The sequence below is a fragment of the Ranitomeya imitator genome, chromosome 2, assembly GCF_032444005.1.
Source record: "Ranitomeya imitator isolate aRanImi1 chromosome 2, aRanImi1.pri, whole genome shotgun sequence".
In the NCBI taxonomy this organism is placed as follows: domain Eukaryota; kingdom Metazoa; phylum Chordata; class Amphibia; order Anura; family Dendrobatidae; genus Ranitomeya; species Ranitomeya imitator.
The window spans coordinates 508,883,654-508,987,565 of NC_091283.1; the positions used below are offsets into that span (position 1 = coordinate 508,883,654).

General features: G+C 44.8%; 1 protein-coding gene across 1 annotated transcript; it reads left to right on the forward strand.

Annotated features, from left to right (window-relative positions):
• The first annotated feature begins 835 nt into the window (after positions 1-835).
• Positions 836-65,728, forward strand: MED1 (mediator complex subunit 1). Its single transcript, XM_069751668.1, has 17 exons — positions 836-953; positions 14,849-14,948; positions 15,022-15,100; positions 15,175-15,229; positions 16,750-16,885; positions 17,307-17,335; positions 19,519-19,590; positions 19,672-19,734; positions 19,829-19,902; positions 19,989-20,078; positions 40,167-40,281; positions 40,818-40,942; positions 41,701-41,819; positions 42,288-42,489; positions 49,286-49,381; positions 52,484-52,589; positions 61,795-65,728. Exons 2-17 carry the CDS (start codon positions 14,862-14,864, stop codon positions 65,045-65,047), a joined length of 4,701 nt encoding a protein of 1,566 aa, XP_069607769.1. The 5' UTR covers positions 836-953; positions 14,849-14,861; the 3' UTR covers positions 65,048-65,728.
• The last annotated feature ends 38,184 nt before the right edge of the window (positions 65,729-103,912 follow it).

The window sequence follows — 103,912 nt, forward strand, 5'->3', positions numbered from 1 at the left end:
AGAGGGGAGAGGCCGGGGAATAGTGGGGGGACAGGTGGATTAGTCGGGCAGCAGAGTTTAGGATAGATGGGGTGTGAGAGTGTTAGAGGGGAGGCCACAGAGCAGGAGGTTACAGTAGTCTAGGCAGGAGATGATGAGGGCATGGACTAGGGTTTTTGCAGATTCTAGGTTGAGGAATGTACGGATTCGTGAAATAGTTTTGAGTTGAAATCGGCAGGAGGTGGAAAGGGATTGGATATGGATTATCTGTTTGTTAGGGAATCCCCACATGTGTTGTATCTAACATCAAATCATGCAGCCGCAGGGACTCGAACATAATATACGAGCACTCCCAGATCCTCAGGTGAGACGTTATCCGAGCACGTTCTCCCATCACTCCCATCACTAATGAGCACCCAATTTTGGGCACGGCTTGCATAAAGTTGTCAACTATGGACCTGTGCAGATCATACAACACCTACATCACCTATCCTAGAATAACCATGGAGATCTATTATCAATTATCGCATGAAACATGATGGCTCTTATTGACCAATCAGGTGTCTGGCAGGGGGGGGGGGGTTACAGTATTTTTAGATGCAGATTACACTGTTTTTACTGAAAAACGTTAACAGGGAAGTGTCTGTGGTCAGTTGCTATGGGTAACAGCACGGTTGCAATGGGTAACAATTGTTCTGCTTGCAGTGCACTTTTTTCACTTCCTGAGTTAAATGGAAGGTGAAAGAAGGGAACTGCTGCCACCTAGCGGCGCTCCCCGGCGTTACCGTCACAGTTGCCATCGTTACGAGAGAGGCCTGCTTGTGCTCTCGCGTTCTGTTCCCCGAATCACTACGATAATCTCGTGGAAGTCTCGCGAGATCAATGGGAACTCGGCAGAGGTTCCGGGTGCTGGGATCTGGGGAGCAGGCCGCGGCCGCCCGCATCGGAGGAACACCCGGGTAACAAGGCGCAGGGTGAGTGCGGGGGCACGGGGTGTGAGCGGTGCTCAGGAGGGGCCCGGCCGTATTGTCTGACCGCCATGATGGGTGACGGTGAGATGGACGGAGGGCGGTAACTGGGGGAGATGACGGCGCACCGGGGAGCGTTAACCCTTTCTGCAGACTGGTGAGATGAGAGTGTCTGCTCTTCTGTGGGGAGTTTGGTCCTGATGACTCCGGCTTCTGAATGTCGTGTCTGTGAATTATAGGTGGAGTTCCCCTTTAAGGCCTCTTTTCCACTTGAGAGAAAAAAAACGGTCCGATTTACGGACCGAGGAAAATCATGCACTTGTCATGCTATTTTTTTTATCGCAATATCCGTATGACATCCGTATTGCTGTCCGATTTTAACGCATCGGTGTCCTTTGAAAAGCCGGCAATTCTGCGCGGTGTACAGTAAAATCACACTGACAGGTTAGAATAGAATAGATATATACACATAGAATAGGTATATATACATGTATGTATATATATATATGTCAGGGATATATATATATATATATATATATATATATTTATTTTTAATGCAACGCTAGATAGGAAAAGCCGGTAATTCAATTGCCGGCTTTTGCTATCTCCTTCCTAAACCCAACAGGATGTGAGACATGGTTTACATACAGTAAACCATCTCATATCCCGTATTTTATTACATATTCCTCTTTAGTAATGTAAGAAGTGTCTTTCTGTCAAATTTGGTGTTTCTAGCTATTAAATTAACCCCTTCATGACCCAGCCTATTTTGACCTTAAAGACCTTGCCGTTTTTTGCAATTCTGACCAGTGTCCCTTTATGAGGTAATAACTCAGGAACGCTTCAATGGATCCTAGCGGTTCTGAGATTGTTTTTTCGTGACATATTGGGCTTCATGTTAGTGGTAAATTTAGGTCAATAAATTCTGCATTTATTTGTGATAAAAACGGAAATTTGGCGAAAATTTTGAAAATTTCGCAATTTTCACATTTTGAATTTTTATTCTGTTAAACCAGAGAGTTATGTGACACAAAATAGTTAATAAATAACATTTCCCACATGTTTACTTTACATCAGAACAATTTTGGAAACAAAATTTTTTTTTGCTAGGAAGTTATAAGGGTTAAAATTTGACCAGCGATTTCTCATTTTTACAACGAAATTTACAAAACCATTTTTTTTAGGGACCACCTCACATTTGAAGTCAGTTTGAGGGGTCTATATGGCTAAAAATACCCAAAAGTGACACCATTCTAAAATCTGCACCCCTCAAGGTGCACAACACCACATTCAAGAAGTTTATTAACCCTTCAGGTACTTCACAGCAGCAGAAGCAACATGGAAGGAAAAAATGAACATTTAACTTTTTAGTCACAAAAATTATCTTTTAGCAACAATTTTTTTTATTTTCCTAATGGTAAAAGGAGAAACTGAACAACGAAAGTTGTTGTCCAATTTGTCCTGAGTACGCTGATACCTCATATGTGGGGGTAAACCACTGTTTGGGCGCACGGCAGGGCTTGGAAGGGAAGGAGCGCCATTTGACTTTTTGAATGAAAAATTGGCTCTACCCTTTAGCGGACACCATGTCACGTTTGGAGAGCCCCCGTGTGCCTAAAAATTGGAGCTCCCCCACAAGTGACCCCATTTTGGAAACTAGACCCCCCAAGGAACTTATCTAGATGCATAGTGAGCACTTTAAACCCTCAGGTGCTTCACAAATTGATCTGTAAAAATGAAAAAGTACTTTTTTTTCACAAAAAAATTATTTTTGCCTCAATTTTTTCATTTTCACATGGGCAATAGGATAAAATGGATCATAAAATTTGTTGGGTAATTTCTCCCGAGTACGCCGATACCTCATATGTGGGGGTAAACCACTGTTTGGGCACACGGCAGGGCTCAGAAGGGAAGGCGCGCCATTTGACTTTTTGAATGGAAAATTAGCTCCAATTGTTAGTGGACACCATGTCGCGTTTGGAGAGCCCCTGTGTGCCTAAACATTGGAGCTCCCCCACAAGTGACCCCATTTTGGAAACTAGACCCCCCAAGGAACTTAACTTGATACATATTGAGCACTTTAAACCCCCAGGTGCTTCACAGAAGTTTATAACGCAGAGCCATGAAAATAAAAAATAAGTTTTCTTTCCTCAAAAATGATTTTTTAGCCTGGAATTTCCTATTTTGCCAAGGGTAATAGGAGAAATTGGACCCCAAATGTTGCAGTCCAGTTTGTCCTGAGTACGCTGATACCCCATATGTGGGGGTAAACCACTGTTTGGGCACACGTCGGGGCTCAGAAGGGAAGTAGTGACTTTTGAAATGCAGACTTTGATGGAATGGTCTGCGGGCGTCTCGTTGCGTTTGCAGAGCCCCTGGTGTGCCTAAACAGTAGAAACCCCCCACAAGTGACCCCATTTTAGAAACTAGACCCCGCAAGGAACTTATCTAGATGTGTGGTGAGCACTTTGAACCCCCAAGTGCTTCACAGACGTTTACAACGCAGAGCCGTGAAAATAAAAAATAATTTTTCCTCAAAAATGATGTTTTAGCAAGCATTTTTTTATTTTCACAAGGGTAACAGGAGAAATTGGACCCCAGTAATTGTTGCGCAGTTTGTACTGAGTATGCTGGTACCCCATATGTGGGGGTAAACCACTGTTTGGGCACACATCGGGCTCGGAAGTGAGGGAGCACCATTTGACTTTATGAATACAAGATTGGCTGGAATCAATGGTGGCGCCATGTTGCGTTTGGAGACCCCTGATGTGCCTAAACAGTGGAAACCCCTCAATTCTAACTCCAACACTAATCCCCCACACTCCTAACCCTAATCCCAACTGTAGCCATAACCCTAATCACAACCCTAATTCCAACCCTAACCCTAAGGCTATGTGCCCGCGTTGCGGATTCGTGTGAGATTTTTCAGCATCATTTTTGAAAAATCCGCGGGTAAAGGGCACTGCGTTTTACCTGCGGATTTACCGTGGATTTCCAGTGTTTTTTGTGCGGATTTCACCTGTGGATTCCTATTGAGGAACAGGTGTAAAACGCTGCGGAATTGACATGCTGCAGAAAATACAACGCAGCATTTCCGCATGGTATTTTCCGCACCATGGGCACAGCGGATTTGGTTTTCCATAGGTTTACATGGTAGTGTAAACCTGATGGAACACTGCTGCGGATCCGCAACGGCCAATCCGCTGCGGATCCGCAACCAAATCCGCACCGTGTGCACATAGCCTAATTCTAAAGTTATGTGCACACGCTGCGGAAAATGCTGCGGATCCGCAGCAGTTTCCCATGAATTTACAGTTCAATGTAAACCTATGGGAAACAAAAATTGCTGTACACATGCTGCGGAAAAACTGCACGGAAACGCAGCGGTTTACATTCCGCAGCATGTCACTTCTTTCTGCGGATTCCGCAGCGGTTTTACAACTGCTCCAATAGTAAACTGCAGTTGTAAAACCGCAGCGAAATGCGCAGAAAAACCGCGGTAAATCCGCGATAAATCCACAGCGGTTTAGCACTGCGGATTTATCAAATCCGTAGCGGAAAAATCCGCAGAGGACCGGAATACGTGTGCACATACCAAAACCCTAACCCTAGCCCTAACCCTAGCTCTAACCCTAACCCTAGCCCTAACCCTACCCCTACCCCTAGCCCTAACCCTAGCCCTAACCCTACCCCTAACCCTAGTTCTTACCCCAACCTTAGTGGAAAAAAAAAATATTTTTTTTTATTGTCCCTACCTATGGGGGTGACAAAGGGGGGGGGCATTTACTATTTTTTTTATTTTGATCACTGAGATAGGTTATATCTCAGTGATCAAAACTCACTCTGGAACGAATCTGCCGGCCGGCAGATTCGGCGGGCGCACTGCACATGCGCCCGCCATTTTGGAAGATGGCGGCGCCCAGGAAAGAAGACGGACGGATCCCGGGAGGCCAGGTAAGTATAAGGGGGGGGGGGGTGGATCGGAGCACGGGGTGGGGGATCGCTGTGCAGGGGGGTGGATCGCTGTGCGGGGGGGGGATCGCTGTGTGGGGGTGGATCGCTGTGCGGGGGGGTTTGACTAGAGCACGGGGGGAGCGGACAGGAGGACGGAGGGGAGCGGACCACAGATCGGGGGGCTGGGGGCACATAAGTGTTTCCAGCCATGGCCGATGATATTGCAGCATCGGCCATGGCTGGATTGTAATATTTCACCAGTTTTTTAGGTGAAATATTACAAATCGCTCTGATTGGCAGTTTCACTTTCAGCAGCCAATCAGAGCGATCGTAGCCACGGGGGGGGGGTGAAGCCACCCCCCCCCTGGGCTAAACTACCACTCCCCCTGTCCCTGCAGATCGGGTGAAATTGGAGTTAACCCTTTCACCCGATCTGCAGGGACGCGATCTTTCTGTGACACAGCATATGCGTCACAGGTCGGATTGGCACCGACTTTCATGACGCATACGCTGTGTCACAGGTCGGGAAGGGGTTAAAGGGTTAAATCCTGGAAAAAATTGGCGTGGGCTCCCGCGCAATTTTCTCCGCCAGAGTGGTAAAGCCAGTGACTGAGGGCAGATATTAATAGCCTTGAGAGGGTCCATGGTTAATGCCCCCCCCCCCGGCTAAAAACATCTGCCCCCAGCCACCCCAGAAAAGGCACATCTGGAAGATGCGCCTATTCTGGCACTTGGCCACTCTCTTCCCACTCCCGGGTGGGATATGGGGTAATGAAGGGTTAATGCCACCTTGCTATTGTAAGGTGACATTAAGCCAGGTTAATAATGGAGAGGCGTCAATTATGACACCTATCCATTATTAAGCCAATAGTACGAAATGGTTAATAAAACACACACAGATTATTACAAAGTATTTTAATGAAATAAATACACAGGGTGTTTTAATATTTTATTATACTCGTAATCCACCTGAAGACCCTCGCTCTGTAAAAAAGGAAAAATAAAAAATCAACAGTATCTCATACCTTCCGTCGTTCAGTCACGTCCCACGATGTAAATCCATCTGAAGGGGTTAAATCATTTTACACCCAGGAGCTCTGCTAATGCAGCTCTCCTGGCTGTAAAATTCTGTGAATGAATGGAATGTAGGTCAATGACCTGTAGTTACCTCGAGTTGCGGTGATGCGCCCTCTGCTGGATGTCCTCATATGAACTCGAGCCTGGGAACTTTTCTGAATATTTTCCCAGAAATGAAAAGACACCTATTGAATAACATTGGTTTGAGTGCAATCCAATTTTTTTATCAGATTGCACTCGTTCGTTTTCCTCGCAAGCGGAAAGGAGCCCTAACAGGAGCTTCCGGTCAGGACAGGTCTGATCCCTTAGAGCAGGGGTCTCAGACCATGAGTGTTTTCAAGATTTCCTTCACATTGAACAAGGTGCTGGAATGATTCTGTGCAGGTGATGAAATTATCCAGAAAACATGAGCTGTTGGTGGCTCTTGAGGACCGGAGTTGGGGAACACTGCCTTCGAGGGTCTTTCCTGCGTGACTCCCACATTGGGAGGTGAGTGATGGCGCTGAGGCTGATGGGTGGGTGTTGTGTAGGACACGTGACAATAGCGCCTCCAGCTGGTACATGCGGGCTCGGCGCCATCGCTGCTCGCTGTGGGACGCAGCGGACCGACCCTGTAGGATCATAGTTTGCAGGTGTCACATACCCGTCTGATCCCCATCCACCGATCTGGGCAGGAAGCTGCAGCGTACCCATCATGTGGACCCGTACTCTAAAGGGCGAGCTTATTTTGTAGGAACGGCACCTCTTGTTTCATCTGGTATAGCACTGAGCTGCCATACCAGACCCGGCCTACAGACAAGGGGGCGCTGTTTCTAACCATAACTTATCTAGTATGTTCACGTGTGCAGAATCCATATGTGACAGAGCTGTTCTCACAATGGCCGACACCATGATGACCCCCATAAGTCACTTACGTCCATTGCGTGTGACGCATCCGACCCCCCTGTTGGTTTCATTTTTTCGGGAAAAAATGGAATTGGCAGCACAAATATTCACTGATCCTCTACTGCGGTGTGCGCCTGTAATGAGTAGCGGATATGCCTATTTGTGCCGCACACGGCAGTGTGCACTTTGGGGGGCACGGTGCTGACACACAGACCCCTATAGGGAGACGTCAGCAGCGCTGCCCAGCTATCTTAGGCTGCGTTCAGACAGAATTTTTTTTTCAGGCAATCAAAAAACATTTTTTCATGTTGAAACAACGTCATGATCTGCTCCTTTCGGGAGTTTTGCGTTCACTAAAGAGTTTTTGAAAAGTTTTGGAAGATTTTTTTTTTCCCCTTAGGCTCCTTTCACACTAGCGTCGGAATCTCCCCGTCGCAATGCGTCGGGGAGAGATTCCGACGCTAGCGTTTGCTGCATTGCACAACGGAGGCAGCGGATGCATTTTTCCGGCGCATCCGCTGCCCCATTGTAAGGTGCGGGGAGGTGGGGGCGGAGTTCCGGCCGCGCATGCGCGGTCAGAAAAAGCGGTCCGTCAGGAGAAAAAAACATTACATGTAGCGTTTTTTCTCCCGACGGTCCGCAAAAGCACGACGCATCCGTCGCTAGACGGATGCGACGTGTGGCAATCCGTCGCAAATGCGTCGTCAATGCAAGTCTATGGGGAAAAAACGCATCCTGCAAGCACTTTTGCAGGATGCGTTTTTTCTGCAAAACGACGCATTGTGACGGATTGCAGAAAACGCTAGTGTGAAAATAGCCTTAAAGGGACACTGTCACCTGAATTTGGAGGGAACAATCTTCAGCCATGGAGGCGGGGTTTTTGGGTTTTTGATTCACCCTTTCCTTACCCGCTGGCTGCATGCTGGCTGCAATATTGGATTGAAGTTCATTCTCTGTCCTCCGTAGTAAATGCCTGCACAAGGCAATCTTGCACAGCGCAGGCGTGTACTACGGAGGACAGAGAATGAACTTCAATCCAATATTGCAGCCAGCGGGTAAGGAAAGGGTGAATCAAAAACCCCGCCTCCATGGCTGAAGATTGTTCCCTCCAAATTCAGGTGACAGTGTCCCTTTAAGGCTGTGTTCACACGTTTCAGTTTTTTCGCGGTTTTTCCCGATAAAAACGCTATAAAACCGCAAAAAACCCGCATACAATAAGCATCCCATCATTTAGAATGAATTCCGCATGTTTTGTGCACATGATGCGTTTTTTTCCGCAAAAAAAACGCATCAGGCACAAAATCCGGACATGCTCTATCTTTTTGCGTTTTTTTTGCGGATTTCCCACTCCAAAATGCATTGGGAAGTGTCCGGAAAAAACGCGGCAAAATCGCGGCAAAAACGCACGCGGTTTTCTTGCGGATTTCATGCAGAAAATGTCCGGAATTCTCAGGAATTTTCTGCATGAATTCCTGAACGTGTGCACATAGCCTAAGTGTTTTTTGCCGCCTTGTGATTGGACAGTGACAGTTTAGAGCATTTCAAAGAAGTAAAATAGAGAGGTGGGAAAAAATCCCCCCGAAGACTGAACATGTGACCAGCAATGGGATCTTCCAATAGAAATGAAGAGGAAGTGTTTAATTCCGCAGGTGGTTTTTAGGGATTTTTTTTCTTGAATTGCACCAGTTTATCATGGTGACACATGTTGGGCGATGAATTTGGCACATTTATAGACTGCAAAGACGTTTACACTTTCTATCGGTTACTTTGCTCCAGAAAGTTACATCAAGTTGTGCAGTTTCATGCCACAAATTTCGGCTGTGCCCCCTTCGCTGTCCACTTCCTGATAGACTCTGCCTCCTTGTCGAGTGTTGTGAAAAACTTGCCAAAAACACACAGAAATTGGGGTACAAGACATAAGACAGTTTTGTTTTATTTTTGTGCAAATTAAAGGGACTCTGTCCCCAGGTTTGTGATTTTCATTCTCAAGGCAGCATAAAGAAGTGACAGAGGCCACGATATCAGCGGAGTCACTAAAGGGCTACTGATACAAGATCATAATTAGGAACCTGCTTTCCACGATCAGCTTGTAAGGCAAGGACAGGCAGACAGAGATTCTGTAATCGGAGAGAATTGGGCCATTTATGCTAATGACACTCTGATCAGCATAGTGTTTTCAGATGAGGAGAAGATGGAGAAAAAAAATTCTCCATTGTGTCCGTGCGCAGAAATCAGACTGCACTCGGATCTCATCTGAGTGCAATCCGATGATTTCCATGCTCATTCACATGCATGGCCGCATGCGATCAGATATAATCGGATCAAACTCAGACATGTGCACGGCCTCATAAAATAACATTGGTTCGACTGCAATCTGATGTTTTGTCATATTGCACTCGGACAGAAAATCTGGTGGTACCATAGATTGGAATCATTGCACAGCTGATTGGGATGCGTGAGGGAGAAATAACATTATTAACCTCTTCACCTGTATAAATGAGGTCTCTGACCTGTCCTGACATGTCTGTAAATACTTGTATTTTCCGCATTAAAATAATTATGGAGCATATATTCTCTTAAAGGTCTTGTTCACTACTTTGATGTTGATGACTTATCCTTCAAATAGGTCATCCGTATCAGACTGGTGGGGGTCCATAACATGGTATCCTCGCCAATCTGCTGTTATCACCACCGCAGGGGGCCCGATGTGTATAGCGAGGACAACCGCAGCTCCGTCCTACTATTTGGTAGCTGCTCCATATTGAAATAAGAGGAGATGAGCTGCAATACCTGGTGGCAGACACTAGATAATGGCGGACGGAGCTGTGCTGTACTGCTCTGCACACCAATGTCCTTGTGGCTGATAACAGCTGATTGTTGGGTGTGCAGACCCCACTGGTCCTTGTCCATATGGACCACCCCTTTTCTTTCTCGCTTCATTGGGGGGCGCGGGTAACCATGGGTATATGCTGCTGTCGCTAGGAGGCTGATACTATACAAATAAAGAAGAAATAGCCCCTCCCCGGCAGTATACACCCACCGACAGGCACCAGGCAACTCAGTTTTTCTTAGTGTCTGTAGGAGGCAGACCTGGATCTAACACCAGATCCGCTCTGGGTTTTTCTTTCAGGATTTGTGTGTGTATTAATCCTTTCCCTTTTTTATTTCAGATGCTTCTTTTGGGGTTACAGGGTGCAGTTCTCTCACCCTGATTCCCCACAGTAAGCGACCGAGAGAGCAGTGTGGTATCACCCACATCGCACCCTTTCGGATCCTCTGGGCAGGACTTCGACTCATGTCACCCTGGGGTGTTCATGTCTCGCTATCGGTGGCCAGTCCTTGCCCTTTTCCCCCTTTCATCCCTCGCCTCAGGAGTCGTAGTTCCGGTTCCTTATCGCGAGCGGTTTTCGGGTTTTTACTCAAACCTGTTCGTGGTTCCAAAAAAGGACGTCTCTCTCTGTCCAATTTTGGATCTCAAGCGGTTAAACCGCCATCTCCGGATTCGACACTTCAGAATGGAATCACTACGCTCGGTGATCGCGTCCATAGAACCGAAAGAATTTCTGTGTTCCGTGGACATTCGGGATGCATACCTACACATCCCGATTTGCGTACAGCATCAGAGGTTCCTCCGGTCGCGATCCAAGAACATTATTACCAGTTCACGGCTCTCCCTTTCGGTCTGGCGTCTGCTCCCAGGGTCTTTACAAAGGTAAATGCCATTCTGCGTTCAAAGGGGATTCTTGTAATCCCATACCTCGACGACGTCTTGATCAAGGGTTCGTCTCATCGGGATTGCAGCCAGAGCCTCCAGCTTACTCTGGACACGCTTATTCGCCTCGGCTGGATAATCAACTATCAGAAGTCCTCCTTGATTCCAACCCAACGGCTGGAGTTCCTGGGCATGGAATTCGACACCTCTCAGGTCTCAGGTCTTCCTCCCCAAGGAGAAGTTCCTTTCTCTTCGTCGGGATGTCAGAGCGCTAAAGGGCCCGAACCCTCTGCCTCTCCGCCTCGCCATGAGGGTTCTGGGGAAAATGGTCGCTTCCATGGAAGCGATTCCCTATGCTCAGTTCCACTCTCGTCCCCTCCAGCTGACCCTTCTGGCTGCCTGGGACAGGAACCCACTTTCCCTGGACTGCCCGCTTCGCCTCTCCTCCAAGGTGAAGCAGTCTCTCTATTGGTGGACACTATCCACCTACATTCTGCGCGGGAGGTCATTTCTAAACACCCCCCCCCCTGCTGGCAGGTCATCACCACCGACGCTAGTCTCCAGGGTTGTGAGCAGTGTTTCTCCACCTCACGGCCCAGAGCCGCTGGACTGCTCAAGAGGTGCGTCTTCCTATCAACCTTTTGGAAATCACTTTACCAAAAAACCAAGGAGAGAGTTTCGACCCAATTTTCTCTTTTGTTTCAAGTAGACACATGAACATGTAACCAAAACAAACTACTTGAAAATCTAACCAATAACACAAAGAAGATATGATAAAACATAATATTTTATTAAATATAAAGACACTAACAAACAATAACACAGACAGTCGGAGGAGGCACAAAAATACACATATAAAAGTTTCTATATAAGGACCACTGATAACAGTGTATATAAAGTATAGTAATATTATGTCCTTTCTTTTTTTGCTCAACAGGTATGTATGAGACACGGCAAAGAACCACTATCAAATAGAGAAAGATGTATAGCAAAGTGCACTGTGCATGATGCTGATAGCAATAGTAGTGACTATACAAGGTATAATACCTATAGCTTCTCCATATATTAGTATCTATAAAGTACAAAAAAACTAAGGTGCATTATAAATGTGGCTGGCCTTACCAGTGCTCATGATGTGCCTGTGCCTCAACCCCGCACTCCTTTTAACGCGCGTTTCGCAGCACGTCGCTTCCTCAGGGAGTGGTATAGGATGGCTATGCTGTCAGCTTTTTATGTGTTGCCCACTAAAGTTTAGGCCAATCATGGCACTAAAGGCGGCGCATCCCCCGTCACTGCAGCGTTAGCGTCCCTGGCACATGGGCCGCGGCAACGCTACAGGAAAGCGCCTGAGCGCCGCCAGCAACGTCACAAGCGGATCACGTGACAGGACCCGCCCGCCCAGTACACAGAGGATGCGCACAAGCGCCACGACCGCCATATAGGTGCTGGGCAAAAGTGAGGGCAAAGAATTTTGGCTGATGATACCGGAGGCGGCGCATCTCATGTGACCAAAGTGAAGGCACCCCCGGCACATGACCCGCGGCAACGTCACAGGGCGGCTCCAAAGCGCCGCCCGTGACGCCGCAAGCGGATCACGCAACCAGGGGCGTCCCCCCAGCCACAGAGATGCGCACAAATACCAAAACCGCCATGATAGAATAGGGCAGCTACAAGGGCAACAAGGGTCCAGATATTAATCAAGTGATGTAAAATACCGGAAAGTGTGGTAACCAGATAACGCCCCAAACACCACCGCAGCGCCCACGACCCACAGTGTAAAACCCACGGCGGCGCCCCAGAAAAACGCCTAAGCATTCTCCGCAGCGCCACGCAGGGAAACACAACGGGGCATAAACGCAGCGGGGGCAGAAAACGCGCATCGGCATCATACAAATTCAATTGAGTAAACCAGGCAAGTTATAGATCATATGTTTTTTAGAGAAATCTATATGATATATAGTATATATGAACAGTTGTAACATAAGACATGCATTACAAGGGGAAATACTAGACCCATCAAATAATACAAGTGAAAAAATAAATAAATAATATTGTAATACTCATTTATAAATCTAAATGTATACTGTATACATGCACCACATGCATACACAAAAAAATAATAATAAATATGGCACAAAAACAAGTGAGATTGAGATGTGCATATGAAAAGAATAAATATATTCTTTTCCACCAAAATGTCATCCGGTTGGGAATTACAAAAACAACAAAAGAATACGTGCAAAGAATTATGAAAAATATAAAAGTATAAAAATATATACTATGAAACAAACAATAGTCCCATTTTGAAATACTGTTACTTTTGGAAATCAGAGCCATCTTCCTAGCCCTAATCCGCTGGGAGTCTCTCCTCTCGGGAAAGCCGGTCCGCATTCAGTCGGACAACGCCACAGCCGTGGCTTACATAAACCATCAGGGAGGGACTCGCAGTATCTGTTCCCACCCCTCCCCTTGATCCCAAGGGTCGTAAAAAAGATCAGACAGAAGGGGTTCCTGTACTCTTGGTAGCTCCAGATTGGCCTCGCAGGGCCTGGTATGCGGAACTAGTGAACATGTTATCGGACGTTCCTTGGACACTTCCGGATCTTCTTTCGCAGGGGCCCCTCTTCCACCCGAATTCTCGGTCTCTGAATTTAATTGTATTGCCGTTGAGGCCGCAGTCCTGAAGGACGTGGGTTTTTCTCACAGTGTCATCCAGACTATGATAAAAGCGAGAAAGCCGGCTTCCTCACGCATCTACCATAGATGTTGGAAGGCCTTTTTCCGATGGTGTGAGGACAACAGTCTTTTTCCTAAGGTCTTTTCCCTTCCATCCCTTCTCGGTTTCCTTCAAGCGGGTCTTGATTCGGGACTTTCCCTGAGCACCTTGAAGGGTCAGATTTCCGCTCTGTCCATCCTTTTTTAAAGAGACTTGGCCTCCCTTCCTCAGATGAGGTCCTTTATTCAAGGGGTCGCTCATATAGCTCCCCCTTATCATCCTCCTATCGAGCCTTGGGATCTCAACCTCGTGTTAGACGCCCGCCAGCGTGCGCCTTTTGAACCGATTCGGGACATCTCTTTCTCGCTTCTATCTTGGAAGGTGGCCTTCTTGGTCGCCATCACCTCGATTAGGAGAGTGTCGGAGCTGGCAGCATTGTCCTGTCGTTCTCCCTTTCTAATCCTGCACCAGGACAAAGTGGTTCTTCGACCGGTTCCTTCTGTTCTACCAAAGGTAGTTTCGGCCTTTCACATCAATGAGGACATCGTCCTCCCTTCCTTGTGCCCTTCCCCGGTTCATCCCTTGGAGAAATCTCTTCACAAGTTGGATGTGGTCAGGGCTATCCGGATTTATCTCTCCAGAACTGCTTCCTTTAGTCAGGCCGATACTCTGTTCATCGTCTCGGAAGGGCGTCGAAAGGGGCTCCCCACCTCCAAGTCCACAATTGCTCGTTGGATCAGTTCGGCGGTTCTGGAGGCATACCGTGTCCAAAGCAAACGGCCTCCTTCGGGGGAGAAGGCTCACTCTACCCGGGCTGTGGGAGCTTCCTGGGCAGTTCGTCACCAAGCTTCGGCCTCACAGGTTTGCAAGGCCGCAACGTGGTCATCCATTCACACCTTTGTAAAATTCTACAAGGTGCATACTCAGGCTTCTGCAGACGCGAGTCTGGGTAGGAAGATACTGCAGGTGGCGGTTTCTCACCGGCTGACCTAACTCCTCTTTTTCTGCAGAATATCCCGCCCAAGGGACTGCTTTTGGATGTCCCATGGTTACCTGTGTCCCCTAATGAAGCGAGAAAGAAAGAGGGATTTTTGGTTCTTACCGTAAAATCTCTTTCTTGGAGCCTTCATTGGGGGACACAGCACCTTCCCGTTAAGTTGTACCGTGTTGGCCAATGTGCCATTGTTGTGGGTTGGTACATAGGTTCAGTTTTATATTACCTGTTCCTACTACTGCTTTTGCACCAACTGAGTTGCCTGGTGCCTGTCGGAGGGTGTATACTGCCGGGGAGGAGCTATTTCTTCTTTATTTGCATAGTGTCAGCCTCCTAGCGACAGCAGCATACACCCATCGTTACCTGTATCCCCCAATGAAGGCTCCAAGAAAGAGATTTTACGGTAAGAACCAAAAATCCCTCTTTACCATTGGTTAAAATTGATCCTTGATGTCCAGATATATTTGATCCCTATTGCCTCTGCCTGTCACTTCTGTGTTATATTTGAATTTACATTTATTAATTCCATTTCATGGTAATAATCTGATATTTTTTCTTGACAGGATCCCAGCTAAAATGAGTTCCCTCCTAGAACGCCTCCATGCCAAGTACAGCCAGAATCGACCATGGCCTGAAACTATTAAGTTGGTGCGACAAATTATGGTAAGAAACTAGAGCTCTGTAGACTTTTTTCTGTGTCTGTGGGGCACTTGTACCAATGTTTCAGTTCTTGCAGGAGAAGAGGACGGGGATGATGACTGGAGGTCACCAGCACTTGGTGTCTTGTCTGGAAACTCTACAAAAAGCTTTAAAAGGTGAGTAGTCACCTATGGCCACTAATGCAGATTCTTCTTCTAGTAGGGCATTAATCAGACCTCTCTGCTTTCAGTGTCTTCCCTGTCGGCCATGACGGACCGTTTGGAGTCTATAGCAAGACAAAATGGGTAAGATGGAAAAGTTGTGTATGGAGCTGACACTCTGATGTTGTACCTATGTGTGCGATTTTGTTAATGAAGCTAGTGTTATGGCTGTATAGGTCCCGGTACAACAATATAAATTATACCCTTTTTTTATAATAATTCCGATGAGCTGGGGCTGATAAATTGATATTTGGAGATGCATGCAAGCCTGGAAGTGCATTGGGGCATGCTGATGTACTTTGATTAAATCAACACCCCCATTATGCATTTTCAAGCTAATTTGCATGCATCTTTAAAGCGTGATTTTTCAGCACTGGCACATTGGATCATTACAGAAAAGGTGTCGTTTATAATGGCTGTACTCCGACTTGTACAACCATAACACTAGTGTGTTGCAATATCTTTGTGACACGTCCCTTTAATGGGGCGGCCTTTCAGCTGTCACGCACGTGATGTTAAAGCTTAAGTAAAATAGGAGGGTGATGTGGATCTATTGACTAGGATAAGTCTAATGATGTTTTGCCAAGAATACCCTGACTCTCAGTAAGGAGTGGGCCGCAGGGCGTCTCCTCCGGGGACTGTGCACAGTATAATGGTCAGGAATTCACCGCTTTGTGCCCGATGTAAAATACATCTGAGAACTATGTTCCATGATGTGGCACCGTACCGAGCGCCAGAGATAGCAGAAAGCTGCCCAAGGTGCGGGAAGGTCTAGGAAGTGTTTGTTGTCCTTTTATCAATAGTTGGTTATATAGAAGTGTCAGTGTGAACAGCTAGAATGGCGTGGCCAGGAAACGGATAGCCTAAGAGTAGGTGGTCCAAAATGGAATGTTCTCCAGCACCAAAGGAAAGTAGTTCAAACTTCGCCTTTAATCAAATAGGATAAAAGAAAAACACCTTTTATTATACTCACCTGCCAAGCGGTCAGGTCTGAGAGTTGTCGCTGGTCTTGGTCAGTCGCCTCCCTTCTTTCTTAGATGCTTTCCTCCTACTTGCTTCATGTGGATGATGCGTCCTACATCTACGTCATCCACGGGATCGCGCTCCTGTGCAGGTGTACTTCTCTGACCGATCTAGGGTAGAGTAAAGTACTGCAGAGCCCAGGTGACGGGACAGATCAGAGAGCCCCGGCGTATGCGCATTGCAGGATTTTACTCTACCCTAGTGAGGTCAGAGAAGTACGCCTGCGCAGGAGCGCGATGCCGGGTGACTGTGTGCATGGCGTAGGCACACATCATCCACTCGAAGCAAGAAGGACGATGGCTTCACAAGAAGAAGGGAGGCGCGGGAACAAGACATGTGACGCCTGTCGGACCGCTCAGTAGGTGAGTATAATAAAAGATGTTTTTCTTTTGTTGCAGGCCGGATCGGGGGTTGTATTCGAGGGCTAAAAGGTGGTGGCCTCATCTCATATGGGACAGACAACCCTGCTGACTGGTTCCCTTTAAAAGAGAAAACCCGAAATGTGTATGCGTTTCTGCTACAAAAACTTTTTTAACCTATGATTTAAAGTTCTGACTGACGTCTTTCTCTCTTGACTCTAGTCTTAAGTCGCATTTAGGTGGTAATGGCACCGAGTGTTACATCACCTCCGACCAGTTTTACCTGGAGGTTCATCTAGATCCAGAGGGGCAGCTGTCTGATGTCAAGGTTGCTCATCAGGGGGAAGACGGCCCCATGGTAAGTGTAAGCGAGGGTGTAATGGGCCAGTACAGGCTTAGTGCTCTCCAAACATATCACAGATACAGGAAGGCTATTGGCTGTGATCTCGGACCACCCTATTTCATTATAAAGGTAGAGTATACCCCTTTCGTACGCTATTATTTTCTATATTTATAGTTTTGGAGACCCCGGGACCCTGTATTCCTGGCTGCTAGCATGGCTATATGGCTCCTTATCTGCAGAATCTGAGGACAAGGTTCATTTCTGGGGATAACGTTGGGTTTATAACGTCAATAAGTTGTGTCCTCTCTGCCTCCGATGATGAAATACAAGCTAGTTGTCTGCCCGCTGTAGAAATGGAATTGAGCCCAATGATCTCTGCTTTTGCCCTTACTGGATCATTGTCAGTGTGGTAATTATTGGTTTTTGCCTTTTACAGAGCAGTCCAGAACTTGTACAGCAACTAAGGTTGGTTACTTTTCATTACGTATGGATATTCAATAGTTTACTCTTTTATTATAGCATTTATTTACAGATATTATTAACCCCTTACCGACATCAGGCGTAATAGTACGCCAGTGTCGGTATCGCCCACTTTGATGAGGGCTTTGGCAGTGAGCCCACATCTTTTCCAGCACATGTAAGCTGTTTTGAACAGCTGACATGTGCTTGCAATAGCGCAGGTGCAATCGCGATCCACCCACGGCTATTAACTATAACTAGTTAAATGTCGCTGTCAATCTTTGACAGCGGTATTTAAATGGCGCATACGGAAATCGTGCCGGAAATATTCACACCGGTGACCTGCTTCACATGATCCGGGGTCATTGGTTCGTCGGCATGACAACCAGAGGTCTCCTGGAGACCTCTATGGTTGTCAGTGCCGAATTGCTATGAGCGCCACCCTGTGGCCGGCGCTCATTAGCAAGTCAGTAATTCAGCTACATAGAGGCGAGCTGATCATTGCGTGTATGTAGCAGAGCTGATCTGGCTATGGCAGCTTCTAGTCTCCTATGGAGACTAGTGAAGCATGCCAAAAGTTAAAGAAAAATGTAAAAATCTAAATAAAACTAAACGTTCAAATCACCCCCTTTTGCCCCATTCAAAATAAAACAATAAAAAATAAAATCAAACCTACACATATTTGGTATCGCCGCTTTCAGAATCGCCCGATCTATCAATAAAAAAAGGATTAACCTGATCGCTAAACGGCATAGCGATTAAAAAAAATTAAAAACGCCAGAATTATGTTGTTTTTTTTGGTCACCGCAACATTGAACTAAAATGCAATAACGGGCGATCAAAAGAACATATCTGCACCAAAATGATATCATTAAAAACTTCAGCTGAGCACACAAAAAATAAGCCCTCCCCCGAACCCAGATCAGGTAAAATGGAGACGCTAAGGGTATCAGAAAATGTTTTTTTTTAAAGCAAACTTTGGAATTTTTTTTCACCACTTAGATAAAAAAACAACCTATACATGTTTGGTGTCTATGAACTCGTAATGAGCTGAAGAATCACAATGGCAGGTCAGTTTTAGCATTTAGTGAACCTAGCAAAAAAGCTAAACAAAAAACAAGTCTGGGACTGCACTTGGTAAAAACAAAGGTGTCGTTCAAAAGTACAACTCGTCCTGCAAAAAACAAGCCCTCACATAGCCATATTGATGGAAAAATAAAAACGTTATGGCTCTGGGAAGAAGAAGAATACAAACGCAAAACCGAAAAAGCTCGAGTCATGAAGGGGTTAAAAAGCAATCCCCAATTATTACTTTTTTTAAATAATTTTAAGATTGCCAATTATATTGCAGTGTATCAAAAATACAAATGTGGTCTTTTTCCAATCCACTATCTATGAGTGTAGCACAATGCCACCTGATGGGGTCGTGTATTGTATTCTTTTTAGAGTGCAATTGTCATTTCACCCAAAGTAAAAGCATGATCTTGCTGAACTCGTCTCCTATAGGATGTTATAACTATATTCAGTGCACATATTAGTCTAATATGCACATGTTTTGTCCCAATTCTCATGCTTTGTGACTTGTCCTCCACTATCAGTGGCCGTTTCTTCTTCACCAGCACTCTGCCAGCACTGTAAGAGCTGGAACTTCCTCACTTACCTGCATGCATTGCTCCTGCCATTGTCCATTGGCTTGCCTGGACTGAAAGTTTAGGTGGTAGCAATAGTCCATGACCATTTGATTAAAACACTCCACCATTACATATAAAGAATTGGCATCTTGGGGAAGGCTATGCTTTCAGTTGTCCCGACACACAATGCTCACAGCTAGCTTTGGGGCAAGAAGGAATGTGTTTAATTAACTCATTCCTGATAACAGTGAGGTCTCGAGGTTGGACCCCTATCCATCATACTCAGATGACCTTAGACACGTTATTTCAGGCAATGCTTAAAATAACACTCCATTTTGTTACTCCACTTTATTTTGGGATCGCACACAGATCCTATGTCCTCCATATTAACTAGTCATTGGCCGCCTTCCCTGTATGAGTGATAGCATGGCATGGGGTTGATAGTTTACTTATTACTGTAATTTTGCCTAAGACATAAGATTAAAATATATACAAAATATAAACCTAAATTGTTCAATATATGCACTGCAAATTGCATTCCTTCCCCTTTTTTTCTAGGGATAAGAATTTTGAGGACTTCTCTCAGTATTTGAAGAGCCTGGTGAACCTGTACAAGATGCCAGGAGACAAGTGAGTAGCCGCTGCGTGGTGCCAGGCACACAGCACAAAGTGGTCGAATCTGACTGGTTGTTGTTGTTTTTTTCTTCATAGGAAATTGTATGTAGCTCTTCAGTCTTTGGAAATGGACCTCACAAAAATGGCTGCAATGTATTGGTAAGCACAATGTCACACGTTCTGTCTTGTCGGCAAAGTGACGAGTTTTATGAGATACATTTAATAACCGACTCATGTTACGTGTGTCTTACAGGCAGGTGACCAATGCCAGCGTGTTAGACAAAATATTACAGGGAACTGTAGGGCACCTGACGCCAAGAAGTGGAGGTAATCCCTACAAAAGCAGGAGAACTGTTCTGGAAAGCTGACCTTTCCGGCTCATGATGAAACGTACCTGTTTTGTTTCCTCTTAGGCCATGTTATGAATTTAAAGTATTACATAACACCATATGACCTTTTTGACGATGCAACGGGAGCAACAATGACACTAAACGAAGGACATGGTGAGTAATGAATAGGAAATTGGACTTACTAGCATCCTTCTCCAGGACATGGAGGCAGCACTGCGCGACTATGAACCCAATCTTTATTCACCCGTGCACGTGTAAAGAAAGGAGGATTCAATTAAAGGGGATATCCAGACTGAGAAGAGAAGCCTGCAGTCACCGGACTTCACTGCAGACCGGCGAATCATGAGAATGTGTGATACGCTGTTAGGATCTCACTGTATTCCCCGAGTGGGCGATCACTTGACCCGATGTATGCAATTTGCATAGTTGGCGTCATGTACCAAATGCTCTGTTAAGGCTTCTTTCACACTAGCGTCGGAATCTCCCCGTCGCAATGCGTCGGGGAGAGATTCCGACGCTAGCGTTTAACGCTTTGCACAATGGGTGCAGCGGATGCATTTTTCCGGCGCATCCGCTGCCCCATTGTAAGGTGCGGGGAGGTGGGGGCGGAGTTCCGGCCGCGCATGCGCGGTCGGAAAAAGCGGTCCGTCGGGAGAAAAAAACGTTACATGTAGGGTTTTTTTTTCCCGACGGTCCGCCAAAGCACGACGCATTCGTCGCAAGACGGATGCGAAGTGTGCAAATCCGTCGCAAATGCGTCGCCAATAGAAGTCTATGGGGGAAAAACGCATCCTGCAAGCACTTTTGCAGGATGCGTTTTTTCTGCAAAACGACACATTGTGACGGATTTACAAAAAACGCTAGTGTGAAAGTACCCTAACAGAAGTGGAAAAGAATCTAGTTGGCACATGGCCTCCGGTCACATGCATGTTGTTACGTGACTGCCCAGTGGCATGGGGGACAGTGTGCGTGTTGTACACTGTCACAATTTAGCCATCTCGTCCTGGAAGACCCCTTTCTCTATCGCTTCTTTGGGGGACACAGGAACCATAGGATCAGAGGTTTAGTGCTCTTGCCATATCTCGACTATGTACTCATAAAGGCTCCATCTTTTTCTCAGGCCAAGGAAAGCCTGACCATCGTTCTTGACATCCTGTCCCATTTCGGATGGCTTTTCAACAGGAAAAAGTCCCTCCTTGTTCTGACTCAGCGCCTGATTTTTCTAGGCATGCTATTGGACACCCGTCCGACAAGAGTTTTTCTTCCCAAAGAGAAGAGAGCTATCCTCCAGCAGGGCGTTCGCTCTCTACACTCCAGGGCCCTTGGGTTCCTTCCTTCCGCTCCGCCATGAAGGTCCTAGGGACAGGGTGTCGAGAGCGATGGTCAGGCTTTCCGGGGCCTTTGTGATTATATCGTCGAGATACGGTAAGAGCCCTAAACCTCTGATCCTATGGTCCCTGTGTCCCCCAATGAAGGCTCCAAGAAACAGATGTTACGGTAAGCAACCAAAAATCCTGTTTTAATTTCTGTGAAGTGATGCCTCCACTTCCTCAGCTCTGTACAGTGTATGGACCTTTGGATCGGCCCCTAGGGGCTTACACCGCTATCTATTTTGTAATATTTACGGGGGCTACTTTCTCACGCATCATTCTTGGTCATCTGTGTAATTGGAGAAGTTATTGCTGGCTTCCATTATGGTCTAGGTTACTTCATGGATTAATATGAGCTTTCTTGATGAACGAGGGCAAATAAAGGTTAATATCCTCTTCCCCAGTATATGGTAGTGGAGAACAAAAAAATATTAAACATGTAACCCACAATTGTCAGTAAAACCATCAGCTTGCCATGCAGAAAGCAAGACCTCATACACCACCGTTGACAGATACCATATTTTTCGAACTATAAAACGCACATTTTTCCCCAAAATGTTTTGGGGAAAATGGTGGTGTGTCAAGCAGTGTGGCGGCAGCAGGAGTTAGGAGTTTGCGGCGGAGCCCCCCCACACCTCCATTACTGCAATTCGGTGGCCTCCGTGGAAATGGCCTCCGTGGAAATGGCCTCCGGAGGCGGCGCATGCTCAAATTGAGATCTCCGCAATGAGATCTCATCTCCTGAGATCTCACAGGAGGCAGGGTTGCTGCAGGAGTGGGGTGATACTGCTGCTATGGGCTGGTAGGAGGGGGTGTCACAGCGGTGGGCTTCATTAAAATGTTGCTGGTGCAGGCAGGAGTGGAGTCCCCGCTCCACACATTGCTCTCCCTCCAGTGGCCTTCAGGAAAATGGCCACCAGAGGGGACGCATTTGAAGATTAAAACCTCGGATCATCATTTTTTTTTTTTACCCCCAATTTTTCATGATAATATAAAAAAAACGAAATCTTGCAATTTTCACACTGGCCCTTGGAGCTATTCTAGACTGCCAGTTGTTTTAGGAATTTCTCATGTACATTAGCAGCATCAGACCCTATCTTTTGTATTGAAGCATCTAATGAGCGGGTGAAAAGATCATTGTGAAGGAGCGTGAGCATGGGAAGCTGTGACATGTGTTATCTGCTGTATATAAAGGCGTTACCTGTCATTGTAATCCTGCCTGTGATAAGGAGTCTTCTGTAAAGAACAAGAATCATGTCCCTGAGTCATCATTACTGGTATTTAGTACGCCATGCACGTCCTGATGAAGACTGCACTTTATTAACATGCACCAAATGTATTTAGAGGTGTGCAACTCTTAATGAATTAGGTGCACCTTTCAGCTGGTGTGTGCCACTGGAAGACGTGTACTATGTTCCTGGGGATGGAGTATACAATTATATGAAAAAGTTTGGGCACCCCTATTAATCTTAAGCTTAATGTTTTATAAAAATTGTTTTTTTTACAACAGCTATTTCAGTTTCATATATCTAATAACTGTTGGACACCGTAATGTTTCTGCCTTGAAATGAGGTTTATTGTACTAACAGAAAATGTGCAATCTGCATTCAAACAAAATTTGACAGGTGCATAAGTATGGGCACCCCACCAGAAAAGTGACATTATTATTTAGTAGATCCTCCTTTTGCAAAAATAACAGCCTCTAGTCGCTTCCTGAAGCTTTTAATGAGTTCCTGGATGAAGGTATTTTTGACCATTCCTCTTTACAAAACAATTACAGTTCAGTTAAATTTGATGGTCGCTGAGCATGGACAGCCCTCTTCAAATGATCCCACAGATGGTCAATGATATTCAGGTCTGGGGACTGGGATGGCCATTCCAGAACAGTGTAATTGTTCCTCTGCATGAATGCCTGAGTAGATTTGGGGCGGTGTTTTGGATCATTGTCTTGCTGAAAGATCCATCCCCTGCGTAACTTCAACTTTGTCACTGATTCATGAACATTATTGTCAAGAATCTGCTGATACTGAGAGGAATCCATGCGTCTCTCAACTTTAACAAGATTCCCGGTGCCGGCATTGGCCACACAGCCCCAAAGCATGATGGAACCTCCACCAAATTTTACTGTGGGTAGCAAGTGTTTTTCTTGGAATGCTGTGTTTTTTGGCCGCCATGCATAACGCCTTTTTGTATGACCAAACAACTCAGTCTTGGTTTCATCAGTCCACAGGACCTTCTTCCAAAAAGAAATTGGCTTCTCCAAATGTGCTTTTGCATACCTCAGCCGACTCTGTGGCGTGCTTGCAGAAACGGCTTCTTTCGCATCACTCTCCCATACAGCTTCTCCTTGTGCAAAGTGCGTTGTATAGTTGATCGATGCACAGTGACACCATCTGCAGCAAGTTGATGCTGCAGCTCTCTGGAGGTGGTCTGAGGATTGACCTTGACTGATCTCACCATTCTTCTTCTCTGCCTTTCGGATGTTCTTCTTGGCCTGCCACTTCTGGCCTTAACAAGAACTGTACCTGTGTTCTTCCATTTCCTTACTATGTTCCTCACAGTGGAAATTGACAGGTTAAATCTCTGAGACAGCTTTTTGTATCCTTCCCCTGAACAACTATGTTGAATAATCTTTGTTTTCAGATCATTAGACAGTTGTTTTGAGGAGCCCATGATGCCACTCTTCAGAGGAGATTCAATCAGGAGAACAACTTGCAAGTGGCCACTTTAAGTAGCTTTTCTCATGATTGCATACACCTGGCTATGAAGTTCAAAGCTCAATGAGGTTAGAAAATAAAAAAAGTGCTTTAGTAAGTCAGTAAAAAGTAGGTAGGAGTATTTAAAACAAGAAAATGATCAGGGTGCCCATACTTATGCACCTGTCAAATTTTGTTTGAATGCAGATTGCACATTTTCTGTTAGTACAATAAACCTCATTTCAAGGCAGAATCATTACTGTGTCCAACAGTTATTAGATATATGAAAATGAAATAGCTGTTGCCAAAAAAACAATTTTTAGAAAACATTAAGCTTAAGATTAATAGGGGTGCCCAAACTTTTTCATATAACTGTATTTCTGTCATAATTGACACCACTTGGTGTAAATTAGAATGAACTTGCCAGCTGCAGTCTTCCTCTTTTGGCTAAGCCCCCCTCACTTTTCAAAAAGTTAAAGGAGCTGAATGGGACTGCTGTAACAATGCAAAGTCGCTCAATTTTTGCACAGTTATAAGTTGTGTGAAATTTTGCAACATTTCAATCAGTTTTACACCAGAAATCTGTCATAAACTGCTTAGAGGTGCTTTCCCATTGCGTTCTTGCCCACGTTCAGTGGTCCTGTTCGTGCTTGTATCCGGACCCCCTGCTAAACGGCATTCAGGCGTATGCATTGGTGGAATGATGATCTGGCGTGCATCATTTTTAGGCGTATAAGCCTGCTGGAGGTGGACACTCAGTAGGTGTACATGCCCGAAAATGATGCCTGACAAGCACATATTGACTCTGTTCACCTCAATGGGAACATGGGCAAGAACGCAATGTGAAAGGGGCCTTAATGAATCGGCGCTATGACTCTAAGGCCGGGCTCACACTACCGAGTTTTACGGACGTATGAGAGGCGCAAAAACTACGCATTGCACACGGACCAATGTTTCTCTATGGGGCAGCTCCTATCTGCCGTATATTTCTCGGCCGTATTTTAAGGGCTGAGAAAATCGCAGCATGCTGCATTTGTCAGCGTATTGCGCAAAAAATCCACCAATGAAAGTCAATGGGGGCGAGAAAACGACAGATTACACACGGACCAACAATGTGACTTGCGAGTGTACTACAGAAAAGCCGGTAATTCAGTGCGGTGTACAGTAAAATCACACTGACAGGTTTTATTAGAATAGATAGAACAAATGTCTACACATAGTATAGGGAGATATATATATACTGTGTTCCAAATTATTATGCAAATTGGATTTATGCACAGTGCGGGGCTGGGATTCCAAAGGTGGCTGGCCGCAATGCCCGCCCAGGCGCAGTCTGCAAGCCTGGCTGGGACGTCAGACGGCCAGAGCTTACTGCGTCTGCGCAGCACAGCAGTACACTGCGCAGGCGCCGGTTTTGAAACGTACACAGCGCTGAGGGGGCGGCACCGAAAGCGCAGGAAGATTGGAGTGACGGCAGAGGAGCGGTTAGAGCTGGGGAGTGAGGACCCGCCTACCTGGCTAGAGACAGGAATTGTGGCTAAGTATAAAAACGCTTTATTTGGGGTATACTGGAACCTAAAACTAAAAGAGCCACCTTGTTAGAATGCAGCATTACTGCTGCACAAGGTGGCTCTTTTAGTTTATAACGGCTGAATGGGGGTGACAGTGGCCCTTTAAACACGTGATAATTAGTTTTCCAGGTGATTCTAATTAAAGGAAAACTACTTAAAAATGATGTTCTACGTTATTAAGCAGGCCACAGTTTTTAAGTAACATGGGAAAGAAAAAGGATCGCTCTGCTGCTGAAAAGCATCAACTAGTGCAATGCCTTGGTCAAGGGATGAAAACATGAGATATTTCCCGAAAACTTAAGCTTAATCATCGTACTGTTAAGAGATTTGTGGCTGAATCTGAACACAGACATGTTTGTGCTGATAAAGGCAGAATGAGGAAAGTTTCTGCCAGGCAAGTTCATCGGATTGAGACCAGTTGCTAAAAAGCCATTACAAACCATCAAACAGATATTTGAAGTTGCTGGTGCCTCTGAAGTCCCTCGAATCTCAAGGTGTAGGATCCTTCAAAGGCTTGCTTTGGTTCATAAACCTACTATTCGGCAACCCCTGAACAGTGTTCACAAGCCGAAACAGTTGAAGTGGGCCCAGACATACATGACGACTAATTTTCAAACAGTCTAGTTTACGGATGAGTGTCGAGCAACCCTGGATGGTCCAGATGGATGAAGTAGTGGATGCTTGGTGGAGGCCACAATGTCCCAACAACGCTGTAACGTCAGCAAGGAGGTGGCGGAGTCATGATTTGGGGCCGGAATCATGGGGAGACAGCTGGTGGGGCCCTTTAAGGTTCCTGAAGGTGTGAAAATGACCTCTGCAAAGTATGTAGAGTTTCTGACTGACAACTTTCTTCCATGGTCTAAAAAGCAGAAACATGCCTTCAGGAGCAAAATCATCTTCATGCATGACAATGCACCATCTCATGCTGCAAAGAATACCTCTGAGTCATTGGCTGCTATGGGCATACAAGGAGATAAACTCACGGTGTGGCCAACATCTTCACCTGACCTCAACCGTACAGAGAACCTTTGGAGTATCATCAAGCAAAAGATCTATGAGGGTGGGAGGCAGTTCACATCAAAACAGCGGCTCTGGGAGGCAATTCTGACTTCATGCAAAGAAATACAAGCAGAAACTCTCCAAAAACCCACAAGTTCAATGGATGCAAGAATTGTGAAGGTGATATCAAAGAAGGGGTCCTATGTTAACATGTAACTTGGCCTGTTAGGAGGTTTTGGAGTTAAATAGCTGTTACGTTCAGTGAATGTGACCTCCTAATGCTGCAAATTCCACAAATGAGCATTTTCAGTTCTTTAAAACATATCAAATGTATAGAAATTCTACTGTGCCTAATAATTTGGAACAGTGCATTTTGAGTTTCTATTTATTTTGGAGATTATACTGTTATCTTTGGGAGGTTTCTTCAATAAAATTTGATGTATAATCTAAGGGGTGATGACTTTTATTAGACTGACTGTCATTTGCACCGTCCATTTAGGAAAATCCGAGAAAAATATCATTTGCATAATAATTTGGAACACAGTGTATATATATATATATATATATATATATATATATATATATATATATATATATATATATATATGTCAGTGAGACGTGTGTGTGTGTATGTATATATGTATGTGTGTATATATATATATATATATATATATATATATATATATATATATATATATATATATATATATATATATATATATATATATATTTTTTTTTTTTTAATACAGCGCTATATAGCTTAAAAGCTGGTAATTCAATTGCCGACTTTTGCTATCTCCTTCTCCAACCCGACAGGATATGAGACATGGTTTACATACAGTAAACCATTTTATATCCCTTATTTTTGTACATATTCCTCACTAATAATGTTCCAAGTGCCTGTGTGCAAATTTTTGGAGCTCTAGCTGTTAAAATAAAGGGTTAAATCACAGAAAAAATTGGCGTGGGCTCCCGCGCAATTTTCTCTGCCAGAGTTGGAAAGCCAGTGACTGAGGGCAGATATTAATAGCCTAGAGAGGCACCATGGTTATAGGACCCCCTGGCTAAAAACATCTGCCCCCAGACACCCCAGAAAAGGCACATCTGGAAGATGCGGCTATTCTGGCACTTAGCCTCTCTCTTCCCACTTCCATGTAGCAGTGGGATATGGGGTAATAAAGGGTTAATGTCACCTTGCTATTGTAAGGTGACATTAAGCCAGGTTAATAATGGAGAGGCGTCAATAAGACACCTATCCATTATTAATCCAATAGTAGTAAATGGTTAATAAAGCACACACATTAGGAAAAAAGTATTTTATTGAAATAAAGACACAGGGTGTTGTAATAGTTTTATACTCTCAATCCAATTGAAGACCCTTGTCACCTGAAACAAAGTTAAAATAAAAAAACAACAATATCCCATACCTCTCCGGAGCTCAGTCATGTCCCACGATGTAAATCCATCTGAAGGGGTTAAATAATTTTGCAAGCATGAGCCTGCTAATGCAGCCGCCCCTGCCTGTAAAAACTGGGGAATGAATTGGAAGAAGGGGAATGTAGCTACCTAGACTTGCGGTACTGCGCCCCCTGCTGGTATAACCTCAGATGAACTCGAGCGTGGGAATTTCTTTAGCGCCTCTCATTGGGGGACACAGGAACCATGGGGTGTATGCTGCTGCCACTAGGAGGCTGACACTATGCACAAAAAAAGTTAGCTCCTCCTCTGCCGTGTACACCCCACCAACTGGCATCATGAACTTCAGTTTTAGCTTAGTGTCAGTAGGTGGTGGACACGGGTCTTTGATTAGACCCTTCTCTACCTCAATGTGCGTCGTTTTCCTTTCAGGTTTTTCCGGAAGGGATACAGGGTGAACAGTCACACCTGTAATCCCACGAGGCGGACTATGAGTACGGCGTGTACTGCCACCCCGTATCCTCATAGATCCCTCTCCAGGACCAAGAGCCTAGCACACAAGCGTGGTCAGAAGTCCGGTCCTGGCTCCTAATTTAGGCCCCAGCTTTTCCCGGGGCCTACTTCCAGCGATGCCGCTCTGCCCACTTCCCCTTTACTCGGGCGGGCTTTTCTCCCGCCCGACAATCCTTCCATGATGACTTGGCGTTGCCCCACCCACCGGTGCTTATATCTGTGCGCTGCAGGGGATGACTAGGGTTCCATATTCCCTTGCCTGGACTGCTGCAGATTCGCATCTCTTCCATGAAAGGCTATCTTGCCTGAGGGACTACAACCTGGGCTGCGTTTTCCGTCTGGAATTTCGTTGGCTGTGAGTAGCTCTGCACTGCAGACTGACACCCCTCTCTGCTCCCCTGTCCCCTAACCCTCTGGCATTTTTTTCAGGGACCTCTTCAAAATGTCTACCTCTAAAGGGGGCCACTCTCGACCTCCTACTTCTTCCTCTTCTGCCTTAGTCAAGTACTTTTGCATGTTCGTCTTGTAACTGCAAACTTCCCTCAGGTCAGTCCTCTCCACTCTGTCAGGCCTGCAGCAACCCTATTGTTCCCACCACCCAGGATCCCCCGGCCGATCCGCCCGAGAGTGATACCCCCACCCCAGGCTGGGCTTCCTCTCTGTCACAATCGGTGGCCGATCTAACACGGGTGTCTCAAACTCTGGTGTCTGTGCTGGATCGATTACCTCTGCAGACCCCCGCAGTAGCTAGCGGGTCGCAGGGGCCTCCGTCCGAGCCCTCCATGATAAGCCGCAAAAGGTTCAGACTGGAGCGATTGTTTGAGTCCTCTTCTCGTTCCATCTCGCCACACGGGCCTCCTCTACGGTCGGTTTCCTCCCGAACCTCATCCCCTCAGCCAGGCGAGGCGTTCTCTGATGCGCCCTCGGAGGATATTTCGGAGCTGGATTTTAACCAAATCGCTACCATGAGGGATATGGTTCAGAATCTCATTGGAGCGATAAACCAAACCTGTGGCATCAAGGATTCCTCTACGAAACCCGCAGATCAGGCGGTTTCGTTTAGACGGGCTAAACCACCTTCCAAGTTTTTTGCTCCTCACCCTGAATTTGAGGAGATCATGAACAGAGAAAGAGAGAACCCGACCAGACGTTTTCAAAGGGTAAAATGCCTTGGTGTGTTATATCCTTTTTCTCCAGAACTTACCGCCAATTGGACTGTCTCTCCCTCGGTGGATCCCCCAGTTTCCAGGCTGTCCACTGTCCGGCGGAGCATCTCTGAAGGATTCTAACGATAGAGTTATAGAATCCTTTGCGAAGTCAGCCTTTGAAGCGGCGGCAGCTGCTCTATGCCCAGCTTTTGCTTCCACTTGGGTTTCAAAATCCATATCCAAATGGACCAAACAACTCCGTCGAGGCATCCTGGACGGGGTGCCACCAGGACAGCTGGCGGAGCTTGCCAACCAGATTTCTCACGCAGGTGAATACCTGGTCTCCGCTTCTCTGGATGCCGAGTCTTGTGCGGCTCAGATGTCCAGCAATGCTGTTGCCATCTGCCGGACCGTTTGGCTCAAGGCCTGGCAGGCGGACTTATCTTCCAAAAAGTCCCTTACCAGCCTGCCCTTTCAACGCTCACGTCTCTTTGGTTCTAAGCTGGACCAAATCATTAAGGACGCCACCGGGGGTACAAGTTCTCTCCTTCCCCAGGCTAAACCTCGTCGCCCTTCTCCTAGATGGCAATTTTGGCATTTTCGTCGCTTCGCGGCATCAAACTCCTTTTCCCAGCAACAACAGAGGCCACAGGCACGTGAAGAGAAGAAGACAGTATCCTTTAGGCCCACTCCTTCCTGGCGTCCTCGCTACTCCCAGGGTAGATCCTCCAGGTCCAGGACTGGAAGATCCATCTCTGCAAGACCGCAACCCACCTCCCAGGCTGGGTGGCCGTTTCCTCTTCTTCAGGGACGTCTGGATCTCCTCAGTAGAGGACGCATGGGTCAGGGAAGTTGTATCCTCGGGCTACAAAATAGAGTTCATTTCTCGGCCCCGGGATCATTTCTTCGAATCCCGACCTCCAAGAGACCTCGCTCTAGTTCCGGGTTCGCAGCCATCACTTCCCTCCTCTAAGCCGGGGTGATCGTTCCCGTCCCAGAAAAAGAACCGTTCACATGCTTCTATTCAAATCTTTTTGTGGTACCGAAGAAAGACGGCAGGGTTCGTCCCATGCTGGATCTCAAATTGCTGAACAGGAGAGTTCATCTGAATCACTTCAGGATGGAATCCCTTCGTTCAGTAATTGCTTCCATGGAGGCTCAGGAATTTCTGTGTTCTATAGATATTCAGGACGCCTACCTCCATGTCCCGATATTCCCAGGACATCACCGATTCCTGCGCTTTGCGGTGCTCCAGGAACATTTTCAGTTCGTCGCCCTGCCGTTCGGTCTTGCAACCACCCCCAGAGTTTTCATGAAGATCATGGCGGCGCTGATGGCCATCTTGAGGGTCAGAGGCCTGGTTCTGTTTCCATACCTCGACGACATCCTCATCAAGGCCCTGTCCTTTTCTCATGCTCAAGAAAGTCTGTCCATCGTTCTCGACACTGTAGCCCATTTCGGGTGGCTGGTCAACCGGAAGAAGTCCTGCCTTATTCCTTCTCAGCACATCATCTTTCTGGGCATGCTCTTCGACACTCGTCAGACCAAAGTCTTCCTTCCCGAAGACAAGAGATACATCCTTCGTCGGGACATACGCTTGCTCCAGGGTCCTCGGCCTCCCTCCTTCCGATCGGCCATGAAGGTTCTGGGGAGGATGATAGCAACATTAGAAGCGATTCCCTTCGCCCAATTTCATTCGCGACCCCTTCAGCAAGCTATTCTGTCTCAGTGGTACAGGTCTGTCTTCTCCCTGGATCGTCCGATCCGACTCTCTTCCCGGGTCAAACGGTCTCTCAACTGGTGGCTGACGTCACCTCTCATCTCCCAGGGCAGTTCCTTCCTTCCAGTTCACTGGCAAATGGTGACGACGGACGCCAGCCTGCTCGGCTGGGGTGTGGTGTTTCACCACCTGACTGTTCTTGCCGTTGGCAGGCGCAGGAGTCAACTCTGCCGATCAATGTCCTCGAGATTCGGGCCATCTTCCTGTCCCTCCGTCACTGGGAAAGGATTCTCAAGGGCCTACCAATCCGAATCCAGACGGACAACGCCACGGCTGTGGCATATATCAACCATCAGGGGGGACTCGGAGCTCCCTGGCCGAGGTATCCAAGATCCTCCTCTGGGCAGAGGCAACGGTTCCGGTAATATCCGCTGTGCATATCCCCGGCGTGGACAATTGGGCCGCCGACTTCCTCAGCCGCGAGGGCCTCACGGCAGGAGAATGGTTCTTGCACCAGGAAGTCTTCCATCAGATTTGTCTTCGATGGGGGACTCCGGACGTGGACCTCAACGCCGTCTCGAATGAACAGGAAGGTTCCTCAGTTCGTCTCCAGGTCTCGCTATCCTCTTGCAGTGAGTGTCGACGCTCTGGCCATTCCTTGGTCACAGTTCGTGCTACCCTATCTGTTCCCACCCGCTTCCCTTGCTTCCCAAACTGTTGAAAAAGATCAAAGCGGAAGGGGTGCCGGTCATTCTGATCGCCCCAGATTGGCCCAGGAGAGCTTGATTCGTGGAGATCGTCAACCTTCTCGCGGACGCCCCCTGGCGCCTTCCACACAGGTCCGATCTGCCCCCCGAATTCTCGGTCGCTCAGTTTAACGGCGTGGCTGTTGAGACTGCAGTTTTAAGAGCGTCCGGCCTTTCGGACCAGTTGTTTCACACCATGATCCAGGCTCGGAAGCCTTCGACTTCCAGGATCTACTATCGTACATCGAAGGCTTACTTCCGTTGGTGCGAGTCCAACCGCGTTTCATCTATGTCCTTTTCCCTGCCTTCCATCTTGGCTTTCCTTCAGGCAGAACTGGATTCGGGCCTTGCTCTTAGTTCCCTAAAGGGCCAGGTTTCTGCGCTTTCCATCCTTTTTCAGAAGACTTTAGCTTCTCTGCCACAGGTTAAGACCTTCCTGCAAGGAGAAGCCCATGCTGTCCCTCCATATAGGGCCCCGGTGGATTCATGGGATTTAAATCTGGTACTGGACGTTCTGAGGGTTTCCCCCTTTGAGCCTCTCAGGGAGATTCCCCTGTCAGTTCTATCTTGGAAGGTGGCCTTTCTTGTGGCCATCACTTCTACCCGCCGCGTTTCCGAGTTGGCAGCCCTGTCTTGCCGACCTCCGTTCTTGGTGATTCACCAGGACAAGGTGGTCCTCAGGCCTCCACCTTCCTTCCTAAGGTGGTTTCCACCTCAACGAGGACATCGTTCTACCTTCCTTTTGTCCACCTCCGACTCATCCTCAGGAGCGATCGTTGAACAAGCTGGACCTCGTCAGGGCAGTGAGGATCTACCTGGATAGAACGTCCGCTTTCCGGAAGACGGATTCTCTTTTCGTCATTTCGGATGGCACGTGCAGAGGCAGCGACTATTGCTCGCTGGATCAGAACAGCATTTCTGGAGGCTTACCGGGTCAAGAACAGAGTGCCCCTTCCCGGGATAAAGGCTCACTCTACCCGGGCAGTCGGCACCTCCTGGGCGGTGCACCACAGGGCTTCCACCCTACAGCTTTGCAAAGCGGCAACCTGGTCTTCCATCCACACGTTCGCCAAATTTTACAAGGTCCATACCTATGCTTTGGCGGACGCCAGCCTAGGCAGAAGGATCTTGCAGGCGGCAGTGGTGAGTCCTCTGACCTGATGGAAGTCTGTTTTTCCCACCCCAGGGACTGCTTTTGGACGTCCCGTGGTTCCTGTGTCCCCCAATGAGAGGCGATAGAGAAAACAGGATTTTTGGTTGCTTACCGTAAAATCTGTTTCTCGGAGCCTCAATTGGGGGACACAGCACCCTCCCATGTTATTCAGTTTCTGTTGTTCTATGTTCTATGACTGTTCTCACGTTTACAGTTCTCATCTTTGTGGTTATGTTATTTTAACCTTATTGTTTTTCTCCTACTGCTTTCTCACTAAGTGAAGTTCATGATGCCAGTCGGTGGGGTGTAGTGCAGAGGAGGAGCTAACTTTTTTTGTGCATAGTGTCAGCCTCCTAGTGGCAGCAGCATACATCCCATGGTTCCTGTGTCCCCCAATGGAGTCTCCGAGAAACAGATTTTACGGTAAGCAAGCAAAAATCCTGTTTTTTCTGAATATTTTCTCACGCTCGAGTTCATCTGAGTGTATACCAGCAGGGGGCGCAGCACCGCAAATCTAGGTAGCTACGTTCCCATTCATTCCCCAGTTTTTACAGGCAGGGGCGGCTGCATTAGCAGGCTCCTGCTTGTAAAATTATTTAACCCCTTCAGATGGATTTACATCGTGGGACATGACTGAGCATCGGAGAGGTATGGGATATTGTTGCTTTTTTATTTTAACTTTGTTTCAGGTGACAAGGGTCTTCAATTGGATTGAGAGTATAATAAACTATTACAACACCCTGTGTCTTTATTTCAAAAAAATACTTTTTTCCTAATGTGTGTGTTTTATTAACCATTTACTACTATTGGATTAATAATGGATAGGTGTCTTATTGACGCCTCTCCATTATTAACCTGGCTTAATGTCACCTTACAATAGCAAGGTGACATTAACCCTTTATTACCCCATATCCCACCGCTACATGGGAGTGGGAAGAGAGAGGCTAAGTGCCAGAATAGGCTCATCTTCCAGATGTGCCTTTTCTGGGGTGTCTGGGGGCAGATGTTTTTAGCCAGGGGGGTCCTATAACCATGGTCCCTCTCTAGGCTATTAATATCTGCCCTCAGCCACTGGCTTTCCCACTCTGGCGGAGAAAATTGCACCGGAGCCCACGCCAATTTTTTCCGTGATTTAACCCTTTATTTTAACAGAGCTCCAAAATTTTGCACACAGTCACTTGGAACATTATTAGTGAGGAATATGTACAAAAACTAGATGGTGGCCCGATTCTAACGCATCGGGTATTCTAGAATATGCATGTCCACGCAGTATGTTGCACAGCTCACGTAGTATATTGCCCAGCCACGTAGTATATTGCCCAGCCACCTAGTATATTGCCCAGCCACGTAGTATATTGCCCAGCCGTGTAGTTTATTGCCCAGTTACGTAGTATACAGCACAGAGCCACGTAGTATATTGCACAGCCACGTAGTATTTTGGCCAGTCACGTAGTATATTGCCCAGCTACGTATGTCACAGGTTAAAAAATAAACATATACTCACCTTCCGAGGGCCCCTTGTAGTTCGGTCACATGACCGTGACGTCATGGCAGGTCTTTCTCGCGCCGGGCCTGTGATGACGTCACGGTCATGGCAGGTCCTTCTCCCATACCATCCTTGGCACCGGAACCTGCCGCTTGCATGAAGCGGTCACCGGAAAGGTGAGTATATATGATTTTTTATTTTTTTTATTATTATTTTTAACATTAGATGTTTTTACTATTGACGCTGCATAGGCAGCATCAATAGTAAAAACTTGGTCAAACAGGGTTAATAGCGGTGGTAACGAAGTGAGTTATCCGGCATAACGTGGTCCGTTACCGCTGGCCTTAACCCTGTATGAGCGGTGACTGCGGGGAGTATGGAGCTGGCGCCGGGCGCTGACTGCAGGGGAGTAGGGAGGGACTAATCAGACTGTGGCCGTCGCTGATTGGTCGCGGCTGCCATGACAGGCAGCTGGTGAGACCAATCAGCGACTTGGATTCCATGACAGACAGAGGCCGCGACCAATGAATATCAGTGACAGACAGAAAGACGGAAGTGACCCTTAGACAATTATATAGTAGATAAGGGATGTGAAATGCTTTACTGTATGTAAACCATGTCTCATATCCTGTCGGGTTTGAGAAGGAGATAGCTTAAAAGCCGGTAATTCAATTGCTGGCTTTTGCTATCTAGCGCTGTAATATATATATATATATATATATATATATATATATATATATATATATATATATATATATATATATATATATATATATAATTTATATATATATATATATATATATATATATATATATTATTTATATATATATATATATATATATATATATTATTTATATATATATATATATATATATATATATATATATTATTTATATATATATATATATATATATATATATATATTATTTATATATATATATATATTATTTATATATATATATATATATATATATATATATATATACATATACACACTACATGGTGGCCCGATTCTAACGCATCGGGTATTCTAGAATATGTATGTATATAGCAGCCACATAGTATATAGCACAGGACACGACATATTCTTTATTACCCGATGTGTTAATACAGGCCACGCAGTATATGAGGCTGGTTTCACATTTGCGTTTTTTGCCGCTGCATTTTAGCGCAAAAAAAGCATGCGTTTTTTTCCCTATACTTAACATTAAAAACGCATGCGTTTTTTTTCATGCGTTTTGCCGCCGCATGCGTCTTTTGTATGCATGCGTTGTGTTGCAGAAATGCAACATGTAGTAATTTTTAGCGGTGTTTTTTGCCGCAAAAAAACGCATGCGTTTTTTGCGGCAAAAAAACGTATTACTGTCTATGTAAACGCATGCGTTTTTAGGCACATGCGTTAACAACGCATGCGTTTTTATTAAAAAAAAACAAGAAAACACACTGATAAGCCACCCCACACCATAAAATTGATAAAGGGATCCTAACCCTAACCCTTGGGATCCTAACCCTAAGGGATAGGGTTAGGATCCCTTAGGGGTAGGGTTAGGGTTAAGATCCCTTAGGGTTACTAGGGAACCAAACCCTAACCCTAGCTATTTCTGTTTATAGTGGGTTTTCTTGTTGATTTTGATGATTGTCAGCTGTCACACACATCTCATCATGCGTTTAAAACACACAAACGCTTGAAAAAACGCATGTAAACGCGTCAAAACGCAGCGTTTGTAATAAAACGTGCAAAAACGCATTTTTTTCACCACATGCGTTTGCGTTTAAAACGCTGCGTTTTTAAATGCAAATGTGAAACCAGCCTAACAGTGGCCACGCAGTATATAACACAGGCCAAACAGTATATAACACAGCCCACGCAGTATATATCATTGCCCATAGTATATAACACTGGCCACGTAGTATATAGCAGCCACGCAGTATATAACGCTGCCCACACAGTATATAACACTGCCCACATAGTATATTACACTGCCCACGTAGTATATAGCAGCCATGTAGTATATAACTCAGCCCACGCAGTATATAACACTGCCCACGTAGAGAGGCACTTTTCGTTGTATTGTACTTTTGTCTATTTTTGGATGTTTTTATTCACCTTTTTGTATAAATAAAATTTCCTGAACTGAACATTTTCTGTGGCCTGATTTTATTATCTAGCAGGTCGTAGTGTATTTACCACGTAGTATATAGCAGCCATGTAGTATATAACGCAGCCCACGCAGTATATAGTAGCCATGTAGTATATATTGCAGCCAATGCAGTATATAACATTGCCCACATAGTATATAACACTGCCCACGTAGTACATAACAGCCATGTAGTATATAACGCAGCCCATGCAGTATGTAACACAGCCCACGTAGTATATAACAATGTGGGCACTATATGCGTGGTTAAAAAAGACTTAAAATAAAAAATAAACATATACTCACCTTCCGAGGGACCCCTTGTAGTCTTGGAGCCTGTGTGCGGTGCACGCGGCAGCTTTCGGTCCCAGGGTTGGTATGAGCGCAGGACCTGTGATGACGTCGCGGTCACATGACCGTGACGTCATGGAGGGTCCTTTTCGCATAGCATCTTTGGAACCTGAACCTGCCGCTTGCACTGCCGAGGGCAGCGCGCACGTCGGAGGGTGAGAATAACCTTTTTTTTTTTGTTATTATTATTGTTAACATTAAATCGTTTTACTATTGATGCTGCTTACGCAGCATTAATAGTAATAAGTTGGTCACACAGGGTTAATAGCAGCGTTAATGGAGTGCGTTACACCGCGGCATAATGCAGTCCATTATCGCTGCCATTAACCCTGCGTGAGCGCTGACTGGAGGGGAGTATGGAGCGGGCACTGACTGCGGGGAGGAAGGAGCTGCCATTTTGCCGGCGGACTGTGCCCATCGCTGATTGGTCGTGGCAATGGTCGTGGGCGTTTTGCCACGACCAATCAGCGACTTGGATTTCCATGACAGACAGAGGCCGCGACCAATGAATATCCGTGACAGACAGAAGGACAGACAGAAAGGCGGAAGTGACCCTTAGACAATTATATAGTAGTATATAGTATTAGATTGTGTTTGCAATCACATTCAGGAAGAAAATGAGTATTTTCTGACAGAATTGCAGGGGTGTCAATACTTTTGGCCATGACTGTGTGTGTATGTGTGTATATATATATATATATATATATATATATATATATATATATATATATATATATATATATATATATATATATATATATATAATTTATACTAGCTATTGAACCCGTTCTACGCCCGGATGGCTAGCATCTATATTGGTATATGGTCTCCATCCTGGTATGTGCTGCTCCATCCTGCATCCCCATCCTGTCATGAGCTGCTCCATCCTGCGTCCCCATCCTGACATGTGCTGCACCCATCCTGCACCCCCATTCTGACATGTGCTGCTCCATCCTGCGTCCCCATCCTGTCATGTGCTGCACCCATCCTGCGCCCCCATCCTGCCATGTGTTGCACCCATCTTGCGCCCCCATTCTGTCATGTGTTGCACCCATCCTGTGCCCCCATCCTGTCATGTGCTGCTGCACCCATCCTGCGCCCCCATCCTGCCATGTGTTGCACCCACCTTGCGCCCCCATTCTGTCATGTGCTGCTCCCATCCTGCGCCCCCATTGTGACATGTTCTGCACCCATCCTGCACCTCCATTCTGTCATTTGCTGCTCCAGTCCTGTCATGTGCTGCTCCCATCCTGTGCCCCCGTTCTCTCATGTGCTGCTCCATCCTGCGTCCCCATCCTGTCATGTGCTGCACCCATCCTGCGCCCCCATCCTGCCATGTGTTGCACCCATCTTGCGCCCCCATTCTGTCATGTGTTGCACCCATCCTGCGCCCCCATTCTGTCATGTGCTGCTCCCATCCTGCTCCCCCATTGTGACATGTTCTGCATCCATCCTGCACCTCCATTCTGTCATTTGCTGCTCCAATCCTGTCATGTGCTGCTCCCATCCTGTGCCCCCGTTCTTTCATGTGCTGCTCCCATCCTGCGCCCCTGTTCTGTCATGTGCTGCTCCCATCCTGCGCCCCTGTTCTGTCATGTGCTGCTCCCATCCTGCGCCCGTTCTGTCATGTGCTGCTGCCATCCTGCGCCCCCGTTCTTTCATGTGCTGCTCCCATCCTGTGCCCCCGTTCTTTCATGTGCTGCTCCCATCCTGCGCCCCTGTTCTGTCATGTGCTGCTGCCATCCTGCGCCCCCGTTCTGTCATGTGCTGCTGCCATCCTGCGCCCCCGTGTATATATATATATATATATATATATATATATATATATATATATATATATATATATTAAAAAAAAAAATACCATACTCCCCTATCGTCGCTGGGGGCCTGAGCAGGCGGGGACACCGGCGCGCTGTGGGGGTCAGGTGCCGGAGTCACCGCTAGCTCAGGCCCCCCAGCACTTGCTATAGTCACCTGTCTGTCCCGATCCAGCGCTGCGCGCCGCCATCTTCCGGCTCCTCTGGCTGTGACTGTTCAGTCAGAGGGCGGCGCCGGCACGCATTAAGCGCTTCATCGTGCCCTCTGAACTGGGAACGTCACAGCAGAAGACCCGGGAGACGGAGCCGCACGCAGCGCTGGAACGGGGGACAGGTGAATATACTTACCCTCCTGGCGGTCCCTGACTCTCCGGTGGAGATCGCGGTGTGCATTCAGTGTTTACGCATACCGTGATCTCCTGGGAGCGTCGCTCTGTGAGGCCCAGACTGCGCCGGCGCTTGCGCAGTCTATAAAGTCTTCGGACAGAGTGACGCTCCCAGCGATATATATATATATATATATATATATATATATATATATATATATATATATATATATATATATATATATATATAGTAAAAATGGAACAGCACAATGCTCACCGGTGGGTGCCTGGCCTCCTGGGTCAAGTGGTCCACTCTATCCCCAATTGTATACAAAAAGGCAAAAGAAGGCAGCACTCCAATAGTATCCAAAGTGAAAAAAGTGAGGTTTATTAAGCCCACATCTTCATGCAGCGACGTTTCGGCTCACACAGATCACTGTTTTGGGAACATTTCTGCGTATTACGCATGTAAAATACGGACCGTATTTCCCTACGCTGAGTGTGACGCCGGCCTAAAACTTTTAACACAAAAACCTGATTTAGACAATAGACCTTTTTCTGATGACGCCTTCTTTTAGGCACAATACACCAAATACAAGTAATTGGCAATGTGTGGAGTTTCACTTCTGTGGTCGCCTGTGATTTGCCACATTATTGTTGATGAATGGTGAGATTTTAGTAGAGGAATGTTTCCTGATTACGATAAAAATATTCTATTCCACATACTCTATATTACAGCGCGTGTTTGATTGAATGGGTCCTAAATTCAATATATCTTTCATATCTTCCAGTTCTCCCTCGGTCACTTGGTCTGAATGCATCGGTCACCATTGAAGCCACGACTGCAATGTACAAACTACCTATAGCTCCTCTGATCATGGGCTCACATCCCATTGACAACAAGGGGTAAGGAGACGCTCCCATCTACAGTCTGTACAGTGTTAATAGGGAAACTAGGACCAGTTTTTGCATTCAGGACTAGGTTACCTCATTTAAAACCCCATATAATTGGAGCTGTGTTTCACAATGAATGTCATGTACAAGTTAAAGAGTTTTTAGTTTCAGAAAACCCCTTTCCTTGGCTGCAGTTTGTTTTAAAAAAAAAACAAACAAAAAAAAAACCTGTGCTTTATTTACCCTCCCCAGGTCCCGCATTGACTCTCCACTGCTGCTCCCTGTGTCTGTTATTGTCTGCAGCATTGACATGACATTGACAACGCTGCCGCTACTCAGTGACCGTAGCTGCTCAGAGGCTAATGCCGTCACCTCCGGCTGTTGACATATCGTCGGCGCTGCAGACACTGACAGGCATCGGTAGCTGTGGCAGCGTGGTTTTTTTTTTTTTTTTAAGCAAACTTCGCCCAGGGATGGGTTTTCCGATCCCAGAAAAACCCTTAAAAGGTAACGTGGTTATATTACAAGTTAATGGTTTCTTTTTGCAGAACCCCATCATTCTCCGCTATCACCAACACCAACACTGTGGACCTTCCTGCCTGTTTTTTCCTTAAATTTCCACAGCCAATTCCTGTCTCCAGTGCTTTTATCCAGAAAATCCAAAACTGTACAGGTGAGCAGAGCGATGGGGATTTATCCTTCCTCACATGTAAGCCCCCCATACACGACTAATGTTGGGCTAAGCCACTGATCTCCCCACATTAGCCCCTACGCTCTAATATGTATGAACGGCAGGGTAACGGATCGTCGGGCGAGATGACCATTGGGCATGTCCAATTTCAGTTTGCCGATCACTTTGTTCTCCAGGAGATAAGCCGCCGTTAGAAATGTCTGTCTAAGGCTACTTTCACACTAGCGTTTTTTTTAATACGTCGCAATGCGTCGTTTAGGGGAAAAAACGCATCCTGCCAAGTTGTTTGCAGGATGCGTTTTTGCCCCATAGAGTAACATTACCGTCGCATTGCAACCTATTGTCACACGTCGCAACCGTCGTGCGACGGCTGCGCCGTGTTGTGGCGGACCGCCGGGGGCAGCGGATGCGTCGGAGAAATGCATCTGCTGCACCCGTTGTGCGGCGCATCAAACGCTAGCGTCGGAATCTCGGCCCGACGCAATGCGACGGGCCGAATCTGACGCTAGTGTGAAAGTAGCCTAAGGCTTTCTCATAGAGAACACAGGAACGTTGGGCTTCTGTGTATGGGAGAGATGACTGTCAACCAAGTGATGTTCCGAAGCATTGTATGTCTGACGGCCATCTAATGTGCATGGCCGGCTGTATTCCAGCAGAGATTAGTGTTCGTTATTGTATCCGTTGCCCCTTTTTACTGCTATGCACCTTGTCAGTCACACATCGTCTTGCCTTTTTTATAGGTATTCCTTTATTTGAATCCCCACCCACCTTCTCTCCTCATTATGAGCTCGTCACCCAGTTTGAGCTGGCCAAAGATAAGGAGCCATCACCTATGAGCCACAACATGCGATTCTATGCAGTATGTATTTTCAATGGCCTCTTATGGTTTTTCCTATAAGGTGTTCTCTAGGTCCTAAGGGGCCCATACATAGCTGAAAAATGTTAATCTAATGTATAAGGAGATGTCCCTATTGATCAGCTAGGGGGCAACATATTAATCGATAAGGTTCATCCACTGGGGGAACTGGTAGCAATCCCTAGAACATACTGTAGCTCTGTCTGAATGGGTCGGAAGCCAAGCTTATGCATCTCCACTCCATTCATTATGTATGGGACTGCTGGAAATTACCGAGCACAGTTATCCACTATCTCCAGCAATCCCATAAAGAAAGAATGGAGCGTACACGTTCAACCTCTGACCCATTTCGGCAGAATACCATACTTGGAATTGCTCAAAAGACCCGCAATTGATAAATTGTTCCCTATCGCATCTGGCTTGTGAATAATATTGATGGATTAAATCATGTTTTTTATGGTTTCATTGCAGTCTCTACCAGGTCAGCAGCATTGCTATTTTGTGAATAAAGATGCTCCCCTTCCTGATGGGAGATGCCTGCAGGGGACCCTACTGAGCAAGATACCGTTCCAGCACCCTGGACGGGTTCCCACCATCCTCAACCTCATCCGACATCAGATGGCTTGTAACACGCTGATTGGGAGCTGTGTGAAGCGTACTGTGGTTAAAGAGGGTACGTTACTGCCATAGGTTGCATAGAAGTACTCCCAGAAGTGCTTCTTCAAAGGTTTTGTTTTAACCCCTTTCTGCCATTAGACGTACTATTGCGTCCATGTGGGGTGGGCTTTACTTCCCAAGGACGCAATAGTACGTCATATGCGATCGGCAGCGCTCACGGGGGGAGCGCCGCCGATCGCGGCCGGGTGTCAGCTGCCTATCGCAGCTGACATCCGGCACTATGTGCCAGGAGCGGTCACGGACCGCCCCCGGCACATTAACCCCCGGCACACCGCGATCAAAGATGATCGCGATGTGCCGGCGGTGCAGGGAAGCACCGCGCAGGGAGGGGGCTCCCTGCATGCTTCCCTGAGCCCCCCGCAGCAACGCGATGTGATCGCGTTGCTGCGAGGGTCTCACCTCCCTCCGTCCCTGCTCGAGCCCCGGATCCAAGATGGCCGCGGATCCGGGTCCTGCAGGGAGGGAGGTGGCTTCACAGAGCCTGCTCAGAGCAGGCACTGTGAAGCAGCCTGCACTCCTATCAGATCGGTGATCTGACAGAGTGCTGTGCAAACTGTCAGATCACCGATCTGTGATGTCCCCCCCTGGGACAAAGTAAAAAAGTTTAAAAAAATTTTTTCAAATGTGTAAAAAAAAATTAAAAAAAATATTCCAAAATAATGAAAAAAAAAAAAAATATTATTCCCATAAATACATTTCTTTATCTAAATAAAAAAAACAAAACAATAAAAGTACACATATTTAGTATCGCCGCGTCCGTAACGGCCCGACCTATAAAACTGGCCCACTAGTTAACCCCTTCAGTAAACACCGTAAGGAAAAAAAAAAAAAAAACGAGGCAAAAAACAACGCTTTATTATCATACCGCCGAACAAAAAGTGGAATAACACGCGATCAAAAAGATGGATATAAATAACCATGGTACCGCTGAAAGCGTCATCTTGTCCCGCAAAAAACGAGCCGCCAAACAGCATCATCAGCAAAAAAAAAAAAGTTATAGTCCTGAGAATAAAGCGATGCAAAAATAATTATTTTTTCCGTAAAATAGTTTTTATCGTATAAAAGCGCCAAAACATAAAAAAAATGATATAAATGAGGTGTCGCTGTAATCGTACTGACCCGAAGAATAAAACTGCTTTATCAATTTTACCAAACACGGAACGGTATAAACGCCTCCCCCAAAAGAAATTCATGAATAGCTGTTTTTTGGTCATTCTTCCTCACAAAAATCGGAATAAAAAGCGATCAAAAAATGTCACGTGCCTGAAAATGTTACCAATAAAATCGTCAACTCGTCCCGCAAAAAACAAGACCTCACATGACTCTGTGGACCAAAATATGGAAAAATTATAGCTCTCAAAATGTGGTAACGCAAAAAATATTTTTTGCAATAAAAAGCGTCTTTCAGTGTGTGACGGCTGCCAATCATAAAAATCCGCTAAAAAACCCGCTATAAAAGTAAATGAAAAAAATTTATTTATTTCCATTTTCCCATTAGGGCTAGGGTTAGGGCTAGGGTTAGGGCTAGGGTTAGGGCTAGGGCTAGGGTTAGGGCTAGGGTTAGCATTAGGGCTAGGGTTAGGGCTAGGGTTAGGGCTAAGGTTAGGGTTAGGGCTAGGGTTAGGGCTAGGGTTGGGGTTGGGGCTACAGTTAGGGTTGGGGCTAAAGTTAGGGTTAGGGTTTGGATTACATTTGCGGTTGGGAATAGGGTTGGGATTAGGGTTAAGGGTGTGTCTGGGTTAGAGGTGTGGTTAGGGTTACCATTGGGATTAGGGTTAGGGGTGTGTTTGGATTAGGGTTTCAGTTATAATTGGGGGGTTTCCACTGTTTAGGCACATCAGGGGCTCTCCAAAAGCGACATGGCGTCCGATCTCAATTCCAGCCAATTCTGCATTGAAAAAGTAAAACGGTGCTCCTTCCCTTCCGAGCTCTCCCGTGTGCCCAAACAGGAGTTTACCCCAACATATGGGGTATCAGCGTACTCAGGACAAATTGGGCAACAACTTTTGGGGTCCAATTTCTCCTGTTACCCTTGGGAAAATACAAAACTGGGGGTTAAAAAATAATTTTTGTGGGAAAAAAAGAGATTTTTTATTTTCACAGCTCTGCGTTATAAACTGTAGTGAAACACTTGGGGGCTCAAAGTTCTCACAACACATCTAGATAAGTTCAAGGGGGGTCTAGTTTCCAACATGGGGTCACTTCAGAGGCGTAGCTAGAGCTTTTGCCGCCCGGGGCTGTTCCCGAGTTTGGCGCCCCCCCCCCATCCCCCCCCCAGCTCAATACACACAAAGGTTACCAAAAATGGTTTTCCTGTTTTGTAGAACTTAAACTGGGCCTAATGGTGTCACCCCCACATGCCACACCTGTGACTTAATACCACCACACCATGACCAGGCCACATAGTGACCGAATAATACTACATACAAGGGACAAATACCACCGCACCATTTCCAGACCACATATTACCACCACATAGTGACTGAATACTACAATACTGATCAGTAATAAAAAAAAAACCACAATACTATCACCATAAGTGCCAGTATTCACAGGAGATCTGTACTTAGTATGCAGTGTCTGTGTAGAGGTAATACAGAGATCACTGGTGACATTATACACAGGACCTCTATATAGTATACAGTGTATAGTGTCAGTGTATAGGTAACACTGACTCACCAGTGACGTCTCTAGGTGAAGTCCTTCATCTTTCATCCAGCACAGACCGCCATCATTCCTTCCAGCCAGGACTCGTTTCTGCAGGAAATAACACAGTTATCTCGAGCTCCGCTTGCAGAACACATTACTTAATTTTTCACAACTTCTACATTACACCACATGAAGAAAAAAAGGTGATATAGTGTCACTCTGCACAGTAACAGGACCGCCCCCCCATTTAAAACAGTATACTCAAAAAATAAAATAAATACATCACTGCAGTAACAATATCCCTTAATTATCCCCTATGGTAATAATATTCCCCACCCTGGCCCCGTTTATCTCATTCCTGGCTCCAGCCATATGTTGTCGTATCCTGCCCTCATGAGTATCCATTCTACCCCATATGATCTCCCCATCCTGCCCCACCAGCCTCCATCGTATCCGTCCTGCCCCATGATCCAATCCTGCCCCGTGTCTCCAATCATGCCCCGTATCTACATTCTGCCCATGCCTCAAGTCCTGCCCCCAGTGTGTCCAGCATATTACCCCCATGTTGTCCAGCAATCTGCCCCAGTGTGTCCAGCATATTACCCCCAGTGTGTCCAGCAGTCTGCCCCAGTGTGTCCAGCATATTACCCCCAGTGTCCAGCATTGCCCCAGTGTGTCCAGTATATTACCCCCAGTGTGTCCAGCAATCTGCCCCAGTGTCCAGCATTGCCCCAGTGTGTCCAGAAGTCTGCCCCAGGGTCTCCAGCATTGCCTCAATGTGTCCAGAAATCTGCCCCAGGGTCTCCAGTATTGCCCCAGTGTGTCCAGCAATCTGCCCCAGGGTCTCCAGTATTGCCCCAGTGTGTCCAGCATTCTGCCCCATAGTCTCCTGTACTGCCCCAGTGTGTCCAGCATTCTGCCCCATGGTCTCCAGTATTGCCCCAGTGTGTCCAGCAATCTGCCCCATGGTCTCCAGTATTGCCCCAGTATGTCCAGAAGTCTGCCCCAGGGTCTCCAGCATTGCCTCAATGTGTCCTGAGATCTGCCCCATGGTCTCCAGTATTCAGTGTGTCCAGCATTCTGCCCCATAGTCTCCTGTACTGCCCCAGTGTGTCCAGCATTCTGCCCCATGGTCTCCAGTATTGCCCCAGTGTGTCCAGCATTCTGCCCCATGGTCTCCAGTATTGCCCCAGTGTGTCCAGCATTCTGCCCCATGGTCTCCAGTATTGCCCCAGTGTGTCCAGCATTCTGCCCCATGGTCTCCAGTATTGCCCCAGTGTGTCCAGCATTCTGCCCCATGGTCTCCAGTATTGCCCCAGTGTGTCCAGCAATCTGCCCCATAGTCTCCTGTATTGCCCCAGTGTGTCCAGCAATCTGCCCCATGGTCTCCTGTATTGCCCCAGTGTGTCCAGCAATCTGCCCCATGGTCTCCTGTATTGCCCCAGTGTGTCCAGCAATCTGCCCCATGGTCTCCTGTATTGCCCCAGTGTGTCCAGCAATCTGCCCCATGGTCTCCTGTATTGCCCCAGTGTGTCCAGCATTCTGCCCCATGGTCTCCAGCATTGCCCCAACCCCAGACAGTCAGAAATAAAGAAAAAAAAAAAAAAGTAAAATCCTCACCTCTCCCGTTCCAGGCGCAGGTCCGGTGCAGTCAGCGTCTCTCCGGCTCTGCGACGCTCAGGACAGAGAGGCAGAGCGGCGCGCACAGTAGTGACGTCATCGCGCCCTCTGCTCTGAGACGTCGCAGAGTCAGAGGACGCTGAAGCCGCAGGAACCAGGAGAGGTGAGTATTAGAGCGGGGGGCGGGGGCGGGACCCGGGGGTGGGGGGAGCTGGCCCTGGTCGTGGCGGCGGACGGCGCCGCCCGAAGATTTAAAGGGGCGTCTTTTTTTTTTTTTTTTTATCTTCTTCTCCTGCAGCGCCGGCCGCCCCCAGCATTGTGCCGCCCGGGGCGGACCGCACCCCCCGCACCCCCCTTCCTACGCCACTGGGTCACTTGTGGGGGTTTCTACTGTTTAGGTATATTAGGGGCGCTGCAAACGCAATGTGACGCCTGCAGACCATTCCATCTAAGTCTGCATTCCAAATGGCGCTCCTTCCCTTCCGAGCCCTCCCATGCGCCCAAACGCTGGTTCTCCCCCACATATAGGGTATCAGCGCACTCAGGACAAATTGCACAACAACTTTTGGGGTCCAATTTCTCCTGTTACCCTCAGGAAAATACAAAACTGGGGGCTAAAAAATTATTTTTGTGGGAAAAAATTTTTGTTTTATTTTTACGGCTCTGCATTATAAACTTCTGTGAAGCTCTTATTGGGTCAAAGTGCTCACCACACATCTAGATAAGTTCCTTAGGGGGTCTACTTTTCAAAATGGTGTCACTTGTGGGGGGTTTCAATGTTTAGGTACATCAGTGGCTCTCCAAACGCAACATGGCGTCCCATCTCAATTCCTGTCAATTTTGCATTGAAAGGTCAAACGGCGCTCCTTCCCTTCCGAGCTCTCCCATGCGCCCAAACAATGGTTTACCCCCACATATGGGGTATCAGAGTACTCTGGACAAATTGTGCCACAACGTTTGTGGTCCAATTTCTTCTCTTACCATTGGGAAAATAAAAAATTGGGGGTGAAAAGATAATTTTTGTGAAAAAAAATGATTTTTTATTTTTACTGTTCTGCATTATAAACTTCTGTGAAGCACTTGGTGGGTCAAAGTGCTCACCACACCTCTAGATAAGTTCATTAGGGGGTCTACTTTCCAAAATGGTGTCACTTGTGGGGGGTTTCAATGTTTAGGCACATCAGTGGCTCTCCAAACGCAACATGGCGTCCCATCTCAATTCCAGTCAATTTTGCATTGAAAAGTCAAATGGCGCTCCTTCCCTTCCGAGCTCTGCCATGCGCCCAAACTGTGGTTGACCCCCACATATGGGGTATCAGCGTACTCAGGACAAATTGTACAACAACGTTTGGGGTCCATTTTCTCCTGTAACCCTTGGTAAAATAAAACAAATTGGAGCTGAAGTAAATTTTTTGTGAAAAAAAGTTAAATGTTAATTTTTATTTAAACATTCCAAAAATTCCTGTGAAGCACCTGAAGGGTTAATAAACTTCTTGAATGTGGTTTTGAGAACCTTGAGGGGTGCAGTTTTTAGAATGGTGTCACACTTGGGTATTTTCTATCATATAGACCCCTCAAAATGACTTCAAATGAGATGTGGTCCCTAAAATAAAATGGTGTTGTAAAAATGAGAAATTGCTGGTCAACTTTTAACCCTTATAACTCCCTAACAAAAAAAATTTTGGTTCCAAAATTGTGCTGATGTAAAGTAGACATGTGGAAAATGTTACTTATTAAGTATTTTGTGTGACATATCTCTGTGATTTAATTGCATAAAAATTCGTGACATATCTCTGTGATTTAATTGCATAAAAATTCAAAGTTGGAAAATTGCGAAATTTTCAAAATTTTCGCCAAATTTCCATTTTTTTCACAAATAAACGCAGGTAATATCAAAGAAATTTTACCACTATCATGAAGTACAATATGTCACGAGAAAACAATGTCAGAATCACCGGGATCCGTTGAAGCGTTCCAGAGTTATAACCTCATAAAGGGACAGTGGACAGAATTGTAAAAATTGGCCCGGTCCATAACGTGCAAACCACCCTTGGGGGTAAAGGGGTTAATATTATAGTTCATATTATTGGTGTCCTAAAAAGTCCAGTATGACATGTTTTTATCACGGTCACATATCAACAATCCATTACAAACCCAGTTATACTTTATAATGCAATTTTATTGTTATGATTTATGTTGTCATCTAAAGCTAGATAATAAATATATATACACACACACACACACATATATATATATATATATATATATATATATATATATATATATTTATTTATATATATATTTATAAAATTGGAATTGCCTTTTTTAACATGCACCAGAAATTAGACCTTGTTAGTATTAGAAATACAGGATCTTCTCTTTTTCCAGCTTTTAGGACCTCCCAAGGGAGTTGTCACAAATAATTCTAATGCGGTAGATGGGTACCAGGTGCAAGCACTTGAATTAGCCCTAAAAATTGTACACATTTTGCTATATTAATTTCTTTTTTGTCTGCTCTTTAGATTGCCCTAACCTTTTGCAGTTTGAGGTTTCGCCCCTCTCGGACTCCTGTATCAGCATCTCATTTCAGCATCCGGTTAATGACTCTTTGGTCTGTGGTAAGTATTTCTTGGGCCTTGGAAAGGTTGGGAGGAGTAAACTGATATAGGAGGCAAATTGTAGTACCCATACGGAAATATGTTTGGCTTTTTTAATTGACCCGTATCTATTATACAATTTCTACTTAAATTTTATATTGTTACCTTGTTTTGCAGTGCCCTCTGTTGTAGAGCTGTTTAGGTAGAAATGTAGAATTGCAGATCAGCTTCCGTTAAGAGTGCTATCTCAGAATGTAATGTGTTTTTCTTTTTGGAAATCACAGTACCTACACACCCTAGAATATATGGGACTATGTATAAATTAATGTACGGTAATATGGATCTCTTTAGTCACCTTTCTTGTCTTGGTGTCCGCATGTTTTGCAACACTGAAGAAAGTGAGCAGTCCTGCAAGACCCGACATGTGAATGCTGACTTTCCAGAATCCCTGCCTGTAACATCAGTGATAGTCCCACCACCATCTTGTTGACGATCTAAAGCGCAATTTCAGCTATGGCCCCAAACATGGCTGATGAGTATTTACTTATAGTTTAATGGGGTTTTCCGGGGTAAAGGTACATTTCTGCAGTCAGTCTAACAGTGCACCCTATGCACACTGTCAGGAATCTGCTCTGTTGCCTGTTTGAATGGTCATCAAGTAACCACTGACATTCGGTTTGTATACTAACATCCACTTGACGACACTCCTCATCCGCTTTTCTCTGAACATTTAGAGAAGCTGGAAAAGTTGCTAGTCTGCACGTGCCCGCCAGTATGCAAGTCTCATGTGAGCAGAGTCCCGACAGTGTGCATATGGCATTCTGTGAAGATTCAGCAGTCAACAGATTGCAGATGTTTAGGTTTGGCCTATAAAACCCTATTAATCTTCAGTATACGGTTCACACGGAAAATCCTCACTGTGTGACATTAAGTCATGATTTTACACAGATAGTGAAAGATAACCTTTCATAGCATATGGTATTTCTCCACACACTCAACTGGAAGCTAAAGATCTACCGGTGGAGATTATGATTAGTAATGAGGACTAAACATAGTAACATAGTTAGTAAGGCCGAAAAAAGACATTTGTCCATCCAGTTCAGCCTATATTCCATCATAATAAATCCCCAGATCTATGTCCTTCTACAGAACCTAATAATTGTATGATACAATATTGTTCTGCTCCAGGAAGACATCCAGGCCTCTCTTGAACCCCTCGACTGAGTTCGCCATCACCACCTCCTCAGGCAAGCAATTCCAGATTCTCACCGCCCTAACAGTAAAGAATCCTCTTCTATGTTGGTGGAAAAACCTTCTCTCCTCCAGACGCAAAGAATGCCCCCTTGTGCCCGTCACCTTCCTTGGCATAAACAGATCCTCAGCGAGATATTTGTATTGTCCCCTTATATACTTATACATGGTTATTAGATCGCCCCTCAGTCGTCTTTTTTCTAGACTAAATAATCCTAATTTCGCTAATCTATCTGGGTATTGTAGTTCTCCCATCCCCTTTATTAATTTTGTTGCCCTCCTTTGTACTCTCTCTAGTTCCATTATATCCTTCCTGAGCACCGGTGCCCAAAACTGGACAAAACTGGAAACAAACGCTATAATAAAGTTACTTTGGAAGTGATTGCTCTTTTTAGTTTATTAAAGGGATTAAAATTCTACCTGTGATTGGTATATTAAAATATGACAAATGAAACAATACTCCGCCTACCGGCGATTACATAAATCCAGCTCAGGCTGCTCCAGAAGGGAGACATCTCCATTTCAGCAGAAGCAGGACCGCTGCGGCCATTGATCGGCTGCAGTGGTCTGGTGACTTCTGCATATCATTGAGCGGCCTGTGCTGGATCCAGGTAAGTGTCAGCTGGAAACTATTGCTCCATTTGTTTAACTAAGAATCTCAGGTGTTCGTAGAATGAACCTATATCTATACAGCTCTAGCACTCGATATCCCCTTGAAATACCATATTGTGTCATTGTAGCCAAACCGTCCATACAATTTTAGTAGCTGTCCATGCACTATATGGATATTCCAAGTGCTCAGAAGCGCTGTTCATACTCAAAGGGGGGAGGGGTCTTCTGCACGACATCCCATCTATGACCTCCATGCTCTGTATTAGGGCATATGGACAGGTTATCTTTATCCTACAAACCAATGTGAGGAGTTTTCTTGTGGTGCCATTGGTGATTCCAAAAGCCTGTGTACTGTAATGGTTTTTAGACTTTGGTGGTGTCCCTGTATAATACAGAAGATGGAGTGCATAACTAGAAGTCATTGTTCACTGTACCCCTGCCTGCCTAGGCAATGGGGGGTTTCTTGTCGGTATTTTACTATTCTCAGTAAAGCTGGCCATAGACATTATAATCGACTGAACACCACGTGGATGGCTGGCAGCAATCTTCCACCGAACTCAACATCACTCCCATACATATGTGTCCTCAATATGAAAAGGGCTGTAAGCCTCTGCCAGACACCTCCGATGGTGGCTTGTTTTCCTGAAAAAAAAGTCAGACATATTGAAACCAGACTGGCCAATTGTCGTTAATAGCATTGGGGAACCCAGGACCGTGGGTTTTTGACCTGCCACTATAGGGCTAGACACTAAGTGGAAAAAAATGTTTTGTTTTGCTTGGTGGGTTATTTCCTCTCCTCAGACACTAGACAGCTCAGTTTATTGTCAAAGCCGGTAGCAGAGTAACCCGAACCAGAAATCTCTAAAATAAAAACAACCAAGATCCAACATGACCTGAACCTGGGGAAGAACAACACAATGGCCAGAAGAAAGCCATGTGTCCTCCAATGTATTCAACCAGGCAGATCTGATGCTTTTTTCACCTAGGGTTGAGTCTCCTACTGGCAGAGATTATAACCACCATCCTGTGTCCCCCAATGTATTCAACAAGAAATAATTTTTTCAGTGAGTACAAAATTCCAAATATTTTCCTCGTGTGCTATCAGTGGAGAGTCGTGAGGCCCCTGACGTGTTCAGTCCTGCCAGTGTTGGGGGCTGAGCCCATGTCCATCTAATGTGTATGGACATCTGAAGCCATTGTAGACATGATATAATCATCACTTTATTACCCTATCACTGATTGACATTGCTTTCCATGCAGTTGTAATGGACGTTCAGGATTCCACCCATGTATCCTGCAAGCTGTACAAAGGTCTGTCTGACGCTCTCATCTGTACGGACGATTTCATCACTAAAGTGGTTCAGCGGTAAGTTATTACTATGCCAGCGTCCTTTGTATTGCATGTACATAGCAGCTGAGATTTATCCCTTAGTGAATGTGAAGTTTATTCTTTATTTTTGTTAAGAATTGTCATGGAGTCCTGCAGCAGTCGATGTTGATAGGGGTCACTACGGCTGATGCTGTTACTGGTGGGCTTTATGTCCAGTTCTGTTATTTGTGAAGACTTCTTAAAAGAAGCAATCAAGGCTACAATGTCAGGAAGCATATACAGTGTTTTGCCTTATCAGACACACCTTACCGTAAGATGCACCTCAGATTGAGACAGCAGAAAATAGGAAAAGCATTTTTCTTAATAATTTAGCTTCCATGGTGTAAAGTGGAGGGGTTATTATCACTTATTTCTCCTACGCCTCATTGGGGGACACAGACCGTGGGTGTATGCTGCTGCCACTAGGAGGCTGACACTAAGGCTACTTTCACACTTGCGTTTTTCAGCTTCCGTCACAATCCGTCGTTTTTTGAGAATGCAGGATCCTGCATTTTCCCATAGACTTGTATTAGCGACGGATTGTAACATATGGCCGTCCGTCGTGCACTAGATGCGTCGCGTTTTGGCGACCGTCGGCACGAAAAAACGTTCAAGGGGAACGTTTTTTCGTACATCGGGTCCGCCATTTCCTACCGCACATGCGCGGCCAGAACTCCGCCCCCTCCTCCCCGGGACTTTACAGTGGGCTGCGGATGCGTTGAAAAACTGCATCCGCTGCCCACGTTGTGCCAATATTTTCACAACGTGCGTCGGTACGTCGCGCCGACGCATAGCGAAGGCCCCGTACCGACGCAAGTGTGAAAGTAGCCTAAGTGATACAAAGAAAGTTTTCTCCTCCCCTGCAGTATACACCCTCCTGCTGGCTCTCAGCTAACCAGTGCTTGCTTAGTGTGTGTAGGAGGCACATGGGTCTGGTTCAGACCCCAACGTTTTTATTTTATTTTTTACTTTTCTGTAAATTTTTATTTTTTAATTAACAGAGTGAAGGGGGCGACGGATCGTTTCAAGGTTCCGATCTCCCCCTAATCATTAACAGGCGAGCACGGCGAGTATACCTCCCCGTACCCTCTCCTGCGACGTTGGAAGCCATGCCTGAGCTCACTTCAGGGGCGACGGTTCCTTCACGGTCCCAATCTCCCCACACCAGCAACAGGTGACCACATGGAGTGTCACCTCCATGTATCCTCTCCTGGAGCCAGGCCTATAGCCAGACAACTGGCCCTGTCCACCCGGGACTGAACTCCGTGGATGTACAGTGACCCCTCTCTATGGCGTCCGAGCAGCCCCCACTGTCCCACCACTGTGAAAGCGGATTGCACAAGGAGGCGGACGGTTCCTCTCCACCTCCCTAACAAACGGATGGTGGATTGAGGTTTATCCCTTTATCTATCCCTGCACCTGCAGCAGAACAGTAGAGTGTGCGCACTTCCTCGGTGCTGAAACCCAGTCATCACGGTGGCTCCATGCCGAGACGCGCACCGATGGTGATTGGATCCAGTCAGCGATGGGCCTCTGCAGTGGGATATTCAGATGTTGACAGGCAGCCTCAGCTTCCCTGTGGCCCACCTCCCTGAGGTAACGCCCCGGCAGGCTGCAAAAATTTAGCCCCCGGCTTCGGCCGATGTGTAGGCCGCATTCTGGAAGCCGCGTTCGCACTAAGGCGGCTCCGCCCACCTTCTCCGGCACTTCTTCCCTGGCACGGGAGCGATCGCTTCCCTCAGCAACGCTGGTATTGGTCACGCCAGCTGCAGTAATTTAGGCCCTGGCTTGGGCCTATTCATGGAAGTCAAGAGGCTCTGCCCACATAGCGTCTGTGGCTCCGCCCCCCGAATTGGCACCTCTCGCTCTCTGCGAGACTTTACCACCTCTGCAACTCCGGTGGCCATCTTGGTCCACCCTGCCAGCACACACACACACACACACACACACACACACACACACACACACGGGCTATGGTTTTGTATTAAAGGGGCACAACGACTCTGCATCCGGGTAAGGAAGTACTGCTGTCTTCCCTTGAATCTTCCCTCTGTACTTAACATGACCAGTATTTCCTGCCACATGACCAGTATTCCCTGGTCCTAAAGGCGCATGACCAGTATTACCCTGTCTTAAATGCGCATGACCAGTATTCCCTGGTCCTAAAGGCACATGACCAGTATTCCCCAGTATTAAAGGTGCATGACCAGTATTACCTGGTCATAAAGGCACATGACAGTATTCCTGGTCTTAAAGGCACATGACCAGGATTACCCAGTCTTAAAGGCACATGACCAGTATTCCTGGTCTTAAAGCCACATGACCAGTATTCCTGGTCTTAAAGGCACATGACCAGTATTTTCTGGTCTTAAAGCCGTCGGCTAGCAGGGGCCACAAGTATTCTAGAAACGTACACACGCCTAGAGAACGGTAGTTTCATTTCCTGATCCCTCACCAATGATTTGCTGAGAACAAGTCTCTGAATATGGATCGGATATTGCCTTGGTTCTGGACTCACCAGAACTTCAGAAAAGGATGGATTTGTCTATTAATATCATCAACCAATCATGTGGTGTCCCTCATGAGGAAACTAAACTCCCTCGCAGAGCATTTGCCATTCACCCGGACAGGGAGAGTCCGGATAAGCGATCCACTGGACAGAAACCTCTGCAAGCGCGGTATCCTTTTTCAGCCAATATGCAAACACGCGGGGTGTCCACTCCACGTATACCCACCTAAGACGTGAGATGCCATGCCTGGTCTGATTCTTAAGGACGACGGGTCCTTTTAAAGGACACCGATCTCCCCACACCAGCAATAGACGAGCACATGGAGTGTCGCCTCCATGTATCCTCTTCTACAGCCAGGCCTAACGCCGGACAACCAGCCCTGTCCACCCAGGGACCTTAACTCTGTGGATGTACAGAGGCTCCTTTTTTTGGCGTCCGAACACACCCTCTGCATTTCCACTATTTAGCAGATGATGCAAGAAGGCAGACGATCCCTTTCCACTTCCCTGTTAAGAGGATGGTGGATCGAGGGTTCATCATTTTAACTCCGCACAGTCAAAAAAGAACGGCGATAGTAAGAGACGTTTTTTTCCTCCTGCATGCAGCCGTTCATTCTGCCACTTGGCATATTAACCGGGTAGAATCTCCTGTGGTATACCTACCAGTATCCCTACCCGATGGATCATCAATTAAAAATACAACCGACTGTCAGATAGTAAATATAGTTTGTTCCGTTTTGCGGGCTCCAGTTCAGCGCTCTACCCTTTTTTAACCGCCGCATGTGTTGCTAGAGCAATGGTCTCTTGGTCAGAGACCTTAACTATTTTGATTTCCTATAGACCCAACCAGCAGCGGATCAGTTGTCCAGGATGATCTAGATCTAAGGGATCTTGGTTCCAAAATGGGGACCGAAAAGGAAGACCGACCCTGAACCTCAAACTTCAACCAAGCTTGACAAGGTCCCCCTTCTTCGGATGGAGTTCCCCCACTCAGCCTTTACTTCAACTGAAAAAGGTGGAGCTTCTGGCATCCATCGACATTCGGGATGCTTACCTTCACATTCCTATGTTTTTTCCTCTTCAAAATTACTTCGCTTTCCCTTTCGCGAACAGCATTTTCAAATCACAACCTTGTCCTTTGGCCTTGCTACCGCACCCAGAGTGTACGCAAGGGTTATGGGGCTGTCATGTTCCTCTTGCACTCAAGATTCAAGATTCAAAGAAGCTTTATTGGCAGGACCAAATACACATCAGTTTTGCCAAAGCAAGTGTATAGAGGCAATAGGGATAGGGACTGAGGGGATGTTGGGTAGGAGCTGTGGGGGGAGGTGGATGGGGCAGATCCAGGTTGGGGGCTATAGTCCATGGCATAGGGGAGGTGGATGGGGCAGATCCAGGTTGGGGGCTATAGTCCATGGCATAGGGGAGGTGGATGGGGCAGGTTCAGGTTGGGGGCTATAGTCCATGGCATAGGGGAGGTGGATGGGGCAGGTCCATTGTGGGGGCTATAGTCCATGGCATAGGGGAGGTGGATGGGGCAGATCCAGGTTGGGGGCTATAGTCCATGGCACTCTAGAGGCGTGGTCGTCCTGCCCTACCTGGTCGACTTTCTAGCCGCTCCTTCATCCCGGCGCTGAGTCGTCTATATCTCTTGCTATACCCTCTCTCTCCTAGGCTGGCAGCTAAACTTTAGACAAGTTTTTTCCTCATTTCCAGCCCAGCAGATATCCTTTTTGAGGATGATCCTGGAATCTTCCAGAAGTTTGGTGATTCTCCCTTGAGACAAGGCCGTGGCCCTTCAACAGGGTGCTCGCGCACTTGTTCACTCATCCCCTCATTCCATTCGATTTGCTAGGAGTGTTCTGAGGAAAGCTGGTGACGACAATGGAAGTGGTTTCCTTCGCTCCTCTCGTTTTCTGCAGGTCAATCAGGCTTTCAGAGGGTAGTCTCTGAGCTCCTTCCTTATCCACGGAAGATCCTTTCTCCCAGTTATTAGTGACTACCAATGCCAGTCCTCTCCTCCTGATCATTGTTCTGGGGATCCGAACGGTACAGCTAGTTCTACAGCAGGTCCACTGCCTTCTGGCGGGTCACCGCATCCGATTCAATCGGACAATCCCACGTCTGTGCCATACGTCAATCGTCTAGCAGGTACCCTCGGTCAGGCGTCGTGGCCGAGGTACCTCACATTCTCTGATGGGCCACAATCTATCATCTTGTGATCTCGGCACTATACATCTCAGGTGTAGTACTCTGGGCAGCGGACGCCGTCAGGGTCCCGCCTCATGTGAGTGGGAACTTCACCTGGAAGTCTTCCATTCGATCCGTCGTCTCTGGAGCACCTGCACAGGCGTACTATGTCTGCCCTGTTGAGGGCAGAGCAAAGTACTGCAGTTCTCAGGCGCCGGGCCTCTCTGATTTTTCCTGGCGCCTGCTCACTGCAGTACTTTTCTCTGCCCTCAACAGGGCACACATAGTACGCCTGCGCAGGGGCTGCAGCGTGAAGACAAGAAGAGGACGTCATCGTAAGATAGGAGGCCCCGGACCGGACCGTGACACCCTGGTGAGTATAATATAACTTGTTTTTCTTCTCTTTCAGGTTACATCGGGGGCTTATCTACAGCATTACAGAATGCTGTAGATAAGCCCCTGATGCCGGTGGCCTTAGCTTATAGGCGAATTTTGGGGTGACAGATTCTCTATAAAGAGTAAGTCTAATAGTCCAAAAAACTCTGTAATTTCCTCCAGAGCCATAACTGTAGGGAGAGCCAAGGTATCAGTATTATATAAGGCGCAGGTTTGCATTGTATTAAATAACGTTTCCATTATAATGTTGCTGTGATGTCATTTGAAGCTCTTTCTTCAATTAAAGGGGCTGATGTCTCCTCCACCCATACCTGCCACAAAATCTCCACAGCCCTGGAGTTCAGTATTATAGTAATTGCTAATGGTGTATTTACACTGAAAGATTACAGCTAACAATTGTTCCTAGGAACGCTCATTTCACCATAGTCATCCAGTGTAAACAGGCTGCCGATCACCAGATGAATGAACAAAACGCTCGTTCGTCTGGTGAAATAATCGTGTGTGCTGCACAAAAGATCATCGTTCTCGGTTCACATCTTCAGTGTAAACTGGACTTGCACTAAAAAGAAGAATGACATCTATTTATTACAGATCGCTCTGTACCAATCATTAAATGCGGTCTGCCTGTGTAAACAAGCTTTTAAAGGTAATCTGTCAGCAGGTTTTTGCTATGTAATCTGAGGGCAGCATTATGTAGGGGCTGAGAAACTGATTTCAACAACCAAACTTATTAGGATATGTGCACACCGTCAGTAAACGCTGCGGGTTGGACGCTGCGTGCTTCTGCAGCGTCCAACACGGCAATGGCCAAATATTACAGCATAGTGGATGGGATTTTAAGAAATCCTATCTCCACTATGCGTGCACAGATGCCCATGGCTTACCTGCGGAGACAGACATGTGACGCATCTTTCCAGACCGCAGCATGTCTATTTCTCTTGCGGACACTAGCAAGAATGTATTGGACGCGGTGAATTTGCACGGTTCAGTGAACACATGCGGATTCGCCTGCAGTGGTTTGGACACAGCGAACATGCGCTGCATTCAAAGCGCTGCCACTTCCGGAGCGTGGGCACATAGCCTTAGGCTGTGTGCTGTTGTTTCAATACAATGAGAGTTTTATCAGCAGTAGATTATCATTGCCCATACTTGTGCCCGCGTGAGACCTGGTCCACCTCCATTGATTAGCAGCTTATTGTTAATAAACAGAAAACTGCTAATCAGTGTTGGAGGAGTGGTGTTAGGTTTCTGAACCCCGTTACAGCTACCTCACACAGTAAACTAAGTGATACATCGCTGGAATCGGGGATTCTATCTCTACATTACGCTGCTCTCAGATGGGCAGATGGCGTAGCATAAATCTGGTGACAGATTCCATTTAAATGATAACTGATCGGTAAATATTTTCAATTTGGCAATTGTATAATTCCACAAATCAGTTAATGCCCACCTTAAAGAATCGGAGGGTCAAAGGAGCCATCAAACTGAAGGAAGAGGGCAAGGCTTTTCACTCCAGGACACACAATTATTCTGTTTCTCAGCCCTCTAATCCTAGCGTCCTGACAATTTCAGGTCCATTCAAAGGGGTTGGCCACTTAATCTTTATTCTAGCAAATAAGTTGGGGGCATGATTTTTTAGTGGGACCTAATAATCTATAAGTATGACAGGTTCTCCTCCTGCACTTATTAGTGAGGGCTTTCCACCATCCTGGCACAAAATGGCAGCTAATGGAGGAGCATCTGACCAGACCTGACCATTGGCCTACTCCAATTAAAAAATAGCTTTAAAAAAATGAGTGTTTTTTCAATTGGAGGAGACAAACCAGCAATTCCGATGAGAACAACCTCGCTGTGCAGACTGTAAGGAAGGCGGCTGCAGCAAGTGCAGGAGGAGAACCTGTCATACGTATATATTAGTCACCAACACATCTGTTAAAAGAAAAGTACCAACAATTAGGAATGATTAGATTGCTGCTCTGTATCCCTCATCTACTCTGTGCCGCTCCCAGGAAGTCTTAGTCTAGTGAGTTCAGTGCTCAGACCTGAATTACACGAGATGTGTTCTTTACATGGAATTTATTGTTTGTGACGCCCCGACTGTCACTGTAGTAGGAGATCTGCACGCGTTGCTGCTTGGAAAAACAATGGATTGTTTTTTCATGACAACCCATAAATTACCTTAAGAAATGTCAAGGTGAAAAATGAATTATGTTCCCTCTTGGGATTGGTATTTATGACCTGCAGGATGTCGGAGCCATGCTCTATTACTAAATGACATTCCGTTCTTGTTGCTCACCAGACAGTAATGCCGAAAAAGGGTGTTATACAGGTTTATCCTGAGCGATGGAAAGCGTCCGCCTTCCCTGCCTTAATAATATGTTATATTATGTTTTATTGGTGCCTGTAAATCGCTGCAACACACAACTGCCACATGTAGAGCTGACAACTGAGGCCAACCTACCATCACTACCCAATGTTGTTTTGAAACCTACCTCTGAAAATCCTGGCACCGCTCAACAGGGCTAGCTTAAGCCTAATCACCATAGCGTTGAGATGATCGGCTCAGTGATCAGGCTTTGCTGCCTGACTTTCATGCTTTTGGTTCCCAGGTGCTTCTAGTGTGAAATGGCCCCTCAAAAAGCAGCATAATCCAGCAGCAAAAGAGTTAACGCTCACAAGTTAGTGACCTGTTGCTTCAAGAGGGAAAAATTGACACATTTGTTGGCTGTAACCACCTTTATTTATGGCAAAGTGCAGCTACATCCGAAACGCGCCGTTTTTGTTTTTTTTTCCCAATTTCCAACACCAAACCAGATGTGTGTTTTTCCATTTTTTTTTAACATGCTTAATAAAAATTGGGAGTTTTTGAGCAGTTTTTTTGGTGTTTTGGAGAAAAGTTTTCAGTTGTTCTACTTGACAGACTGGCGACTCGTGACAGCATGCATTGTGCACGCTTTCACGTTCCCCATGCGAGCTGCAGTCACATGACAACATGTATGCATTTTGCATACTTGCGCTCGTGTGCCAACAAAACTCTTCCTGCTCCTATTCACTTCCATTGGAAGAAGCCGAATGAGTCTAGTTGCCATGTGACCACAAGTATATGAATCGTAAAGATGTTCACGACTAGGAAAACAGAGGGATCATGACACATCTGCAGACTTGGACAGAAGTAACCACTGACTTTTTTTTTCCCAAGCCTGCACAATGCCTTTAACTCTTTGTTGCTGGATTTTACCATTTCATTTTTGGACTATCAGTCTGAGCTAGTTAGTCCACGAGTAAACATGTACTACGCATAGGATGGATGCTGAAGCATCTAATAGTCGCTGCTTTTGGATTGGTGAATGGACTCACTCCCAAAATTTTTTGAAATCTAGTATTCATTGCATAAAGCTGGATGTTGTCACTGACTGCAGAAAGTTTAAAAAAAACTTAATGGAAATATCTGGAACTTTGTTAAAAAAAAAACAAAAAAAAAACTATGCCTAAGCACTAACAGGCAAGTAGTTGCTACCTACCTGCCTATTATGCCCAGCACCGTTCTTTGCCTCTGCCGGCGATTCAGCTGCCTCTGCTGACATCATGTCATCGGAGTGACAGTTTGTTTTCCGCTTTCCTCTGTTGACGGGGCGAGACTGCCTACGTCATGCTGATTGACAGCCAGCTCCCCCAAACAGCATGATGTCGGCAGTCCCGCCCTGTCAATAGAGCAAGTTGGAAAAGAAACAGACACTCTGACAATGTGACGTCAGCTGAATTGCCAGCAGGAGTGGTCTGTGATCGCTCTGTCCTGGATGCAGAACGGCACTGAGCACAATAGGTAGATAGCAACTACTGTGATTAGGCACTTTTAAAAAATAAATAAAACAAAGTCCGGAATAACCCCTTTAAAGGAAAAGTACAGCGCAAGGGTATATTTGCAATACATTTTTACTGGAAATTTTCTTTTTTTTTTGAATATTTGAAGTCTTCTTTTATTCTGGTATATACGGTAATTCTTTTTTTCTGAATGGATAAGTCACTCACATTTATATTGATGTGTGTTTATCTTGCATTGAGATTTGCGTACGGTACTTATGTATCTTTCTTCTTTTTGTGACATAGGTGCATGTCTATTCCTGTGACTATGCGAGCCATTCGTAGGAAAGCTGAGACCATCCAGGCTGATACTCCTGCATTGTCACTTATTGCGGAGACCGTGGAAGATATGGTGAAGAAAAACCTTCCTCCGGCCAGTAGTCCAGGCTACGGAATGACCACTGGTTCCTCTACCTTAATTACAACCCCAACCAGCTCATATTCTTCAGGAACCATGACCGCTCTTTTCAACATGAATAACATTGGCAACATGGGTATGAAAGAACGCCATGACTCCACAGGGCATGGAGATGACTACAATAAAGTAACACAGAATCCCATACTAACCAGCCTTCTTCAGATCACAGGAAATGTGGGTGGAAATATAGGCTCAAGTCCCACACCGCCCCATCATACCCCACCTCCTGTTTCTTCTCCAGCTAGCAATACTAAAAACCATCCTATGCTAATGAACTTGCTCAAGGACAACCCAGCACAGGACTTCTCGAGTTTATATGGCAGTAGCCCTCTGGAAAGACAGAATTCTTCTGGATCTCCTCGAACAGATCTAGGGCAATCAGGAACTGGAAAACCGAAGAAAAAGAGACCTAGGACAGATAAAATGAAAAATCAAACTGAAGATGACTTTCAAAGGGAGCTTTTCTCCATGGATGTGGACTCCCAAAACCCAATATTTGATGTAAGCATGGCAGGTGATGCCCTGGACACACCTCATATTACACCAGCACCAAGCCAGTGTGGCACACCCCCTACAGTGTACCAGCAGCCAATGACTCATGCCCAGTCTGGTATGCAAAGAATGGTGAGGTTGCCTAGTACTGACACCATTATTCCAGACGTTACAGATATACTCTCCGACATAGCAGAAGAAGCTTCAAAGCTTCCAGGAACTGGGGACGATTGCCCCAATCTTGGTACTCCTGTCAGAGACTCTTCTAGCTCTGGTCACTCTCAGAGCACCCTGTTTGACACAGATGTGTTTCCGGTAGATGGTGCAGGTGGTGGAGACAATCCCTATGCAGATGCTGCTGATCTCATTGCAGAGGCACATGGAAGCCCAAATAGTGACTCCTCTAATAATTTCTTCAACAGCATGGATTTTAACCCAGAATTACTGAACAGTCAAAGCGGTTTTGCAGATGACTTCAATGATGAAAGCAGCCAGAGCGACGATCATGATTTTTCTGGGCAGGACTTTTCTGGGCAGGGGCTATCACTGGGTGTAGTTTCAGGAATTCCTGTTGATGGGAGTGAAGGCAAGTACAAGGTAGGGCAAGCGGCTGAAACAGTAGATTTTAGTATTATTGGAGGTGGCAAGGGGCTGGGTGGGGTGGATATTCTTGAATCGCATAGTAGAAGTCAGAGCCCTTTACTCGGAGATTTGACAAAAGACCGACCCCAAAAACAGAGGGTGAAAGAGGGAAGCAATGGGGGAGGGAGTGGAGGAGGAATAAGTGGGATCCAAGGTTCAGGCCTAGATTCAAAATCAGGAAAGCGCAGCAGAACACCTTCTAGTGATGGTAAAAGCAAAGAAAAGCCACCCAAACGCAAGAAAGAGTCTGAAGGAAAATCGCCCTCACATATTGCTAATCGCCCATTTACCCCACCCACTAGTACTGGTGGTTCAAAATCACCAGGCACATCAGCAAGATCTCAAACTCCTCCTGGAATGGCCACTCCCCCAATACCGAAAATCACCATTCAAATTCCCAAAGGTACGATGAGTGTTGGGAAGCCAACTTCTCATAGTCAGTATTCAAGCAGTGGTTCAGGAAATTCATCGAGTAGCAAAAGCCATCATGGACACTCCACATCATCTTCCTCTTCTGCCTCAGGAAAAATTAAGAACAGCAAGTCCGATGGGTCATCTGGAATAAAGATGAGCAGTGGAGGAAGTGGATTGTACACTGGTCCAGCTGGATCAGGGGGTAGCCAGTCTAAAAGTGGCTCTCAGTCACTAGGCAAGCAAGGATCTTCTCCTATCACCAAGCATGGGTTAGGAAGTGGAGTCAGTAGTTCTGTAAGTAGCAAGACTAAACCACAGGGAAAACCATCTGTGTTAATGAACCCCTCTCTTTCCAAGCCAAATATTTCTCCTTCACACTCCAGACCATCTGGAGGCTCCGACAAGTTATCTTCCCCAATGAAACCAATGCCAGGGACGCCACCATCTTCAAAAGCCAAGTCGCCTATTGGTTCAGGGGGTTCTCATTTGTCAGGGGGAGGTTCAAACTCCACAATGAAGTCAACATCTGGTCTAGTTTCTTCAGGATCTCTTTCACAAAAGCCAAACTCCTCCTCTTCTTCATCCTCTTCTTCATCGTCCTCATCATCTTCATCGTCGTCGTCCTCTTTTTCAGGTGGCTCCAATGTTTCCCAGAACCTTCATGGTAGCTCCAAAGGGAAGTCTCCAAGTAGAAATAAAAAACCCTCGTTAACAGCTGTTATAGATAAGCTCAAACATGGGGTGGGGACGGGAGGTCCTGGTTCAGAGGATCCTATGGAGGCTCCTGGTGGGGGAGGAAACTCAGGGGCCCCTAGTCATGGAATGTCTTCAAAACATGGACTTGTGGGAGGCGAATTTCCTGTTAAGCGTGAAAAGAGTGAGAAAGACAAATCAAAAGTTTCAGTCTCTGGTGGATCTTCTGATTCATCCAAGAAAGGAGACTCAAAAGGCTCAGGAAGTACTGGAGTAGCCAAAATTATTATCAGCAAGCATGATGGAGGGTCACCAAGTATCAAAGCAAAAGTAACCCTGCAGAAGCCTGGAGAAGGGGGTGGGGATGGGTTAAGGTCACAGATTCCTAAGAGCTATGGTTCACCCTTGATCAGTGGTTCGACCCCGAAGCATGAGCGCTGCTCCCCAAGCCACAACAAATCACCAGCATATACCCCACAAAACCTGGATAGTGAAAGTGAATCAGGTTCTTCTTCAGTTGCTGAGAAATCTTATCAAAATAGTCCCAGCTCAGATGATGGAGGAGGAGGCGGCCGTACGCAGCCAGAGTACAGTGCAGAAAAGCACAAAAAGCATAAAAAAGAAAAGAAGAGGTTGAAGGACAAGGATCGAGATCGAGAAAAGAAGAAGTCCTACAGTATGAAGCCTGAAAGTTGGTCCAAGTCACCAATATCTTCAGACCCTACATTATCTATGGGTGGTGGCTCCCTCTTATCTTCGGAAAGAGCAGCCCGTCCAAGCCCTGGTTTCCTAATCAGTGAAGAGGATGACTTAATGGATGTGGCTTTACTAGGGAACTGAACTTTGTAACAGGACCTAGATCGAGTGCAGTGGCTATGTGTGCGGTTTCAGTTATAGGTTTGTTCCTCTTGCTGCTGGTAGGTCTAGATTCATCTGGCAGTAGATAGGATCCACTATTTTATTTTTATCAGTCCCATTTTAAATATAAGTTATAAAGAAGGAAAAGGCTATGTAATGAGTTTTACCACTTTTTAATTTAGTGGACTTTTTACCTTTGCACAGTGGAGGCAGCTACATTATGGGCTAAGCTTCAATACAATGCTGTGTATTAGTTTGAGCTCCTTATTCTCTTCCCACTTTGTATTAATTGTATTATGGCTACGACCACCTTGTGTAGGTGAAGTGTGCACGTTAAAATAGTTGAAATGAACGTCAGTATTTAAACAGAAAAAAAGTAAAGGCACCAGGTTTGGTGTAGCTTTTAAGAAATCCGTTGATAGAAAGACATTGATGGTGAGAATGTGTTACATGAATGTACATAACAGAACTGATTTTGATAGAGACCTGTAAGGATTACACACATAGGTTTGTAAGGCTTTTCTTCTGCAGTTGTGTGCTTCACACAAACTAAATTCAGCTGTGATTTAAAAAAAAAAAAAAGCCTTATTTTTTAAGCATCCCACTCACCTATTTGTAATTCTGATTTATTTGTAATAATTCTATTTTAAAAAAAGTTTACATTTTATTTTGTGTAAATACCCCTTTCCTATATGTAAATAATTTTTCCTGAATTTTTTTTTCGGCATCATACTCTAAAAAAAAAAACCTTTTGAAAAGAGTTCAGGAAATGTTTATTATGGAAATAAAATGTTTGGCATAAAATTTGTTTCAGTGATATATTTATTTTTTAATCAGTAAACTCCCTACTATCCCTGGGTGTTTGCCTTCAATAGCTTTAACTCTGCTGTTTAGCCTCCTCCTAAAATTCCTGGTGGTTAATGATGTGGGTTGAGTTGCTAGAGTTGGCAATTACCCTCAAAGCCTTAAAAAGTTCCAACGGGAAGGATGTCTTTTTTTTTCTTATTTTATGGTCTTCCTGACTGAGGCTTGGCAAGAACATAGTCTGTAGTAATCGTTTTAGGTGACCCCAAGAGAATGTGGAAACCTGAGCAGAGACTGGATTTTAAGTTCTGGCACTGTGACATTGAAGTCCTTCTGAATCACCACCATAATGTTGGGTTGACTAGCAAGCAATAGAAAAGGTGCTGAAGTAACCTCAATATCTGGTAGTACAGGGTGCTTTCCATCCCCCTTCTTTCTTGGTAGACGTCTTTTGATTATGTAATACTTGGCATTTGGAAGCTTCAGTAAGGTAAAGGTAGTAATTTCAGGAATAAGTCTAAAGTACCATATTTGTATTTTGGCTGTTTTTAAGGTTTTGACATTGATTAAACCAATTTGTTTCGATAGCTACTTGCCATCATTAAGATAAACCTTGGGCCCTGTTTAGGCATTTAGGCTGGTGTTACTCCGTTTTTGGGGGTTGCATTGCCTTGGGGCAGTCATACTGTATTTTGCACCCTTCATCCCCAAAGGATGTTTTTGTAAGTCATTTGTGTTCTTCAGAGTTTTGGGATCTTCATGGTTCTAGTGTGAATAGAGCATGTGGCCCAAAGTTAGTGTCTTAATTAATAAGCAGATGTTGATGTAAGCTTTTATCATTTGCGTGAAACAAAATCTGATTACTATGAACTTGTGAATATACAATAGCTTCCAACAGAAAGTATTTAATTCTTAAGGTTTGAGCACATGTTTTGCCCTATTGACTTTAACCAGCCTAAATCAAAAGATTGTTAGTTTAGATTAGGACACAAGGGGTAACATTTCTCCTTGCGAGTGACATGTTGAGCATGCTGAGATAGAGACTTTTAAGCCTCAAAGCTCCTCTGGGAAATATTCAAATTGTCTCTTCAGAGAGGAAGAAGACTAGAACTCTAGTGCCACCTATGGAAGTAGCAACCCTAAAAGTCATTATTGACCCTTTAATGAGCCTTGCCACATGACTTAGGATAAAAACCAAAACCAGAATCTCACTTTGCAGACACTGTTTCGGGGTACTGCCCCTCGTCAATGCAAAGTGTGAGATTTGGTTTGGCTGGGTGACCTCTCACTATTTGCATAGTTTAGACTAAAAACTTTTAGGGGTAATTACATTTTCAGATTTCTGTATAATGTGATGTTGTACAGTCTGACTTTTTCAGGTTAAAGGGAAAAAAAAGTTGTAGCTTCTGTAGACAAGATATCCAGATACTTATTTGATAGACCAAAATAAAACTTCCATAATGCTTGCCAGGTCTTACATTTAGGACAGTCTGTGTTAATTTTGAAATTGTTTTTTTTTCTTCATTATGGCACCAATAATTGACAGTTTTGGACTAATCCATTAATTATGGGATCAATGTAAATCAATTAAAGCCACCTACCTTCATTTTAATCCTAAAGTTTGAAATCAGACTCTTTAAGTTTCTGCTCTTTTCAGTTCGCTATCTCTTACCTCTAGCAGTATTATATTTTGGGCCTCCAGATTGATTGTAAAAAGAGTGTTCTTTAAGTTGCACAATGCGGTCGTTCAGTAGCCTGTTTACGGCTTTGGATGCACCCCAATAGATTGTTCAGTGCGTGTTGGCTGCCATTGTTCTTGGTAGCACAAATCCTATTTACACAGGATGATGTGCTGCCAAGAACTGTGATCTTTTGTATAGCACAAAAGATAATTTCTCCTTCGCCTCATTGGGGACACAGAACATGGGTTGTATGCTGCTTGCCACTGGGAGGCTGACACTAATGGTTTTTTGCCTGTTTTTTTTTAAGTTGACATGTTGTACTCTTCTATGTCTACTATTTGTTCCTACTGCTTTTGCACCAAACTGGTTCTCTGGGAGCCAGCAGGAGGGTGTATACTGCAGAGGAGCTAACTTTTTTGCGTTAACTTAGTGTCAGCCTCCTAGTGGCAGCAGCATACAACCCACGGTCTGTGTACCCACGGTCTATGTTCCCCAATGAGTGGCTCGGAGAAAAGGATTTTACGGTGAGTACACAAAAATCCCTGTTTTACCCTATAAATAAGCGTTTTGCTCATTCGTCAGGTGAATGGCATGATTATCGGGAAGCGAACATTAGTAGGAACGTTCATACGTGATAATTGTGCAGTGCAAATGGGTCTTAAGTTGTACTTTTACTTGCTTAAGATAACATTTCAATACTTTATGCTTCAAAATGATTGAACTGTTATCACGCTATCCTCTACAGTGATGTTTTTGAGATCACGAAGGTTCATATAATCCTATATAGCGTAAAAACAGGATAAGCGTAGACTTGAGACTTGACTTTGTAGGCTATACTTTTTTTTTTTCTTTTCTGATGTATATTGGTTACTGTGCGTGTGTGAATGTGTGTGTATGTAGAGTGGCTAATCAGACCTTCACTAGTTTACCCAGAGAAGAGGCAATTATAAAGGTCTAAAGAAAGTTGGCAATTCCACGGAAAACAACAATTCTATCCCCTCTAATATAAAGAAAAATAATCCACATGAAAGAAGACAATATTACTATTGATCTGACCACCGAAGAATTTATCAAGGAAAAAAGAAACAATATTTGGAAAGAGCACCAGGACTAATGTACAAGCTGGCAGTAACAATGTCCTCTTTCGAGCAAGGTTTGATTTAGAGCTAAGTGAATAGGTAGGAAGATGTGAAGGGATGTAGGATTCTTAGCGTGGGCTTATTTTAGTGGGAACTGATTTGTACTATCCACAGGTCTATTATATTTAGTGTTAAGTGTAACTATCCACTTTACATGTGGTTGGATTTTTGAAACTAAGCTGTTTAATATTATATCCCCCATGTCTGTGTACTCCAGTTTAGAAGGAGAGAAGATATTCTCCATTGAGTGGAAAATCTGACGGTCTAGTCATTTCAGAAGATGGTTTCTCTTGCGAGAGCGATGGAACTTGGAAGATTGTCGGGGAAAACTACTGAGACCTTGAAGTGGATTCTTTATTTTCCTACCACTCCAGTCAAGCCCAGCATCCCTCTGCTTCAGAGCAGCAACTCATATTACAAAGTGGACTGAAGAAGACATCTGGAGGCCAGAATGTTGTAGATAAAACTAGAAAAGTGAACCTTCTAGGACTTCTACATTACCAGTTCTGACTACCGAGAACAGTAAGTCAGACCAGACAAACATCTAGTAATTTGTTATATCATCAAGCCAGAATGGATGTACGGGTACAAGACCTAGTCATACTTGACAGACCTCATTCTCTTTTTACTGGAAAAAGTATGCCTTTTGTGGTCAACTTACAATCTAGCTGATTTTGAATACGAAACACCTCTAAGAAGTATATGGGTCAAAATAATCTCCAGAATAGGTGGATTCGTGGAGATAAACCACAATGTCTGCTCTTCAGAGAAACAAAGATGGTTGTTAATAATCTGAACCTACAGCTACAATGACTTTAGAATACCAACTCATAAGGTGGCCCAAATACTAAAGTTCACACACACATGGACAGAATGACTAAAGACATCATTCCTCCCAGACCAATCCAGAATACTTTGAAATTGAATATAATGGCCACTGATGATGTGGATATTGTGATGGTGCAAGTGGAGACAATTTATGCGTGCTAGTACAGTTCTACTTCTGTATGGGTTTGGGCTTTTATGCCTTGGGTACATATTGCATTTCACTATTCTTGTTGCATAACCAGTAGTGGATTTTTTTAAAGGATGTGACCTAGAGACGTTAATATTGCTACTAAAGTAATATGTATCGGTGGTATATGGCTGTCTTTATTACAGCAGTTTGTTTACATGTAATTGCTATTTACAGTAGTTAGATATCTATCTACTTTGCCATGTTTGCTTCCACAATGAACACATGGTTGTAGTGACTGACAAGACTTAAAATATATATTTTTTTTTATAATTTGTGATTTTTAGAAATATTTAATGAATGTTAACTGTCGTAGCTTCAATATGATTTACATTTTTCTTTTGAATATTTTCATTAGGCCCATTGTTACAATGCCACTTTTTATGGGAGTGTGATGTTGCCTTATTATGCACTTTTTGTACACTGTGGCTTCAGATTCTATCATTTCGAGAGAAATGGACAAGTAGGATGCAGACTTTATAGTAGATATTCTACCTTTTCATTATTGATAGTCAAAATTAAGGATATGTCTTATTCTTAAAGCATGTGGTTTTTATAATGTCAAATGACAATAAATGTTTGCTACTGTCTAACATTGAAGAACAGTCATATTCTGTTGCTGTAGTCTCAAAATCGATCCTTCAAGGGGCAAATTTCACACTCGTAGTCTTATTCAGAGACCATGGGTGGTAGGAGTAGGAAGAATGTTTGTCTTCTGATGCTTCCATTGCATGTCATAAGAAGGGGCATCATAAAACTAAACATCTCACATACACAGGCATGTGGCTCATGTTGGAGAGAGATTTATCTAACCCCAAAACTTTAATGACTGATTTCTATCTATTAATGTGAGATAGACTGGAGCAATTACCGTAATAATTTTCCATTCAAACCTCAAAACTGCCATCATGTTGACCAACGCAGGCGAGTTGGGTACTTAAGTCTTTTAAATTAATTAATGTACGATGTAGGATTATTCATATTGGGTGGAGCCACCAATATCTTCTGATACACAGGCCAATTCTCAGTTTAATACTGGACCAAAAAATTGAGCTGTGTATAACCAGCAAAATACATTTGTGCAACTACCTACAGAAAACCAAATTTAAGAACATTTTTCTGGACTGGACTGGACTGTTTTGTTTTTTTTTTGCTCCGTAAGGCTCTCATACATATCAGATAACTTTTGGCTGAACCTGTAATTATCGGAGGAATCTGCCTACAATCCAATGTGTATGAGGCCCTTCCGACTCTTGTCCGATGGATGAGACACTGCTAGAGGAGTCTGGTAGTCACTCTCTCAAGTAGAAGACAAGTTCTTGCCCTGTGCATGAGGGTCTCTGAAGAAATCGTTGTCGGCTGACATCTATCACATTTGTATGAGGGCTTTAAGCTGGAGTCACACATAACGATATCTTTAACGATATCGTTGCAACGTCACGCTTTTGGTGACGTAGCAACGATCCCGCTAACGATCTCGTTATGTGTGACAGCGACCAACGATCAGGCCCCTGCTGGGAGATCGTTGGTCGTTGGGGAATGATCAGGACCATTTTTTGGTCGCTGATCACCCACTGTCATCGCTGGATCGGCGTGTGTGGCGCCGATCCAGCGATTTTCACTTGTAACCAGGGTAAATATCGGATTACGAAGCGCAGGGCCGCGCTTAGTAACCCGATATTTACCCTGGTTACCATTGTAAAAGTAAAACAAAAAACAGTACATACTCACATTCTGATGTCTGTCACGTCCCCCAGCGTCCACAGGGTTAAAACTGCTTTCGGCAGGAGCGCTGCTAATGCACGCGCTCCGGCCAAGAGCTTCCCTGCACTGACTGTGTCAGCGCCGGCCGTAAAGCAGAGCACAGCGGTGACGTCACCGCTGTTACTTTCGGCGCTGACACTGTCAGTGCAGGGAAGCTCTCGGCAGCAGCGCATGCATTAGCAGCGCTCTTGCCGAAAGCAGTTTTAACCCTGTGGACGCCGGCGGGGGACGTGACAGACATCAGAATGTGAGTATGTAGTGTTTTTGTTTTTTTACTTTTACAATGGTAACCAGGGTAAATATTGGGTTACTAAGCGCGGCCCTACACTTAGTAACCCGATGTTTACCCTGGTTACCCGGGTGCTGCAGGGGGACTTCGGCATCGTTGAAGACAGTTTCAACGATGCCGAAGTCGTTCACCTGATCGTTGGTCGCTGGAGAGAGCTGTCTGTGTGACAGCTCCCCAGCGACCACAAAACGACTTACCAACAATCACGGCCAGGTCGTATCGCTGGTCGTGATCATTGGTAAGTCGTTTAGTGTGACTAAAGCTTTAGTCTGGTGCTCTATTAATTTACCTAATCCCACAGTAAATATCAGTCCAAGATATCAAATAGCTCAAGAACAGCTCACTTTTTAGTCATTACGATTGTGCCGTGGGCTACCTTTTCACACAGTACCAACAACTGTTTTGTGCCGGCTTTTAAAACTGCTTATAACTTAAGAATGAGCAGGGCCTCCTTCAATCAATGGAGTTGTCTGTTCTTACCAACCTCATCCCATAGACCATTAGCCAAAATGTTGAGCTGAGTTCCCAGATTGGCAGCATAGTTTGGCTTGGTTGGTCCACAGGCTGTCATAGAAATAGGTTACCAGTGGTTTTAGTGGATACCCTGCAGTGTTTTGCTTCCTCACGATAACACCTGATCACAGTACTGAGACTTTGAGCACATTATCCCTCGTAGTTGACTGCGGCAACCTTCACTGCCTACTGAAGTAATTCATGATATCCCAAGAAGCATTGGACTCGACCAAATGTATAAATGTCATTTGATCCCAGTATGTACAACTGTTTTCTTACATGAATCTATCACAGTTCATTGCACTTTGTTGACCTGGTTATGTGGATGTATAGATAAGGACTAATCTCAGGGTATCCTGTTCTGTGCCTTGTGTACAATAACCGTAATCACCTGTCATCATGCACCTTGTAGAAATTGTCCCTGCATTTCATGCGAGCTTCGGCGCTGGGCCCACATGTTTTCCGGCACATGACAGCCTATTACATCAGCTAATGTGCCCCTAACAGGCGCGGGTGGAATCACAATCCACTTGTGACTGTTAACATGTTAATTGCCACTGTTAATCTCGCTAATCCTGCCCATTGGAGCCACTGTTACATGATTGTAGTAGATAGGTTGGCATGAGAACCTAGGGTCTGCAGGAGATCCTTACTGCTTTGCTATGAGTGCCGCCCGGTGGCTGGTGTTCATAGCAGATGATCGATTCTGGTACACACAGCAGTGATATAGCCCTGCTATGTGTAGCACAGGAGATCGGAGTATCGCATCTTCAAGTCCTAAGACTATTGAAGCAGGTAAAAAGTAGAAAAAAAGTTCTTAAAAATGTTAAAAGAATATAAAAGTTCAAATCACCCCCTTTGCCTCATTGAAAATAAAACAATTAAAAAAACACATATTTGGCATCGCCGTTTTCAGAAATGCCTGATCTATCAAAATATAAAAATAATTAATCCGATTGGTAAACAACGTAATGGAAAAAAAAAACATCTCCAAAATTATGGGGTTTTTTTTGTCGCCACAACATTGCAATAACAGGCAATCAAAAAGTCGCATCTAACCCAAAATGGTATGAATAAAAACATCAGCTCGGTGCAAAAAAAATAAGCCCTCATCCAAGCCCAGATCCTAAAAAATGGAGACGCAACGGATCTCGGAAAATGGCTCCATGTTTTTTTGTTTTTGCAAGCTTTGGATTTCTCACCACATAAATACCAAACGTATTGTATAGGTTTATTTTTTTATCTGTGAACTCGTAATGACCTGCAGAATAATGGGAGGTCAATTTTAGCATTTACATGTATGTGTACATGGGTAAAAAAAAAAACAATTGTGGAATTGCACTGTTCTGCAATTTCACCGCACTTTGAATTTTTTTCCCCATTTTCCAGTACACGATATGGTAAAACCAATAATGTTGTTCAAAAGTACAACTCGTCACGCAAATAACAAGCCCTCACATGGTGATATTGACCGAAAAATAAAGGTTATGGCTCTGGGAAGAAGGGGAGCATAAAACAAAAACGCATAAATGGAAGATCCCAAGCTTGTGAAGGGGTTAAAGTCTTGTGATCATACCATCATTAGCATTGTTTCCTGCAGACTGTCAATCCTTACAATGCAGAAGGTGGTAGGCTATGTGAGCAAGGAGGCTTATAGAGATTGTGACTTCGACCAGGTTGCAGTGTCATAGCTGGACTTTGAAGGAAACAGTAGTGTTAATGTGGATCCAGTAGCACTGTAAAGTTGCTTATTTCTGGAGGTACAACAGGTGTTCAGTAAGTTATCTATCCCAGCATGTTCTGTCAGTGTTAGAGAGTAGAGATGAGCGAATTTGATCGGGGTCTTCCTTATTCGGCAAGCTAAAGTGCTTACCTAATAAGCTGCAGAAGGAACCCAGCTTCCTGGATCTCTCCGGCTGTTCGGCTCAGGAGCTGAATGTGTCGTGGCTGTGTGACAGTCAAGACATGTATGGAGAGCCCAACACACAGGCACTCCATGCATGTGCCATGACTGTCACTCTGCTGCGACACATGCAGCTGCGGAGACGAACAGCTGATCAGCCGGAGAGATCCAGGAAGCCGGGTCCTTTATTATTCGGCAAGCTAAAGCGCTTACCTATCAAATTCGCTCATCTCTATTAGAGAGCTGAGCTTTTCTGTGCATGTTGAGATATGTCTGTAAATGCATCAGACACAGTAGAAGCTGTCTGATGAAGCACTGGATGTGACAGGATGGCAAGTGCAGTACATTGTGGATCTACAAAGAAAGTGAGGGATTTGGAGCTTCATTCCATGATTAAATACCTTACAAAAAAACCTAAAGAAATCCATGAAAGGATGATGCACCTTCCTACTACCAAGTGGGTTTTGGGCCAAGCATTTGACTTGGGGTAGAGAATCGATTGAAGATGACCCCCATTCAGGGCCACCTGTCTAAGCATCTTTAGAGGAAATGAAGTGTAAAAATGGAAGCCGTGATTTTTTTTAACATAATCTGGCCAAAGTCAGTGCTATAGTTCATGAATTAGGCATTTCACTTGGCACGGATTCCAGTATCATTCATGATGTCCAAGGTCAGTTTCAGGTGGGTGTCACAAATGTTCACACCTGAGCAAAAAACATGTTACCAGCAATTTAGCCAAGAAAATTTAGACATGCTTAGAGAAAACCCAGTGGACTATTATTCTCAAATTAGTACAGGTCAAGAAACATGGGTCCTCCCCCGTGATCCTGCAACCAAAAGAAGAGTCTATGCAATGAAAGCACAAGGGGTCACCAATTCCAAATAAATTTTGTGTCTAGCAGTCAGCTGAAAAGATCATGGCAACAGTCTTTTGGGATACAGAAGGTGTTTTATTACCAGAATTCATGCAACACAAGACAACAATCACTGGAGACACCTACATGAGGCAAAGAGAAACGCAGTGGGAAGTTGTCGGCAGGTGTGTTGCTGCTTCATGACCATGCACCAGCTCACAAGTCTCGCAAATCGCAAGCTGTGATCAGGGACTGCGGCTTCCTGGAGCTTAACGAGCTTAACTATCCACCCTACAATCCAGATCTGGCTGCCAGTGATTCTATTAAGGAACCTGAAGAAATATCTGGGTGGTAAATGACTTCCAGATAATGCAGTCAGATAGGCCGTAAACGGGTTCTTGAAGCAGCAAGAAGACTCCTAGTCTGAGTGCTGGAGGTGAATTGGAATAAGTGTGTTGAAGGCAATGGGGATTTACATTGAAAAGTAGTACATTTAATTCTCAGAAAATATTGGTTTTATATTCATCTAAATGATTGAACATGCCTTGTACATTGGAGGGTTTAGTAGAATAATCACTTCAACAATATTTAATACTATAATCTATTTCATGGTACTATAAATATTAGAAATATAGGTTTTATAAATCTTATTGACATGCTAAGGAAAAAAAAATCTGTGTTAATCCTAGGGTAAGATGTAGAAGTTAAAATCTTAAGAATTTCCTACATGCTTTCCAATATTTCTAATGACAAGTTGAAGTTGAAAACATGGGTGTGGGTCCTGCTTATAGAAAGTAAGAAAACCTTTCCCAAACTGGAGCCGGTTCCTAAAGAAATGTTTGTGTGATATCGAAGATGAAAAATAAAAATGTGTTTTGTATGAGTGTCCTTTTCCTAAAAAGGATCATTTTGCTTTTCTTTCTCTATCTGGGCTAGCATCAGAAAAAGTCATATTTGGAAGAAACAGAAATGGAAGCAATGGGTTTTTCTGTGCTGTCTTGGAGAAAGAATGAAGGGATACGGAACCAAGTTTAGGCGATTTAATCGCGTTTCAAAGTTTTACAATTTCTTCCTCAGGACAAGCGATGATATAGTCACAAACAACACAAGCAGAAATAAATAGACAAGGTATTCAAATAAAGGTGTTTAAAATGGGATCAAACAGGATCATGTGACCACGTCGTAACATTTTATATGCAGGTTAAAACAGTTGTCAAATTGTAAGTAAAATTGTGAAAAAACAAATATGGAAATCAAGAAGATCATATCATTACAGTTGGTCAAAAATAAACAAAAAATGGTGAACGGGAAAAGTATGCACATAAAGTTAGTGGAATTGAACTGGTCATGGAATATTCATTCAAGATGAGAAGAGGTAAATGAATGTTGGTCTGAGCCACATGAGTATTTGGAATTTTTGTTTGTATAAACATGTAGGAATGTCGACAAATAGTAAGCAAAGAACAAAAGTAAAGGAATCAAACTTGTGACAGAGTGTTCTTTAATAGTGGGGAGGTGTATGAATATTTATATGAGCTTACACGGGAGTTGGGGATTTTTATCTACTTCTACAGAGAGATAATAAATACAAGTGATAAGAAAATAGATGGGCATCTGCAAATAATGAAACTACGAAGAAAAAAACAGGCTATAGTTATAGTGTACTGAGTAGATGACTCAATAAATGTAGTTGAAACGTAGGGGATTCACATATAAATAGTTGATTTTATACCTCTTAAGTTCTGAGTCCTAAGTTCAGTGTGGAAGAAAAAAGAATATAATTATACTAGATGGTGGCCCGATTCTAACGCATCGGGTATTCTAGAATATGCATGTCCATGTAGTACGGTATATTGCACAGCCACATAGTATATTGCACAGCCCACGTAGTATATTGCACAGCCCACATAGTATATTGCCCAACCACGTAGTATATTGCCCAGTTATGTAGTATATTGCCCAGTGATGTAGTATACAGCACAGAGCCACGTAGTATATTGCACAGCGACGTAGTATACAGCACAGAGCCACGTAGTATATTGCCCAGCTACGTAGTATATTGCCCAGCCACGTATGTCACAGGTTAAAAAATAAACACCTTCCGATCCGAGGGCCCCTTGTAGTTCTGTCGCCTGTGCACGCGGCAGCTTCCGGTCCCAGGGTGTGATGACGTCGCGGTCATATGACCGTGACGTCATGGAAGGTCCTTCTCGCGCAGGGCCTGTGATGACGTCGCAGTCACATGACCGTGACGTCATGGCAGGTCCTTCTTGCGCAGGACCTGTGATGACGTTGCGGTCACATGACCGTGACGTCATGGCAGGTCCTTGTCGCATACCATCCTTAGCACCGGAACCTGCCGCTTTCATGGAGCGGTCACCGGAGTGTCGCGAAAGGTGAGTATAATGATTTTTTATTTTTTTAATTATTTTTAACATTAGATCTTTTTACTATTGACGCTACATAGGCAGCATCATTAGTAAAAACTTGGTCACACAGGGTTAATAGCGGCGGTAACGGAGTGAGTTACCCACGGCATAACGCGGTCGTTACCGCTGGCATTAACCCTGTGTGAGCGGTGACTGCAGGGGAGTAGGGAGGGACTAATCGGACTGTGGCCGTCGCTGATTGGTCGCGGCAGCCATGTCAGGCAGCTGGCAAGACCAATCAGCGACTTGGATTCCATGACAAACCGAGGCCGCGACCAATGAATATCCGTGACAGACAGAAAGATGGATGTGACCCTTAGACAATTATATAGTAGACTAGATGGTGGCCCGATTCTAACACATCGGGTATTCTAGAATATGCATGTCCACGTAGTATATTGCCCAGCCACGTAGTATATTGCCCAGTGACATAATATTTTGGCCAGCCACGTAGTATATTGCCTAGTGACGTAGTATATTGTTCAGCCACATAGTATATTGCCCAGTTACGTAGTATATTGCGCAGCCACGTAGTATATTGCCCAGTGACGTAGTATACAGCCCAGAGCCACGTAGTATATTGCACAGCGAAGTAGTATACAGCACAGAGCCACGTAGTATATTGCCCAGCTACGTAGTATATTGCCCAGCCAGGTTTGTCACAGGTGAAAAAATAAACATATACTCACCTTTCCGAGGGAGCCCTTGTAGTCCACGGCAGGTTCCGGTCCCAGGGTTGGTATTAGCGCAGGAGCTGTGATGATGTTGCGATCACATGACCACCGGAACCTGCAACGGAAGATGGCGGCCGGCGCGAGCTGCTACGGAGAGTGAGTATAGCAGGTTTTTTAAAAATTATTTTTAACATTACATTTTTTACTATTGATGCCGCATAGGCAGCGTCAATAGTAAAAAGTTGGGTACACACAGGGTTAATAGCGGCTGTAACGGAGTGCGTTACCCGCGGTATAACGCGGTCCGTTACCGCCGGCATTAACCCTGTGTTAGCGGTGACCGGAGGGGAGTATGCGGGCGACAGGCACTGACTGCGGGGAGTAAGGAGCGGCCATTTTCTTCCGGACTCTGCCCGTCGCTGATTGGTCCCGGCAGCCATGACAGGCAGCTGCCGAGACCAATCAGCGAATGAATAACCGTGACAGAAAGACAGACAGACGGAAGTGACCCTTAGACAATTATATAGTAGATTCTCATAATAACAGTTGATTCGAGTGCACGGACACTGACTCCTAGAGCAAAACTGAAGGGGAAAGAAGCACTCGTGCAGAGCTGATGAGTTATACTAAAGTCTACGCTCAGAGCCGAAATCACCCCCCCCGGTCATCAGCGTTCACAAGCGTGGGAAAAAATTAACCACGAGTCATCGTCAAGAAGAGCTATATACGCTGGCTGATTCAGGTCCCATCACCTGAACATACAACACTCAAGTATCGGTGGACCGATGTGTCTCAGACCAACATTCATTTACCTTTTCTCATCTTCAAAGAATACTCCATGACCAGTTCAATTCCACTATCTTTATTTCTTGTATACTTTTGTCTTTCACCATTTTTTTTTTTTTTTTCATATTTTCGATCAATGTTCTTGAGTACAATATTGTTTGTTTTTCAGAATTTTACTATTCTAATTGCAAGTTGCCAATTGTTTTAACCTGCAGGTTAAATGTTACGGTGTGGTCATATGATCCCGTTTTGCACACCTTTATTTGAAGGCCTGGCCTGTTATTTCTGCTCTTGCTGTTTGTGACTATATTGTGGTTTGTCCTGAAGAAGAAGTTGGAAAACTTGGAAACGCGTTGACAATGACACCGCTTAAATTTGGATCTGTATCCCTTCATTCTTTCTCCATGGCAGCACAGAATAACTTATTGCTTCCATTTTTGTTTCTTCCAATCGCCATCGTGGGTCTGTAGCAGCCTTTAACCCCTTTACCCCCAAGGGTGGTTTGCATGTTATGGACCGGGCCAATTTTTACAATTCTGTCCACTGTCCCTTTATGAGGTTATAACTCTGGAACGCTTCAACGGATCCCGGTGATTCTGACATTGTTTTCTCGTAACATATTGTACTTCATGATAGTGGTAAAATTTCTTTGATATTACCTGCGTTTATTTGTGAAAAAAACGGAAATATGGCGAAAATTTTGAAAATTTCGCAATTTTCCAACTTTGAATTTTTATGCAATTAAATCACAGAGATATGTCACACAAAATACTTAATAAGTAACATTTCCCACATGTCTACTTTACATCAGCACAATTTTGGAACCAAAATTTTTTTTTGTTAGGGAGTTATAAGGGTTAAAAGTTGACCAGCAATTTCTCATTTTTACAACACCATTTTATTTTAGGGACCACATCTCATTTGAAGTCATTTTGAGGGGTCTATATGATAGAAAATACCCAAGTGTGACACCATTCTAAAAACTGCACCCCTCAAGGTTCTCAAAACCACATTCAGGAAGTTTATTAACCCTTCAGGTATTTCACAGGAATTTTTGGAATGTTTAAATAAAAATTAACATTTAACTTTTTTTCACAAAAAATTTACTTCAGCTCCAATTTGTTTTATTTTACCAAGGGTTACAGGAGAAAATGGACCCCAAACCTTGTTGTACAATTTGTCCTGAGTACGCCAATACCCCATAAGTGGAGGTAAACCACTGTTTGGGCGCATGACAGATCTTGGAAGCGAAGGAGCGCCATTTGACTTTTTAATGCAAAATTGACTAGAATTGAGATGGGACGCCATGTTGCGTTTGGAGAGCCCCTGATGTGCTTAAACATTGAAACCCCCCACAAGTGACACCATTTTGGAAAGTAGACCCCCTAATGAACTTATCTAGAGGTGTGGTGAGCACTTTGACCCACCAAGAGCTTCACAGAAGTTTATAATGAAGAGCCGTAAAAATAAAACAAAAATTTTTTCCCACAAAAATTATTTTTTAGTCCCCAGTTTTGTATTTTCCCAAGGGTAACAGGAGAAATTGGACCCCAAAAGTTGTTGTGCAATCTGTCCTGACTGCGCTGATACCCCATATGTGGGGGGGAACCACCGTTTGGGCGCATGGGAGGGCTCGGAAGGGAAGGAGCGCCATTTGGAATACAGACTTAGATGGAATGGTCTGCAGGCGTCACATTGCGTTTGCAGAGCCCCTAATGTACCTAAACAGTAGAAACCCCCCACAAGTGACCCCATATTGGAAACTAGACCCCCCCACGAACTTATCTAGATGTGTTGTGAGAACTTTGAGCCCCCAAGTGTTTCACTACAGTTTATAACGCCGAGCCGTGAAAATAAAAAATCTTTTTTTTTCCCACGAAAATTATTTTTTAGCCCCCAGTTTTGTATTTTCCCAAGGGTAACAGGAGAAATTGGACCCCAAAAGTTGTTGTCCAATTTGTCCTGAGTACGCTGATACCCCATATGTTGGGGTAAACTCCTGTTTGGACACACGGGAGAGCTCGGAAGGGAAGGAGCACTGTTTTACTTTTTCAACGCAGAATTGGCTGGAATTGAGATCGGACGCCATGTCGCGTTTGGAGAGCCCCTGATGTGTCTAAACAGTGGAAACCCCCAAATTATAACTGAAACCCTAATCCAAACACACCCCTAACCCTAATTCCAACGGTAACCCTAACCACACCTCTAACCCAGACACACCCCTAATCCCAACCCTATTCCCAACCGCAAATGTAATCCAAACCCTAACTTTAGCCCCAGCCCTAATTGTAGCCTTAACCCTAACCCTAACCCTAATGGGAAAATGGAAATAAATACATTTTTTTAATTTTTTTTTATTTTTCCCTAACTAAGGGGGTGATGAAGGGGGGTTTGATTTACTTTTATAGCGGGTTTTTTAGCGGATTTTTATGATTGGCAGCCGTCGCACACTGAAAGACGCTTTTTATTGCAAAAAATATTTTTTGCGTTACCACATTTTGAGAGCTATAATTTTTCCATATTTTGGTCCACAGAATCATGTGAGGTCTTGTTTTTTGCGGGACGAGTTGACGTTTTTATTGGTAACATTTTCGGGCACGTGACATTTTTTGATCGCTTTTTATTCCGATTTTTGTGAGGCACAGTTACCAAAAAACAGCTATTCATGAATTTCTTTTGGGGGAGGCGTTTATACCGTTCCGCGTTTGGTAAAATTGATAAAGTAGTTTTATTCTTCGGGTCAGTACGATTACAGCGACACCTCATTTATATCATTTTTTTAATGTTTTGGCGCTTTTATATGATAAAAACTATTTTATAGAAAAAATAATTATTTTTGCATCGCTTTATTATGAGGATTATAACTTTTTTATTTTTTTGCTGATGTTGCTGTATGGCGGCTCGTTTTTTGCGGGACAAGATTACGCTTTCAGCGGTACCATGGTTATTTATATCTGTCTTTTTGATCGCGTGTTATTCCACTTTTTGTTCGGCGGTATGATAATAAAGCGTCGTTTTTTGTCTCGTTTTTTTTTTTTTTTTTTTCTTACGGTGTTTACTGAAGGGGTTAACTAGTGGGACAGTTTTATAGATCGGGTCGTTACGGACGTGGCGATACTAAATATGTGTACTTTTATTGTTTGTTTTTTTTTATTTAGATAAAGAAATGTATTTATGGGAATAATATATATTTTTTTTTCATTATTTAGGATTTTTTTTTTTTTTTTCACACACTTGTAAAAAAATTTTTTAACTTTTTTACTTTGTCCCAGGGGGGGACAATACAGATCGGTGATCTGCCAGTTTGCACAGCACTCTGACAGATCACCGATCTGTCTCAGAGTGCTGCAGCGTTACCAAGTGCCTGCTCTGAGCAGGCACTTGGTAAGCCACCTCCCTCCCTGCAGGACCCGGATCCGCGGCCATCTTGGATCCGGGACTTTCTGCAGGGAGGGAGGTAGGAGACCCCCGGAGCAACGCGATCACATCGCGTTGCTGCGGGGGTCTCAGGGAAGCCCGCAGGGAGCCCCCTCCCTGCGCGATGCTTCCCTGCACCGCCGGCACATCGCGATCATGTTTGATCGCGGTGTGCCGGGGGTTAATGTGTCGGGGGCAGTCCGTGACCGCTCCTGGCACATAGTGCCGGATGTCAGCTGCGATAAGCAGCTGACACCCGGCCGCGATCGGCCGCGCTCCCCCCATGAGCGCGGCCGATCGCCTATGACGTACTATTCCGTCCGTGGGAAGTAAAGCCCACCCCACATGGACGGAATAGTACGTCTAATGGCAGAAACGGGTTAAACTCCTTCAGTGGTTGTGTGCACACTACCACACCAGGTGAGCACCACTGGGCATCTTCTTTTAATACTCTATTATCCCAGATGAGACCTTATTTGCGCTTTTTTATCCTTTCCAGCATTTGTCTCTTCGTCGTAAGTCACAATTGTTTCAATCACATAAGGTAAATGGGCCTAAAAATAGAGATACTCCAGCAAAACTGATTATGCCTAGTGGTTGGAGTGAGGGTCCATTCATGGGTCAGGGATTCAAGAAACACCAAAGGGAACGTGCCTGTGTTTTTTCAACCCACAGGTCTTGTACTAAGCGTAAAAAAAAAATTATTTCCAGGAGTGCCCCTGTAATCCACAAGTGCATTTAAACAGATGATCATGAATTAACCTTCCCAGTAACGCCCATTAATGATGAGTCTGAAGTGTTAGCAGGCTGCCGAAAAACAAGCAAAACACTTGTTCATTGGGTGAACAAAAGATCATCAATCTCGGCAGAACATCTTCAAGATTGAACGGGACTCAAACTGCTGATAACTATGGCAACCTACATGCACTGAAAGATCTATTACTGACCATTCAGTGCACATAAATAAGCCCAATCTGCCTGTCTTAAGACTGGTAAATACTTTCCGATCAGCGGTCATTTACCGATCTGCAGTTGTCTCATGCCACAATTCGTCTGATTTAAACCCACCTTATGACCGGGCCTGCTTTGCATGTCACCTGCTGATGGCATTAGCAGCAGCACTTTTTCTTCTGATCACATATACATCCTCCTTCTTCCATTTGGTGTATTGTTTCATTTTTTTTCTTTAGTTTTTTTCTTTAAATGTGCCTTGCTGCTGTGAGTTGTAGCATTTCCAGTGCTGGCTTGTGGCAGCGATGCTCTGCTGTAATGGGCAGCTCAGGCTTCATCTGCCACCTAGAAGAGGACCCCACGGTGGTATCTGAAGCATGGAAATGACAGGGCAAGTAGAGTTTCATCATTCGGGCCAAATGTAATCATGGTATTGCACAGTTAGACCTTGAAGTGTTAATCCTGACACACAAGGTGATAGCATATTGGCAGGATATGTGCTTTCTAATTTGTGTGGGGATCTACACCCACTTTAGTGGTTTTCCTAGCACTGTGATGTTTCCATTCGCCATCTAATAAAATGCAGCATTACCCCATTCCCTTATTATGGCATTTTCCTGGAAAGTAGGTGACAGGGTTGGTTGCATCCCCTTAAAATAAAGATTGTTGAACATCGTGACAGTTGCATATTCACTTATTAGAAAATTAAGGCATATCCTAGTGATCGGAAGACTGACGGTCTGTGTCGGAAAAGCAAGTGCACCAGATGTAGTCATAACAGCCTAGTACTAGCAACAGTGAAGATTATTAAAGGTATTTTCTCAACACCTTTTGCAGCTGTGCACTGCTCTGCCACTTTCCTGCTCACTGGCAGGCGGTTTACTTTGGCTTAATAGTTTGGACCAAAAGCATTGTTTGCCTCTGGCCCAAACTGTGCTCTCTAATGCTACAATCAGAGGCAGCATTCGAGGAGCACAGAGACACTGAAGGAAGAGTGCTTACAATCTAAAAAAAAGCTTGTAAAAGCTCCACTCGTGGCTAGGAGACAGGTCAACACTTCTAGACTGCAGTGATGTCCAGTAATCTACATGACAAACAGTAACATTGAAAATTCCTCTGTTTATATGAAGAATTTTTTCTAATAGAAAGGAAATTGCAAAGCTGCTAATCTTTACAAGCGCAATGCAATTTTAACTAGTTATGATAATGACAATAAAAATTTAAATAGACCTGACAATTGACAATCTTTTATATATTTTTTTCAGAAGAAAATTGAGACCATCAGACACTGCTTTTCCTTGATGAAAACTATAATCCAGCTATTGTCTCTTATTCTCCATGTCCATCTTTCTACAGTGAGAGATTATTCAGAAGTGGAAAACATTCAAGACAGTTGGCTATCTTCCCAGGATTGGACATCCCAGCAAATTTGCCCCAAAGTCAGATCGTTCTATATTTGGTTAAATGTAAACTAAAAATACAAGAGCTAAGCTCAGACTCTAAAGGTCTAAACATGTCACGTTTTCAAATCATAACCGTAACATTAGAAAAAGACTGAACAAATACGGTTTGTCTGGAAGAGTTGCCACAAGAAAGCCTCTTCTTTCTAAAAAAACAAACAAACATTGTAGCACGGCTAAAGTTTGCAAAATTGCATCAGAACAAACTAGAAGACTTGTAGAATAATGACCTTTGGACAGACATGACCAAAGTGGAGATGGCCATATTGACCTATGTCACATTTTGTAAAAACTACACAGCACATCAGCACAAACATCTCAAGCGAGGTGATAGAGGTGTACTGATTTTGGCTAGTTTTGCAGCCACAGAACTTGGGCATCTTCCATTCAGTAGACAATTAACTCCACTGTATATCAAAGTATTCTGGAATTAAATATTAAGCCATCTATTCAAAAGAGAAAGAGTGCCTGAATCTGGATGAGGCAACAGGACAATGATCCCAAGCACACCAGCAAATCTACATCAGAATGACTAAAAAAGAAAATCAATGTGTAATGGTACAAAGTCCACATCTCAAGCCAAGTGAAATACTGTGGGACCTTATGAGATCTGCGCATAAACTAATGTCAATACACAGGCTCGGACTGGCCCACAGGGTAACGGGATTCCCCCGGTGGGCCCCTGTGTAGATCTGGGCTCCCAACCCCACTGTATGGGCAGTACTTGCCATAATTCACTTGATGACTCTGTGCAGAAAAATGCAGCATCTCCGCATTCATTAACCACGCTACCCAGTTTATTATTATATAGAGATATCAGTAAATTTGTGAACGAAGGTAGTATAATATTTGCATGCAGGTGAAAAGTGGGTCCCCCCAAAGTCAATGTTACTGTTGGGCCCTTGTCACCCCAGTCCGACACTGGTTGTAGTGCTTGCACTAGTGCTGTGACTCATTCTAACCGCTGATTGTGCTGATCTTTATGGGGTGTGAAGAGTCCCACTGATCTGATAATACTGGCCTATTCTAAGTATCAATAATCTAAACCTCAAGGCACCGAGTCAGAAATTACTACTGGCAGATTACTGCTATTTATTCTGTAAAATTGTGAATGCAGCTGTTGGCTATTAACAGCCTGTAATCGATGGTGAGTATAAGGCCGGGATCACACATGCGAGAAATACGTCCGAGTCTCGCATGGTAATACCCGGCACTGCCGCCGTCACTCTGGAGCGGAGAGTGCGGCCGCATAGCAATACATTCAGCCGCACGCTCCGCTCCAGAGAGACGGCGGCAGTGCTGGGTATTACAATGCGAGACTCGGACGTATTTCTCGCATGTGTGATCCCGGCCTAAGATTGATCTAATATTTATTTACTCTTTTTCACTCATCCAATATTCTCATAGTGTTCTATCCATTATAAACAAATACTCATTATAGTCTTTGGGCATGCTCACATGTCCAGCTTTTTATAGAGAAATTGACGCTATCCGTGTGGCATCATAATGCTGTTCACTTTTCACTGTCAAATAGGAGGTAGAAGTTGGGAAATGTTGATCTTTTTCAATCCTTTCAAACAAAAACCACACTTATGGTAAAAATGTACATCGTTACCAAAAAAAATGACAAAAATCATTTAAAAATCATTAACCAAAATGTATCCACATAAGGGGATATGATTTCCCATTGCAGTTCTTGAAGAGAAACACATCTGATGAGCCCAGTTTCCTACATGAACCAGACACCTAAATAAACTCTAGAAGAAAAGCTATAATATATGACGGCATCACAACATGTGTCAACTGAAGGAAACTAAATGTTAACATGCACCCCTCTTAATATATGGCAATCATCATATTGTACGGCACTGTGTACTTACAATTGCTCAGTTTTACCTTATGTCCTTCCCAGTTAATTATTTTCTATTAGGTCTATGACATCATGTGAGTAAAAACAGACTAGCTGAACCCTTCTAAGCTCTATGTAGAAACAGGAAGCCTCTCTTCCCTGCAGGAGTCATCATTAGAACTACTATTCTACATCACGTGATATAGAGCTAATGGAAAAGAGAAGAGTTAGCTGGGTAGAAAAGCAAAATGAGCAATTGTAAGTACACAGTGATATACAATATGATTGCAATATACTGTATTAAGAGGAAAAAAACTTTCAATAAAGTTTCCTGAATAAATGAGATTCCTTGCTGTCAACATAGCATTTTTCGGTGCCATCAGGAAACTCTGTTACTGTTTTACACATTGCATTTCTTGCATCAATGAAGTAACTCTGGATGGTTGCTTTATGTACCTGATTTAAATGCATGGAGTAATTCAATTCCCCTGTGTTACACCCTTCCCAATTTGCTGCCCAGGAAGGAGGCGCTGATGCCTCTTGCCCACAACCTGCAGTTGCACAGACACAACAGTCCGCAACCACGTCCAGTCCAGAGTTCAGTTGTCCCTTGTCAGCATATATGTCTGTTCACAAATTGTTAGTTAGATAGGGCATATATATATATATATATATATATATATATATATATGTTAGTACTTTACATTGTTCGGTGCTGGACAAAGGCCATTGCTGGCTTTTAGAGGCTCCTAAAGGAGACTGGTGTCTCTTTATTAAACTGTCGCTTCCCTTAAATTTTGGTAGAAAAAAAATGGTGATGGGGTATTGGCCAGTTTCCAAATTTGTTTAGGAGGGCACCACAATAAATCTGGAGGGATACACCCAAGGTCAATGCAAAAATGTATACACAACATACAGAGAAAAAGCTGGGCATCTCCACGGGCTCCCCCGCTCCCAGGCTCCTTTGATGTACCATGCGCTGCTTTGGGTCTGTATCAGCCACTTTGCTATGCTGCACAGCATGATTTTTTGGTTTGTGCGAGCATTATCAATGACACCAGCATTTTGCAGTTAGTCTATTCAGTGTCCACTTGCCCACTATTAGGCAGAATCTGTACATAGCAGCTATGGTATAGTTTGACTTATTGTTGTGTTGTAGGTGTGTATGTATGTATATCATTTGTGTGTCTTTGGGATTTACATTACTGTTGATACTTTCATATATTCTTCTGACCACCATCAGCAACTGTCTTATATTTATTATTTTTTTTGGCACTAATATGTCATTTTGATTCTTTATTGGCCTTGGGAGGAGCAGCCTTAGGCTTTATTATAAGCCGCTTGGGTGTTTTCATGTCAAAATTTTGTTTGACTTTTAAATGTTTTTAACAAGTTTGTTGGTTTGTATTCAATAAAATTCTTATTCTTATTCGCATGTTTGGTGATCCCCAATTTCTTGGTCTGCAGCTTTTTTTCTGTATGTTGGGTATTGGACAGTTTCTGTACATTCTAAGCAGCTCTAAGAGTCTGGGTTACCCACTAGAGGGGGCATTATAGCACACTGAGATTAGAGATAGGAACTCAGGAACAGTAACAGTGAAATTAGGAGGGGCCAATTGTGGGTAAGACAGGAGGATTTACTGGTTTTGGGTCAGTCAGGCTAGGGAGCCTGGGCAGGTCAACTGGGCCTGGGGGCCCCCAGCTAAGCAGTGGGCCACGTAACGTTAAGTGTGAAGCCCTGTCATCCAGGACAGCAGACGTGAGAGCAGCAGAAACAGCAGAAGTGAGAAGAGGTGATAGCAGAAGTCACGGCAGAACAGAAACGCAGGTCGCTCCAAAATGTGGCAGCTTTCTACTTGGGCAGATTCCCTTATGTCTTGTGCAAAGTGGACAAGGGAACTCCTGAATGTAGTAAAGCTGAACAGGGAGGACGCTGTAGTACAGGTCGAAATGGGACAAACCCCGGGTACAACCTAAAGGACATAGGGAAGAGCACAGGAAAAAAGATGGATGTGAACTGTGCAGAACTCTGTGTTGATGCTGTAACTGATGTGGACGTGCTGCGATTGGAAATGAGCAAAGTTCTATGTTTTAAGTGGAATTGGACTCTGTCTCTTTATGTGAAGAAGTGTCCCTGCGTCTAAGGGACGCCTCTGAGAACCAGGCATGTGAGACAATGGGACTGTATATATGTGATGCGGGTGGTCAGGGCACGCTAAAGCAGACACCTATGTGGGCCATGACTACGGCTCTGGCTGCCGCTCACAATACAGCGCTTATTCATATCCATGGATTGTCAGCTACTGCAGGGTATAACAGCCGTCCGGAGGCAAGAGCAAGACATGTTCTCTGTAACCACACTGACCATGAGGATCACGGACAAAGGACACCCCTATATTCCTTAGGCTGGGTTCACATTGCGTTAATGGGAAAGCGCTAACGGACAGCGTTGCACGGCGAAATTAACGCCGTGCAACGCGTCCGTTAGCGCGCCCATTCACAGCAATGGGAACGCGCAGCACTAGCGCGTGCCATGTTCGGCACGCGCTATGCGACGCGCCGGTGTTTCCTGGCGCGCCGCGGACGCTGCTTGCAGTGTCTGAGGCGCGCCCGCGGTCCGTTCCCCGCTCTCGCAGATCGGGGATCTGCGAGAGCGGGGACGTTACCACGACCCCGGGACGCGGCCCCATTAAAAACATTGCGTTAGCGCAACCCGCTAGCGCTAAACGGGTTGCACTAACGCAATATGAACCTAGCCTTAGTATTCTTCAAGATACCATATCAAAATGTTTTGCTTTGGGTTTTTTTGTGCACTTTTTTCTTAGCTGGACAATCTCATAATTTAGACCACAAATTCTCTCCCATTGGCAGCAGACTTGTCTCTCATCTCCCGTCTCACAATCAGTGAAATTACCCTCTAAGGCTATGTTTCTACAATGAGTATTTGGTGCGATTTTGACGCTGTAGATTTCCTGCAGAATTTCATTCTTCAACTTGTCAGATTAGGTTATTTGTGTTTCTTCGTTGCCTTTTGAGTTTTTTTTTTTAAACATGGTTTTATTGCATTTTTTTAAGTTTCACTCTTGCTTTTTTAATTAAAATTACTTTGTTCTGTAAACTTCCTGTTTGCTGTGAGCTTTGATACTGCTTTATTGATAATGTTATGTCTGCATGTGGATTACATCCATTTTATTGCTGCTGAAATGTAATAAAAACCCATATGAATTTTTTATATGCGAATATTCGGCATCTCTTTAATGTGTATGGGGAAATCCCGCAAATAAAACACATATAATGCGCAAGATTTAAAAAATTCAACATACCTCAATTTTTGTAGTGTTAAAAAAAAAGTAAACCATTCCAAGAACGGTAAAGGATCCAGCTTCTAGATTATAATTTTTTAATTTACTCCATTAAAAGAGTGAAAAAATATACAAACTTTGTAAAAGGATGAAGTGAACACTTTCTATAAGAACCAACACATTTCAAATGTTACAACGTTCTTAGTCCTGGTTCAAAATGCGTCGTTTTTTTATGAAGGTTATTCAGAAAGTGAAATCTCTGTTCCCCTGTACTTTACACACTCTCCCCTGCTCCAGGGCTGAATCTCTGGTGCCACCCATGGAATCTGTTATTGTCTGCAGCACTGACTTCACATCGACAGCGCTGCAGACAATTAGTGAGCTCAGCAGCTCATGATGTCAACTCAAGCAGAGTCACTGAGCCAAGTTACTGACTGCAGCGCTGTCATCGATGTAATGATGAAGTCTGTAAGGATTTACAGCACTTTTTCATTGCGATATTTTGCATCAGTATTTGTTAACAGACTCCAGGAGTAGATCCAAAACACAGAAGAGGTGAAAATCATTCAGTTATTATTTTTCTCAGTGTTTGCTCCTGTCTGTTTTTTAGCTGACAAATACTGATGTAAAATACTGGCCAAAATACTCACTGTGTGACTGAGGCGAGGAAGCTTCTTGTAATCTTGCTGTAATATAAGTCCTTATTGCAATGATGATTGCACACTTGCTTGTCTTCTCTGCTCCATGATATAAAGCAGAGCAGGAGCAACACCTGGGGCAAAACTGTGGCCGGCAGATGTCCGACCCTATGACACAGTGACATGTGATGGACCCTGACTCCAAACAAAATAAATCACACAGACGCACACAAAATAAATACACGAAGCATTGTAATTAGGTGTCAAACGTTCTCAATTTTATTTACATTCACATGACACCAAAAATGGCACAACCCCCGACTCATGAAGAGTCACCCTCCAGCACTCAGGAGAGGAAAAACCCCCTGTGGTGGAAACCTCTAGGAAACCATGGCTGGAGGATCGCCCTTCCCTTGGGCTTAGAGAGTTAGTGCCGATATATAACAGATGTAACAAGTTTTAACATTTGTACATTTTACCAGATTTATAGAGCACGACATAAATATCTATATATATATATATATATATATATATATATATATATATAATTGTCTAAGGGGAACTTCCGTCTTTCTGTCCCGGAAATCCCGCGTCGCTGATTGGTCGCGGCAGCTGCCTGTCATGGCTGCCGCGACCAATTAGCGACGGGCACAGTCCGATTAGTCCCTCCCCTACTCTCCTGCTGTCAGTGCTCAGCGCCCGCTCCAGAATCCCCTCCAGTCACCGCTCACACAGGGTTAATGGCAGCAGTAACGGGCCGCGGTGTAACACGCTCTGTTACTGCTGCTATTAACCCTGTGTGTCCCCAACTATTTACTATTGATGCTGCCTATGCAGCATCAATAGTAAAAATATGTCATGTTAAAAATAATTTAAAAATACAAAAAACCTGCTATACTCACCATCGGCTGCCTTTCCCGCTCCTCGGGACGCTCTGGTGACAGCTCCATGCAAGCGGCAGGTTCCGGTGCCAAGGATTGTATGCGACAAGGACCTGCCATGACGTCACGGTCATGTGACCGTGACATCATCACAGGTTCTGCGCTCATACCAGCCCTGGTACCGGAAGCTGCCCCTTGCAATGGAGCGGTCACTGGAGCATCCCGAGGAGCGGGAAAGGCGGCGGATGGTGAGTATAGCAGGACTTCAACGGGCCTTCGGAAGGTGAGTATATGTTTATTTTTTATTTTAAGTCTCTATTTTACGTGGCTCTGTGCTGTATACTCTGTCGCTGTGCAATATACTATGTGACTGGGCAATATACTTGCCTTGCGCAGGCGTGTATTACGGAGGACATAGAATGAACTTCAATTCAATATTGCGGCCAGCATGCAGCCAACGGGTAAGGAAAGGGTGAATCAAACACCCGAAAACTTCGCCCATATGACCGAAAACCGGTCCCGCTAAATTCAGGTGACAGGTTCCCTTTAAGCAACAGTGTAAAGCAGAGTGTGTCAAAATTTCTCCAGAGAGGCTGCTAAACACATACAGAAAACACTTATTTCAGCTACAGGTGGTTCTACAAGCTTCATGATTCATGGGATGTACTTAATTTTTCCCACACTGTTTCTGCATTTTGGCCTAGTTTTTGATAAAGGATGACTGTAAAATTGGTGTTGTTTACTGAATTTTAAAACCAAGTACAAGATGTTATTTTTATTATGCCCTGATACATAAAAACAGAATTCAAAGACAATGTACATAGTTTTCTACTATAAGAAGGGGTTTTTCCAAATTGAACTTAAAGGGAACCTGTCACCCTGTTTTTTCAGATTGAGATATCAATACTGTTAAATAGGGCCTGCGCTGTGCGTTACAATAGTGTATGTAGTGTACCCTGATTCCCCACCTATGCTGCGAAATACATTACCAAAGTCGCCGTTTTCGCCTGTCAATCAGGCTGGTCTGGTCAGGTGGGCGTGGTGACATCGCTCTTTTCTTCCCCAGCTTTCCGTTGGTGGCGTAGTGGTGTGCGCATGTCGCAGTGACGAATCCACTGCGCGCACGTGAAGAAGCAGCGCGCGATCTGCGCTATTACCCCCTGTCATCGGTGGGGGCGGCCATCTTCCTGGGGCCGCGCGTGCGCAGATGGAGTGCTCTGCTGCACGGGGCTTCAGGAAAATGGCCGCGGGATGCTGCGCGTGCGCAGAAGAGATCGCGAAGGCCATTTTCCCAAAGCCGAGCAAAACGGGGTGACAGGTTCCCTTTAAAATGTCACTTAATGGCTTCTGCATTGTCAGAATTCCTCCCAAGAGAACACATTGAGGTGTTGCTCCAAACAGGACCGATGCAACTAATCAACGGCTTCATTGGTTCTATCAGGAGTGCTTCAGATAACTACATCAAAAGCCTGGACTGGCTAGGGCAGTGTTCTCCAACTCCGGTCCTCAAGAGCCACCAACAGGTTGTTTTTTTCAGGAATTCCTTAGTATTGCACAGGTGATGGAATTATCACTTGTGCAATACTAAGGAAATCCTGAAAACATGACCTGTTGGTGGCTCTTGAGGACCGGAATTGGGGAACACTGGGCTAGGGGCTTGTCTATGACATTTAATTTCATGTTTAACCCCTTTCTGCCATCGGACTTAATAGTACGTCCGATGGCAGAACCCCCGCTTTGATGCGGGCTCCGGCGCATCAAAGCTGGGACATGTAAGCTGTTTTGAACAGCTGACATGTGCCCGCAATAGGCGTGGGTGGAATCACGATCCGCCCGCACCTATTAACTAGTTAAATGCCACTGTCAAACTCTGCTTCCGGCCATCCGGCAGTAAATGCGCGCACCGGTGACCTCCGTCACATGATTGGGGGTCTTCGCTGAATCGCTATAACAACCAGAGGTCTCCTGCAGACCTCTATAGTTGTTGATGCCAGCTTGCTGTGAGCGCCACCCTGTGGTCGGCGCTCATAGCAATGCTGTAATTCTATTATATAGAGGCAATCTGAGCGTTGCCTCTATGTAGCAGAGCCGATCAGGCTATGCCAGCTTCTAGTCTCCCATGGAGGCTATTGAAGCATGGCAAAAGTTTAAAAAAAATGTTTTTAAAAATATGAAAAAAAAAATAAAAGTTCAAATCACCCCCCTTTTACCCCATTCAAAATAAAACAATTTTAAAAAAATCAAACCTACACATATTTGGTATCGCCGCGTTCAGAATCACCCGATCTATCCATAAAAAAAGGATTAACCTGATCGCTAAACGGTGTAGCGAGAAAAAATTAAAAACGCCAGAATTACGTTTTTTTCGTCACCGTGACATTGCATTAAAATGCAATAGCGGGCGATCAAAAGAACGTATCTGCACCAAAATGGTATCATTAAAAACGTCAGCTCAGCACGCAAACAATAAGCCCTCACCTGACCCCAGATCATGAAAAATGGAGACGCTATATGTATCGGAATATTTTTTTTAGCAAATTTTGGAATTTTTTTTACCACCTAGATAAAAAAACAACCTAGACATGTTTGGTGTCTATGAACTCGTAATGACCTTGGGAATCATAATATCAGGTCACTTTTAGCATTTATTGAACCTTGCAAAAAAGCCAAACAAAAAACAAGTGTGGAATTGCACTTTTTTTGCAATTTCACCGCACTTGGAATTTTTTTCCTGTTTTCTAGTACACGACATGGTAAAACCAATGGTGTCGTTCAAAAGTACAACACATCCCGCAAAAAATAAGCCCTCACATGGCCATATTGACAGAAAAATTAAAAAGTTATGGCTCCGGGAAGGAGGGGAGCGAAAATGGAAAAAGCTCCAGGGGTTAAGGGGTTAAAATAAGTCGAGAGTGGTATTAAAACTGTAGAGAAGTAGTCAATGCCTTGAACAAACAAAGGAATACAAAAAGATACAAAGGCATTGAATGTTCCTAGAAATATAGTAGAAAGCAGAACTCAAAATGATAGGAACATCAGCTACACTACTTGCCCGTGGCAGAAAGAGAGAGCCATCAGATTCCTGAATAGGCTGGTGGTCAAAAACCCTCGAGAGATTGCAAAATATATGCAGTAAGATTTGTTGGCAGAAGGCATTGAGATTTCAGTATGTGCTTAAGTTCTCGGTGGACGAACTCCAAGCCGTGCAACTCTACTGACCGAAAAACAGAAGTGAAGTCAGCTTCAATGTGCTCAAAACCACATAAATAAGACATTCTGTTACACTGCCTGGACATGGGGGAAAGAGGAAGCGATCACTGGCGCAAACCAGATTGCTGAGGACAGAGGTGGTAAAGAACCTCGACTGGCTATGACGGACCTGCAGCAAGATTTGGTTGCACCAGGCATTGAGGTTTCAATTTGCATAGTGAGGTGTACACTAAACCATGAAGGTATCAATGGCCAAACTCCAAGACGCACGCTCTTCTGACCCAAGACCATAAGAAATGTCTGCCTCACTATGCCAATTGTTTTTCCTTTTTTTCAGTAATAAAACCATTTTTAAAAGTGGAGAGAAATATCTTTAAAACATTTTTCCTTGTACATAGCCTTCTATATCCATAACCTATCTAGGTGTAAAAAGCACCAGAGACTTCTCTCAATTATTTGCCAACAATTTTCTTTCCTTACCAGATTCCCTAAAGATGTTGAGGTCATAAACCGTAAGGACGTTTTCTGGTTTGGAAGAGTGAGCAACTTCAAGATGGCACTTGTTCTTAGGCTGTTATGCCATCTGTATGTCATCATTATGCCCACCCTGGTCCCTTACTGGCTTTGGATACCTCATTTGGTTCCCAAGCTGCCACAGAACCAACAAAACAATGCTCCTGGATTATCTTCTACAGTATTACTGAGCTGCCGCTCATGATCTTGACCTTTGCCAAGGCCACCAGACAAGACTTTAAGTATGTCCTGGCTGGCCAATCTGCCCTCTGGACCAGGTCCTGTTGTGAATTCTGTGGCTGAATTCACTCCTGTGGTCACAAGTGGTACTGCAGCTTCTGAGCTTCCTCCCTCAGGTGTTCTGGTGAGCTCGTTAACTGCTTCATTACTTAACTCCGCCTGATGCTGCTATCCTTGCTCCTTGTCAATGTTTCAGTGTTGGATCTGAGCTTCTCCTGATTGTTCCTGTGACCTGCTGCTCTGTATAGCTAAGTGCTTTTTGCTTTTTTGTTGCTTTTTTTCTGTCCAGCTTGTCTTTTGTTTTGCTGGAAGCTCTGAGACGCAAAGGGTGTACCGCCGTGCCGTTAGTTCGGCACGGTGGGTTTTTTTTGCCCCCTTTGCGTGGTTTTGCTTTAGGGTTTTTTGTAGACTGCAAAGTTCGCTTTACTGTCCTCGCTCTGTCCTAGAATATCGGGCCCCACTTTGCTGAATCTATTTCATCCCTACGTTTTGACTTTTCATCTTACTCACAGTCATTATATGTGGGGGGCTGCCTTTTCCTTTGGGGAATTTCTCTGGGGCAAGTCAGGCCTATTTTTCTATCTTCAGGCTAGCTAGTTTCTTAGGCTGTGCCGAGTTGCCTAGGTAGTTGTTAGGCGCAATCCACAGCCGCTTTTAGTTGTGTTTAGGATAGGATCAGGTGTGCAGTCTACAGAGTTTCCACGTCTCAGAGCTCGTTCTTGTATTTTTGGGTATTTGTCAGATCACTGTGTGCACTCTGATCGCTAAGCACACTGTGTTTCTGGATTGCCTTCATAACACCTGTCATTAGCAAACATAACAGTACAAGGAGCCAAAACTAATGATTCTCAATAGAGGGAAAGAAAAAGTTCTGACATCATTTTTTTTTTTTTCTGCTCTGTGTTCACTTTTTTTTTTTCCCCTAGACATTTGGGTGATTCTGGACACAGGTGTGGACATGGATATTCAGGGTCTGTGCTCTTCAATGGATAATCTCGTTATAAATGTACAGAAAATTCAAGATACTATTGATCAGAAATCTATGTTAGAACCAAGAATTCCTATTCCTGATTTGTTTTTTGGAGATAGAACTAAGTTTCTAAGTTTCAAAAATAATTGTAAGCTATTTCTGGCCTTGAAACCTCATTCTTCTGGTAAACCTATTCAACAGATTTTGATTATTATTTCTTTTTTGCGCGGCGACCCTCAAGACTGGGCATTTTCTCTTGCGCCAGGAGACCCTGCATTGAGTAGTGTCGATGCGTTTTTCCTGGCGCTCGGATTGCTGTATGATGAGCCTAATTCAGTGGATCAGGCTGAGAAAAATTTGCTGGCTTTGTGCCAGGGTCAGGATGATATAGAAGTATATTGTCAGAAATTTAGGAAATGGTCAGTACTCACTCAGTGGAATGAATCTGCGCTGGCAGCTTTGTTCAGAAAGGGTCTCTCTGAGGCTCTTAAGGATGTCATGGTGGGATTTCCTATGCCTGCTGGTTTGAATGAGTCTTTGTCTTTGGCCATTCAGATCGGTCGACGCTTGCGCGAGCGTAAATCTGTGCACCATTTGGCGGTACTGCCTGAGGTTAAACCTGAGCCTATGCAGTGCGATAGGACTATGACTAGAGTTGAACGGCAGGAATACAGACGTCTGAATGGTCTGTGTTTCTACTGTGGTGATTCCACTCATGCTATTTCTGATTGTCCTAAGCGCACTAAGCGGTCCGCTAGGTCTGCCGTCATTGGTACTGTACAGTCCAAATTCCTTCTGTCCATTACCTTGATATGCTCTTTGTCGTCGTTTTCTGTCATGGCGTTTGTGGATTCGGGCGCTGCCCTGAATCTGATGGATTTGGATTATGCTAAACGTTGTGGGTTTTTCTTGGAGCCTTTGCGGTGTCCTATTCCATTGAGAGGAATTGATGCTACACCTTTGGCCAAGAATAAACCTCAATACTGGGCCCAGCTGACCATGTGCATGGCTCCTGCACATCAGGAAGTTATTCGCTTTCTGGTGTTGCATAATCTACATGATGTGGTCGTGTTGGGGTTGCCATGGCTACAAACCCATAATCCAGTATTGGATTGGAATTCCATGTCGGTATCCAGCTGGGGTTGTCAGGGGGTACATGGTGATGTTCCAGTTTTGTCGATTTCGTCATCCACCCCTTCTGAGGTCCCAGAGTTCTTGTCTGATTATCAGGATGTATTTGAAGAGCCCAAGTCCGATGCTCTACCTCCGCATAGGGATTGTGATTGTGCTATCAATTTGATTCCTGGTAGTAAATTCCCTAAAAGTCGATTATTTAATTTATCCGTGCCCGAACACGCCGCTATGCGCAGTTATGTGAAGGAGTCCCTGGAGAAGGGACGTATTCGCCCATCGTCATCACCACTGGGAGCAGGGTTCTTCTTTGTAGCCAAGAAGGATGGTTCGCTGAGACCGTGTATTGATTACCGCCTTCTTAATAAGATCACTGTTAAATTTCAGTATCCCTTGCCATTGTTATCTGACTTGTTTGCTCGGATTAAGGGGGCTAGTTGGTTCACTAAGATAGATCTTCGTGGTGCGTATAATCTGGTGAGAATCAGGCAAGGAGATGAATGGAAAACTGCATTCAATACGCCCGAGGGTCATTTTGAGTATCTAGTGATGCCGTTCGGACTTGCCAATGCTCCATCTGTGTTTCAGTCTTTTATGCATGACATCTTCCGTGAGTATCTGGATAAATTCCTGATTGTTTACTTGGATGACATTTTGATCTTCTCAGATGATTGGGAGTCTCATGTGAAGCAGGTCAGAATGGTTTTTCAGGTCCTGCGTGCTAACTCTTTGTTTGTGAAGGGATCAAAGTGTCTCTTCGGTGTGCAGAAAGTTTCATTTTTGGGGTTCATCTTTACCCCTTCTACTATCGAGATGGATCCAGTTAAGGTCCAAGCCATCCAGGATTGGATTCAGCCGACATCTCTGAAAAGTCTGCAAAAGTTCCTGGGCTTTGCTAATTTTTATCGTCGCTTCATCTGTAATTTTTCTAGCATTGCCAAACCATTGACCGATTTGACCAAGAAGGGTGCTGATTTGGTTAATTGGTCTTCTGCTGCTGTGGAAGCTTTTCAGGAGTTGAAGCGTCGTTTTTGTTCTGCCCCTGTGTTGTGTCAGCCAGATGTTTCTCTTCCGTTCCAGGTCGAGGTTGATGCTTCTGAGATTGGAGCAGGGGCGGTTTTGTCACAGAGAGGTTCTGATTGCTCAGTGATGAAACCATGTGCTTTCTTTTCCAGGAAGTTTTCGCCCGCTGAGCGTAATTATGATGTGGGCAATCGAGAGTTGCTGGCCATGAAGTGGGCATTCGAGGAGTGGCGTCATTGGCTTGAAGGAGCTAAGCATCGCGTGGTGGTATTGACTGATCATAAGAACTTGACTTATCTTGAGTCTGCCAAGCGCTTGAATCCTAGACAGGCCCGTTGGTCGTTATTTTTTGCCCGCTTCGACTTTGTGATTTCGTACCTTCCGGGCTCTAAAAATGTGAAGGCGGATGCTCTGTCTAGGAGTTTTGTGCCCGACTCTCCGGGTTTATCTGAGCCAGCGGGTATCCTCAAGGAAGGAGTCATTGTGTCTGCCATCTCCCCTGATTTGCGGCGGGTGCTGCAAAAATTTCAGGCGAATAAACCTGATCGTTGTCCAGCAGAGAAACTGTTCGTCCCTGATAGGTGGACTAATAAACTTATCTCTGAACTTCATTGTTCGGTGTTGGCTGGTCATCCTGGAATCTTTGGTACCAGAGAGTTAGTGGCTAGATCCTTCTGGTGGCCATCTCTGTCACGGGATGTACGTACTTTTGTGCAGTCCTGTGGGATTTGTGCTAGGGCTAAGCCCTGCTGTTCTCGTGCCAGTGGGTTGCTTTTGCCCTTGCCGGTCCCAAAGAGGCCTTGGACACATATTTCGATGGATTTCATTTCTGACCTTCCCGTTTCTCAAAAGATGTCAGTCATTTGGGTGGTCTGTGATCGCTTTTCTAAAATGGTCCATCTGGTGCCCTTGGCTAAATTGCCTTCCTCCTCTGATTTGGTACCTTTGTTCTTTCAGCATGTGGTTCGGTTGCATGGCATTCCTGAGAATATTGTTTCTGACAGAGGTTCCCAGTTTGTTTCAAGGTTTTGGCGAGCCTTTTGTGGTAGGATGGGCATTGACCTATCCTTTTCCTCGGCTTTCCATCCTCAGACTAATGGCCAGACCGAACGAACCAATCAGACCTTGGAAACATATCTGAGATGTTTTGTTTCTGCAGACCAGGATGATTGGGTGTCCTTTTTGCCGTTGGCTGAGTTCGCCCTTAATAATCGGGCCAGCTCGGCTACCTTGGTTTCTCCATTTTTTTGCAATTCTGGGTTCCATCCTCGTTTCTCTTCAGGACAGGTTGAGTCTTCGGACTGTCCTGGTGTGGATTCTGTGGTGGATAGGTTGCAGCAGATCTGGACTCAGGTAGTGGACAATTTGATCTTGTCCCAGGAGAAAGCTCAACTTTTCGCTAATCGCAGACGCCGTGTGGGTCCCCGACTTCGTGTTGGGGATCTGGTTTGGTTATCTTCTCGTCATATTCCTATGAAGGTTTCCTCTCCTAAATTTAAACCTCGTTTTATTGGTCCGTATAGGATTTCTGAGGTTCTCAATCCTGTGTCTTTTCGTTTGACCCTCCCAGACTCCTTTTCCATACATAATGTATTCCATAGATCGTTGTTGCGGAGATACGTGGCACCTATGGTTCCATCTGTTGAGCCTCCTGCCCCGGTTTTGGTGGAGGGGGAATTGGAGTATATTGTGGAGAAGATTTTGGATTCTCGTGTTTCTAGACGGAAACTCCAGTATCTGGTTAAATGGAAGGGTTATGCTCAGGAAGATAATTCCTGGGTTTTTGCCTCTGATGTTCATGCTTCCGATCTTGTTCGTGCCTTTCATGCGGCTCATCCTGGTCGGCCTGGGGGCTCTGGTGAGGGTTCGGTGACCCCTCCTCAAGGGGGGGGTACTGTTGTGAATTCTGTGGCTGAATTCACTCCTGTGGTCACATGTGGTACTGCAGCTTCTGAGCTTCCTCCCTCAGGTGTTCTGGTGAGCTCGTTAACTGCTTCATTACTTAACTCCGCCTGATGCTGCTATCCTTGCTCCTTGTCAATGTTTCAGTGTTGGATCTGAGCTTCTCCTGATTGTTCCTGTGACCTGCTGACCTGTATAGCTAAGTGCTTTTTGCTTTTTTGTTGCTTTTTTTCTGTCCAGCTTGTCTTTTGTTTTGCTGGAAGCTCTGAGACGCAAAGGGTGTACCGCCGTGCCGTTAGTTCGGCACGGTGGGTTTTTTTTGCCCCCTTTGCGTGGTTTTGCTTTAGGGTTTTTTGTAGACTGCAAAGTTCGCTTTACTGTCCTCGCTCTGTCCTAGAATATCGGGCCCCACTTTGCTGAATCTATTTCATCCCTACGTTTTGTCTTTTCATCTTACTCACAGTCATTATATGTGGGGGGCTGCCTTTTCCTTTGGGGAATTTCTCTGGGGCAAGTCAGGCCTATTTTTCTATCTTCAGGCTAGCTAGTTTCTTAGGCTGTGCCGAGTTGCCTAGGTAGTTGTTAAAACAAGAAGAAAGAGATGCCACTAGAACATATTCGCACACCACCAGTAATATATATCAAACAGGAACAACTTTATTGGAAGCATAGTTAAAAACAGTTAAAACCAATACAATCACCAGCTGCCTACCCCCCATATATACGGCCTGTACATCCCTCACATGCTGTAAATAATACCCCAAGATAATAGCAAATACCAAAACATACATATATACAAGTCACTGTAATAAACCACTCCGAAGGATCCAATTATATATAAATATAACGTAATCACCACAAGTAAGAGGTATCGACGCTCAATAATATACCCGCCTAAATGATCCCCTAAGTCCCCCACTGATGCACAGAATCACACCAAAAGTTGGTACACCATAGGGAACAAAAATACAGAAAAGAAAGACGGATAAGCTCCAAACCGCCTTCTAATAAAGGCCGGTAACAAAATGGTCCTAAAGGGAAAAGTATCCTAAACAGAGCAGCATGCCGCGCCAACACCCAACAAAATCACCTCAAATAGGGAGGGTGAAGGCAGCAGCAGGAGGTAACAGCCAGGAGTGTAACAGGCCCGGGAGGCAGCTGAACCCAACGCGTATCGCGGCAGAAGCAAGCCGCTTCGTCAGGGGAAGTCTTCAATAATATACCCGCCTAAATGATCCCCTAAGTCCCCCACTGATGCACAGAATCACACCAAAAGTTGGTACACCATAGGGAACAAAAATACAGAAAAGAAAGACGGATAAGCTCCAAACCGCCTTCTAATAAAGGCCGGTAACAAAATGGTCCTAAAGGGAAAAGTATCCTAAACAGAGCAGCATGCCGCGCCAACACCCAACAAAATCACCTCAAATAGGGAGGGTGAAGGCAGCAGCAGGAGGTAACAGCCAGGAGTGTAACAGGCCCCTGACGAAGCGGCTTGCTTCTGCCGCGATACGCGTTGGGTTCAGCTGCCTCCTGGGCCTGTTACACTCCTGGCTGTTACCTCCTGCTGCTGCCTTCACCCTCCCTATTTGAGGTGATTTTGTTGGGTGTTGGCGCGGCATGCTGCTCTGTTTAGGATACTTTTCCCTTTAGGACCATTTTGTTACCGGCCTTTATTAGAAGGCGGTTTGGAGCTTATCCGTCTTTCTTTTCTGTATTTTTGTTCCCTATGGTGTACCAACTTTTGGTGTGATTCTGTGCATCAGTGGGGGACTTAGGGGATCATTTAGGCGGGTATATTATTGAGCGTCGATACCTCTTACTTGTGGTGATTACGTTATATTTATATATAATTGGATCCTTCGGAGTGGTTTATTACAGTGACTTGTATATATGTATGTTTTGGTATTTGCTATTATCTTGGGGTATTATTTACAGCATGTGAGGGATGTACAGGCCGTATATATGGGGGGTAGGCAGCTGGTGATTGTATTGGTTTTAACTGTTTTTAACTATGCTTCCAATAAAGTTGTTCCTGTTTGATATATATTACTGGTGGTGTGCGAATATGTTCTAGTGGCATCTCTTTCTTCTTGTTTTCACATTATTTTGCCACTTAGGTTCGCACCCCCACTTATTTTTACATAAGTTACTAATATCAGAGTGCGCCGGCTTTTTATAAATGCCTAGGTAGTTGTTAGGCGCAATCCACAGCCGCTTTTAGTTGTGTTTAGGATAGGATCAGGTGTGCAGTCTACAGAGTTTCCACGTCTCAGAGCTCGTTCTTGTATTTTTGGGTATTTGTCAGATCACTGTGTGCGCTCTGATCGCTAAGCACACTGTGTTTCTGGATTGCCTTCATAACACCTGTCATTAGCAAACATAACAAGGTCCCATCTGGGATTGGTACCTGGCAGACCTGATTTAGTGTCCACCACGCTCTTCAGGACACAGGTCTAACAGGCCCACTAGTCCTAATCACCGATAACACTGCCTTTCCTACAGGCCACGTATGTCTATTATTTTTAGGAGGATCTTTCCATCGCCCACTTTTTTTCTCCCATGTCATCTTACATGTCTTACTGCACCTACTGTTACAACCAGGTCCTGCAGGAGCCACTGATGCGGCCTGTGTAACATTACATGCTCTGTAGAGTTACCAAGACTGCAACAGCTAACATAGAAAAAACTCAGAAAAAATACATACCATGAGATACGGCCTTCCCAAAACCCTATCTGATGACAAATGCACACTAAGCAGGATGCAGCAGGCCTCCACTGATAAAGGCTAGGGGCGGCACAGGTGCAAACTACTTGATAAAAACAGCCACCCCAACCAAACATTGCAGGGGTTGGCTGCCTAGCAGAAAAAATGCACATTGATATGACTCACATAGGACGCCAGTCACACTGATAAGTGTAGTGCACAGTGTCTGTATGCAACCTATTGATGACGCCCCTTGTATTAACAGGCGGGCTGCCCAGCACTAAAAAAATGCAGCACACAGTGACAGACGCCCCAGAAAAACCTAGCCAACATAAAGAGGCCTGGCCACATCCTGCAAAAAAGGATATGATAAAGTGCAAAAAAATGCATGCATATGATAAATGCATACACTATATGGGGTATTGGTTTAATATTTTGGCCAAAATAAAGTAAGCCCGCAACCCAACGGCAAGGGTCCCCATAATATTGCAGGTCCTACCACTAATATCAAAAACAGCTAACATAGAAAAAACTCAGAAAAAATATATACCATGAGATACGGCCGTCCCAAAACCCTGTCTGATGACAAATGCACACTAAGCAGGATGCAGCAGGCCTCCACTGATAAAGGCTAGGGGCGGCACAGGTGCAAACTACTTGATAAAAACAGCCACCCCAACCAAACATTGCAGGGGTTGGCTGCCTAGCAGAAAAAATGCACATTGATATGACTCACATAGGACGCCAGTCACACTGATAGGTGCGGTGCACAGTGTCTGTATGCAACCTATTGATGACGCC

What these genes read in the sequence shown, in the direction of transcription:
- MED1 (XM_069751668.1), top strand. Translation starts at nt 14,862, where the DNA reads ATGAGTTCCCTCCTAGAACGCCTCCATGCCAAGTACAGCCAGAATCGA. An exon ending in AGTTGGTGCGACAAATTATG is followed by an intron (nt 14,949 to 15,021) that starts GTAAGAAACTAG and finishes CAGTTCTTGCAG; the next exon opens with GAGAAGAGGACGGGGATGAT. An exon ending in TACAAGATGCCAGGAGACAA is followed by an intron (nt 19,591 to 19,671) that starts GTGAGTAGCCGC and finishes TTTTCTTCATAG; the next exon opens with GAAATTGTATGTAGCTCTTC.